Below are 144,179 nucleotides of genomic sequence, written 5' to 3' on the forward strand. Positions count from 1 at the left end.
AACATTTCAGTTTCTCTACTTCTGTAATACATAGTAATACCCCCAAAAATTGTGATGACTTTACATTCCCCATATGTCTACTTCATGTTTGTATCATTTTGGGAATGCTATTTTATTTTTTGGGGATGTTACATAGTTTAGAAATTTAGAAGCAAATTTTGAAATTTTTCCGAAATTTTCCAAATCCCACTTTTTATGGACCAGTTCAGGTCTTAAGTCACTTTGTGAGGCTTACATAATAGAAACCATGCAAAATGACCCAATTCTAGAAACTACACCCCTCAAGGTATTCAAAACTGATTTTACAAACTTTGTTAACCCTTTAGGTCTTCCACAAGACTTCATGGCAAATGGACATAAAATTTAAGAATTTCGATTTTTTGGAAAATTTTCCAATATAATCAATTTTTTCCAGGAAAAAAGCAAGGGTTAACTGCCAAACAAAACTCAATATGGGTTGCCCTGATTCTGTAGTTTGCAGAAACACCCCATATGTGGTCGTAAACTACTGTTTGGCCAAACGGGAGGACATAGAAGGAGGGGAACGCCATATGGTTTTTGCAAGGCAGATTTTGGTCATACCATGTCCCATTTCAAGCCCCCCCTTGCACCCCTAGAATAGAAATTTAAAAAAAGTGACTCCATCTAAGAAAATACATTCCTCAAGGTATTCAAAACTGGGTTTACAAACTTTGTTAACCCTTTAGGTGTTCCACAAGAGTTAATGGCAGATGGAGAACCAATTTAGAAATTTCAATTTTTTTAAAATTTTTCCATTTTAACCCATTTTTTCCAGTAATAAAGTAAGTGTTAACTGCCAAACAAAACTCAATATGGATTGCCCTGATTCTGTAGTTTGCAAAAACACCCCATATGTGGTCCTAAACTACTGTTTGGCCAAAAGGGAGGACATAGAAAGAGGGGAACGCCATATGGGTTTTGGAAGGCAGATTTTGCAGGACTGGTTTTGTTTATACCATGTCCCATTTCAAGCCCCCCGTTGCACCCCTAGTATAGAAATTCCAAAAAAGTGACTCCATCTAAGAAAGTACACCCCTCAAGGTATTAAAAACTTGGTTTACAAACTTTGTTAACCCTTTAGGTGTTCCACAAGAGTTAATGGCAGATGGAGAAACTATTTTGGAATTTCTATTTTTTGTAAAATTTTCCATTTTAACCCTTACTTTATTACTGGAAAAAATGGGTTAACAGCCAAACAAAACTCAATATGGCTTGCCCTGATTCTGTAGTTTGCAGAAACACCCCATATGTGGTCGTAAACTACTATTTGGCTAAACGGCAGGACATAGGGGAACGCCATATGGTTTTTGGAAGGCAGATTTTGCTGGACTGGTTTATTTACACCATGTACCCTTTCAAGCCCCCTGATGCACCCCTAGAGTAGAAACTCCATAAAAGTGACCCCATCTAGGAAACTACGGGATAAGGTGGTTGTTGTTTTGGGACTATTTTAGGGGTAAATATGATTTTTGGTTGCTCTATATTACACTTTTTTGAGGCAAGGTAACAAAAAATTTTAATTCTAAAATTGTTTCTACATTCGCTATTTAGTTTTGTGGAACACCTAAAGGGTTAACGAAGTTTGTAAAGTAACTTTTGAATACCTTGAGGGGTGTAGTTTCTTAGATGGAGTCACTTTTTTGGAGTTTCTAGTCTAGGCTACATCAGGGGGGCTTCAAATGGGACATGGTGTAAAAAAAAAACAGTCCATCAAAATCAGCCTTCCAGAAACCATATGGCGTTCCCTTCGTTCTACACCTGCCGTGTGGCTATATAGCCATTTACGACCACATATGGGGTGTTTCTGCAAACTACAGAATCAGGGCAATAAATATTTAGCTTTGTTTGGCTGTTAACCCTTGCTTTATTACCGGAAAAAATGTCTACATTTTAGAATTTATTTAGATTTTACACTATATTATCATTTTAGGAACCAAAAAAAAATATTTTAGTATCTCCATAGCCTGGCAATAACATTTTTTTTTTTTTGTTTGGTGACTATCTAATGTAGGGGCTCATTTTTTGCGGGATGAGATGGCGGTTTATTGGCACTAATTGGGGTGCATATGACATTTTGATCGCTCGGTATTACACTTTTTGTGATGTTAGGTGACAAAAAATGGCATTTTTTTTTACACTTTTTTTTTTTTTTTTTTACGATGTTCATCCGGGGGGGGGTTGGGTTAAATGTTATTTTTATAGAGAAGATTTTTACGGACGCGGCGATGCCCAATATGTATGGCTCTCAGACTTTGGAGACACTAAGCAGGCATCCTCAAACTGCGGCCCTCCAGATGTTGTAAAACTACAATTCCCACCATGCCCTTCTGATGGCTGTAGGTTGTCTGGGCATGCTGGGAGTTATAGTTTTACAACATCTGGAGGGCCGCAGTTTGAGGATGCCTGCACTAAAACTAATATTTTTTGAAAAAAATGTATTGTTTCCGTGTCTCCAAAGTCTGAGAGGCATAGTTTTTTATGTTCTCTAGGGGACTGTTGGGGATTATAAAAATGTAGTACTCCATGGAAGTGTGATACTCCCTGAAGCAATCAATAACGCAGAGGCCCGGATGATCGGGGCACGTGTCACATTGAGTGGTGGTGTCCTTCCGTATCCCCCTCTTGTGACACACTCTGCATCTTTTTTGGGTTCGTCCCTTCTTTCCAGTATGGGGGACCACACCTGGAAAATGTTGGCCAGGGACGATCTGGGTGCCGGGGCAAGTGGCAAGTCTAGGGTCTGAAAGCTGAAACAAAAAATTATTATTTTTTTCCTAACTAACTTTTCCCTTCTATCCCTGCCTAACGGTGCCTCTCCCTCACTGACCCTAACCTACCTGGAGGGCGATGGGTGCAGGAGGGTGATGGGTGCCGATTAGGGGGGATCTCAGGAGCCTGGTGAGGACGGTGCTGCAGGGTGCTGGTGCAGAACAGGAAGAGGAGGGGAGAGAGGAGCGCAGGAAGTTTGAATCTTGCACCTCTCTCCCTGCACCAATCAGCACCCTGGACAGCAGGCATCAACACCATGGCCAGCACCGCCTCTCCAAATCTTCGTACTGCGATTGGTGGTGTGTAATCACGCCACCGATCGCAGTCTTTTTCCGGTTCATCGGGTCACCGGAGACCCGAATGGACCGGAAACGCAGCAAACCATAGGTCTGAATTGACCTGCGGTTTTCTGCGATCGCCGATACGGGGGGGTCAAATGACCCCCCCCCGGTGTTGTTACAGGATGCCCGCTGAATGATTTCAGCGGTCATCCTGTTCCGATTAACCCCCGCGGCGCCGCAATCGCGTTTTAAAGCCATGACGTACCGGTACGTCATGTGTCCTTAAGGACTCGGGAAACATGCCGTACCGGTACGTCATGTGTCCGTAAGGGGTTAAATCTGTTGCTGTGATCTGGGTTAGATTTGGCCCACTGAAGTGCAAATAAACGTATTTTATTTCGTGTCACTACATAACCGTTTTGGCGATGCTCAATCACCATGTCTGCTACAGGTTTTTCGAGTTCTGGCCAATGTGGGGTGCCTCTTTTAATGCACACTTACCCCTTGGCATACTCTTTAATGCTTTTTCATTTGCTTTCCAGTCCCGAAACATATTTTCTGTTACTCCATATTGTCTTGCAGCAGCGTAGTTATTATGTTCCATGGCAAAGTTTACAACTTTAAGTTTGAAACTGGCTTCATATTTCTTTCTTCTTGCTGGTAGAGCCGTGATGGGGTCTTGACTGTTAGCCATTTGTATACTGTACTGTATGTACTGGTGCTGTACTGTATGAACAGGTACAGATACTGGTGCTATACTGTATGTACAGATACTGATGCTGTACTGTATTCACAACCACATGTATCTGCTGCCCAGATAGACTCTGTTTTTTCACCACAGATAAGATGCACACCAAACTTCATTCGAGATCCGCCGATTCCAAAATTAGAATTGGCTGAAGTGCAGATGCTCCTGCTTCCCCCTGCCTTCGTACAGAATCGCCAATCTAACCCAGTATACAACAACCAGCCAATCACGGCAAGCGATGTACCAGTATTTTCTGTGCACACTGCATACAAAGCCTGCTTGGATTGGGTGGGTCAGCTCTCCCTGCCTGCCCAGCCCTCCCTAACTTCAAGAAGATCTGAGCGGTAGTACGCAATGTGATACTGCCGGCTTCAGGAGCGGCTGGCCGGGATGCAGCGCACGGTGGCTCAGCTAGAGGGTGCCTGTCCCTGAAGCTGGAGAAGGACAGCATCTCCATTCTGGCTAGGAAGTAAGTTTCAGCACGCCGTATACCGGCATATAAGACGACACCCGGCGTATAAGACGACCCCCGTCTTTTGAGAAGATTTTCATGTGTTAAAAAGTACAAACCGGATTCCAAAAAAGTTGGGACACTAAACAAATTGTGAATAAAAACTGAATGCAATGATGTGGAGATGGCAAATGTCAATATTTTATTTGTAATAGAACGTAGATGACAGATCAAACGTTTAATCCGAGTAAATGTATCATTTTAAAGGAAAAATACGTTGATTCCAATTTTCCAAAAAAAAAGTTGGGACAAGTAGCAATAAGAGGCTGGAAAAAGTAAATTTGAGCATAACGAAGAGCTGGAAGACCAATTAACACTAATTTTTTTTTAATAGCGTTTATTTAACATTTTTCAAGTTAATACAACAATCCCATAGGGAAAAAACAATTCTGCATGACAGTCACACACATAAGCAAGACCAGACAATTCCATCAATGTCATAATGTACGACAGTAAGAGACATAAATGTATTTAGTTACAAAACATCATTGTTGTCGCAAAAAAGGAAAGAAATAGAGGTCTGCACACACTTACTCACATCCGCACACACAAACACACAGTTGGGTGACGCAGTCCCAACCAGTAATGGGCCTCAAACCGTACCCACCGCCTGCACCCATATACCCCAGATTTTGTCAAACCGACCAGGGGTCCCTCTCGCTTCATAAGTTAATTTGTACATCTGAAGATCTTTGTTAATAAGTTGCACCCATTGGTTTACCGTGGGACACTTGGGAGGTTTCCAGTTCAAAAGTATGTTCTTCCTACCATAGAACATTAAAAGTCGTAGCAGTATTCTACAATATTTGGATGGAGTCGCATCAGCAACTAGCCCCATAACACAAACTATAGGATCACAGATCCCTGGTAGACCCAACTTAACATTAATGAAATTGCACACCCCCTTCCAATATATTTGTAAAGACGGACATAACAAAACCATGTGCAAAAAGGATCCGCTATCACTTCCACACCTGTCGCATCCAGGACTTGGTATCTGCCGCATCTGATATAGATGCACCGGGGTCAAATATACCCTATGCATCCATTTGACCTGAATGAGTTGATCTCGAGAGCTCACGACAGACCTCCTCCACCCCAGACGCCATTCCTCCAAATGAGAGTCCTCCAACTCTGGGATATCCGCCGACCATCTAACAAATGATCGCTGGATAGGAGAGTCCTGCATCTTAATGATTTCACCATAAAAGGAAGAAATTGGTTTATATGATTGTTTCCTCCTAGCTACCGATTCCAGAGGACCACACTCCAAGCTCAGGGTCAAGGAGTGGAACTGCTTATCACACGCGTGTCTCAGTTGGAGGAACCGGTAAAAACTCGTCCGAGGTAGCAGGAAGTCCGACCGCAAACTCTCAAAGGAGCGAAAGACCCCATCTTGGAATAGCTGCGTCAAGTACTTAAGCCCCTTCCTAGGCCAAAATTCAAAATCTGGCAAGTGTAAAAGCTCAGGGAGATGCTTGTTACGCCATAGTGGGATATACGGAGACCAAATGTCCCCTGCTTGAGTATCCATATGTGTATTCACAAACCTCGCCCAAGCTTCTATGACCGTCACCATAGCTTCTGTGTATCTCCCACCGACCAGAACTCCACCTCCCCTATAAACCAAGTTCGTTAGAGCTTCATATGAACCAACTAGCGCAGCCTCCAGCACCACCGCCGGATTATTGGAATCTGCTCTAATCCACCAGGAAGCATACATCAGGCGTGTCGCTATATAATAGACATATAAGTCAGGAAGTTGCAAACCTCCCTGTAAGTAGGAGGCTTTCAACGTCTTCCTTGCTATCCTAGGGATCCGATGGCACCATAGGAATCGGGACATAACTTTATCTATGACATCAAAATGGGACTTCGGGACCCTCACTGGAGCTGCTCTATATACATATAACAGTTTCGGTAGCAACACCATTTTAAAGATGTTGATCCTGCCTATTAAGGTCAAGGGGAGATTTTCCCAGGCTTCCAACTTGCGTGTGACATATTCCATAGTGGGTCTCAGATTCAGATGGCAGAATTGCCGAGGGTCTCTATGTATGTGAATCCCCAAATAAAGAAAGCTGTCTACCACCTTCAAGGGGGATACCGGAGAGATATCCATCCCTTCCTCCATGTTCACTATACATAGACTTGATTTAGCCCAGTTCACTCGCAATCCTGAATACCTACCATATCCATTCACCACGTCTAGCAAGGTTTCTAAGGAGGGGCCAGGGTCAGCTAAGTACACCAACAGGTCGTCCGCGTACAGCGATACTTTCTCTTGTATCCCAGCTACCGTCCACCCCTCTATCAAGGAGCTATTATTAATCAATTGAGTAAGAGGTTCCATTATCAGAGCGAACAACAACGGGGACAGGGGACAACCCTGCCTTGTACCTCTGTATAACCTAAATGGCCGGGAAAGAGAGCCATTTACTCTGATGCGCGCTGTAGGCGCCTGATACAATAATTGGACCCATTGAATGAAGGAGGGAGGGAAGCCAAGGCGGGACATTGTCTCCCAAATAAAGTGCCACTCTACCGAGTCAAAGGCTTTCTCATTATCGAGAGATGCCAGGACCCTTGAACCCGCATTATCATGCCTGGCCTGCAAGTTCGTAAATAATCTCCTAAGGTTGATATCAGTTGTTTTTCCAGGCATGAAGCCAGATTGGTCAGGGTCAATAATGGATAAGACTACCCTACTAAGTCTCTTGGCTAAGATTTTAGCCAAGATCTTGGCGTCAGTATTCAGTAGGGAAATGGGTCTATATGATGCACAGTGGTCCGGAGGCTTCCCAGTTTTATGAATAACCACAATGGTAGCCTCTCCAAAGGATAAAGGCAACCCACCGGAGTCATATGCGTAATTAAAAAGATTCAGTAGACGTGTAGAGTGCAACTCAACATCTAATCTGTACCATTCGACTGGGAACCCATCCGGACCAGGTGATTTCCCTACTGCCATATCTCCAATCGCAGCTTTAATTTCTTCCACATCAATAGCTGCCTCTAAAAACTTACTGTCCGCCCTTGCCAATGGTGTGAGGGGGATGTTCTGAAGGAAAGATCGGATCTCATCCGGGGACATCTCAATTTTGGAGCTATAAGGCTGGGTTCAGACCTGAGCGTCTTTGATATGCGCGTTTAACGCGCGTTTTTGACGCGCGTTTTTGACGCGCGTTTTTTGCAATAGTAAACGCGCGTTTGACGCGCGTTTGTGTGATTGACTGCAATGTCCTATGGCCACAAACGCGCGTCAAAACGCCCCAAAGAAGCTCAAGTACTTGTTTGAGCGTAGGGCGTTTTACAGCGCGTTTTTCAGCGCTGTAAAACGCTCAAGTGAGAACCAGGGCCATAGGGAAGCATTGGTTTTCATGTGTTGAGCGTTTTACAGCGCGTTTGAACGCGCTGTAAAACGCTCAAGTGTGAACCCAGCCTAAAGGTCCGCATAAAATTGAACAAATTGCTCACATATGCCCTCCGGTCGATATACCCTTGAGCCATCCCTGCAGGTGATGTGTGGGACCACTGTCTGAGGCGACTCAGTCCTAGCCAGGAACGCCAAAGCACTCCCATTCTTATCCCCATCAGCAAATATTACACGCCTTTGATACAATAACTTCTTCTGGGTATATTCTGTTAGGTGTAAACTAAGTTTCCTCTGAGCCTCATCCCATAATCTACGGCCCTCTCCATCCGGATTTGTAATAAAAGCCTGCTCTCTCTCTACCACCTCCCCCTCTAACTTAGTCCTAGTAGCACTCATCTCCTTCCTATACGTAGCTATCGCCTGAATCAGAGTACCCCTCATCACAACTTTGAAGGCTTCCCACTCTATCAACGGGTTAGTTGAGCCCTCATTGAAGTCCCAATAGTCCTTCACACCTTGCTGTACAGCCCAAACAACAGGCAGGACCTCTAGCCATTTACTATTGAGTCTCCATATTCTCTCAGCCGGTGCCAGGGGTTGTTTCAGAATTACTAACAGAGGGGCATGGTCAGAGATACCTCGTGGCAAGTAGTCAGCCACCACCAGAGAGGGCAATAGCTCTCTACTAAGGAATACTAAGTCTATCCGTGAGAGCGTAACGTGTGAAGCAGAGTAACAGGAATATTGGCGCAATCCCGGATGCAAGTACCTCCAACCCTCCGTTAAATCGAATACATCAGCCCAGGAGCTTAACGCCTCATTATGGGTATCACTAGGGCGAAGCCGATCCAACGACCGGTCCAGAGTCGCGTTGTAATCTCCAAATGCAATCAGAGGCACTGGGGGCATAGATGCTACCATTCTCATAATCTCATCCAATATATCTCTCTGAAAAGGGGGGGGGGACATAAAGACCCACCACAAGATAGTCAATGCCCCTGATTGCAACGTGGAGAATCACAAAGCGCCCCATCGCATCCGTATGCACAGAATATGATCGGAAGGGAAGGGACTTCGCTACCAGAACCGACACACCTCTGGCTCTAGAATTATATACAGCGTGGTATGCTGAACCCACCCAGGGCCTCTTTAACGCTAAAAGCTTCCGCCCCTGCAAATGTGTCTCCTGCAATATCAGAACGTCAGGATTATGATTTCGTAGAAAATTCAAGACCAGAGATTGTTTAATTTTGTCATTGAGACCCCTGACATTCCAGGAGACAAACCGACATTATGGCGGTTTGTTAAGACAATAATCCCAGAAGTAACTGCACCACCCAAGCCATACACTTACACATTCATACCAACTTCCAAACTTCAGAGCAAGAGCTCCTAAATATGCCCGTAACATCAGGCAATACCCCCCACCCTGCCCAGATGACCCCAACATATCCAAGCCTAAAAACCCTCCCCCATTTGCCTCATTAGTAGAAAAAGGGGAACGGAGAACCCGTTCTTAACCCCACTGCTCTAGGTAAACCTAAAACTGAACCTATGCAGCAGGTTACCACAACCATCACACATTCAGCTCCGTTAATATTACGATCATCTGAAACATATGGTGAGACACCCAAAACATTAGATATGTGGCTCTCAGCCCCTGCGGTCAAGCCAGTCCGATGCCTCTTCAGGGGTGGCAAAGAACTTCACCTGCTCTCCCTCCTGGACTCTGAGCCGTGCCGGATACATCATGGCATAGATAAGTCCCTTCTCTCTTAGCCGGGTTCTCACCGCCGTGAACTGCCTACGTTGCTTCTGCACTTCTGTAGAAAAGTCCGGGTAGAAGGAGATCCGGGTGTTATCAAAATGAATGTCCTTTAGTCGGCGAGCTGCTGCCAAAATAGCATCACGGTCTCTGTAATTTAGGACCTTAAAGATGAAAGGACGAGATGGGGCTCCAGGAGGCAGGGGGCGAGTGGGGATCCTGTGAGCACGTTCCACTGCAAAAGTCCCTGATAGATTTATGGGATCAAAGAGTTGTTTTATAAGACGTTCCACAAACTCTTCAGGAGAGGGCCCTTCTGCTCTTTCAGGTAAACCCATAATGCGGATGTTGTTCCGTCTGTTACGGTTCTCGGCATCCTCTACCTTCGCCATCAGAGTCTTGACTTGATTCTGCAGAGCATTTATCGCAGAGTCATCACGCTGAACTCTGTCCTCCACATCACTCACCCTCCTTTCCACCTCAGTTGTTCTCTCTCTAATCTTATCAATATCATGTCTGAGAAGAGTAAGATCAGCCTGGACATGGTCGATTTTGACCGTAAGCGCCGTTTGGCAGTTAGTGATGGCCGCCATAACTTTTGCAAGGTCCACTTCTGGGCACTCAGAGGAGGTCCCAACCTCTCGATCCTCTGTCTGGCTCATATTGTCCAGCATTAGTTTAGGTGGATTAGCTGGCCCTGAGGTGCCCGTTTTCCGGCCCATAAGGTGATCTCCCTTTCACCAGTAATAGGAATACTGGCCCTTTAATCAGCACCCTCACTCAGGGGCAACAGAACAGCAGTGGCACCACTCTCTAGAAAGATTCTTTTCCTGGAGTCAGGATGTACTTGCCCTACAATTCAGTTGAGCCGCACTCTCCACCCAATATAGTTGTCAGATGGATGTAGACAGGAGAGCCAAGATCCCGCGTCAGTCCTGGGGCATGAAGATGACTGTTCCCAGCGTCACAGGTAAGATGGCGCCCGCACCGCCAGACACGTGGGGGACTTCAAGCCGGCAGTCCAGCAGGGAGAGAGCCGGGGGGCCACACCGATCTGCCGCTCCAGGTCCCACCCGACTACCACCACCGGTGAGTAAGATGTTCGTGCGTCCCCACCTCTCCCGCTCTCACCGAGGGGTCCGCAGTGCTGGATAACGCTCTGCTCACAGGCCTCGCTCAAAAGGATCCAGCAGACAGTGACCGCAGCAGTCACAGAGCAGAAACTCCGGTTACCGGTAAACCGTGAGTTGCGGATCACATAGGGGTGTTTCTATCAGGCCAAATGCTCAGACAATCAGGATACTGCAGGATAATGTCGGAGCTGAAACGACTTGCGTCCTCACACCATGACGGCTAGGCCACGCCCCCCAATTAACACTAATTAGGTCAATTGGCAACATGGTTGGGTATAAAAAGAGCTTCTCAGAGTGGCAGTGTCTCTCAGAAGCCAAGATGGGTAGAGGATCACCAATTCCCACAATGTTGCGCAGAAAGATAGTGGAGCAATATCAGAAAGGTGTTACCCAGCGAAAAATTGCAAAGACTTTGCATCTATCATCATCAACTGTGCATAACATCATCCGAAGATTCAGAGAATCTGGAACAATCTCTGTGCGTAAGGGTCAAGGCCGTAAAACCATACTGGATGCCCGTGATCTCCGGGCCCTTAAACGGCACTGCACCACAAACAGGAATGCTACTGTAAAGGAAATCACAGAATGGGCTCTGGAATACTTCCAGAAACCATTGTCAGTGAACACAATCCACCCTGCCATCCGCCGTTGCCAGCTGAAACTCTACAGTGCAAAGAAGAAGCCATTTCTAAGCAAGATCCACAAGCTCAGGCATTTTCACTGGGCCAGGGATCATTTAAAATGGAGTGTGGCAAAATGGAAGACTGTTCTGTGGTCAGACGAGTCACGATTCAAAGTTCTTTTTGGAAATCTGGGACGCCATGTCATCCGGACCAAAGAGGACAAGGACAACCCAAGTTGTTATCAACGCTCAGTTCAGAAGCCTGCATCTCTGATGGTATGGGGTTGCATGAGTGTGTGTGGCATGGGCAGCTTGCATGTCTGGAAAGACACCATCAATGCAGAAAAATATATTCAGGTTCTAGAACAACATATGCTCCCATCCAGACGTCATCTCTTTCAGCGAAGACCCTGCATTTTTCAACAAGATAATGCCAGACCACATTCTGCATCAATCACAACATCGTGGCTGCATAGGAGAAGGATCCGGGTACTGAAATGGCCAGTCTGCAGTCCAGATCTTTCACCTATAGAGAACATTTGGCGCATCATAAAGAGGAAGGTGCAACAAAGAAGGCCCAAGACGATTGAACAGTTAGAGGCCTGTATTAGACAAGAATGGGAGAGCATTCCTATTTCTAAACTTGAGAAACTGGTCTCCTCGGTCCCCAGACGTCTGTTGAGTGTTGTAAGAAGAAGGGGAGATGCCACACAGTGGTGAAAATGGCCTTGTCCCAACTTTTTGGGGATTTGTTGACACCATGAAATTCTGATTCAACATATTTTTCCCTTGAAATTGTACATTTTCTCAGTTTAAACTTTTGTTCCGTGATTTATGTTCTATTCTGAATAAAATATTAGAAGTTGGCACCTCCACATCATTGCATTCAGTTTTTATTCACGATTTGTATAATGTCCCAACTTTTTTGGAATCCGGTTTGTAGTATTTTAGTGTGATACAGGCAAACCTCCACACTCTTGTTCATACCTACTGCTTGTCTGAGGACTTGTGCATATGACAGATCTGTGTGCATGGAGCCTGTGATATGGCACATGGAACCTACTGACAAAAGGCTTACCAAAATAGTGGATCCTCTGCATTGCTGTGGATTTGACTGTGTGTGAACTAAACCAGGAAGTGAAGTCTAAGGGATGATGTGATCTTCACCATTAACTCCCACAAGGAGACGTGGTCACTTCATTGGAGTAGTCTCTGTTAATAACGGCTGAAATGGAGATGGATGGAACACCATTTGCAGCACAAATCAGGATACAGAATACGTGGTCGGTCATGCAGAAGGTCAGGGCAAGCAGAGTTCCTACAACACAAGGATCAGGAAGAATATCAGACCAGGTGGCAGACAGCAATACAAGGTCAAGAACAATCTCAGTCAATACCAGGAAGCATGAGAAACATCTTGGCACTCTGTTGGAACCTTTGGTGACCTATTGATCATGCATTGAGTGATAGGGGAGGGTTCCTAAATAGCAGGTCTTGATGACATCAGCATAGTAAATACCATAATATTGCATACCCACAGAAAACGTTAAATATGACTTGACTGCAGCAGCTGGGTGTGGCTAAGAACACAGTCAGGATCTCACAGAGCACAGCAAAACTAAATGCACTCAGAATAACAGAGTTGGATTTGCAGAGCGGGGAAGACATGCGCTTCAGCGATGGAAATGGTGGGCAGTGATCTTAACACCCGCAAGCACTCCATATGGTACCTCCATAAGGCCTTTTATTCTCCTTTTAAGCATTTCCTCTTGATGTGAGTACCTTAAGAATTTGCCATGGCATGGAGCATGTCACCTTTATTTTTGATATCAGATTACCCAACAAACAAGATTTTTGCTCATTTGTTCTGTGACAATAATCTGTCCATGGGATCATTGATCATTGGTTGAATGAGTAATATCTGATGTCTAGTCACAGTGCACCCTTCAGATTTCTTGAGCCATAATTGCTATGGTAACCCCTCTCAGACACAGACAGTTTTCACTTTTCTAACCAAGCCTCATTTTGCAAATCTGACATGTCACTTTATGTAATAATAACTTTGGAATGCTTGTACTTATCCCATAAAAAATATCCCAAATTTACGAGAAACTAGCAATTTAGTAAATTTAAGACAGACTGTGAACTCCTGTATGGGCACACAGCAGGGCTCAGAAGGGAAGGAGCGCTATATTGCTTTTGGAGGGTATCTTTTTGCTGAAATGAAGTAACAGTACTTTGTAAAACCCCAAACTGGTGATTGGTCTAACCCCACTGGAGATTCATTGATTTAAAAAAATTGGGACGACATATAAAAATTTTATTTTTTCAATTACTGTATTTTCCTGCATATAAGACTAGTTTTTTACCCCTGAAAATCTTCTCAAAAGTCGGGGGTCGTCTTATACGCCGGGTGTCGTCCTATATGCCGGTATACGGAAACTTACTTCCTAGCCGACCTGGAGATGCTGTCCTTCTCCAGCTTCATGGACAGGCGCCCTCTAGCTGAGCCACCGTGCGCTGCATCCCAGCCAGCCGCTCCTGAAGCAACCCCTCTCCCTGCTCTTAGTGGTTTTCTCATGCCGGCAGTATCACATTGCGTACTACCGCTCAGATCGTCTTGAAGACAGGAAGGGCTGGGCAGGCAGGGAGAGCTGACCCACCCAATCCAAGCAGGCATTTTATGCAGTGTACACAGAAAATACCGGTACATCGCTTGCCGTGATTGGCTGGTTGTTGTATACTGGGTTGGATTGGCGATTCTGAGGGAAGGCAGGGGGAAGAAGGAGCATCTGCACTTCAGCCAATTCTAATATTGGAACGGCGGATCTCTAATGAAGTTTGGTGTGCATCTTATCTGTGGTGAAAAAACAGAGTCTATCTGGGGAGCAGATACATGTGGTGGTGAATACAGTACAGCACCAGTATCTGTACATACAGTACAGCACAAGTATCTGTACCAGTTCATACAGTACAGCACCAGTACATACAGTACAGTATACAAATGGCTAACAGTCAAGACCCCATCCTGGCTCTACCAGCAAGAAGAAATAAATTGTAATGACCGACGACACGCACAGGGAGGAAAACAGGGAAAGCCCTGCCCAAGGGAGAGGGAAAGGTGGTGACCCCTAACTCACCTTGCGGCTGGCACCTGACTGCCCTGACGTCCCTAGACGGGTTCCTCACCCGTGCGGCGATCGCGTGCCTAAACCCTGGCTTTCCCTAATATGAGCCCTGGATAGTGAACAGGCCGGTGGGATCGCTAGTCCACACCACTATCACTAAGAGGGAAACACCAGGGAGAGGACAGACAAAACATACAAACACATACACCCAGGTGGGCGACCACAATAAACCAAAAAGGTCCAACAGGGATCTGGAGGGTAGCGTACTGGACCAACTACCAGCGAACGCAGCAACACAGCTCCAGAAGGTCAGAATAGATGTCCAGGCAGGAAGCTCTATCTCTGGCAACCAGAGAAGTGTGAGAGAGAAATATAAGGAGGTCTGGGAGTGCTGGACAAGGAACAGCTGAGGAGAAGGAGCTACGGATCCCTGAGTGAGCCAAAAGGGTTTGCTAAGCAAACCCAGAAAACTACCATAAGGAAAACAGCCCTATCTTAAATAGAGCGTGCAGCCAACCGCTGCGACTTTCTGACCCCGGGTTAACGGAGTCAGGCGTGGTCCTCGACACCCTCGTGACAGAAATATGAAGCCAGTTTCAAACTTAAAGTTGTAAACTTTGCCATGGAACATAACTGTGCTAATGCAAGACAATATGGAGTAACAGAAAATATGTTTCAGGACTGGAAAGCAAATGAAAAAGAATTAAAGAGTATGCCAAGGGGTACGTGTGCATTAAGAAGAGGCACCCCACATTGGCCAGAACTCGAAAAACATGTAGCAGACATGGTGAATGAGCATCGCCAAAACGGTTATGTAGTGACACTAAATAAAATACGTTTATTTGCACTTCAGTGGGCCAAATCTAACCCAGATCACAGCAACAGATTTAAGGGCACTGTATCCTGGTGTACTAGATTCTTGGAAAGGCATAATATGGTACTGAGGCAAAAACAAAAATTGCACAACAATTACCTGCAGATCTTGATGCCAAAGTAAATAGCGTTGGAGGGGTAGTCTTATACGGCGAGTATAGCCCAAACCCTATATTTTAACTGGAAAAGTTGGGGGTCATCTTATGCGTCCAGTCGTCTTATACGCCGGAAAATACGGTATATGTAGTTTAAGCTTGAAATGTTTCATTTTCACAAATGGTAATAGGAGAAAAAGCACCCCAATTTTTTTTTTACACAATGTTTCCCAAGTACAACAGTATCCCCTCTGTGGGAGTTCAGAAGAGAAAGAGCACTGGAGGACAACTGTAAAGGCTTTGAGGATAAATTAAAAAAAGATACCCCCAAGAAGTGACCCCATTTTAGAAACCACATCACCCACAGAATTTACTAATGGGTGTAGTGAGCAGTGGAGTGTGGATTATGCTGGAATGGTTTTCGGGTGCTAAGGCTTCTTTCAGATTAGCATTAGCATTGTCTGGCAGGCTGTTCCGGCAGGGGAACAGCCTGCCGGATCTGTACTAACGCTAGCCTATCTGTGCTACCGGAAGTCCACTCCGGCCCCATTCACTTTGATGGGGAAGCAAACATGCCGAGAGGCGGCCAGACAAAAAACGGCAGCGTGCCAGAAAATCCAGAACAGCCTGCCGGACAATCCTAACGCTAATCTGAAAGTAGCCTTAATCACATTTGCACAGACCCTGAGGTACTCATACATTGAAAACCCCAATAAAATACCCTATTTGTGCATATTAAACCCCTCAAGTTATTTATCAAGGGGTGTCGTTAGCATTTTCACAGGGGCAGGTGCAAAATGAAAATTGCAGATTTTCACATATATGGCATTTAAATAGGGCCTTTCATCTGTTTTACTTATAGGAGCTAAATACCGCGGGGTACCCCCCGCTGATGCTGCCACCCAGTTTTTTTTTTAAACCTTGCGCTGGCTGTGACGCTCTCCGATGTGATTGGTAGTGATGGACAAACATCGGCTGGGACGGTTCACGAAAAAAGACGGCAGCACTCCAAAATTGTGGTGAAAATAAGTGGATGGTTTATAAACCCATCCAGCAGCAACGTTTCAGCTCTCTCAATGGAGCCTTTGTCTGAGAGAGCTATAACGTTGCTGCTAGATGGGTTAATAAACCATCCACTTATTTTCATCACAATTTTGGATTGCTCTCGTCTTTTTTCATATATATTTACATGGGACTTTAGATTTTTTTCTTTTCTATTTACACGGTCATTGGATATCAATTTTACAGCAGGCCAGTGGACTACAGGCCCCAAAAATGATGCATTCAGTGGACAGAAAAGAACAAGTAAGTATGTGGCTGGAGGTAGATTACACGGTCATTGGATATCAATTTTACAGCAGACCAGTGGACTACAGGCCTCAAAAATTATGCATTCAGCGGACAGAAAAGAACAAGTAAGTATGTGGCTGGAGGTAGATTACACGGTCATTGGATATCAATTTTACAGCAGGCCAGTGGACTACAGGCCACAAAAATGATGCATTCAGCGGACAGAAAAGAACAAGTATATGGCTGGAGGTAGATTACACGGTCATTGGATATCAATTTTACAGCAGGCCAGTGGACTACAGGCCACAAAAATGATGCATTCAGAGGACAGAAAAGAACAAGTATGTGGCTGGAGGTAGATTACGCGGTCATTGGATATCAATTTTACAGCAGGCCAGTGGACTACAGGCCACAAAAATTATGCATTCACCGGACAGAAAAGAACAAGTATGTGGCTGGAGCTAGATTACGCAGTCATTGGATATCAATTTTACTGCAGGCCAGTGGACTACAAGCCCCAAAAATTATTCATTCACCGGACAGAAAAGAGAAAGTATGTGGCTGGAGGTAGATTACACGGTCATTGGATATCAATTTTACTGCAGGCCAGTGTATTTCAGGCCCCAAAAATTATGCATTCACCGTACAGAAAAGATCAAGTTAGTATGTGGCTGGAGGTATATTAGACGGTCAATGGATATCAATTTTACTGAAGGCCAGTACAAATACAGGATTTGAAGTTTAGTTGTTCAGTGGCTCACCAATTATGTATTATGGATAGAGGTGCTCAGTCACTGGTACATCCAGAAACCGTTTGGTATGAAAAAATTAATATGTAAAGATGTGATGGCACACTCTCATCTGGTATAGAATGGAATGATAAATAATTGTTTTGGATTATTTTATTAATGACATAAAAACAGGAAAAGTCTTATATGCTGGTAGAAATAGAATGTATTCAGAATGCCTTGGAAGATGTGATGTATGGTCACTGATGGGGGATTGTCCTCTCTCTAAGGATCTCATAAATTGATATACCATATGTTTCAATGATGGTGTGACTTATCTTTTACCTGAATGCGATATTATCGAAAATAAACTGAAAAATAAAGTGCTTAGGTACATAAAGTGTTATGCGTAGGCTGAGTACATATAGCTATGTGCAAGCTAGGTATATGAATAAGCTTGATTCAAAGTGCTATGTGCAAGCTGGGTACATGAAAGTGCTGCGTGCAAGCTGGGTGCACAAAAATAGGTTTTGTATTGGCTGAGTACACAGGAATTGTAATAAAGGTGTTAAGCGCAAGCTGGGTACATAAAAGTGCTGCACGTATTCAGCTTGCACACAGCACTTTTATGTACCCAGCTTGCACTTAACACCTGTGCCACCCAGTACTGGTCCTTGCTCTTTATGCTTTTTAAACGGAGGTCCCTCTTCAAACATTGGAGTATGAAGGCCCCCATTTGTTCATCGTCCAGGATACTGTCGTCCTCGGTCTCCCCCCTGTCACGGGTGAATGTCACGGATGGTGTAGCAGGAAACAATAAGTAACAAATAAAGATCCGACTGACTTGATCCCAAACTAAGGAACAAAAGGGTGAGCCCTATTAATGCCCTAGAGCTCTCCCTCACTGCTCAGCCCATGCAAAGATCTCAATGATAGAAAGTTGCATGTCCACGTACCTTAGACTGAGTGACACCTGCAAACCCTATAATAGTGAGGGGACACGACCACCGGCTCCCTGCACTCAATACAGAGGGAGTCAGGGTCACCTAGAATCAAGCCAACAGGAAGACACAAATACAGAAATAGACTTATCTTGAGGAACCAGCAATAGCAACTTCAAGCAGTGAAACCAATCCAGGAAGTAGTATAAACCGCAAAGTGAAGCAGTATGGGAGGAGATATATAGGGAGGCAATCACTGCTAATAGATGACAGCTGGGAGAGGGAGAAGAGATGTCAAAGCGAAAGCAAAACAAAAGAACATCATGCAGGAGGTACTCAAGAACGTCTATCAGAACTTCTCAGAGATCTGGCGGGGACAGTACCCCTCCCTCTACGAGTGGACTCCGGACACTCAGAGCCCACCTTCTCAGGATGTGACCTATGGAATGCCCTGAGAAGACGAGTGGCCTTAATGTCCGCCACTGGAACCCACATCCTCTCCTCAGAACCATAACCCTCCCAATGAACGAGGTACTGAAGAGAACCGCGGACAATACGAGAGTCCACAATCCTAGAGACCTGAAATTTAAGATTACCATCAACCACAATCGGAGGAGGAGGCAAAGAGGAGGGTACAGTGGGTTGGACATAAGGTTTTAATAGGGACTTGTGAAAAACATTATGGATCTTCCAAGTCTGAGGAAGATCAAGACGGTAGGCAACGGGATTGATGACGGACAAGATTTTGTAAGGCCCGATAAACTTAGGACCCAACTTCCAGGAGGGAACATTCAATTTGATATTCTTAGTAGACAACCACACCAGATCACCAACATTCAGGACCGGACCAGGCACACGTCTCTTATCCGCCACAAGCTTATATCTCTCACTCATGCTCTTTAGATTATCCTGAATCTTTTGCCAAATAGATGACAAAGACGAGAGAATCTCTCCTCATCAGGTAAACCAGAAGCCCCCTCTCCAGAGAATGTCCCAAACTGCGTATGAAACCCATATGCACCATAAAATGGTGACTTATCAGAGGACTCCTGATGACGGTTATTTAAAGCAAACTCAGCAAGGGAGAGAAAAGAACACCAATCCTCCTGATTCTCCGCCACAAAACAGCGCAGATATGTCTCCAGATTCTGATTGACGCGCTCTGTCTGGCCATTCGACTGCGGGTGGAAAGCAGAAGAGAATGACAACCGAACCCCCAAGCGAGAACAGAAAGCCTTCCAGAATCTGGAAACAAACTGCGTGCCCCTATCAGAGACGATGTCTGAAGGAATAACATGCAATTTTTACAATGTGATCAATAAATGCCTGCGCCAGCGTTTTAGCATTGGGCAACCCAGGAAAAGGAATTTTGCTAAAACGGTCCACCACCACCAGAATCACAGTCTTCCCTGAGGAACGAGGCAGGTCCGTAATGAAATCCATGGACAGATGTGTCCAAGGACAGGAAGGAATGGGTAACGGAAGGAGAGGACCTGATGGCCGTGAATGAGGGACTTTGGCATGAGCGCAGGTCTCGCAGGCTGCCACAAAACCCTCAACCGACTTACGAAGAGCCGGCCACCAGAATCTCCGAGCAATGAGATCCACTGTGGCTCTACCCCCCAGGTGCCCAGCAAGGACCGTATTGTGGTGCTCCTTAAAAACCTTGTGTCGTAAAGCGAGAGGCACAAACAACCTCCCAGGGGGACAAAGATCAGGAGCCTCTGCCTGGGCTCCCTGAACCTCTGCCTCCAATTCAGGATAAAGAGCAGACACAACCACCCCTTCAGCCAAAATGGGACCCGGGTCTTCAAAGTTCCCCCCTCCCGGAAAACAACGTGACAGGGCATCCGCCTTCACATTCTTAACCCCAGGGCGGAACGTGACAACAAAATTAAACCTTGAAAAGAACAAAGACCATCTGGCCTGTCTCGGGTTCAGACGCTTGGCTGACTCTAATTAGGCCAGATTCTTATGGTCGGTAAACACGGTAATAGGGTGTCTGGCTCCCTCTAGCCAATGGCGCCATTCCTCAAAAGCTAACTTGATGGCCAACAACTCCATATCTCCCACATCGTAATTTCTCTCTGTGGAGGAGAGTTTCTTCGAGAAAAAGGCACACGGTCGCCATTTGGCAGGAGAGGGACCCTGAGACAAGACCACACCCACCTCAGAAGCGTCCACCTCAACAATGAAGGGCAGAGAGATATCAGGTTGTACCAAGATGGGAGCGGAAGCAAAACTCTCTTTGATACTAGAAAAGGCCTTATGCGCCTCTACCGACCAGGAGGAAAAATCTACCCCCTTTCTAGTCATATCAGTCAGTGGCTTAACAACAGAGGGATAATTCAAAATGAACTTCCTGTAATAATTGGCAAAACCTAAAAAGCGCATCAGCGCCTTCTGATTCTCAGGAAGCTCCCAATCAAGCACAGCGCGGACCTTCTCGGGGTCCATGCGAAAACCAGAAGTGGAGAGAAGAAAACCCAGAAATTGAATTTCTGGAACCGCAAACATACATTTCTCCGGTTTAGCGTACAATTTATTCTCCCGCAGAATGAGCAAGACCTGACGTAAGTGGTCCCTGTGAGTTTTGAAATCAGGAGAAAAAATCAAAATGTCATCTAGATACACTAGTACAAATTTCCCCATTAAATGATAAAAAATGCTGTTCACAAAATGTTGGAAGACGGCTGGAGCATTCATCAAACCAAAAGGCATAACCAAATTCTCAAAATGGCCCTCAGGGGTATTGAAGGCCTTCTTCCATTCGTCCCCTTCTCTGACCCTGACCAGGTTGTATGCCCCTCTTAAATACAACTTGGAAAAAACTTTAGCCCCAACAATCTGGTTAAACAGGTCCGGGATCAGAGGAAGCGGATAAGGGTCACGAATTGTGATACTGTTCAGCTCCCTGAAATCCAGACATGGTCTTAAAGAACCATCTTTTTTCTTAACAAAAAAGAAACCAGCGGCAACAGGTGACTTTGAGGGTCGTATGTGTCCCTTTCTCAGGCTCTCTGAGATATAAGAACGCATACCGACCCTTTGAGGTTGGGAGAGATTGTATAAAGGAGATTTAGGCAGCTTGGCGCCTGGGATGAGATTAATAGGGCAATCGTACTCCCGGTGAGGGGGCAGCTCCTGAACACCACTCTCAGAAAACACATCCGAAAATTCAGAAAGAAAAGATGGTACAGTCTTAGTAGAAACTTCTGAAAGAGACGTCGAGAGGCAATTCTCTCTGCAAAAGTCACTCCAACCATTTATTTGCCTCGCTTGCCAATCAATGGTGGGGTTATGTTTTGTGAGCTAGGGTAGCCCCAACACTAGAGGAGTAGGTAACCCGCCTAGGACGAAACATGACACATCCTCAACATGAGCATCACCCACAGTCAAATGGATATTGTGAACTATGCCGTTTAATGATTTTTGAGAAAGTGGAGCGGAATCAATAGCAAAAACAGGTATGTCCTTTCCCAAAATGCATACCTGGAAACCATGTGTTATAGCAAATTGATTATCAATGAGATTGACAGCTGCTCCACTATCTACAAAAATCTCACAAACAATGTTCTTGCTCTCTAGCGCCACCCTGGCAGGTAGGAAAAAACGGGAACTACAAGCAAATGGAAAACCTTCAATTTCCGCATCAACCTTGCCAATAGTAACAGATGGAACTTTTTAGAGGACTTTTTTCTTTTTGTTTCTTTATTATTCTCTAAAAACTCCCTGAATCTCCTAGAGGGACAAACATTTGCCAAATGATTTATACCTCCACAACAGACACAAACCCTCCTCTGAGAGCTGAATCCTCTGTTGTTAGAGGCAAGCAAACCCAGCTGCATGGGCTCCTGCTCAAAGGGGATTGAGAGAGACTGAGACCCCTGCGCACTGAATGAGACCGCCCCACTGTCCTTGGAGTCAGTATGACAGGAAGGAGTGATCTCTCCTCTCTCTCTAAGACGCCTGTCAATACGAACAGCCCGAGATATGGCGGACTCCAAGGAGGTAGGTCTCTCATGAAAGGCAAATGCATCCTTCAATCCCTCTGAAAGACCATGGCAAAATTGACTTCGGAGTGCAGCATCATTCCAACCAGTATCAGCTGCCCATCTCCAAAATTCTGAACAGTATAACTCTGCGGATTGTTTACCCTGGCATAAAAGACGCAGTTTAGATTCAGCCAGAGCAACACGATCCGGATCATCATATACAGTACAGACCAAAAGTTTGAACACACCTTCTCATTCAAAGAGTTTTCTTTATTTTCATGACTATGAAAATTGTAGATTCACACTGAAGGCATCAAAACTATGAATTAACACATATGGAATTATATACATAACAAACGAATGTGAAACAACTGAAAATATGTCATATTCTAGGTTCTTCAAAGTAGCCACCTTTTGCTTGGATTACTGCTTTGCACACTCTTGGCATTCTCTTGATGAGCTTCAAGAGGTAGTCCCCCTGAAATGGTTTTCACTTCACAGGTGTGCCCTGTCAGGTTTAATAAGTGGGATTTCTTGCCTTATAAATGGGGTTGGGACTATCAGTTGCGTTGAGGAGAAGTCAGGTGGATACACAGCTGATAGTCCTACTGAATAGACTATTAGAATTTGTATTATGGCAAGAAAAAAGCAGCTAAGTAAAGAAAAACGAGTGGCCATCATTACTTTAAGAAATGAAGGTCAGTCAGTCAGCCGAAAAATTGGGAAAACTTTGAAAGTAAGGGCTATTTGACCATGAAGGAGAGTGATGGGGTGCTGCGCCAGATGACCTGGCCTCCACAGTCACCCGACCTGAACCCAATCGAGATGGTTTGGGGTGAGCTGGACCGCAGAGTGAAGGCAAAAGGGCCAACAAGTGCTAAGCATCTCTGGGAACTCCTTCAAGACTATTGGAAGACCATTTCAGGGGACTACCTCTTGAAGCTCATCAAGAGAATGCCAAGAGTGTGCAAAGCAGTAATCAAAGCAAAAAGGTGGCTACTTTGAAGAACCTAGAATATGACATATTTTCAGTTGTTTCACACTTGTTTGTTATGTATATACCGTAATTCCACATGTGTTAATTCATAGTTTTGATGCCTTCATAGTCATGAAAATAAAGAAAACGCTTTGAATGAGAAGGTGTGTCCAAGCTTTTGGTCTGTACTGTATCTGACCCAGGGCTACAAAAAATTCATCCACTGATCGGAGGGGCCGTGCCCCCACCGGCAGCGACAAGGCCCAAGACTGAGCGTTATCTCTGAGCAGTGAGATGATGATCCCCACCCTCTGCTCCTCATCACCAGAGGAATGGGGAAGTAGGTGAAAATTGAGTTTGCAAGCCTCTCTAAAACGAACAAAATTCTCACTACCCCCAGAAAAGGTATCTGGAAGCGAGATCTTAGGCTCAGAACAAACTCCATGAACGCAAGCAGAAACGGTCACCTGAACCTGAGATACAGTTTTACAGAGCTCTGCGACCTCCAGTGAAAGACCACGCATGCGGTCCGTCAAGGCTAAAACCGGATCCATGCTTAAGACGGTTTTGGCAGTTTATAATGTCACGGGTGAATGTCACGGATGGTGTAGCAGGAAACAATAAGTAACAAATAGATCCGACTGACTTGATCCCAAACTAAGGAACAAAAGGGTGAGCCCTATTAATGCCCTAGAGCTCTCCCTCACTGCTCAGCCCATGCAAAGATCTCAATGATAGAAAGTTGCATGTCCACGTATCTTAGACTGAGTGACACCTGCAAACCCTATAATAGTGAGGGGACACGACCACCGGCTCCCTGCACTCAATACGGAGGGAGTCAGGGTCACCTAGAATCAAGCCAACAGGAAGACACAAATACAGAAATAGACTTATCTTGAGGAACCAGCAATAGCAACTTCAAGCAGTGAAATCAATGCAGGAAGTAGTAGAAACCGCAAAGTGAAGCAGTATGGGAGGAGATATATAGGAAGGCAATCAATGCTAATAGATGACTGCTGGGAGAGGGAGAAGAGATGTCAAAGCGAAAGCAAAACAAAAGAACATCATGCAGGAGGTACTGAAGAACGTCTATCAGAACTTCTCAGAGATCTGGCGGTGACACCCCCCAGTCACGGACAACACCTGGGATCCGAGAAAAGTTTAAAGCATGCTCTTCTTGCTCCTCCTCCGCACCATCTTTCTCTGACTCCTCTTGACTTGTCTCAGATGGAGAAGCCCCCCTTGGGAATTCATCCAGCATTGCGACTTCCTCATCTTCCTGCTCCTCAACGGCTTGATCAATGACACGATGCAATGCACGCTCCAGAAAAAAACGCGTAAGGTACGATGTCACTGTTGGCACCCTGGCTGCGACTGACCAGTTTGGTGATCTCATCAAATGGCCGCAGAAGTCTGTATGCATCGCGCATGAGCAGCCACTGGCGTGGTGAAAAAAAAACAAGCTCCCCAGAACCTGTCCTGCCGCAGAGTTCGTACAGGTAGTCGTTAACTGCACGTTTCTTCTGGAGCAGCCTATCAAGCATATACAAGGTGGAGTTCCAGCGTGTCGGTCAGTCACAAATTAGACTTCTGACAGGCAGGTGGTGTCGCCGTTAAACGTCAGCAAGGCGAGCCATGGCCGTGTAAGATCTTCTAAAATGGCCAGAGATTTTCCTGGCCTGCCACAAGACGTCCTGGACCCCGGGGTATTTGGGAACGAATCGCTGCACGACTAAGTTCAGGACGTGTGTCATGCATGGCACGTGTGTCATTTTGCCCTGTTTCAGCGCGCTCAGCAGATTGGCACCGTTGTCGCACACCACTTTACCTACTGTAAAATTGAGTGGGGTTAGCCACTGATTGGCCTGTGACCGCAAAGCTGAAAGGAGTGCAGGACCGGTGTGGCTCTTGGCTTCCAGGCACAACAGCCGCAGCACAGCATGGCAACGTCGAATAGGTTCTGGGGAGCTTGGGGGCGCAGAGGAAGAGGCGGTAGCAGTGGAAAAGGAGGAGTCAGCCGAGGAGGAGACGGAGGATGGAGTAGGAGAAGAGGCAGGCCTGCATGCAATCCGTGGCGGTAACACCAAATCCACACAGGTGCCACAGGTTGCATGCTTGACAGCCGTCAGAAGGTTCACCCAGTGGGCAGTAAAAGTTATGTACCTTCCCTGTCCGTGTTTGCTAGACCACGTGTCTGTGGTCAGATGTATCTTGGCACTGAACGTGGCCATATAGCTCCGGGATGCCCTTCCTTCCAGGGAACTTCCATTGCAGTGCGGCAATGGCCACAAAATTTCTAAAAGCCTCCAAGTCCACCAGTTTATATGGCAGTAGTTGGCGGGCTAGCAGTTCCGACAAGCCGGCAGTCATCATCTTTTTACGCTCGAACATTTGGGCCATGGAAGCCTGCCTTTTGCCAGATGAACGCGACGTGGTGGAGTGGAGGACAAATGGGAGGAGAAGGAGAAGAGGCAGGACGTTGAGCGCCAGGAGTGTGGCTTTGTGGGTTCTAACGGTGTTGCTCCCACTGGGCTCAGTGATGGAAGGCCAGGTGCCTTCTTAAGGCGGTTGTCCTAGGTGAGTGTTGGGCTTACCGCAACTTATGCGTTGACAGCACAGGCTGCAGATGGCAACACTATTGTCAGCAGCGAACACGTTAAAAAAAGCCCACACTGCGGAGCCATGTGCCGGCGTCCTGGGAGTGCCAGATGTGACCGTGCAAGGTGGATGGCTCGTTCCAGATACATTAGCAGCCTGCTTTTTGCCTCCTGTGCACTGTAAGTTCTGCCTGCTTCTCCTCCCCCTCTGCTGCTCCGTCTCTCCCTCTGAACTCCCCTCTTCTTCCTCTCTTGTGGGCACCCAAGTGACGTCCATCAACATGTCATCATTGTCACCTTCACCACCACTGACATTAGAGATCTCGGAGTAGCCAGCAACAGCGGGGACCACCCTCCTTGGGCTGATCTGGGTACTGTCATCAGACTGCTGGGTGGCAACCATTGATACCTCCTCTTCCTGATCCGATGCCAATAATGTCTGCGCATCGGTATGGTCTTGTAATGGATGGGAAAATAATTCCTCTGACTCGAGCGGAGGGGATATGGTGGTGTCTTTGGGAGTGCACACAGCAGAGGGTGAAGAGGGTGCAGATAGAGAGGATGAGGAGGGTGCAGAAGCTGAAGGCTGAGTGAGCCACTGAACCAACTCTAGTGCGTCCTTTGACGTAATCGCACGCACCTTCTGCAACTTCCCACTTAGGCTCCGGCCTGGTGCACCTTCCCGACTCCTACCATCCCTGAGGATTGGCCTGCCTCTTCCTCTGCCTGTCATTTTTAAAAAGACCCTGTGACAAAGTACCTATAGAAGAGCAGTATTTTTGGAAGAAGGTATATCCCACCCCTGCCTCAATCAGTTTTTTTGGGGGGCAACTGGCATATCACACCCGTAGAAATAATTTGTTCCAATAGTGTTTGTCACTCTGTGTAGCTGCGGTAACGCAGCAGAACCACACACAAATGCTGCACTACTCAAATGCACTATATAGAAAGTATATTATAGGTATATCACACCCCTGCCTCAATCAGTTTTTTTGGGGGGCAACTGGTATATCACACCGGTGGAAATTAATTGTTACAATAGCGTTTGTCACTCTGTGTAGCTGCGGTAACGCAGCAGAACTGCAAACAAATGATGCACTACCCAAATGCACTATATAGAAAGTATATTATTGGTATATCACACCCCTGCCTCAATCATTTTTTTTTGGTGGGCAACTGGTATATTACACCAGTTGAAGTTATTTGTTCCAATAGCGTTTGTCACTCTGTGTAGCTGCGGTAATGCAGCAGAACCCCACACAAATGCTGCACTACCCAAATGCACTATATAGAAAGTATATTATTGGTATATCACACCCCTGCCTCAATCAGTTTTTTTGGGGGGCAACTGGTATATCACACCAGTTGAAATTATTTGTTCCAAGAGCGTTTGCCCATCTGTATAGCTGCAGTATCGCAGCAGAAATGCACACAACTGCTGCACAATACAAATGCACTATAATATACTTTCTATGTTCGAAAGTATATAATAAGTATATCACACCCCTCAGTAAGTCACACCTATCGATAGCACACCTATACCAGTCCTTAAAAGGACTTTTGTGGCCCTATTAGCTAGTGTTTGGTGTCTCTAACAGTCTGTCTCTGCTCCACACAGCAACCTCTCCATACACTGGCAAAAGACTGAATGTAAAATGGCGGCCAGATCGAGTTTATTTATAAGGTAGGGGGTGTTTCCATGTGTTGAAACGTCTCAATTGGCTGTCCTGTACCACCTGATGGATGTGTCATGGGTCAAAGTTCTTCACAATGTAAAAAAAAGAATATAGCGCCGGCGGACATCGCCATATGTTCGCCCGTTCGCCGCGAAACGACCGCCGGGCGAACTCAAGGTCATCTCTAGTGATTGGATCAAGGCACAGCCAGGGAGAAGGAGACGCCCATTCAGAAACCCTGGTGTCTCCTCCTCCCTGTACCGATGCTCAGTATTTACATACTGAGTGTGAGAACTTCAGGCGGGTGCAGCGGGGCGATGTTTAAAAAAAATAAATGTACAAGTACAGGTTTTTAGCTCCTATAAGTAAAACAGAGGAAAGGTCCTCTTTAAGTTCTCAGGACGCAGTGCCCAGCTTGCACCACCAGAGACACACCATACCCCTTAAATTGTTAGGCAGATTCTACTGGGTATGGAAATGCCATAAATGTGGACATAAACTGCTGTTTGGGTACGCTGCTGGGTTCAGAAGGGAAAGATGATAATTACTCTTACTGGTAATTGGATTTTCCATATAGCCACAATGGCACTAAACAGGAGGGGACCCCGCCTCCCAGGGACAGAAAACAACATGGAGAACAAAGATTTAAAAGCCTCCTCCCCTTACCTTCCCCAGTAAATATCCAAGAACTCAGGGTGATGATGAATAAGTATTTCTTACCTGGGTGAAAGTATATAACAGACAAAATTCAAAATCAGAAAAATTACAGAAAACATAATTAGGGTGGGAATTCCCAGTGCCGTTGTGGAGGCTATATGGTAAGAGTAATTTTCATCTTTTCCATACGCCCCCCAAATGGTACTAAACAGGAGGATTACCAAAGGAATCAATCTTAGGGTGGGACTGCTGCAGACAAGACTTTTCGTCCGAAAGGACAAGTCCCTGTTAGCCATCACATCTAGTCTGTAGTGCTTAAAAAAGGTGGATGGACTGGACTAGGTTGCAGCCTGACAAATCTGGGTCAATGATGCTGAGGCGCGTTCTGCCCATGAGGTTGACACTGCCCTAGTTGAGTGCGCTCTCAGATTTAAAGGGGGAGAAACTCCTTTATAGGCTATGGAGATTTTTGGAGTCAATTTTATCCAACGGGAAATTGTAATCTTTGACGCCCCTTGACCTTTATTTTGTCCTGCGTACTGAACCAGTAGACAATCTGACTTCCTTATTTGTTTAGTGGCATCCAGATATAATAGGACACATCTTCGGACATCCAAATTGTGAAATTTCTTCTCACTTGCAGACTTAGCCTGAGGACAAAAGGTGGGTAATGATATTTCTCATGTTTTAGCACAATTCTGTGGTCCAGAACCGTTAGATAAGGAGGTCTACACGATAGAGCTTGAATTTCCCCTATTCTTCTAGCTGAGGTAATTGCTATTAGAAAGGCTGTTTTCATGGATAATAACCTAAGAGAGATTTAATTAGGAGGCTCAAAGGGAGGATCCATGAGAACTGAGAGGACCAGGTTAAGGTCCCAGGGAGGGACCGTGGACCTAATAGTAGGATGTAATCTGTACACTCCCTTAAAAATAACTTCTGATCAAGTCTAGGTCTAGCACTAAATGCTGCAACCTGGACTTTTAGGGTACTGACTCTCAATCCCCTATCAAGACCTTCCTGCAAAAAAATCGAAAATTACCGTCAGGAGATAAGGTGGGATTCCAAAAGTCCCCAACGAAACAAAGATAAGCATTCCATGTCCTAAGATAGATTTTGGACGTAACCTGTTTTCTACTGCATAGAAGGGTGTTAAAGGGAAATTGTCATCAACTTTATGCTGAACTCACTGAGGGCAGAATAAAATATTGACAGAAATGATGATTTCAGCAGTGTGTCACTAATGAGCTAAAAGTAAGTGGTTGCTGAGAACCAGCATCATAATCATTGTAGCCCAGGCCTTGAAAAGAGTCAAATATTTGAGAACAGTCATGGTTATTCATAATCTCCTGCTCTCCCTGCCCATTTGCTGATGATTGGCAGTTCTCTCCTAGAGAGATAGGGAGAAAACTAGGTAGAAGACTGTTAATCATCAGCAGGTGGACAGGGAGAGCAGTGATTTATGAATAACCATGATTGTTCTCAGGTGGCCGTGACTCTTTTCCAGGCCTAGTCTGCAATGATTGTGATGTTGGTTCTCAGCAACCACTTACTTTTAGCTCATGAGTGACACACTGCTGAAATCATCATTTCTGTCAATATTTTATTCTGCCCTCAGTGAGTTCAGCATAAAGTTGACAACTTTTAAATGACAGACCGCTGAAATCAACTCATCTGTCTCTACTTTATGCTGCCGTTAGTACGGGCTGCATAAAGTTTATGACCTGTTCCCTTTTAACGACTGCATCAGATAACCCTTTTGATCTCAAGATAGACTGCTCAATTTCCAAGCTGTTAAATTCAACTGACGAATCTGTGGGTGCCGGGCCGGACCCTGCAGCAGAAGATCCGGGATCTGAGGAGGAGTCCAAAAATCCAATTTTGAGAGGCTTAGTAAGTAGAGGGAACTATGTTCTTCTTGGCCAGTATGGAGCTACCAAAATCAGCTGAGAACCTTCTTCCCCGCTACTTTCGTCAGAACACTTGGAATTAAATGGATTGGAGGAAAAGCGTGCAGAAGTCCTGCAGTCCAGGGACCTGAAAATGCATCCACTCTCTTTGGATTGTCCTTGTATGAGAGGGAGTAAAATTGATTTATCTGTCTGTTCTTCCTGGAGGCAAATAGATCTAGGCTTAGAGAACCCCATCTCTTGTTCAGGCTCCATTCTTCTGAATATAGCTTCTCCCTGCTCAAGAAATCCGCCAAGGTATTTTCTTCTCCCTTCAGATGGACTGCGGAAATTAAATTTATGTGTATCTGAGCCCAGGAAAAGATCCGGAATGCCGTGTGACAGAGATTCCTGCTTTTTGTGCCTCCTTGTTTGTTTATGTATGCTACAGCGGTTCTGTTGTCGGACAGAATTTAGACGTTCTGTGAATAGATGATTGGAAGAAAGGCCTTTAGGGCTAGAAATACTGCCAAGAGCTCCTTTGAATGTGAGGAAAGAGAAAGGAGATCTGGATTCCAGACTCCCTGCACCAGTTGATTTTCACAGTGGGCCCCCCAGCCTGAACCGCTTGCATCTGTTGTGATGATAATCTGAATTGATGTAAGCCACTGAACCCCCTGGCTTAGGTTCTTCGGATTTAACCACCACCATAGAGAGTTCTTTACTCGAGAAGGAAGAGACACTTCTTTGTCTAGAGAAAGTGGACTTCGGTTCCAAGACTCCAGAAGAAAGCTCTGAAGAATCCTCCTGTGGAACTGGCCCATTTGACTGACGGAATTGCTGAAGTCATCAGTCCTAAAATCATCGTGATCTTTCGAAAAGAGATACTTTTTCGAAGAAGATGAAATGACGAGATTCTTGCTACCATGTCTATCTTCTTCTGTTCTGGGAGAAAGGATGTCATCTGATGAGAGTCCAACAAAATTCCCAGAAATATTTTCCTCTTGCTGGGAACTAAGTCCGATTTGTTCAAATTTAACTTCCACCCTAGAGACTGGAGGGTGTTTTTCAATATTTGCAGATGTCTCTGAAGTAGATCTTTTGACTGGGCTGAGATTAGAAAATAGTCCAAATATGGCATACATATTTCCTTCTGATAAAAAAAAGCTTGAGATCTCTGCCACCAACTTGGTAAAAATCCTCAAAGCTGACGAGAGGCCAAAGGGGAGGACCTGAAATTGCAGATGGACTAGGCAGTATTTTAGAAAGACTGCAAAGCTTAGATACTTTTGGCGACTGTTGTGTATGGATCATGATAGTAGGCATCCGCTAAATCGAGAGTTATCAAGTAACAATCCTGAGCCAGCAACTTTTTATATAAAATGAATTTGTTGAGTTGCTTCAGAACCTGAATTATCTTTTGCTCCGGTCTGTTCCTTTTTTTATTCCGAAAGTCGTTGGTGAAAAAATTAGGATTCTGTAGGGAATTCCTTTTTCCTATTAGACGCCTTTTTTAATATATCATCCAATACTGAACCGAAGAGTCTGTCTCCTTCACAGGGAATGCCCCACAGTCTACTCTTAGAAGTGGCATCCCCTGAACAGGATCTCAACCATATAGACCTTCTGGCAGTATTGGAAAGAGCTGCAGACCTAGTGGAAAGTTTAACTAAGTCGGCTGAGGCGTCGGCTAGAAAGTTTGAGGCCTGTTTTAAGACAGGCAGGGAAGATAAAATATCTTCCCTAGGAGTACCAGATATTAAATGTTCCTCAAGCTGGGATAACCACAAGGAAAGGGTTTTAGCAGTGTACGTGGTGGCTATACTGGGTCTTAGCATAGATTCGTCTCCCAAGATCTCTTGAGAACAGATTCACATTTTTATCCATGGCATCTCTCAAAAAACCCATGTCTTTGAATGGTAAAGAAGACTTTTTGGATATTCTAGCTATGGGGGCATCTACTCTAGGGGCTTTATCCCAGTGGGCTGAGTCGGCCTCATTAAAAGGGTATTTCCTTTTAAAAAAATGTGAGACCCCCCCGATTTTTTGCTTTTATCATGGACTGGTAACACTCACCTTTTCTTAACCCCCTGAACATCTGATCCTGACTCGTATGAGTTTCTTAAGATTCTTCAAGATTAATAGTAGCCCTAATAGTCTTGAGAAGTGATTCAGTCTCCTCAATAGAACATATGTCTTCCCGACTCATCTTCAGAAGAGGCAGAGTCTGAAGAATTTTTTCTCTCGTCAAAATCAAAATCCATATGCATTTCTGGATTTGTTCTAGATGTAGAGGGTTTCTGTGGCATAGTGGCCATTTTAGCTTCTATGGCCGAGCTACCCTCCTCTTTTATCAAAGTTTTCAGACTATCCACCAGCGAAGGTGCTGTCACGGTCCCGCCTGTGACAGGGACTAGAAGATCGAGGAGACTGGCTGCACGTGATTGAGAGCCTCTTTGGTTTCACCTTTCTGTGTTGTTGCTGGGGATGACCACACCTCTTGTCTCAGGTGTAGCTTAAGTGGTCATTCCTTCTCCTCTATTTAGTTTGGCCTCACCCATCATGCTATACGGTTGATAGCTCCTTGTTTGTGGAAGTCCTGGTGTTGGTTCTCTCCGAGTTCCTGTTCGTCCGCATACTTCTGGAAGTTAAGTGTATCTTCTTTGTGGTTTGTTGTTTTCCCCTACCTCCTGATATTAGGCCTGAGGGGGTCTCCTATTCCTTCATCTGTGAAGGAATAGGCCATCCATGTCCTGACACTATCTGCAGGGCCCTGTCAGGGTGAGATTGGGCTTAGGTTCCTCCGTATAAACATTCCTACCAAGGTCAAGGTCTGTTCATACTGATAGCAGTCAGGGCTCTGCGTAGGGACTCACTAGGTGTGACCATTTCCCTTTCCCTAGGTTCCAAGACTAATACCATTTCCCTTCCCTTCTGTGTTCAGTGTGGAGTGCATTTACCACACTGCGCCGTGACAGGTGCCTCTTCTGACATCATTTTTTCTGTGCTCTTCTGACAGTGTTTTTTTTTTACTGTGACCAGATAACTGTTTCTTGCAGATAGCACATTTCTTCTTTAGTGCAGGTTACCCACTTTTTCCGGCATCCCTGCCCTGAAAATTAAGAATAACTCCTTAGTAGGGAGCAAATTTTTTTAAAGGAACCCTCCACCAGGGGAAAAAAAAAGTGAATATTTATCACACAATTGTGCATATAAAAAAACAATCCTTTCACCCAGGAGGAGGCTTACTGGGCTGAGGACCTTGGGAGGATCGGCAGACTTCTCTGGAGGCAGAGACATGCTTCCTTCTGGATCTAGGATGCGTCTGATTCTGAGAACGCCATCTTGTTCCCATACCGGCATTCTTAAGGCCCGAACTTCCGGGTCATGTGGTATGCAGCTGCACGCTACACCGGCGTGCGTTCCACAAGCCGCGCCAACGTGACCAGTTCCCGCGAGACTCCGGCTCTCCAGGAGAAACACAATGCCGGCATACCTTCCTCCCATAGCCCCCGAAGGAGCATAATAGCCCGGGGCTGCCTGCAGCTCAGGACTTGGGCCCAAGCAGATGGAGAGAGCAGTCTCTTGTCCCGGATCCCGCTGCTTTGCATCAGCCCTCCTGAACATCGCCAGGGACAACTTACCAAAGGCTGAGCGGTATCTAAGCAGGAGGGAACCCCTGCTAGTCTCCATTTCATCCCAAGGAACAGGAAACAACTGGAGTAGGTAAAAGATGGGAGGCTTTCAAATCTTTGTTTTCCACGTTGTTTCCTCTCCCTGGGAGGCGGGGTACCCTCCTGTTTAGTGCCATTGGGGAGGCGTATGGAAAATACTACCTTTTGGAGCGCAGATTTAGATGGATTGGTTTACTGGCGCCATCTTGCTTTTGAACAGCCTCTGGGGTACCAGTAGTGCTATTTTCTAAAAACCATACATTTTTTATTTTTCTCTCTCGACTGTGTGAGGGATGATTCTTTGTGGGATGTGTTGTGGTCATCATTGGTACATCTTTGTGGTACATACAACTTTTTGATTATGTTTTATTACAGTAAAGGCAGAAATTCTGACATTGCTTTTTGGGTTTTGTTATTGCAGTGTTCACCATGCGGGAATTTATTCTGCTCTAGTCATTATGTTAAGAGACTTAAATTTTATAAAATTCTTTTAAGTTTTGCTACTGTAACTCAATTAAAGCATTTTTGAAGTGAAATGAAAAAAATATATGTTTTTGTGTTGCCATTTTTTCAATTTTTTCTGGCGATGGTCTTGTGTGAGGGCTTGTTCTTTGCAGGATAAAGTGAGGGTACATACGACTTTTTGATTGCTTTAAATTATTGGGACGGAGAGGTGACCAAAAATGGCTGTTCTGCCATAGTTTTTCTTCTTTTTTTTTTTACAGCATTCACCTCAAGGGATCGATCATGTGGTATATTTATAGAGCAGGTCATTACGGATGTGGCAATACCTAATATGTCTATTTTTGTTTTATTTCTTACAATAGTAAGTGGCTTGATGAGGGGAAAAGGGCTTTTTTAAACTTGAAACTTATTTTTACAGAACACTTTCTTTTTTTTTTTTTTTACTCTTTTTTCAGTCCCACTATGGGACTGCAACTTTTGAGGGTTTGTTCACTGGCACTCAATATCGTATTGTGGGAAGCTGATTAGGTGAGAGAGGGTCCCCCCCCCCCCCCACTCTGTAAACCGTTCAAATGCGGCAGTCAGCAATGTCTAAGGGGTTAAACTGCCAGCACCGGTGTTTTTGCCGATGCTGGCAGATACAGCAGGGGAATGGCAGTTAGTAACAGCCAGGCCCCTGGCCAGATCGAGCGAGCACAGCTCCTGTGCCCACCTGATCAGTGCGCCGTACATATACAGCAGAATGCAGGAACTCCTTTGACCGCTGCACCGTAAATATATATGGCACATGTTGGGAAGAGGACTTCCAGGTGATAATTTTATCTGAAAAGGGATCAGAATGACTTAAAAGGGTTGTGCCACTAATATAAATGTATCCCAACAGGTATCGCTGTTATATCACTTTCCCCAGATACCACCATTTAGCAACACTGACTTATTGTAAAGTTATTCACCTACCCTTGCTCCCTGTGGCAAATCAGTTTTAATTTTCAGTTGCTGTGGGTTACATCCTGTAGGGGAGCCTTGTAACGTAGGACTAATAATTATTTACAGTTGGTCACTAGGACCAGAAGTTGTCTCTAGGTTTACATGTGTTACTTTTGCCTATGTATAAAATATAACGTTTATTTCTTTATCACTAAAAATTCCTACCTATGACTGACATTTTAAAATTATCAGCTGTGTCTGCAATTCCCGCTTATAGTTGCCTTGTTTATTTGCAGTCGGGCTACCTATGGGGCTCTCATATATTCCTGCCTTAACAGGCTCCTCTATTTTCCCGCGGTATCTACCGTGCTGGTGTAGGCTCACACTGTTTGTTTCACAGTGCGCTGCACCTTTGAGTCTGTGGGTTCCCTCTTATCGCTCCCTATTTACTCATTCAGGCTGCATGTCCATTGCTTTTGCAGTCACTCGCTGTTTAACCACCTCAGCCCCCAGTGCTTAAACACCCTGAAAGACCAGGCCACTTTTTACACTTCTGACCTACACTACTTTCACCGTTTATTGCTCGGTCATGCAACTTACCACCCAAATGAATTTTACCTCCTTTTCTTCTCACTAATAGAGCTTTCATTTGGTGGTATTTCATTGCTGCTGACATTTTTACTTTTTTTGTTATTAATTGAAATTTAACGATTTTTTTGCAAAAAAATGACATTTTTCACTTTCAGTTGTAAAATTTTGCAAAAAAAACTACATCCATATAGAAATTTTGCTCTAAATTTTTTGTTCTACATGTCTTTGATAAAAAAAAAATGTTTGGGTAAAAAAAAAATGCTTTGGGTAAAAGTTATAGCGTTTACAAACTATGGTACAAAAATGTGAATTTCCGCTTTTTGAAGCAGCTCTGACTTTCTGAGCACCTGTCATGTTTCCTGAGGTTCTACAATGGCCAGACAGTACAAACACCCCACAAATGACCCCATTTCGGAAAGTACACACCCTAAGGTATTCGCTGATGGGCATAGTGAGTTCATAGAACTTTTTATTTTTTGTCACAAGTTAGCGGAAAATGATGATTTTTTTTTTTTTTTTCTTACAAAGTCTCATATTCCACTAACTTGTGACAAAAAATAAAAACTTCTATGAACTCACTATGCCCATCACGAAATACCTTGGGGTCTCTTCTTTCCAAAATGGGGTCACTTGTGGGGTAGTTATACTGCCCTGGCATTCTAGGGGCCCAAATGTGTGGTAAGGAGTTTGAAATCAAATTCTGTAAAAAATGACGAGTGAAATCCGAAAGGTGCTCTTTGGAATATGGGCCCCTTTGCCCACCTAGGCTGCAAAAAAGTGTCACACATCTGGTATCTCTGTATTCAGGAGAAGTTGAGGAATGTGTTTTGGGGTGTCATTTTACATATACCGATGCTGGGTGAGATAAATATCTTGGTCAAATGCCAACTTTGTATAAAAAAATGGGAAAAGTTGTCTTTTGCCAAGATATTTCTCTCACCCAGCATGGGTATATGTAAAATGACACCCCAAAACACATTCCCCAACTTCTCCTGAGTACGGAGATACCACATGTGTGACACTTTTTTGCAGCCTAGGTGGGCAAAGGGGCCCATATTCCAAAGAGCACCTTTCGGATTTCACTGGTCATTTTTTACAGAATTTGATTTCAAACTCCTTACCACACATTTGGGCCCCTAGAATGCCAGGGCAGTATAACTACCCCACAAGTGACCCCATTTTGGAAAGAAGAGACCCCAAGGTATTCGCTGATGGGCATAGTGAGTTCATGGAAGTTTTTATTTTTTGTCACAAGTTAGTGGAATATGAGACTTTGTATGAAAAAAAAAAAAAAAAAAAATCATCATTTTCCACTAACTTGTGACAAAAAATAAAAATTTCTAGGAACTCGCCATGCCCCTAACGGAATACCTTGGGGTGTCTTCTTTCCAAAATGGGGTCACTTGTGGGGTAGTTATACTGCCCTGGCATTTTCCAGGGGCCCTAATGTGTGGTAAGTAGGTAAATGACCTGTGAAATCCTAAAGGTGCTCTTTGGAATGTGGGCCCCTTTGCCCACCTAGGCTGCAAAAAAGTGTCACACATGTGGTATCGTCGTATTCAGGAGAAGTTGGGGAATGTGTTTTGGGGTGTCATTTTACATATACCCATGCTGGGTGAGAGAAATATCTTGGCAAAAGACAACTTTTCCCATTTTTTTATACAAAGTTGGCATTTGACCAAGATATTTCTCTCACCCAGCATGGGTATATGTAAAATGACACCCCAAAACACATTCCCCAACTTCTCCTGAGTACGGCGATACCAGATGTGTGACACTTTTTTGCAGCCTAGATGCGCAAAGGTGCCCAAAGTCCTTTTAGGAGGGCATTTTTAGACATTTGGATACCAGACTTCTTCTCACGCTTTGGGGCCCCTAGAATGCCAGGGCAGTATAAATACCCCACATGTGACCCCATTTTGGAAAGAAGACACCCCAAGGTATTCAATGAGGGGCATGGCGAGTTCATAGATTTTTTTTTTTTTGGCACAAGTTAGCGGAAATTGATATTTTTAATTTTTTTCTCACAAAGTCTCCCGTTCCGCTAACTTGGGACAAAAATTTCAATCTTTCATGGACTCAATATGCCCCTCACGGAATACCTGGGGGTGTCTTCTTTCCGAAATGGGGTCACATGTGGGGTATTTATACTGCTCTGGCATTCTAGGGGCCCTAAAGCGTGAGAAGAAGTCTGGAATATAAATGTCTAAAAAAAATTACGCATTTGGATTCCGTGAGGGGTATGGTGAGTTCATGTGAGATTTTATTTTTTGACACAAGTTAGTGGAATATGAGACTTTGTAAGAAAAAAAATAATAATTCCGCTAACTTGGGCCAAAAAAATGTCTGAATGGAGCCTTACAGGGGGGTGATCAATGACAGGGGGGGGTGATCAATGACAGGGGGGTGATCAATGACAGGGGGGGTGATCAATGACAGGGGGGTGATCAGGGAGTCTATATGGGGTGATCACCACAGTCATTGATCATGCCCCTGTAAGGCTTCATTCAGACGTCCGTATGCGTTTTGCGGATCCGATCCATCTATCAGTGCATCCGTAAAAATCATGCGGACATCTGAATGAAGCTTTACAGGGGGGTAATCAATGACAGGGGGGTGATCAGGGAGTCTATATGGGGTGATAACCACAGTCATTGATCATGCCCCTGTAAGGCTTCATTCAGACGTCCGGATGCGTTTTGCGGATCCGATCCATCTATCAGTGGATCCGTAAAAATCATGCGGACATCTGAATGGAGCTTTACAGGGGGGTAATCAATGACAGGGGGGTGATCAGGGAGTCTATATGGGGTGATAACCACAGTCATTGATCATGCCCCTGTAAGGCTTCATTCAGACGTCCGGATGCGTTTTGCGGATCCGATCCATCTATCAGTGGATCCGTAAAAATCATGCGGACGTCTGAATGGAGCTTTACAGGGGGGTAATCAATGACAGGGGTGTAATCAATGACAGGGGGGTGATCAGGGAGTCTATATGGGGTGATAACCACAGTCATTGATCATGCCCCTGTAAGGTTTCATTCAGACGTCCGGATGCATTTTGCGGATCCGATCCATCTATCAGTGCATCCGTAAAAATCATGCGGACATCTGAATGGAGCTTTACAGGGGGGTAATCAATGACAGGGGGGTGATCAGGGAGTCTATGTGGGGTGATAACCACAGTCATTGATCATGCCCCTGTAAGGCTTCATTCAGACGTCCGGATGCGTTTTGCGGATCCGATCCATCTATCAGTGGATCCGTAAAAATCATGCGGACATCTAAATGGAGCTTTACAGGGGGGTAATCAATGACAGGGGGGTGATCAGGGAGTCTATATGGGGTGATAACCACAGTCATTGATCATGCCCCTGTAAGGCTTCATTCAGACGTCCGGATGCGTTTTGCGGATCCGATCCATCTATCAGTGGATCCGTAAAAATCATGCGGACGTCTGAATGGAGCTTTACAGGGGGTAATCAATGACAGGGGTGTAATCAATGACAGGGGGGTGATCAGGGAGTCTATATGGGGTGATAACCACAGTCATTGATCATGCCCCTGTAAGGTTTCATTCAGACGTCCGGATGCGTTTTGCGGATCCGATCCATCTATCAGTGCATCCGTAAAAATCATGCGGACATCTGAATGGAGCTTTACAGGGGGGTAATCAATGACAGGGGGGTGATCAGGGAGTCTATATGGGGTGATAACCACAGTCATTGATCATGCCCGTAAGGCTTCATTCAGACGTCCGGATGCGTTTTGCGGATCCGATCCATCTATCAGTGGATCCGTAAAAATCATGCGGACGTCTTATGGAGCTTTACAGGGGGTTGATCAATGACAGGGGGGTAATCAATGACAGGGGGGTGATCAGGGAGTCTATATGGGGTGATCAGGGGCTAATAAGTGACGGGGGGGGGGGTGTAGTGTAGTGTAGTGGTGCTTGGTGGGACTTTACTGAGCTACCTGTGTCCTCTGGTGGTCGATCCAAACAAAGGGGACCACCAGAGGACCAGGTAGCAGGTATATTAGATGCTGTTATCAAAACAGCGTCTAATATACCTGTTAGGGGTTAAAAAAAACACATCTCCAGCCTGCCAGCGAACGATCGCCGCTGGCAGGCTGGAGATCAACTCTCTTACCTTCCGTTCCTGTGAGCGCGCGCGCCTGTGTGCGCGCGTTCACAGGAAATCTCGCGTCTCGCGAGATGACGCATATATGCGTGACTGTGCGCAGGGCTGCCACCTCCGGAACGCGATCCTGCGTTAGGCGGTCCGGAGGTGGTTAAAACACATGTAACATTCACACTCTGCCCCCCGACATGTTTCACCAAACACTGCCCAAAACATGTTTTCGCAGACTGCCCAAAACCCCTGAGGACGCCAAGTGTTTGGCGAAACATGTCGAGGGGCAGAGTGTGAATGTTACATGTGTTTTAAACAGCGAGTGACTGCAAAAGCAATGGACATGCAGCCTGAATGAGTAAATAGGGAGCGATAAGAGGGAACCCACAGACTCAAAGGTGCAGTGGATAGCAGTGGATGGGAGCTATGCAATGTAGTACAGCAAGCTATGCTATTTCTGGTACCTTATACAGCCACAGCACAGATCACTGTACTACACTGTTTGCACAGCGCGCATTTACTGCTATGAGAATGATAGAAACAGCAGAGCGCTGGCCTCTTGGCCATTTCTGTGACCCCGCCTCCGAGGACCTGTCTCTCACCCATTTCTGTAACTCCACCTTCTCGTTTATTTACATAACTCTGTCTCCTTGGGGGCGGCCTCTCATTTATTTACATTACTCCACCTCCTCTCGGGCTGGCGCTATTCCCAACCCAGCCACGTAAGGCTAAAATAGGACAACCCCTTTAAAGCCTCATGCACACTTCATATCTGATTATTGGTCCACGAGAAGCAGATACCTTCCATGTGCACGCCATTATTTCTCTAACTGGCGTCATGCGGACTGAATCCTGACCCATCCATTTCAATGGGTGTACGGATGAAATGCGTTTCTCACTGATTCTAGTTGATGTCGATTGTTATTCTTCAGTTCTTCTTTGCACCTGTGAATAACGCATCAAAAAGCGATTGCACAGAAAAACTGAAAGCAATCAGGAAGAGGAAATGGTGGCAGACGTGGGGGCAGTCACTAGCATAGAAGAATCTCCGGCAGGAAGGTGGGCATTGTGACTGGCATTCAGAGAGACCTAGACTGTAAAGGATTCCTGCTGCTGCAGGTTATGCACTCCTGCTGCCCCATTAGCTGTGCAGGACTGCACTTGTGATACCATTAATATAAAGCATGACATATATGGGAATGTCCATAGGTATTATACTTAGAAAACCCCCTTTAAGTCAGCCTATAACTCCACGTCACAGGACCCGCAGCCAGTGACTACTCCTGCCTGCACTCTGCCCTGGATACACAACTACCTGACAACCAGACGCTCGCGCGCAAGCGCAGAAGCTCCAGCTCCTCCTAGTGACAACTACGCTCACGTTACTCCGCCGTGGTCTCACTGGTCACTGCATCGCGCTTGTAGCAGCCCCGGCTAAGATGGCGGACCCACGGGTGAGGCAAATAAAGATAAAGACCGGCGTGGTGAAGCGGTAAGTGCCTGTCCTGTGGCGGCGGCGCTCTGCCTCTTAGGCCGGACACGAATAACCTACGCGCCTACTGAGCCTCGTGGTCCACGGGCCGCACCGCCATGCCATCAGTGACAGCGGATGCGTACTTGACCTGGCCATTCACTTCTACTACAGGGCCAGTCTAGTGTATGTGCTGCGTACTACGTGTGGTGAAGTGTGAGCCTCGCCCTGCCAGTCATCACCTGGTGACTAGGAAACGACGAGGCCTGGGTTGCCCATAGCAACCAATCGCAGCACAGCTTTCATTTTTCAAGTGCGTGCTAGGAAATGTAAGCTGAGCAGTGATTGGTTGCTGTGGGCAGCTTAGGTTCTCTTTTAGAAAGTGACCATACATCTGGCCCATACCGGAGTCGCACCTCATTCGGATGGCTGCATGTTAGCTTCTGTTTATTGCCGCAGCACCCAGACCTCTACAGTGAGCTTAGGTCACCCTAGGAGCCATCTAAATGAGGCTTTACTGTCAGGCCATAGATAAAAAAGAATGCACCTATATTGCAAAACTCAAGATGCAGTTATGTCCCTGGCAGATATGTTAATGATTACAGGTGTGGTCTGAATAGACACTGGGTCTTGCCACTAGATGGAGTAAAAGTTCTGCCCTATAGAAAGGTTCTCAGAGGCTACTTTTGGGTAGTGTACCTCTTGGTGAGAGATCGTAGACATGTCTCTATGACACAGTCAAAGACATTTTGCCTAGTTGACAGACTTTGAAAGGAGGTGTATCATTGGACTGAGAGGTGCAGGATGGTTATTTTGACGAATTGCCCGTCATCTAGGGCAGTGTTCCTCAACTCCAGTCCTGCGGGCCCACCTACCGGTCATGATTTGAGAATATCCCACAGAATGAAAACTTGTGATAAGACCTGATGCGCTGACACTAATTATATCATCTGCTCAATACTAAGGCTACTTTCACACTGCGGCAGAATGATCCGGCAAACAACTGCCTGCTGGATCCGCCAATCTGCATGCAAACAGACAGCATTTGTAGACAGATCCGGATCCGTCTCACAAATGCATTGCAAGAAGGGATCCGTCTATCCGTTTGTTAAACGGATCCATTTTATATTTTTTTTCAAATTTTTACCGGTCTGCGCATTGCGGTATTTTTAATGCCGGATCTGGCACTAATACATTTCAATGTAAATTAATGCCAGATCCGGCATTCCGGCAACTGATCCGGAATTTTGGACGGAGATAATACCTCAGCATGCTGCGGTATCTCCTCCATCCAAAACGCCGTTCAGTGACTGAACTGAAGACATCCTGATGCATCCTGAACGGATTGCTCTCCATTCAGAATGCATGGGGATAAAACTGATCAGTTCTTTTCCAGTATTGAGCCCCTAGGAAGGAACTCAATGCCGGAAAAGAATAACGCTAGTGTGAAAGTACCCTTAGGGAATCCTGAAAACATGACCGGCAGGTGGGTCCTAAGGACTGGAGTTGAGGAGCCTGAGCTAGGGCGTTCTCACCCAGTTGTTGGGAGCAGTGGTTATGTGAGGGCGCACACAGCGAACAGGCCACCATTAGGCCTCATGCACACGGCCCTCTGTTAGAACTGCCTATTCTTGTCTGAATAGGACATGTTCTATTTTTTGTGGGGCAGCAGAATGGACATACGGATGCAGACTTCAAACCGTGTGCTGTTCACATCTTTTGCAGCCCTATTGAAACGAATGGGTCTGCATCTGATCCGCATTTTTTGTGGACCAAAACCACAGTTGTGTGCATGCCAATAAGCAGGAGCAGCTCCTACATTTTATTTGTCCACCATCCATAGGCAGGTGGCACCTTCATTATACACCCCTGTCTCTGCCCGCACCACATTGGGGGTTGTTTCACACAGACCGGAGTTTAACGCTGGTCTTTGATTCCCCTTGCACTGCTGTGGGATGCGCCTAATTTATGACAAGGCAAAGGCCTCATCACCCTCTACCTGTCCGCGTGCCTGGAGTGAAATCTGCTCTAGCCCCTGACTGGAGTAGATTTCAAACATAATCTATGCTAGGCTCTCCGGCGCATGCGCAGTGTCCCGGTGTCCAGCTGAACTCCGCTGTGAGATTTCCTTAAACCGTTGTTTTGCGCATGCGCAGATCGGCACGCCTCCTCACGTCATTTCCGGTGTGACCGGAAGTTACGAAGTAGGGTAATGTAGCTTTACACCGGCTCACTGAGATAGCCGCACATGCTCAGTTTCATCCTTCAGCTGTGATAGGCAGAGCTGAGACACGCCCCCTGAGCTGCAGCAGAGAAGACACTCCCCTGAGCTGTCAGCTTGATACAAATCTAGCAGAGCAATGAATGGGGAGATCTCTGGATCCATGTGAGGTGCAGGGCTGTTAGAGATTGTCATGTACTATATGATGTCAGATTAGCATTTTTTTTACTTTAATCATAGCATAACCCCTTTAAGGTGGAATTGCTTTTTTCCCATTACCAGCCCACCAAAAAGTTAGTCAATCAATAAGTTTTGTGTATCCTAAAATGGTGTCCCCAAACATTCCCATTCATCCCGAAAAAAAAAAAAAAAAGCAGTCTTACATCTACATCGACAGAAAAGTAAAAGAGTTAGGCTACTTTCACACTACCGTTCAGAGCGGGTCCGTCTGGTGTCTGCACAGACGGATCCGCTCCTATAATGCAGACGTTTTGGATCCGTTCAGAACGGATCCGTCTGCATTATAGTTTAGAAAAAATTCTAAGTGTGAAAGTTGTTCAGACGGATCCGTTCAGACTTTACATTGAAAGTCAATGGGGACGGATCCGTTTGCCTCCGCACGGCCAGGCGGCGTTCGGGTGTCCGCCTGCTGAGCGGAGGCCGAACGCTGCCAGACTGATGCATTCTGAGCGGATCCGCATCCACTCAGAATGCATTAGGGCAGTACGGATGCGTTCGGGGCCGCTTGTGAGAGCCTTCAAACGGAGCTCACAAGCGGAGCCCCTACGCTAGTGTGAAAGTAGCCTTAGGCTACTTTCACACTAGCGTTTCTATTTTCCGGTATTGAGATCAGTCATAGGATCTCAATACCAGAGAAAAACGCTTCCTTTGTGTCCCCATTCATTGTCACTGTGGACAAAATGTAACTGAACAGAACGGAGCGCTCCAAAATGCATTCCATTCCGTTTGGTTGCGTTCCCATACCAAAGAGCATGCTGCAGTTTTCTTTCCGTCATGGGATGCGGAGCAAGATGGATCCATCATGACCCACAATACAAGTCAATGGGGACGGAACTGTTTTCTCTGACACAATACAAAACTGATCCGTCCCCCATTGACTTTCAATAGAGTTCATGACTGATCCGTCCTTGCTATGTTACAGATAATACAACCGGATCCGTTCATAACCGATGCAGATGGTTGTATTATCAGTAACGGAAGCATTTTTGCTGAACTCTGCCAGATCCAGCAAAAACGCTGGTGTGAAAGTAGCCTAATGGGTCTTGGAAGGTCAAGACAGGCAAGTGTATTTTTTTTGTACATGACTTGCTATTATTGTGGAAAAGTAGTAAGGCACAAAAAAATAAGTTGTACCGACCCATAGGATGACAGTAACGTGCTAGACAGTACAAAATTTGAAACATGATATCCATCAGGAAGATGCTTGTTTTTTTCCCCCATTCCCTCCCACAAAGAGTTAATAAATGTACATAAAATATGTGCCCCAAATTAGTACTATTGAACAATGCACTTCAATCTCACATGTGGATGTATCAACAGAAAATCAACATGCAAAAAAACTAAAACATAATACCAACATTACCAATAATACCGTAATACCAACATTACCTGTAATACTGTAATAATGCCAACATTACCTATAATGAGCAAAAGAAAAATAAGCACAGCTTGCCCAGAGGCAGATGGTGTGAACAGAGTCCTTGGCCAGTGTAGGGCAGGACGGATCCTTCCCCGAATATAGAATATATTTAAGAAAAATAGGGTACGGTAATCCAGCCCCCATTGAGTAAAATATGACTTTTAATCTAACATGTTAAAACTCCATGGTGTTCCCCATCTGATATGTTTCGCCTGTGTAGAGTTTACTCATAGATCTCAGCTCCCCATTGAGCTATGAGTAATCACTACACGTCTAAAACATCTCAGCTGGGGAACACCATGGAGTTTTGACATATTAAAGGGCTTTTGTCCCATTAAACCGTTTTTTTTTTTCTTTACTAATAACCCCTACACTGCGATCTCAGCATACATAAGCTAATTAATGATTTTCGTTCAGTAGAATTTGCTAAAAATCGATTTTTATAATATGTAAATTACCTTGCTACCAGCAAGTAGGGCAGCTACTTGCTGGTAGCAGCCGCATCCTCCGATGGTAATGACGCCCCCTCGGCTTGTTGATTGACAGGGCCAGGGAACGGAATAGTTCTCTGCTGGCCCTGCCTGTTACCATTCAAAATCTGGCGCCTGCGCCGCAGCCGTACCTATCTTCAATCTGCGCAGGCGCACTGAGAGGCGGCCACTCACTCGGCCGCTCCATCCTCAATGCGCCTGCGTCGATGACGTCACATCTACACCCGGCGCAGGCGCATTGAGGAGCGAGCGGCCGAGTGAGTGGCCGCCTCTCAGTGCGCCTGCGCAGATTGAAGATAGGTACGGCCGCGGTGCAGGCGCCAGATTTTGAATGGTAACAGGCAGGGCCAGCAGAGAAAGATCCCATCCGCTGGCCCTGTCAATCAACAAGCCGAGGGGGCGTCATTACGATCGGAGGATGCGGCTGCTACCAGCAAGTAGCCGCCCTACTTGCTGGTAGCAAGGTAATTTACATATTATAAAAATCGATTTTTAGCAAATTCTACTGAACGAAAATCATTAATTAGCTTATGTATGCTGAGATCGCAGTGAAGGGATTATTAGTAAAGAAAAAAAAAAAAACGGTTTAATGGGACAGAAGCCCTTTAAAGGCTATGTACACCTTTTTAATGATTGCATTTTACAAATTTTTGGCTAAAAATCATATTTTCAATTGAGCCGTTCTGTCACAAGGGGTTACCTGTACAGAAAAAAGGATTCCAACTGAAAAAAATATTTTTAGCCCAAAATAAGTACAATGCAATAATAAAAAAAAAAATTGCCTCCAAAGGTGTACATAGCCTTTGAATGAAAAGTTATGTTTTATTAATTGGGCGCTGGAATTAGCTATTTTGTTTAAAGATGTTCATTGCCAATAATAGCTTAATACCAACATTTGCTTAATAATAGGAATCTGTACATAGGACTGAGCAATCTTGGATACATGAGCCCTAAGTGCAGCAAGCAGCGCTTCTGAGTGCATCCTGGCATGTGGAACAAGACGGATCCGTCATGACTGACAATGTAAGTCAATAGTGATGGATTTGTTTTCTCTGACACAAAAGAAAATGGATCCGTCCCCCGTTGACTTACAATGACGGATCCGTCATGGCTATTTTAGAGATAATACAACCAGATTTGTTCAGATCGGTTGCAGACGGTTGTATTATATACTGGATACGTTTTTGCTGATCCATGACAGATCCAGCAAAAAATGCAGATGTGAAAGTAGCCTTATTGATGCTGAACTGAAAAATCCCATGGTAACTAAATTTCTAGAATATCCACAGTAGAGATCAGAGGCTGACCTCAGGTTTCTACAAGGAGACGTTATACTGTATGGGGGCAGCCACAAGGAGACGTTACACTGTATGGGGGCAGCCATAAGGAGACGTTATACTGTATGGGGGCAGCCACAAGGAGACGTTACACTGTATGGGGGCGGCCACAAGGAGACGTTATACTGTATGGGGGCAGCCATAAGGAGACGTTATACTGTATGGGGGCAGCAACAAGGAGACATTATACTGTATGGGGGCAGCCACAAGGAGACATTATACTGTATGGGGGCAGCCACAAGGAGACGTTATACTGTATGGGGGCAGCCACAAGGAGACTATACTGTATGGGGGCAGCTACAAGGAGACATTATACTGTATGGGGGCAGCCACAAGGAGACGTTATACTGTATGGGGGCAGCCACAAGGAGACGTTATACTGTATGGGGGCAGCCACAAGGAGACGTTATACTGTATGGGGCAGCCATAAGGAGACGTTATACTGTATGGGGGCAGCCACAAGGAGACGTTACACTGTGTGGGGGCAGCCACAAGGAGACGTTATACTGTATGGGGGCAGCCACAAGGAGACGTTATACTGTATGGGGGGCAGCCACAAGGAGACGTTATACTGTATGGGGGGCAGCCACAAGGAGACGTTATACTGTATGGGGGCAGCTACAAGGAGACTATTCTGTATGGGGGCTACAAGGAGACGTTATACTGTATGGGGGCAGCCACAAGGAGACGTTATACTGTATAAGGGCAGCCACAAGGAGACGTTATACTGTATGGGGGGCAGCCACAAGGAGATGTTATACTGTATGGGGGGCAGCCACAAGGAGACGTTATACTGTATGGGGGCAGCTACAAGGAGACTATACTGTATGGGGGCAGCCACAAGGAGACGTTATACTGAATGGACAAGTTTTGACCATACCCGCCCAGTATAATAATGTCTTGTGGCCACCATACAGTAATGTCATGTTGCTCATGTATGGGGACTCACGAGGACTCATTATTCCCTAATGCCTGTTATTACAGATCAGTTTGCAGGCAGGAAGGAAGGACCAGGCCACAGGGCAGCAGAAGACAGACAGACATGGCACCTTTATGTATGACACCTGGGCCGTTATATTCTATGTTTAACCACCTCAGCCCCCTATAGCTTAAACACCCTGAAAGACCAGGCCACTTTTTACACTTCTGACCTACACTACTTTCACCGTTTATTGCTCGGTCATGCAACTTACCACCCAAATGAATTTTACCTCCTTTTCTTCTCACTAATAGAGCTTTCATTTGGTGGTATTTCATTGCTGCTGACATTTTTACTTTTTTTGTTATTAATCGAAATTTAACGATTTTTTTGCAAAAAAATGTCATTTTTCACTTTCAGTTGTAAAATTTTGCAAAAAAAACGAGATCCATATATAAAATTTGCTCTAAATTTATTGTCCTACATGTCTTTGATAAAAAAAAAATGTTTGGGTAAAAAAAAAATGGTTTGGGTAAAAGTTATAGCGTTTACAAACTATGGTACAAAAATGTGAATTTCCGCTTTTTGAAGCAGCTCTGACTTTCTGAGCACCTGTCATGTTTCCTGAGGTTCTACAATGCCCAGACAGTACAAACACCCCACAAATGACCCCATTTCGGAAAGTAGACACCCTAAGGTATTCGCTGATGGGCATAGTGAGTTCATAGAACTTTTTATTTTTTGTCACAAGTTAGCGGAAAATGATTTTTTTTTGTTTTTTTTCTTACAAAGTCTCATATTCCACTAACTTGTGACAAAAAATAAAAACTTCTATGAACTCACTATGCCCATCAGCGAATACCTTGGGGTCTCTTCTTTCCAAAATGGGGTCACTTGTGGGGTAGTTATACTGCCCTGGCATTCTAGGGGCCCAAATGTGTGGTAAGGAGTTTGAAATCAAATTCTGTAATAAATGGCCGGTGAAATCCGAAAGGTGCTCTTTGGAATGTGGGCCCCTTTGCCCACCTAGGCTGCAAAAAAGTGTCACACATCTGGTATCTCCGTGCTGGGTGAGATAAATATCTTGGTCAAATGCCAACTTTGTATAAAAAAATGGGAAAAGTTGTCTTTTGCCAAGATATTTCTCTCACCCAGCATGGGTATATGTAAAATGACACCCCAAAACACATTCCCCAACTTCTCCTGAATACGGAGATACCAGATGTGTGACACTTTTTTGCAGCCTAGGTGGGCAAAGGGGCCCACATTCCAAAGAGCACCTTTCGGATTTCACCGGCCATTTATTACAGAATTTGATTTCCAGCTCCTTACCACACATTTGGGCCCCTAGAATGCCAGGGCAGTATAACTACCCCACAAGTGACCCCATTTTGGAAAGAAGACACCCCAAGGTATTCCGTGAGGGGCATGGCGAGTTCATGGAAGTTTTTATTTTTTGTCACAAGTTAGTGGAATATGAGACTTTGTAAGAAAAAAAAAAAAAATCATCATTTTCCACTAACTTGTGACAAAAAATAAAAAATTCTAGGAACTCGCCATGCCCCTCAATAAATGACCTGTGAAATCCGAAAGGTGCTCTTTGGAATGTGGGCCCCTTTGCCCACCTAGGCTGCAAAAAAGTGTCACACATGTGTTATCTCCGTATTCAGGAGAAGTTGGGGAATGTGTTTTGGGGTGTCATTTTACATATACCCATGCTGGGTGAGAGAAATATCTTGGCAAAAGACAACTTTTCCCATTTTTTTTTATACAAAGTTGGCATTTGACCAAGATATTTATCTCACCCAGCATGGGTATATGTAAAATGACACCCCAAAACACATTCCCCAACTTCTCCTGAATACGGAGATACCTCATGTGTGACACTTTTTTGCAGCCTAGGTGGGCAAAGGGGCCCAAATTCCTTTTAGGAGGGCATTTTTAGACATTTGGATACCAGACTTCTTCTCACGCTTTGGGGCCCCTAAAATGCCAGGGCAGTATAAATACCCCACATGTGACCCCATTTTGGAAAGAAGACACCCCAAGGTATTCAATGAGGGGCATGGCGAGTTCAGAGAAACAAAAAATTGTTGGCACAAGTTAGCGGAAATTTATTTTTTTGGATTTTTTTCTCACAAAGTCTCCCTTTCCGCTAACTTGGGACAAAAATTTCAATCTTTCATGGACTCAATAAGCCCCTCAGCAAATACCTTGGGGTGTCTTCTTTCCAAAATGGGGTCATTTGTGGGGTGTTTGTACTGCCCTGGCATTTGAGGGTCTCCGCAATCATTACATGTATGCCCAGCATTAGGAGTTTCTGCTATTCTCCTTATATTGAGCATACGGGTAATGAGATTTTTTTTTTCCGTTCAGCCTCTGGGCTGAAAGAAAAAAATGAACGGCACAGATTTCTTCATTCGCATCGATCAATGTGGATGAAAAAAATCTCTGCCAAAAAAAGAAAAAGGAGGGGAAAGGCGTCTGCCAGGACATAGGAGCTCCGCCCAACATCCATACCCACTTAGCCCGTATGCCCTGGCAAACCAGATTTCTCCATTCACATCAATCGATGTGGATGAATAAATCATTGCCGGGATTTTTTTTTTTTTATATATACAAAGTGTTTGCCAAAGTATATGAACACCGCCACCTCCTCAGCTCATATGCCTCGGCAAACGTATCTTTTACTGCAGAGGAGAAATCTCGTCTTGCAGCGCCGCATACACCGACTTGCGTGTAATCTGACAGCAGCGCAATGCTTCTGTCAGAATGCACATCAGTGCTGCAGCTAGTCGATCGGTTGGTCCACCTGGAAGGTAAAAAAAACAAAACAAAAAAGAAAAAACCAGGCCGCAACGCAATAAATTTATTAACTTTTGAACAGAACATATAAACTTTTTTTAACTTTTTTAACTGAACGTTAACTTTTTTACTTACCGGTAATTTTTTTTTTTGTTTCGTTTTTTTTTACCTTTATAGAACAAACCTCTCCTTCCCCATGGGACAATGTGCAAAGCGCAAATCGCCCAAAGATGTGGCGAAGTACGTTATGCACTTTATCCCAGGTGAAAGGAGAGGTTTGCAGCAGCTGTGAGTAAAAGGGCCCTAATAGCCCTGTGTGCCTGTCCTGTGAGATGCAATCCCTATGCTAGGTGTACCTGTGTGTGGTACTTCCGGAAACACTCACCAAAGCATAGGGCAGGGTGGTCAGGACAGAAATAGCAGGTGTCACGCCTTATTCCACTCCTGCTACAGACACAACATTTTTTTCGGGGTGGCGGTTGGGTTGAGGTACCAGCAACGACACTGGGGAAATGTCGCTCGTGTAGGCGGCTAACTACACTGGTGGATGGGGCCACGGAACCTCCTGGATACAGGAGGTTCTCGATGATCTCTTCCTGGAATTTGAGGAAGGATCCTGTTCTCCCAGCCTTACTGTAGAGAACAAAACTATTATATGCAGCCAATTGAATTAAATATACAGACACCTTCTTATACCAGCGTCTGGTGCGTCGGGAAACTAAATAGGGAGCCAACATCTGGTCATTGAAGTCCACCCCTCCCATGAGCGCATTATAGTCGTGGACTGAGAGGGGCTTTTCAATGACACGGGTTGCCCTTTCAATTTGGATTGTCGGGTCTGCGTGAATGGAGGAGAGCATGTAAACGTCACGCTTGTCTCTCCATTTCACCGTGAGCAGTTCTTCATTACACAAGGCAGCCCTCTCCCCCCTTGCAAGACGGGTGGTAACGAGCCGTTGGGGGAAGCCCACGCGACTAGTTCGCGCGGTGCCACAGGCGCAAATCCGTTCTAGAAACAAATGCCTAAAGAGGGCCACACTTGTGTAAAAATTGTCCACATAAAGATGGTACCCCTTGCCGAATAAGGGTGACACCAAGTCCCAGACTGTCTTCCCACTGCTCCCCAGGTAGTCAGGGCAACCGACCGGCTCCAGGGTCTGATCTTTTCCCTCATAGATCCTAGATTTGTGGGTATAGCCTGTGGCCCTTTCACAGAGCTTATACAATTTGACCCCATACCGGGCACGCTTGCTTGGGATGTATTGTTTGAAGCCAAGGCGCCCGGTAAAATGTATTAGGGACTCGTCTACGCAGATGTTTTGCTCGGGGGTATACAAATCTGCAAATTTCTGGTTGAAATGGTCTATGAGGGGCCGAATTTTGTGGAGTCGGTCAAAAGCTGGGTGGCCTCTGGGACGGGAGGTGGTGTTGTCGCTAAAATGCAGGAAACGGAGGATGGTCTCAAATCGTGTCCTGGACATAGCAGCAGAGAACATGGGCATGTGATTAATTGGGTTCGTGGACCAATATGACCGCAATTCATGCTTTTTAGTTAGACCCATGTTGAGGAGAAGGCCCAGAAAAATTATAAGTTCGGAAACTTGGACTGGTTTCTACCGGAAAGACTGGGCATAAGAGCTTCCCGGGTTGGCGGATATAAATTGTGTGGCATACCGATTTGTTTCTGCCACGACTAAGTCCAAGAGCTCCGCAGTCAAGAACAGCTCAAAAAATCCCAGTGCCGAACCGATATGAGCCGTCTCAACCCGAACTCCAGACTGGGCGGTGAAAGGGGGAACTAATGGTGTGGCTGAAGTTGGTGACTGCCAATCAGGGTTTGCCAGCACCTCAGGGATTCTAGGGGCTCTACAGGCCTGTCTGCGCGGTGGCTGCGACGGGGTAACTACTGCACGTGCCACCGTACCAGCTTCAACTGCCCTTCTGGTGCTCGCTACTTCACCATGTTGTACGGCAGTGCTGGTACTAGGTCCAGGAAGGGCTGCGCTGCTGGTGTATGCCTCACCACATGATCCGGCAGCGACAGCCCCACTCTGCTGCTCTTGAAACGGATCCTGCATAACCTGTGGTCTAGCGACACGGGGCCGGGTACGCCTGGTTCTATCAGGGACCTCCTTGTCCGAACTTTGGGTCAGAGAGCCACTGCTTTCCACAGGTTCATATTCTGACCCGCTAGATTCGTCAGATGAGGGTTCCCATTCCTCATCCGACTGGGTCAGAATCCTGTAGGCCTCTTCAGAAGAATACCCCCTGTTTGCCATTTGGACTACTAAATTTAGGGGTATTCCCTGAGACTACCCAAGAAAAAAAGCAAACCTGTCTTACAAAGGGGAGGCTAGCGAAGTACCAGAGGCCGCTGTGGTTGATAAAAAATATCAAAACTGATTTTTTTATCGCCGCAGTGCGTGTAAAGTGAATGTGCAGTGATCAAAAAACAATATTTTTTTTTGTCACTGCGGTGGGGCGGGTGTGGGTGAACGCACGTGTGGGCGACCGATCAGGCCTGATGGGGCAAACACTGCGTTTTGGGTGGAGGGCGAACTAAAGTGACACTAATACTATTATAGATCTGACCGTGATCAGTTTTGATCACTTACAGATACTATAAAAGTACAAATGCTGATTAGCGATACGCTAATCAGCGAATAAAAGTGACTGCGGTGCGGTGGGCTGGGCGCTAACTGACGCTAACTACCTAACCAAGGGGCCTAAACTATCCTAAAACCTAACAGCCAATACTAGTGGAAACAAAAAGTGACGGTTTACACTGATCACTTTTTGTCTTTAACTAAGTGATTGACAGGGGGCGATCAAGGGGTTAATTTGGATGATGGGGGTGATGGAGGGTGATCTGGGGCTAAGGTGTAGTGTTGGTGGGTACTCACAGTGAAGTCTGCTCCTCTGCTGGATCCAACCGACGAAAAGGACCAGCAGAGGAGCAGAGAAGCCATATAACAGATCATATTTACTAATATGATCTGTTATCTGGCTTCTGATTTGATTTTTTGAAAATCGCCAGCCTGCCAGCCAATGATCGTGGCTGGCAGGCTGGTGACGAAATACTTCTTTAACTTTTGCCGGCCCGCGATGCGCATGCGCGGGCCGGCAATGCACGAAATCTCGCGTCTTGCGAGAGGACGCACCGGCGCGTCCACCCAGAGAAACAGGACCGCCGCAAAGACGCAATCCTGCGTACGGCGGTCCTGAGGAGGTTAAAGGGAACCTGTCACCAGTTTTATGGTGTCCTAATTAAGGGCAACATAAATAAGTGACTGATTCTCTTAGCACAATGCTGGGTCACTTTCTTTAATTGACCCAGTCAATCTGCCAACATCTTGTATTGAAAAGCTCCATCTCATAATGATGAGTCCTGAATATTCATGAGCTCCTGCCTCTCCCCGCCCACCTGCTGCTGAATGACAGTTATTTTCCATATGAATCAGCAGCAGGTAGGCAGGGGAGTGGCTATATCTGTTAATTAAATATACGCTGGACTCAATGACATCACGCTGGACTCAAATCAGCTCATTAGCATGCGGCATGTGGCATCTTTGTGTGTATATTATGAAGTAACCATCTGTCACACCAGTAAGTGAATACATCTAAGGCACTTTTTAGTAGTTAATGATTGTATATAATTAGTTAGATTATAATCAACTGCGGCCGCTGCGGGCAGTAATGTGGTTGTGAGCACTGTTTTGCAGTATGTAGGGGTGGGAGGACACAGACTTAGAAGCGGTCAGCGCACATGTGACCACTTCTATGACGTCACAAAATACAGCAGTTATTAGGAAACAGCGATATTGCTGTTTCTTATTACCGCGGTAGATCGCTGACACTGGTTTACCGCTCAACTCTAGCTGGGGTATACATGTGCTGACGCGGAGGTTGAGAGTGTGAATTATAGCGTCAGAGTTATCTCTGAGAACATATGTGTTGTCGGTGTGGTGGAGGGTTCGTGCCATGCCCATAAGTTAGTCTTTAATTGCATAAACCATCTTTAAATATGTCTTTTTCTATCCATTTGAAACTAATAATGGCTTTCAATTTGAAGTGGATAGAGAGTGCTGGGGCCAGGCAGAACCGGCCCTGACACTGTCCCGTTGTTTCCTTCCGGCTAAATGAAAGTGACATCAGTAGATTAGAATGAGGCTAAGACAATTCACATTGCAATTGTGTTAGTTTAACTTTAACAATCTTTTAACACTCTTGTTTAAATGTAGCTGACATACCATAATTACAAATCTGCAAGCCTTGATTAAAGAATTTTACATCTGAACCTATGGGGAGCATGGATTGAATTTTTTTTACAAGAAACCCATTTTTTTTTATTTTCCAAAGTCGATAACCTAGCCAAAAATCATTGCCATAAACTGGAAGCAGGAGGATAGGTAAGAAGATCTTGGGTTTTATTCACCTCAGTAATTGAAGAAAGGGGCTTCTGGGGTCGGAATGTTGGAACCTCAATGGTTTACCCAAAACTATTCCTTGGTTTACTTGGTGCATTGGAAACATGTAAAGTTTGGAAAAATATCTCTCAGGTTCTGTTCAAAGTGCCATTGCCTTCAAGAAAACGGAGACCGGATGGGGAAATATTAGTCAGTGGGGTATGGTATGTTTCTCTGGCGTCCCTCTGTATACTGTACAATTGATAGGAGGCTCTAGTACCCGTTTGTCCATCTCTAACCTGGATACAAGATGAGATACGGTTGGGCATGGAGGCATAGAGGTTCCATATGGTATACTGTGGCACATTTGCCCACAGATGTTGCAGCTGAACCTGAAGATCCTGCACACTCGTAGGTTGCAGAAGCTGGTGTCCTAGATGGTCCCATAAATACTTGATTGGTGATAAATCTGGTGATCAGGCAGGCCAAGGAAGTGTTGTAATCTAGAGACATTCCTGGGAAACCCTTCCTGTGTGTGCTCGAGCATTATCCTACTGAAAAACCTCTGCCATGAGAGACAACACATGTGGCCGCAGGATGTCCTGCACATATCGCTGAGCTGTTACTGTCCTTCATATCTCTACTAGGGGTGACTGACTGGCATATGCGATGGCTCTCCAGATTGTCACACCAGCAGTTGGGGCAGAGTGTTGCTTGACAGCAAAGCCAAGGTTGAAGCACTCATCTCAAGACCTCCATACTTGAACCCAACCGTCATTGGATCCAAACAGAACCTGGATTTGTTGCCAAAGACAATGTGGTTCCAGCCTGTAGCAATCCAGGTTTCTCTTTTACGACACCACTGCAAACTAAGACAATGATGACTGTCTGTCAGTGGCAAGTAATGCACGATGTGACACAAAATTTCCTCCTGCTAAGGCTAGTTTCACACTATCGCTTGACCGCTCCAGCAGGGAGAGCTGTCTGGATCCGCATAATTTACTATAGTGGGGACCAGCAGAGATCCAGCAGCGTTTTTAGTCCGGCGGATTCTCTGCCTATTGGCCGGGTTGTGGCCGGATCGCCGCCGGACCACCTGCCATTGCTGTCGAGCGCTAGTGGGAAACTAGCCTAAACGCATGGTCCAGGCAGAGAGAGGGGTGTTATTAAGGTGCCACCAGTAAACTTTGGGAGCTGCTTGTGATTGTCAGTGGATCAACCTCTCTACTGGTGTCTGTCTGGGACGTCCGGAGCCCTTTCACTATGTGCGGTTCCCGCACATAACTACTGCTCCCAACATCTATCAGTTAGGTCAGAACAACCTAGATGGCGAACAGTTCTTTGAAATGACCATCCATTTTTTTTCAATCCAATGATGCACCCCCTCTCTGAGTCTTTCAAGTGGGCAAAATATCTTTGAGTGCATTGTAGAGGCATGTCTAGCAGTCGGCTATCTCTCACCAAGAGGTACACTATGCAAAAATAGGCTACGGGTGGGAAGTAGGGCTGGGCGATTCATTCGATTAGAGGCCTCAAAGGCGAATTAACAATTCAGTTTCGATTTGGCCCACCCTGCCGCGTCACTTGCCTTGCCTTCCCCACTGTCTTTTGCCTCGCTGCCGCTCCCTCCAGCACTGCCGAACTATATATGTGTAGTAACCCCTGCAGTGCCATATATAACTGGCGGTGCAGGGGGTTAATATATACATAACCTTTGCACTGATGGTCAATAATGTGTAGCAACTAGAGATGAGCAAATTTCATATTTTGAAATTCGTTCACACTTCATTTGTTGGTTAAAGGTGAATTGCATTACGGATTCCGTTACCACGGACCATAACGCAATTCTATGACTGAATGCATAACGGAATTCCTTTAGAGGCATTCTGTTATTCATTCCGTCATAGTAGAAGTCTATGGCCTGCATAACGGATCCGTCCGGTTTCCATTATGCAGGGAAGTCCTCTCCTGCCTAATGGAAACTGGTCGGATCCGTTATGCAGGCCATAGACTTCTATTATGACGGAATGAATAACAGAATGCCTCTAAAGGAATTCCATTATGCATTCCGTCATAGAATTGCGTTATGGTCCGTGGTAACGGAATCCGTAATGCAATTCACCTTTAACCAACAAATGAAGTGTGAACGAATTTCAAAATATGAAATTCGCTCATCTCTAGTTGCTACACATATATTGACCATCGCTCATATCTAGTAGTAACCCCTGCACTGCCAGTCTATATAGTCTTAGTATTTTTTTTCAGTTTAATCAACAAACATAAGAAATTTGAGATTCAAATTTTAGGTGATCCAGTGCAAATGCTGGGTGTCGGCTCGAGAATGAAAACCATTGCGTGCATTGGTTTTTGTCTGTCCAAAACTTGACATTTATGCTGGAAATCGACCGTATCACTACCGGACCTCATTGCAGTCAATGGAAATCCGACTGTGAAGTAGAGGATCCGGCAGGCTGCCCTGTGCTGGAACAGATCTGTCGTCCATATGTGAAAGAGGCCTAATCTGCCTAAGACAAAACTACATGCTGAGTTCTGCTTAGTACTTTATTACAGTACAGGTGAAACTCGAAAAATAAGTATATTGCGCAAAGTTCATTTATTTCAGTAATGCAACTTAAAAGGTGAAACTAACATATGAGAGACTCATTAAATGCAAAACGAGATATTTCAAGCCTTTATTTGTTATAATTTGGATGATTATGTCTTATAGCTTATGAAACCCCAAAGCCCCAATTTTGAGGTCCCCTTTGCTCAGGGGGTATGGATTAATTAGCTAACTAGAGTGTAGGGCTGCAACAATTAATCGACTTTATCGATAATATTTGATAACTAGATTCATTGTCGACGAATCCCGTTATGGAATAATCGCTGATTCGTTGCTATGCGGGCGAGCTGTTTTCTTTAAAGAGGACCTTTCACCTGAAAATGAAAGTTAAGCTAAAGATATAGCCTTACTTACATGCCCCCGGTATTGCTTATTCCGTCATTCATTTTTCAATCAGTGCCCCCGTTTCTCCGCGCTGCCCCCCGGAATATTTGCCGCCTTGTATGCTAATGAGCCATTCGGCTCAACTGGGCGGGCCTTCAAAAGTTCTCCCGGGCATGTCATTCTTCTCTCTGGCACGGAGCGCATTCAATCAGCGCGCTCCGCTCTTAGCCAGGGAGAAGACGCTCCAGTTCTTGCGAGATGGCGCCGGCTCCGGATGGATGAAATCGCTCCAGTTCTCGCGAGTCTCACGAGAACTGGAGTGTTTTCTCCCTGGCTAAGAGCGGAGCACGCTGATTGGATGCGCTCCGTGCCAGGGAGAAGAATGACACGCCCGGGAGAACTTTTGCAGGCCCGTCCAGTTGAGCCAAATGGCTCATTAGCATACAAGGCGGCAAATATTCCGGGGGGCAGCACGGAGAAACGGGGGCACTGATTGAAAAATGAATGACTGAATAAGCAATACCGGGGGCATGTAAGTAAGGCTATATCTTTAGTTTAACTTTCATTTTCAGGTGAAAGGTCCTCTTTAAATCAGCGCATCTTTATTTTACCTTACAATGAAGCTCCAGTAACAGGCAGAGCGGGCGGCGGCGTAACGTCACTTACTCACGTGACGCGCCTGCTCCGCCTGCGTCATTCATAAAGTGGGTGGAGAAGGCGCTTCACAGGAGTGAGTGACGTTACGCCGCCGCCGCCCGCTCTGCCTGTTACCGGAGCTTCATTGTATTTGATTTTGTAAGGTATTAAAGATCAATTCATAGCGCTGATTTAAAGTTTAAGTAAAAGTTACTGCAGGGTAACGGTTATGGAATACTCTTTAGATATTCCTGTGAGCGTCGGGGCCGGTGTATTGGGACTCGGGAGACACTGTTATGGGGGAGATCTGTGGATGACACATATAGCATAAGATGCTATATAGTGTCATCCACAGATCCTCCCATAGCAGTGCCATCCACAGATCCCCCTCCCCATAACGTGCCATCCACAGATCCCCCTCCCCATAACGTGCCATCCACAGATCCCCCTCCCCATAACAGTGCCATCCACAGATCCCCCTCCCCATAACAGTGCCATCCACAGATCCCCCTCCCCATAACAGTGCCATCCACAGATCCCCCTCCCCATAACAGTGCCATCCACAGATCCCCCTCCCCATAACAGTGCCATCCACAGATCCCCCTCCCCATAACAGTGCCATCCACAGATCCCCCTCCCCATAACAGTGGCATCCACAGGTCCCCCTCCCCATAACAGTGGCATCCACAGATCCCCCATAAAAGTTAAACAATATTCTAAGTTTTAAGTTGCATTACTGAAATAAATGAACTTTTGCACGATATTCAAATTTTTCGAGTTTCATCTGTAATTCATGTGAATTAAAGAATTGGATTTGGATACAGCAATCTGAATCTGATTCGCTCAACCCTAGTGAAAATATGGCATCTCCTGCAAATTCCGTAAGTATTAGGCTTTTTACAATAAGGCTAGACGAACATATAGGGGAATATCTGAAGTCCAATTTACGTGAGTTTGTGTTGGAGTACTTTATGCCATATTTATCTAATGTCTCATGTTTGATAAATTTGTCTTATCCTTAAATCTAACACTTCTGTCTAGAGAAGCTCCTCCAGTTTTCCTACCCCACCCTTCTACTGGAGCGAGACTGCGACTTTTTTAACATAGCTCACCACACCCATCTTTCCACCCATATTTCAAAACAGGAGTGAGTGGTATAAAAATGAAACATGTCAAAAATATTTAGAGAGTCGAAAAAGGCGTATTTTGTGAGTAAAGACAAGATAAATCAGTGCCCTAATAAAAAATAAATAATCAGTGCCTTAGGGCTCATGCACGCGAGCGTATTTTCTTTCCATGTACGTTCTGCTTTTTTGCCGACCATATGTGGAACCATTAATTTCAGTTTTGTGTTGGCAAAAACTTCAGATGAGAAGGGTCTAGGGGGATCTGGACAATGGATCCACAAAAAAAGAACGGAAGTTACTCCGTGTGCATTCTGTGTCCGCATGTCCATTCAGCAAAAAAATAGAACATGTCCTATTATTGTCCACTCTACGGACAAGGATAGGGCTGTTCTGTTAGGTCGTGTGCATGAGCCCTTAATGTTTTTCTGCAGACTGGGTACTCTACAGTATTTTACTAGATGTTACATGGGATTAGGGATCGACCGATTATCGGTTTGGCCGATATTATCGGCCGATATTGAGGATTTTGAACGGTATCGGCATCTATTTTGCCGATATACCGATAACGTATTGGGAACACAGAACTCGCTGCTCTCAGCGCTCTCTGTGTTCCCTCCGCAGCACAGGGGAGAAGGAAGCAGTGTCTCCCTCCCCCTGTGCTGCTGCTGCCGCTGCCGCCAATGAGAGGAGAGAACATAAGAGGGGAGGGGCTGTGGCCACTGCACCACCAATGAAGATAAGCCTTTCATTCATTCATATACAGGAGGCGGGAGCTGGCTGCAGAATCGCATAGCCGTCTCCCGACCTCTATGAACTGTAGCTGCAGTCCGCGGTAGTTAACTCCTCAGGTGCCGCGGATCGCAGCTACCGCTCATAGAGGTCGGGAGCCGGCTATGTGATTCTGCAGCTCCCGCTTCCTGTATATGAATGATTGAGAGACATCTTCATTGGTGGCGCAGTGCGCACCCCCCAAGCCCCCCAGTATTAATCATTGGTGGCGCAGTGCGCCCCCCACCCCCATCCCAATCCCGGCCAATAGTAAAAACATTGGTGGCGCAGTGTGCCCCCCCCCCCCCCCCCAGTATTACTCATTGGTGGCAGTGGCCACAGGATCCCCTCTCCCCTGCTCCTCCGATCGGAGCCCCAGCTGTGTAAGCCTGGGGCTCCGATCGGTTACCATGGCAGCCAGGATGCTATTGAAGCCCTGGCTGCCATGGTAAGCTCCATGCTGCTGTGTGCACAAAGCACAGAGCAGCAGGGACAGTGTGAGCTCCTATTCACCCTGATAGAGATCTATCAGGGGGAATAGGACAAGGGTTCTAGTCCCTAAGGGGGCTAAAAGTTAGTAAAAAAAAAAACACAAAAATATTAAGTATAAATGAAAAAGATTTTATAAAAAAAAAAAATACACATTAACAATAAACAAAAAAAATACACATTAACAATAAACATATTAATTTTCAGCAGATTTGTGTAGGAATTTTTTTTTTTCTCAAAAATGAAAATTCCCAGAATATCGGTATAAATTATCGGCTATCGGCCTGAAAGTTCACAAATTATCGGTATCGGCCCTAAAAAATCAATATCGGTCGATCCCTACATGGGATTGAATGAGACTTTGAAAATCACATGGAAGAAACAATGATTACAGTTTTCTATAGTATCTACTATCTAGTTCACAAGCATTTTCTACAATAGGTCATCAGATTCGGGGATACTGGAAAAGGATGAGATCTGCACATTCTTGGCGGTGCTTGCTTGTGGAGGACGTACGTCAATCTATTTCAAAGGAGAAATCCACGGCACACCAATTTTTTTTCTTTTTCAGAAGATGCTTTTAATACATAATGTTTTATTTTATATCATTTTGTACACACATGTCCAATTGAGGCCACAGATCCCTTGATAAAGGTCATTACCCGACCAAAACGTTGGGGTTTCTTTTATGGCCATTGTGGGGACTCGCTCTGGTAGACAGGATTAGCGGATGCAGTATAGAGGCAACAACAAGTTATTTGGATCAGTTCAGTGTTCAGTGTTTTATTCACACTTTAGGCAAGTGACAAAACAAGCAGTCATATTAAAAATAAAAAAAAGTCACCTTGCGGTGTTGGTGGTAATTTACACCATGTGGCAATTCTGCCTCAAAGAGTTCTTGCTGATAGCAGCACCAACCTATTTTCACGCCAAACAGGTAGCAAGCCTTCATCCAGACACAAGCCTCCCAGATCCCAACACAGAGACATGGCTTCTGAGCCCAGCTGCCTATTTAAGGACAGCCAGGTGCTGCCAAAACCCGGACCGGCCTTTTAAAATCCGCTCCGGTATTTGATCTCACCTGGCTGTAAATCAGCCCAGCAGCACATGCTGGGAGGAAAATACTTGTTTTCCCAGACAAAACCTCTCACTGTGTCACACCGGTTACATTGACACTTTCTCTGGATGGAACAAAATGATGTAAAATAAAACGTAATGTATTAAAAGCATTTTCTGAAAAAGAAAAAAAAATTGGTGTGCCGCGGATTTCTCCTTTGAATCAGATTTGGGGATATGACTCCTGCCACCTCCACTGATCAGCTTTTTGAAGAGGACGTGCTAAGGCCTCTAGCTAGTGACGTCATGTTTACTAGTCACATGACCTAGGCACAGCTTAGTCCCATTGAAGTGAATAGGCCTGAGCTGCAATACCAAGTATAGCCTCTATACTATGAATGGCGATGTGCTTGGCAAGCTTTGAGGAGGACGCATCGCTCACCGGAGCACTGTAGCCTCTTCAAACATTTCCGAGTCAGACCCCCATCAATCTGGTATTGATGACTTTTCTTGAGGATAGACCATCAAAATCCTGGACAACCCATTTAAAAAATAAAAAATTATCTGTATAGTGTGGCATACATGATGCAGATGTGTAACAGGGTGGATATTCCTGGAGGCAGTAATAACATAGAAAAAGATTTATCTTCTCTGGATAAGTGGTCCGAACCATGCAAACTGCAGTTAGATGTGTCCAAGTGCAAAATAATGCTCTTGGGGAGAAGGAATCCTCAGTCTGAGTATCATTTTGGCAATTTTGTGTTGGCAAAAACATCAGAAGAGAAGGATCTAGGGGTCCTGATATCAGACGACTTCAAAATGAGTGCACAGTGTGGGCAGGCAGCAGGGAGAGATTGTGAGGCCTCATCTGGAGTACTGTGTCCAGTTCTGGATACCCCACCTACAAAAACATAAAGGCACAATGGAATGGGTGCAGACGGGGTACAAAAATGGTGGAGGGTCTGAAGCATAAAACATATCAGGAGAGACTTAAAGGGGTTGTCTCAATTCATTAAGTGGCATTTATCATGTAGAGAAAGTTAATACAAGGGCTTACTTAATGTATTGTGATTGTCCATATTGCCTCCTTTGCTGGCTGGATTCATTTTTCCATCACCTTATACACTGTTCGTTTCCATACCACCCTGCAATCTATAATTTGTGGCCGTGCTTGCACAATATAGGAGAAAGCGTCAGCCTTTCTGATGGCTGGGAGCACACATAGGTTGGTGCTTTTTCCTATATTGTGCAAGCACGATCACCAGTGATGGATTGCAGGGAGGTCGTAACCATGGCCTGTTATAGGTGGGGCTTACAGCCCTGTCCCTTCTCCCACTGCCTGAGTGATCTCACTATGGAGGTATGTGGGAGCTTGGCTGTGAGTTAGATCTTAGCACCATTCAGACCGTGTTCACACACCGTAGGTAGTCTAGTGGTAGGACCCATGCCACACTGAGATACCTTGACGGTGATGCAAAAAGGCTCCGTTGTGTTCATCACAGGAATACATTGGCTAAAGTCTCAGTTTTTAACATCAGCCTGAGGGATATTGTCAGTTGCATATCATTGTGGTGCACCTTTTGCAGTGATTTATGGCTCTGCAGAACTCCTCTAGCCTGTCAGCTCTATGTCCAGCATATGTCTCCTCACTGCCTGCAGCTACAAAGTAAAGACTTTAGCCCCGAGTCTGCAGCTGAAGGGGTTAATGTTTTTCCTCAAGAATCCAGTGAGAGAGCAATAAGCAGCAGCCTGACAGTGCAGGGGGCATGGCCAGCACAGTGACATCTTGTGTACAGACACAGATCTGCTCTCTCAGGCTTGTGCCCGAAACCTCATCAGAGCAGGGAGAGAAGCTGACATCACAGGTCATGTGACCCTCAGTGAAATCTGAGAAAGGAGCAACTGGAGATAAAGTAAGTGAATTGTAAAGTCCTTACATTTGTCTAGTTAGAAACTTTTAAACATCTAAGGGCCCATTCACACGTCTGTAGTGTATTGCGGATCCGCAATACACCCGGCCAGCACCCCCATAGAAATGCCTATTCTTGTCCGCAATTGCAGGCAAGAATAGGACATGTTCTATTTTTTTTTCCGGAGCCGCGGACCGGGAGACCGGAAATGCGCATCCCATAGAGAATGAATGGGTCCGCACCCGTTCCGCACAATTGCGGACGTGTGAATGGAGCCCTAATCTGTATAGGCTTCAGGTAAGAAGGGAAAAATAGCAACATGATCGAAACCTTTAAATATGTTAAATGCATACATAAGGTTCAGGGCAGTGGGGCACAATCTAAAATTAGTTGGGTGAGATCAGAACCAATGTCGGGAAATATTTTTACACTGAAAGAGTAGTTGAAGCTTGGAACAGCATACCAGCAGATGTGGTTGGGAAATCTACAGTAAGTGAATTAAAACACGTCTGAAGGCAAATAAGAAATAAGGGCAGACTGGGTGGACCTTGTGGTCTCTTTCTGCTGTCAATCTTCTGTGGTTTATTATACTGGGATCTGTACTCAATAAGAAGGCAAAGACACGTATGGCCAGTATACATTTTGCCGCCATTTTTTGTGCCAGTGCTTGTTGGCCTACAGTTCAGAGGTTGAGAGGTTACGGTACATCTCCTGTCTGATTTTTGCTGTAGTTTGTGAATTTCAGTCGTATTGTCTAGGGATCGACCGATTATCGGTTTGGCCGATATTATCGGCCGATATTGAGGATTTTGAACGTTATCGGTATCGGCATCTATTTTGCCGATATACCGATAACGTATTGGGAACACAGAACGCGCTGCTCTCAGCGCTCTCTGTGTTCCCTCCGCAGCACAGGGGAGAAGGAAGCAGTGTCTCCTCCCCCTGTGCTGCTGCTGCCGCTGCCGCCAATGAGGGGATAGAACATAAGAGGAGGGGAGGAGCTGTGACCAGCGCTCCACCAATGAAGATAAGCCTTTCATTCATTTACAGGAGGCGGGAGCTGGCTGCAGAATCACATAGCCGGCTCCCGACCTCTATGAACTGTAGCTGCGATCTGCGGTAGTTAACTCCTCAGGTGCCGCGGACCGCAGCTATCGCTCATAGAGGTCGGGAGCCGGCTATGTCATTCTGCAGCCAGCTCCCGCCTCCTGTATATGAATGAATGAGAGACTTATCTTCATTGGTGGCGCAGTGCGCCCCCAAGCCCCCCAGTATTAATCATTGGTGGCGCAGTGCGCCCCCCACCCCCATCCCAATCCCGGCCAATAGTAAAAACATTGGTGGCGCAGTGCGCCCCTGCCCCCACCCACCCAGTATTACTCATTGGTGGCAGTGGCCACAGGATCCCCTCTCCCCTCCTCCTCCGATCGGAGCCCCAGCTGTGTAAGCCTGGGGCTCCGATCGGTTACCATGGCAGCCAGGACGCTATTGAAGCCCTGGCTGCCATGTTCAGCTCCCTGCTGCTGTGTGCACAAAGCACAGGGCAGCAGGGACAGTGTGAGCTCCTATTCACCCTGATAGAGATCTATCAGGGGGAATAGGACAAGGGTTCTAGTCCCTAAGGGGGCTAAAAGTTAGTAAAAAAAAAAAAACACTAAAATATTAAGTATAAATGAAAAAGATTTATAAAAAAAATACACATTAATAATAAACAAAAAAATACACATTAACAATAAACATATTAATTTTCAGCAGATTTGTATAGGAATTTTTTTTTTCTCAAAAATGAAAATTCCCAGAATATCGGTATAAATTATCGGCTATCGGCCTGAAAGTTCACAAATTATCGGTATCGGCCCTAAAAAATCAATATCGGTCGATCCCTAGTATTGTCCTTGTGGCAGACAATGCTTTATACTTCTATAAAATGTAAATTTACTTTGAATGCCCAATTTGATTAAGGGCTCATTCAGACGGCCGTATGCTGTCCGCAAAAATACTGAATGCTATACGTTTTTTTGCGGATCCGCAAAAAAACGGATCTGCAAAAAAACGGATAGCATTCAGTATTTTTGCGGACCCATAGACTTCAATGGGGCCATGTCCTGATTTTCACGGACAAGTATAGGACATGTTTCATTTTTTTTGCGGATCCGCAAAAAAACGGATAGCATTCAGTATTTTTGCGGACAGCATACGGCCGTCTGAATGAGCCCTAAGAGTAATGAAGTAAAAACAGGAAACCTTCTAAGGTAAGTGGTGGCTTTGTTTGTTAGCAGTGGGTACGGAAACCATGACAATTTATTACTATAGATGGTATGGTGTGATTGTTGTATGAGTTAAGGTATGTAATTGTTCAAGAAGTCAGCATGTGTCCATAAAGCAAATGTCATGCCTGGCATATTTCTCCAAATGCTTGCGGACGATTAATGAATAGATATGAGAGCAGCAAGCATTTTGAGAAACGGCGTTTTAAAAAAACCTAAAAAAAAACCTGGTTCTATGACTTATATTCTCCCTAATATCGGAAAATTAAGGATATGATAATCTTTAAAAAAAAAAAATGTCATCTAGTAGTATGCCTTGGTGGGGAGTGAAAGCAGCTTCTAGTTTCTAACTTTTTGGACTTGTTTTCTATTGATGTGTACATGTAAGCCGTTCCCTATTAAAATTCACTCTGGATGCAGGACAGTATTCTGCTCCTCTTTGGTCTATAGCAGAGATGTTTAACCTGCGGCCTTCCAGCTGTTGTAAAACTACAACTCCCACCATGCCCTGCTGTAGGCTGATAGCTGTAGACTATCCTGTCATGCTGGGAGTTGTAGTTTTGCAACAGCTGGAGGGCCGCAGGTTGAGTATCCTTGGTCTAGAGGGTTTCATGCTAGAAATGGGAATTTGATCACTGCCACAAGTCTTACAATAGCCTGTTGGGCTCCAGTGCCCATGAGAGCCACAGCCTAACAATGTGTAGGTAAAACGCCATCAGACATCTAAAATAAACAAGTGCGATAGTCCCCCTCCATCTTTGACTGTGGGTGACATGAAGATCTGGGCTTAACTAAAGAGTAAGAAATGACCAGAAATTGGCCTTTGAGAAGGAGGTGAAGACGATATGGTTGCATCCTTGTTCACAAACCCAAGACTGTCACCTTATGGTTTTAGATATTGGACATAACAGCATCAAGAGCAGTATCCTGTCAATAATGCTAGTGTGCGTGTGTGTGTGTATGTGTGTGTATGTATGCATGTATGCATGTATGTATGTGTGTGTGTATATATATATATATATATATATATATATATATATATATATATAATTACACACCATATTTTTCGCTTTATAAGACGCACCCAATGATAAGACGCACCCCAGGTTTTAGAGGAGGAAAATAAGACCTCATATCAGGACATCGCATCAGACCCCCATAAATATCAGGACATCGCATCAGACCCCCATAAATATCAGGACATCGCATTAGACCCCCATATCAGTCCTCCATGTCAGACCCCATCATACCTTATATCAGCACTCAATGTGAGACCCCCATCAGACCTCAGATAAGCCCTTTATTTCAGACCAGACCTCAAATCAGCCCTCATTGTCAGACCCCCCGCCCCCCAATTAGTTCCTTGCTAGAACCCCCATCAGACCTCATCAGAATAAAATAAAAAAAACTTTTCTTACATCTCCTGCGTCGCGGCTCCTCTCCATCTCCTGCAGCAGTCGCACTCCCATGTCTTCTGACTGAGTGCAGCGTCAGGTCTTACAGCACTTCACTCTCTACTCCCGGCACCTAAAGCATACTAGTGAGCACTTCTAGGGGGGGGGGGGGGGGAGTGCGTCTTATAAAGCGAAAAATACGTTGTGTGTATATATAAATACTCAAATCATAATAATCCATTAAATGTATATAAAATGCTAAGAAATGTAGCCCCTTAAACAGGTATTGCCATCTTGGACATTGGGGGCATATAGCTAGGATATGCCCCCAATGATTGATAGGTGCAGGACCTGCACCTATCCTCAGAACGGAAACCGCAAATTGACGGAGGGCGCATGTGCAGCCACCACTCCATTCACTTCTGTGGGGCTTATGGAAAAAGCGGAGTCAATGCTCGGCTATTTTCAGCCCCCTTCGCTGTGACTGACAGCCGGCAGTTTGGCTGGCTTTACCGAACTCACTGCATAAGCGCTGTCAGTCACAGGGAAGGGGGCGTGGTTACCTTGACTTGAAGCAAGGAGGCTCAAAAACCCAAACCCGTCCCCTAGACCTCTGGATTAAAATAATTAGAAAAACCACCACTCATAAAACGAACAACCCTATACTGCCGACCATCATAATATGTAGTATGAGCAATACTTTGCGCCCCATGGATCTCCTCCATCACCAGAATCTCTGTGGCATCTAAGTGGTTTACAGAGGGAGGGGGGCTCAGAGGTCTAGGGGACGGGTTTGGGTTCTTGGGCGTGTCCTTGACCCCGTACCCGCAATGGACCGGTGGTCATGGTCGTGAAAATGACAGGACCATTGGTTCTTGTTCCCCCCCCCCCCCCCCTTTTTTTCTCTGTAACAGTATGGCACAGACCTTGAAGGTGTTCTTCTTCAGTGCCGATATACTTATATACCACGTTTACTCTACTTCCTAAACCCGAATACAGTGACCGCATAGGGTGCCTATATGCACCCTTTTGTTTGTCTATCTGATTCTTCTTTATAATAGTGTGCCCTGGGTTTCTCCCCCTCTCGTGCTACTCTGGTTGCGCCGGCCCTGTTTCTCTAGCTTGGGCCCGTCATTGCCTGCGGTGTTTGGCTTGTAGTTGCTGGGGCAACGACGTCAGTATTGTTGACGTCGGTGGCCGGGTGGCGCTTGCCTTGCCCCGCTGGCGTGACGGAGCCCGACGCCTCCCCTGGACTGGTCACGTGATCGTCGCATCGGTCATGTGTTTGTTCTCATGTCCGTGATGACGTCGCTGGGCTGCGTCTGTGTGGGTGACGTTGCTGGGATTCCGGGCATGCGCGTTTCGATTGTGAGGACGTGGATCTCTGGTGCTTCGTTCCATGCACCGCCATGTGAGCTTTTTAACTTTATTGATTATAATCACTTTCAACACGTATAAACAGGTGATATCACATTATAATTATGTTTTTATTTTCACAAATTAATGCACAGTTATGCTTGAATTATGACTATTATCTCTGTACATGATTATTATACTATGTGGGTCACTATTGATGTAACTTTCTTAACACTAAGATGTTTGATGTATTTTACACTGTTTTTTATCCATATAATTTTTCTAATTGAATCATTGTCACTTGATTTGCTGCTATGTATTGTGGGTATATATACCCTTGTATGACACCATGTTGTATGCTTGAGAAAGACCGCATTGAGCGGTTGAAACGTTGCAGAGGGGAATAAAAGATCCACCATTTTTTCACTTTATGCTTGGAGTGCTGCCTCATCCTTTTGATGCTATACTTACCTAAAGCCGTTTGAGCCTGCGGCTGTGAGGATTACTTGCACCCACATCATCGGTCTTGTGCTGCTGTAACCTTTTTAAAAGTTTGGACACACCTTCTCATTCAAAGAGTTTTCTTTATTTTCATGACTATGAAAATTGTAGATTCACACTGAAGGCATCAAAACTATGAATTAACACATGTGGAATTATATACATAACAAACAAGTGGGAAACAACAGAAAATATGTCATATTCTAGGTTATTCAAAGTAGCCACCTTTTGCTTTGATTACTGCTTTGCACACTCTTGGCATTCTCTTGATGAGCTTCAAGAGGTAGTCCCCTGAAATGGTCTTCCAACAGTCTTGAAGGAGTTCCCAGAGACGCTTAGCACTTGTTGGCCCTTTTGCCTTCACTCTGTGGTCCAGCTCACCCCAAACCATCTCGATTGGGTTCAGGTCCGGTGACTGTGGAGACCAGGTGTCACAACCGCTATCCCAGCAGCAGTCGTGTCGCACCACACGGAGGGGAAGGGGGACCCTTATCTACGGATGGGAAATAGAATGGCCACCCCTGACTAACCCTAAGCTGGCACCTGTCTGCCCTGATACCCTAGACGGGGTGTGAACCCGTGCGGCGAGCAGGATGCCTAAACCCTCAGTCGCCCTAACAAGACTGGACTGGGGAAAGGCCGATGGGAGCGCTAGTCACCATCACTCACGTCTAGGAAAACAACAGGGGAAGACAGCAACAAACAAACAGCAGAGATAGACTTATCCAGTCAAAGGGCAGAGAAGGCGATCCCAAACATGACAGTCCACGCCGGACAAGAGCTCCACAGCAACACCATCAAACGATCTCCTTCCAAGGTCAGAGTAGCACTGGAAGTAAGGACTATATCTGGCAATGACTGCAAGTGAAACTGAAACTAATATAGTAGCTGGGAGTGGCAGACAGGACTCACCTGAGAAGGATGCCTACAAATTCCCAGTCAGGACAAAAAGGTTCAAGAGGCAAAACCGAGATGACATACCCTGAACCACGGAGCAAACTCACAAGCTATCGCGAGTAGCAAGTCGCTGCGACCTTCTCCTCCCAGACCTGTCTGGATCAGTCACAGTCGTGACACCAGGTCATCTGGCGCAGCACCCCATCACTCTCCTTCATGGTCAAATAGCCCTTACTTTCAAAGTTTTCCCAATTTTTCGGCTGACTGACTGACCTTCATTTCTTAAAGTAATGATGGCCACTCGTTTTTCTTTACTTAGCTGCTTTTTTCTTGCCATAATACAAATTCTAACAGTCTATTCAGTAGGACTATCAGCTGTGTATCCACCTGACTTCTCAACACAACTGATGGTCCCAACCCCATTTATAAGGCAAGAAATCCCACTTATTAAACCTGACAGGGCACACCTGTGAAGTGAAAACCATTTCAGGGGACTACCTCTTGAAGCTCATCAAGAGAATGCCAAGAGTGTGCAAAGCAGTAATCAAAGCAAAAGGTGGCTACTTTGAAGAACCTAGAATATGACATATTTTCAGTTGTTTCACACTTGTTTGTTATGTATATAATTCCACATGTGTTAATTCATAGTTTTGATGCCTTCATAATCATGAAAATAAAGAAAACTCTTTGAATGAGAAGGTGTGTCCAAACTTTTGGTCTGTACTGTATATATACCACAATATATAATAAATTAGTAGATAAAAAGCTATTTTACTTGAAATGTAAAATTTTATAAGGTTCCACTAGGGGACTTGAGGTTACAATTGTCCAATCAGTCGTATAATACACTGCAGTAGTTAATTGCATTGTATTGCACCTGTCAGTTTTATACTTCTTCTATAAGACCCTGTCTCTGTTTGGGCCCGATAGGCATCCCTACATAGCAGACTTCAGGATCTTTGTAAGGCCACAGGCTGCCATAGCAGCCATTGAGATGTTGCAATTGCGTTGTGGGGTACAGAGGGAGCCCCCCTCCCTCTGTAAACCACTTACATGCCACAGTTGCTGATTGCTGCATCTAAGGGGTTAAACGCCTCCAATCTCAGCAATTGCAGCAGGGTGTCAGCTGTATGTTGCTCAGCCTCTGACATCTCTATTTCTGATATATACAGCATAGTGGGGGACTGTGCTGTTTGCCATTCCGTACAGGTGTTAACTGAATTTTCACCATACACAAAAACGCAAAACATCTTAAATGGTTGTGCCATTACTACAAGTTATTCCCCAGCCGCTAGATAGGGGGCAACTAACTGTGGGGGGTTGACTGCTGGGACCTCCACCTGCTGCTGGCAGGGACCCCTGAATAGTGGTCTTGTTCTCCTGTCCTAATGGAGCAGCAGATCAAACATGTGTCTGGTGCTCATTGATTCTTTGTGGGGCTGCTGGAGAAAGCCAAGTACAGTTGTTAGTATTATTTGTTTGAAAGCATCATTAATTCCAGGGCGCTGTACATCAAGTGGGGTTAGACTTGCATAATATAAAACACAAATACAATGAACATGCAACTATTAACAGGCTAGTACAGAGGGGCAATCTACATGCCTATAGAGAATGAATGGAGCAGCCGGGAGCTGGCTCGACCTGCTGATCCATTAAGAAGAGGCAACAGGAACCCCATACTTGGGATTACTGGAGGTCTCAGTGCTTGGACCCTCACCAATCAGTTGGATAGTGGAACTTTTAGTAACTGATATCCCTTTTAGGGAGATTGTTTAGGGCACAGCAACTGATGTGCTTAAAGAAAACTTTTTGCACCAGGTATGCAGAAGAATGATTTCAAAAGGGCCTGCTTAAGGCTTGTTTCACATTTGTGTTTGCCAAACCGGCAGGCTGTTCCGGCCTGGAGCAGCCTCCCAAATCTGGCATTGATGGACGCTACTGGAATGCTGTCCGGCCCCATTAACTGTAATCCAGCAATCTAGCAAATATGCAGAGATTCGCCGGATAAATGCGGTTTTTGACCAGCCAATTCACGGCATTCTGTGCCGGAACAGCCTGCCAGTAGTGTGAAACAAGTTTTTATTAATGCTTTGTTTCGGATCCCTCTAATATGGTATACCATACTCAAATAAAATTATATCAAAGTACTTTCAAGGCCATGATTATACACTATGCTACAAACCTATCAAAAGTATTATGAAGGCATTGGACTCACCCCTAGCGACAGATACATAGCCCCCGGGGTACATGTGCCATAGGCCACTTGCACACATATGTTTTTTTTTTCGTTCCGTATATGGACCGTATACGAAACCATTAATTTTAATGGATCCGCAAAAAAAAAAATGGAAGGAACTCCGTATACCTTCCGTTTCCGTTACGTTCAAAGATAGAACATGTCCTATTATTGTCCGCACAACGGACAAGGATAGTAATGTTCTATCAGGGGCCAGCTGTTCCGTTCCATAAAAACAGAATGCACACGGACGTCATCCGTATTTTTTTGCAGATCCGTTTTTTTGTGGACCGCAAAATACTGAAAAAGCCATACGGCCTGTTCAAGAGGCCATAGGTTGAGAACCTGGGTTCTAGAAGATAACACACATAGCCTCATTAACCCCTTAAGGACTCAGCCCTATTTCACCTTAAGGACTTGGCCATTTTTTGGAATTCTGACCAGTGTCACTTTAAGTGGTGATAACTTTAAAACGCTTTGACTTATCCAGGCCGTTCTGAGATTTTTTTTCGTCACATATTGTACTTCATGACACTGCTAAAATTGGGTCAAAAAAGTTAATTTTTTTGCATAAAAAATACCATATTTACCAAAAATGTTGAAAAATTTGCAAATTTCAAAGTTTCAGGTCTGAAGTCACTTTGCGAGGCTTACATAATAGAAACAGCCCAAAAATGACCCCATTCTATAAACTACACCCCTCAAGGTATTCAAAACTGATTTTACAAACTTTGTTAACCCTTTAGGTGTTGCACAAGAGTTATTGGCAAATGGGGATGAAATTTGAGAATTGCAATTTTTTGCCTAATTTTCCATTTTAACCACTAACAAAGCAAGGATTAACAGCCAAAGACTATCTTTATTGCCCTGACACTGCCGTTTACAGAAACACCCCATATGTGTCGTAAACTACTGTACGGGCACACAGTAGGGCGTAGAGGGAAAGGTGCGCCGTATGGTTTTTGGAAGCCAGATTTTGCTGGACTGGTTTTTTGACACCATGTCCCATTTGAAGCCCCCCTGATGCACCCCTAGAGTAGAAACTCCATAAAAGTGACCCCATCTAAGAAACTACACCCCTCAAGGTATTCAAAACTGATTTTACAAACTTTGTTAACCCTTAGGTGTTGCACAAGATTTAATGGAAAATAGAGATACAATTTCAAAATGTCACTTTTTTTGGCAGATTTTCCATTTTAATATTTTTTTTTTTTCAGTTACCAAGCAAGGGTTAACAGCCAAACAAAACTCATTATTTATGGCCCTGATTCTGTAGTTTACAAAAACACCCCATATGTGGTCGTAAACCACTGTATGGGCACACGGCAGGGCACAGAAGGAAAGGAATGCCATACGGTTTTTGGAAGGCAGATTTTGCTGGACTGTTTTTTTTGACACCATGTCCCATTTGAAGCCCCCCTGATGCACCCCTAGAGTAGAAACTCCAAAAAAGTGACCCCATTTTAGAAACTACGGGATAGGTTGGCAGTTTTGTTGGTACTAGTTTAGGGTACATATGATTTTTGGTTGCTCTATATTACACTTTTTTGTGCGGCAAGGTAACAAGAAATAGATTTTTGGGCACCTTTTTTTTTTTGTTATTTACAACATTCATCTGACAGGTTAGATCATGTGGTAATTTTATAGAGCAGGTTGTCACGGACGTGGCGATACCTAATATGCAGGCCTGTGGAGTCAGTAGATAAATGTTCCGACTCCTCAGTTTTATGTACTTCTGACTCCGACTCCTCTGTATTAATATGCGAATGTATTTTATACATTCCTTGAGGGAAAGAAACGCAACCTACCACAGGACTACTGGCTGGGAAGCCAACAGTCTACTGTATTGCACAGTTTAAGCAAAAGACAAACACAATGAAAACAAACTTTTTATTAAAAAAAAATTATTAATCAATCAAGTGGCTGGATAGTAGCAGCAGGCATAAACATCAGGAACAGGATCTTTACAGGAATTTATCTGCTGCTGAAGATAGGGCAGTGGGAGGATCCAGGAAGGGGCATTTATTCTAAAACATGATTTTCCTAGGAGAATCCCATAGTCATGTTTAAAGTTTAAGCTAACAATCGGAGTTTACAAGTTTTTATAGCCTTAGCTGAATGACAGCAGTTTTTACAATGGTTTACAGCTTCAGTCTTGAACTATTGGCCCTCCATTCCCTTCACTTATACAAGTGTCTCTAGTCCTGCAAAAAACATATTTATTTAATCCCTTATCAGTGAGAGGCTAGGTTACACATGGACGCTGCGTTCCCTGTAAAAGCAGAACACAACACTATGGAAAGTATAAGTATTGCAGCTCCTAATTGTGCGTTGCGTGCCATATAGTGAAGCACATGAAAAGCATGCTTCTTCACGGTCACTTAACGTGTTCGTTTTGCGGTTACGTGAGGCACTGCATGCATTGGTCTTTATTCTTACAGTAGAGAAGTCATTAATTATAACTTTTTGTGAATTGGGACATTTAAACTTGCTTTTTTTTTTTTTATTCCAATCTAAATTTAGTAGGAGTCGGAGTCGGTGCATTGTTTGCCGACTCCAGGTACCCAAAATTTCCCTCGACTCCGACTCCACAGCCCTGCTAATATGTATACAATTTTTTTTATTTATGTAAGTTTTACACAATGATTTCATTTTTAAAAACAAAAAAAATGTTTTAGTGTCTCCATAGTCTAAGAGCCATAGTTTTTTCAGTTTTTGGGCGATTATCTTAAGTAGGGTCTAATTTTTTGCGGCATGAGATGACGGTTTGATTGGCACTATTTTGGGGTGCATATGAATTTTTGATCGCTTGCTATTACACTTTTTGTGACGTAAGATGAAAAAAATGGCTTTTTTTACACCGTTTTTATTTTTATTTTTTTACGGTGGTCATCTGAGGGGTTAGGTCATGTGATATTTTTATAGAGCCGGTCTATACGGACGCGTCGATACCTAATATGTATACTTTTTTTTAAACAAAAAAAAATCATGTTTTAGCGTTTCCATAGTCTAAGAGCCATAGTTTTTTCAGTTTTTGGGCGATTATCTTGGGTAGGGTATGATTTTTGCGGGGTGAGATGACGGTTTGATTGGTACTATTTTGGCGTACATGCGACTTTTTTGATCACTTTTATTACCTTTTCTGGGAAGTAAGGTGGGCAAAATTTAAATTTTCTCATAGTTTTTATTTTTTTTATTTCTATGACGTTCACCGTGCGGGGAAAGTAACATGACCGTTTTATAGATCAGGTCGTTACGGACGCGGCGATACCTAATATGTGTAGTGTATTTAATTTATTTTTTTTTATTCAGTGATAAATGTGTTTTTTTTTTTTATCTAACTTTTTAAATTATTATTTTTTTTGACCCAGACCCACTTGGTTCTTGAAGATCCAGTGGGTCTGATGTCTGTATAATACAGTACAGTACACTATATAGGGTACTGTACTGTATTTTACTTACACTTTGTCTGAACAGATCTATGCCTTTAGCATAGATCTATTCAGCACCATGGACAGCAGGATGCCTGAGAAGACGTCCTGTTGCCATGGGAACCTTCCCAGTCTGCTCAGTTGTAGCCACAACTGCACAGACGGGGAAGGTTAAGGACGGGGCTGTCTGGGGGCTCTCTTCCATCGGGGGGCTGCAAAGGCACAGCAGCCCCCTGATGGGAGAGGGAGGGTGGTCCCTGAGCTGTTAACCTTTTCCATACAGCGGTCCGTACGGACCGCTGTATGGAAAGGGTTAAACGGCTGACATCGCATCACAGATGTCAGCCGTTTATAACAGAGTGTCAGCAATGTGCTGACACCCTGGTATAACCACTGTCCACCAACGATTATTCAAGGGGAGGCGGGCGGGGGATCGCGATCCCGCCTGCCGCACCTCCCGCACCGCCTGCGACCACCCCCCCCCCCTGCACCACCCGCCCACATAATATCATTCAGGGGTGCAGGGGGGGGTTAATAAAATTTTATTTCGGGCATTTTAAAGTTTGATCCCCGCGGTCTAGAATCGTCTAAAAGTGCAGCAAACCGCAGGTCTGAATTGACCTGCGGTTTGCTGCGATCGCCAATACGGGGGGGGGGGTCACATGTCGATCCTACTCTTCATACAGCGGTAAAAATGCATTCTTTGCTGTGAAGTCGGAGTCGAAGCTAGTTGTGGGTGGAGTCAGTAGAAAAATACTGACTCCAGCTTAAAAAAAATATATATATTAATATTGTATAATTAATTTAATAACTTTCATAGGAATTTAGAATCGTTTAGAAATTTTAAAATTAAAATATTTTATGTTCTGTCAATCTAAAGGTACATTTACATTTCCTTCCCGATAGTTGCCTGCTCTTCAGTGGAAGTGAAGAGCTGCATTTACATGCAGCAATCACCACCACTGTATGGGGATGAGCAATGACTACTGCCAACCCTCAACCCCATACATAGTGATAAAAAGGGTGTTCTTGTGGTGATAGATTATCAGTTCTCACCTCTCCTGTGTTCTCTCCTGTCCTTATACTACAGGTGAAACTCGAAAAATTTGAATATCGTGCAAAGTTCATTTATTTGAAAGGTGAAACTAATGTATGAGATAGACTCATTACATGCAAAGCGAGATATTTCAAGCCTTTATTTGTTATAATTTGGATGATTATGTCTTACAGCTTATGAAAACCGCAAAGTCACAATTTTGAGGTCCCCTTTGCTCAAGGGGTATGGATTAATTAGCTGACTGGAGTGTGACACTTTGAGCCTAGAATATTGAACCTTTTCACAATATTCTAATTTTAAGTTGCATTACTGAAATAAATGAACTTTTGCACGATACTCTAATTTCACATGTATAAACAGTGTTAACAGGGTGTTCTAGTGGTGATAATCGGTTCTCACCTCTCTTGTCCTTATACTATAAACAGTGGTATTCAGTTCTCACCTTTCCTGTGTTCTCTCCTGTCCTTTATACCAGGTATCTTCATGCGGCTCCAAGGCTCCTAGTTACAATACCTGAACCTGCACATGCTCAGTATTGAAGACCAGATGTGGAAGTTCACTAATGGTCATGTCTGTCTAGCAATTCTGTTATGACTGCAAAGCAGGAAGACAGCATTAAAGGGGTTGTCCAGGAATAAGTAATTTTTCACAGGAGCCTGCAGCCTGCATTTGCTAGGGAAAGAATCATACTTACCTACTACCTGCATCTCTGGTTTTTTGGGCAGGCTCTCTGTATGTCTGTCTCCCAGTAAACGTTGTTAACGTACTCCCTAGTATGGGCATGATCATCTGCTCTGCTGCAGGGTTTTCCGATATTTTTAAATATTTTTTACTGATGACCTATTCTCTAGATAGGTCATCAGTATCTAATATTGAATTACGTGTTGAATTCTGTGAGAACAGAATCCATTACATAATTCACTTAAAGAGGACCTTTCACTAGAATAAAACATCTAAACTAACTATACAGACATGGAGAGCGGCGCCCAGGGATCCCCCTGCACTTACTGTTATACCTGGGAGCCGCTCCGTTCTCCCGGTATAGGCTCCGGTATCTTCACATGTTAGGCTCCACCCAGGGGAACCTCCAGGCGTTTCATTCTCCCATGCTGTAGCGCTGGCCAATCACAGCGCTCAGCTCATAGCCTGAGAGAAAAAAAAGCCTCTCAGGCTATGAGCTGAGCGCTGTGATTGGCCAGCGCTACAGCATGGGAGAATGAAACGCCTGGGGGTTCCCCTGGGTGGAGCCTAACTATGAAGATACCGGAGGCTATACCGGGCGAACGGAGCGGCGCCCAGGTATAATAGTAAGTGCAGGGAGATCCCTGGGCGCCGCTCTCCATGTCTGTATAGTTAGTTTAGATGTTTTATTCTAGTGAAAGGTCCTCTTTAAACCCCGAACTCGAACCTGTCAAAAGGCAGGTTCGCTCAACTCTACTGATGACCTATCCTATAAGTATAAAAATCCTAGAAAAACCCCTTTAGGTGTATAACAGTGTTTTCCAGTTATTAAATGCATAGGGCATTACATATTTACTTACAGGAATTTAGAAATTTCAGAAATTGTATTCCAATAAGGCCCTATTCACACGTCCGCAATTTCGTTCCGCATTTTGCGGAACGGAATTGCGGACCCATTCATTTCTATGGGGCCGCACGATGTGCGGCCGGGCTCCGGAAATGCGAACCCGCACTTCCGGGTCCGCATTTCCTTTTCCCAAAAAAATAGAACATGTCCTATTCTTGTCTGCAATTGCGGACAAGTATAGGCATATTCTATTAGTTCCGGCGACGTGTGGTCCACAAAATGCGGAACGCACATTGCCGTATCCGTGTTTTGTGGATCCGCAAAACATGCTACGGACGTATGAATGAAGCCTAAAAATGGTTTAAGTTCTATCTGATTACAGGATGGTGAGAAATAGCCCAATGTCGCCATTTTACTACCGTAATTTTTTAGTAAATTATAGGCCTATGAAGGAATTGGAGCCGGAGTTGGACTCTGATAGAATGCAGGAGTTTTGGCCAGCTTTAGTTCAGCTTTGGGGTAAACATTGTAACCCAGTTCACTGGATCATTGCATTGTCCTGTAACCAAGCATCTCAGCCCTGTACTTCACCTGTGAGTTTTTGACAATTGCTCTCTCATTTTCTGAGACTTAAAGGGGTTGTCTGAGTAAACCCTACAATCCTTGGGATCCTCCCAGAATAAAAAAAAAAAACTGTTAAGGTAGTACTTACCTGATGGATCCCATGCTGCCTCTCCAGTTCTTCCGGCTGGGCTCTATTTACCAGGCTGCAGCATTGTCGTGCCAGCAACACATGACTCTGCAGCTAATCACTGGGCTCGTCGGGTGGTCTGCAGGGTAAACAGAGCCGGCTGGGAGAACCAGAGTGGTGGCACACGATCTATTAGGTAAGTCCTTACCGATTCTATTCCAAGTGGATCCCAGAGGGTTGTGGAAAATAACAGGACCATCTGCTAGCCCCCTCACCAGAGTTGGAGTCATGTGTCACAGAATGTGTAGAGACACAATCTAAAAATAGTCAAAATCATTTTTCTAGCCCCATGAAATTGGAGTTTATTCACTTTAAAATACGAATATGGTGTTACCAAAACTATAGTTTTCATTGGTACCTGATTACTGTTGCTCAAATAAAATTTTTGTGGGGTAGTGAATAAACAATAGCAAATACCTGATATGTTTATTTTTTTAATTATATAGATCTTTTTATATGTAAAATTGGGAAAAGGGGGGGTAATTTAAACTTGACATATTGAAATTGTTTTGTTTTAAAAAAAAAAAACTTTTTTTCTGCTTTTATAATAACTTTTAACCCCTTGGGGGGCTTGAATCTGGGATCGTTTGATCCTTTGTCCCATTCACCATAGAGATCTATTAGGGTGAATTGCATTTAGACACGCTCCCTGCTGAGCTGTGCTTTGTGCACAGCTTAGCAGGAAGCTTACCATGGCAGCCCTGGGAATCTTCAGATGCATCCAGGCAGCCATGATAACCGATCGGAGCCCCGCAATTTCACTGCTGGGAGCTCAATAGGAAGGTAGAGTGAGCTGAAACCCTCTGGCTTACCTCACAGGTGCTGCGATCAGTGTTGATCGCAGCATCAGAGGGACTTCTGCATGATCGACGCTCCCTGTCATTGTGGCCAGGTGCCTGCTGTATGACACATATGGAACAGGCTCACCACAGCAGCCCTCTCTGTACATTATCTGAGCACTGTGACATACCGGTACATCACGGTGGTTAAAGGGATTGTGTCACAAAACATATTCTACATTTTTTAAATCAGCACCTGAATCTAAATACTTTTGTAATTGCACGTAACTAAAAATAATATAACCAGTGAGCTATTCAATTAAATGTATCTGTATATCGCCACCTGCTGTTTGTTCTTTTCCTTATTTTCTGTCCGTCTCACAGAGTTGGTCGAAAGCGCTCAGTTTAAATCTTCAACTGCAACCAGCCATATGTTCTATTAGAAGCTGTGGCAGTTACAGGGAGAGTTTCAGCAGAAAGGACACACCCCTGAGCTGCCAGGCTAAAGAAAACCTAGCAGAGCAATGAATGGGGAGATCTCTGGACCCATGTGAGATACAGGGCTGGTTTTAGCCTTGTTAGAAAGGTATTGTCATCTACGACACGATGTCTGATTTTTTTGTTTTTTTTTATCTCGATCACCCCTTTAAAGACCTGCGTTACACTTACTTTTTACAAACACCCAAGATATTTCAGTCAAATTCTAAATCCCCCCCCAACTTCCCAGATGAGGTCAGTCCGTCTAATGAAAATGAGCGAATCCTCATTAACTTGTGCGCCGCACATTGATCTCTTGGTTTTACACAATCCGTTTACAGCTTAACTACCTGCCCATTCAGACCTGAAAAGCCAGATTATGATTAATTTCTTGGCCGTAATAAAGAAATCCGTTTGAGTCAGTGGCAGCATATTCTGCTGCTGAAATAGAAATTCAGTGAACAGTGGCCTCTATTCCGTATCATTTATAATTCCGCAGCGGCGCCGGGTGCACATTTACTAAAGTGTGACCTTGGGCGAGACCTGCAGTCAGAAACGAAAGGAAAATGAAGCACTGGCCCAGGCTTTCCTCCCGGCTGGAAGTTAAAGACACTGTGCATGGCTTTTATACAGTTTTGCACATTTCAGTTAGCTCCGTGCACAGCAGATACCCTTAATAAAATGACAACAGTAATTTGGTTTTGTCATTTGAACTGGCACTGGCTACATGCCTCAAAAATACAGTATTAGGGTTGCTGAATGTGTGTCGGGTCTAATTCTTTTTTCCATTTTCCAGAGAGCGGCTTTTCCATTAACTTTGGGAAAACACACTGGCAGATTCGTTTAGAAGCGACGCAGCTCCACCCCGGCTCTAAGTGACTTAGCCTGTGCAATCAGAAATTAAGATCAAGGGACATTTTTCTCATTAGGCTGTCTTTTTTGTTATTTGCATTGCCGCCGACGGCATTGTGACTCGCTAAACCCTGTCGGCAGCATAACTCATCTCAAGGAGTCTTAAGACACTTACTGTAGCATATGTTAACTATTACAAGATGCCTTGATGGAAGGATATTAAAATTACTGATAATTGACATAAAATATGACAAAGTGTTTTAGGCTTTCTGAGCAAAGCAACACACATTACGGCGGAGCAGCCCCATAATGTATCTGATTAATGAAGGATTGCGGAGGCATACGCTGCTGATGTTATGAAAAATGAATTCTTTGTTGTCTCGCCGACAACCCGGGAACGGCAGCCGGAAAAAGACGATTAGCGAGAATCATTATCAATAGCAATATTTTCCAACCCTATTATGGCAATCAGGTTGGAATTTATTCAATAGATTTAGTTCATTTGGCGGTAATTGATAAATAATCAAAATTTATCAATGTGCTTGCACACATTTCACTAACAATCAAGCGAAAATGGTCCATTTACCACCTGACTTGGTCCAAATTAGGATTAAATTGATGATCAATTAATCTTAGAAGGGGCAGTGTTGTATTTTGCAAAGGAGCAGCAGCGAGGCAAGAAAAAAAAATAAGCCAAATAAATGGAGTTAAGACGGAAGATTAGGAGAATGAGCTGAGCGGCTATGGTTCACAGCTAATAAGCACGCAGCTGGATTACAAATGGCTGATTTTATAGGGTTGGTTCGAAAAATAAAGAGCGTTTACTCTGGCTTGGGTATTTCATGCAGTGGATATTAATCTTCTTGGGATGAAATGAAGAGAGCGCGAGGCTTTACCGTATTTAGCATAGGAACCTAATGCCTGCATGTACCCATACGAAATGATCTGGTCACAGGTACGCCCCGTTATAATATCTGCACTTGATGGCTTTAAGGGAGTCGCCGAAAACACTTCTTAAGCGGCTTTTAATTTTCTAATGTTAGCAGATGCCGACAGATAAAATGTAATAGTGCTTTATGTACCATACACCCATAAAATGTTAATTCAAAGGAATAATAGACTGATAAAGCCAGATTGCATCCTAGTGGAACAATGTAATATATATTTTGTATGACATGATATTTTGCTGTGTGTGACTAAGGCCTTCTTTAAAGGGGTTATCCAGATACAGGATAGATCATCATTATCACATCGGCAGGGGACCAGGTCCCGGCGCCCCCGCCGATCCGCTGTTTCCGGAGCCACTGCACGGACTGGAGCACTGGTAAGTGCAGCCGTCTCCCGACATCTCTCCAAGAACAGCGCCGTATATTGTTTAGTGGCTGTGCTGGGTATTGCAGCTCAGCCCCGTTTACTTCCATGGGGCCATGTGACCGATGTACGGTGACTTTATATGGCCTCAGAGTGCTGGCCTCTTCTAGCAGCTGAACAGCAAGTGGTACTGGGTGTCAGACCCCCACCGATCTGATATTGATGACCAGAGGATACATCATCAGTACAATTTACCAGATAACCCCTTTAAATCTGATGTTGATATCACATACCTGTATAGGTTTTTTGCAGACAAATGCAGAAAATAATTTGCAAATAATGCAGTGGGCAGATTTGATGAAACCCAATAGAGAATTATGAAATGTTCTGCAAACAGCGCATTCTTCTTCTTTATTTATTTTTTTTTTTTACTCACTCCATTTTTTAGGTGTTTTCCAATAGTCAAAATGTATGACCGGAAAAACACCAGAAAAAAATGCTTTGGTTTCAAACATTTTTTAAAAGCCCAAAAAAAAATCTTAAGTTAGCCATCAGGTGTATTTGAAGAGGGTTTGTAAGGTTTTCAAAACCAGGCAACCGCTGTATAATACACCAGTGAAGATCAGGGGCATCATGTGAGCCATTTTTACAAACATCCCTCAATTAATGCATAATTATTTATTACATCGTAAAATTATTGGTCCAAACACATGGAAAAAAGCTTTTGGTAGCAAAACTTCATATTTTAACTTATGGACTTTTACAGTATGTAAATCTGGCTGTTATCCTACAGTGAAGGCACTTAATTTCTAATGACTAACAATCTATTCGAAAACCTATTCTTTTCACAATTTTTTTCTTTTTTTTTTCTTTCATGACTATGGGAGCAGCCATATTGCCTAAACTGCGGATCTGATCTGTGAATGGTAGTTCCAGAGGTTTGCTTTACAGAAAGCACCTGGACATAGGTAACCGAAGACCGGCATGGTGTTAGCTGTACAACACAGTTTTTTTTTTGTTTTTGTTTTTGTTTTTTCGCACTGGATAAGGTGCCCCTTTAGTTTAGTGTGGCAGATTCTGTAGGACCAATCACTAGTCAGCAGTGTGGTCATGTGACTGTGTGGTACCTACTTGGCTCGCTTAGAACCCCTTCATAACAGGTGCTAAAAAAGTATTTCCTTGTGCTATTTTCAACTTTGGTCTAGTGGAAAAAAATAGGGTAGAGTGGGGTAAAGTCAAGATGGTTCCTTTGAGTGGAAAAGGGGCTTTTTGTTAGGGAGTGAAATGGGCGTGCTCTGTGCAAAGAGAGGGAGGAGAGAGTGAATTGACAATGGTGGATCTCCCGTGTTATCTCCTTACGGCTCTATAGTACAGGTGAAACTCCAAAAATTAGAATATCGTGCAAAATCCATTTATTTCAGTAATGCAAATTAAAAGCAATTTCATTAATGCAGCTTAAAATTAGAATTTTGTGAAAATGTTCAATATTCTAGGCTCAAAGGGTACCTCAAAATTGTGACTTTGGGGTTTTCATGAACTATAAGCCATAATCATCCAAATTATAACAAATAAAGGCTTGAAATATCTTGCTTTTTATGTAATGAGTCTCTCTCATATGTTAGTTTCACCTTTTAAGTTGCATTACTGAAATGAACTTTGCACGATATTCTAATTTTTCGAGTTTCACCTGTAGAGGTGTTACCCGTCCTTGTAATTCCTGATAATAGAGGTGGCTACTGACCTTGCCCCCAGTACATACAACACAAGAAGTGAAGTGCAGCCTGTTGTGACCAATGTAAAACTGCAATATTTCACAATTTTTAGTTTCCATACATACAGTGGCATTGAGAATTTTAAAAGAAAAGAATTTAAAACTTGCTTTAACCTGTTGGTCACTTTTCAGTGACACATCCCCTGTACATTTTAAGCACTGAACAAGGCAAGTCTTAAAGCAGATCTGTTAGATTAAAGTGCTGTCCTATGTACGAACAGCATGTACCGGACAGACTGGTGCGTTAATGAGGGGCGTGCTCCTTTTCCCGATCCTTAGGACATTGATTGACAGATTCCTGTATAGGCAGGTATACACAGCAGCCTGTCAGTCATTGCAGGGAGAAGTAGCACTCTCATCATGGATACCCCCGACTCATGTGCTGGGTGGGGGACACAATGAAGTTGTCAGAATGCAGTTAAGGTTGCGTTCACACTTCCGTTATTAGGTCAGTTATTTCCACCAGTAGTGAAGCCTACTCAGAGATCAGGTACAATGGAAAGATCTGCACCTGTTCTGTGTTTTTGACCCACATCTAGTTTTGGCTCACAATAACTGATGGAAATAACTGACCAAATAACTGAAGTGTGAACTCAGCCTAAGGGCTCATTCAGAAGGCTGTATTTTTAGGTCCACATCCATTCAAAAATTTTGTGGAACGGGCACTGACCCATTTATTTCAGTGGGGACGCAAAACATAGAAACCATAGAATGTGTCGGCAGATAAGAACCATTTGGCCCATCTAGTCTGCCCAATATACTGAATACTATGAATAGCCCCTGGCCCTATCTTATATGAAGGATGGCCTTATGCCTATCCCATGCATGCTTAAACTCCTTCACTGTATTTGCAGCTACCACTTCTGCAGGAAGGCTATTCCGTGCATCCACTACTCTCTCAGTAAAGTAATACTTCCTGATATTACTTTTAAACCTTTGCCCCTCTAATTTAAAACTATGTCCTCTTGTAGCAGTTTTTCTTCTTTTAAATATTCTCTCCTCTTTTACTTTGTTGATTCCCTTTATGTATTTAACAGTTTCTATCATATCCCCTCTGTCTCGTCTTTCTTCCAAGCTATACATGTTAAGGTCCTTTAATCTTTCCTGGTAAGTTTTATCCTGCAATCCATGTACTAGTTTAGTAGCTCTTCTTTGAACTCTCTCCAAAGTATCAATATCCTTCTGGAGATATGGTCTCCAGTACTGAGCACAATACTCCAAATGAGGTCTCACTTGTGCTCTGTAGAGCGGCATGAGCACCTCCCTCTTTCTACTGGTAATGCCTCTCCCTATACACCCAAGCATTCTGCTAGCATTTCCTGCTGCTCAATGACACTGTCTGCCTACCTTTTAAGTCTTCTGAAATAATGACCCCTAAATCCCTTACCTCAGATACTGAGGTTAGGACTGGATCACTGATTTTATATTCTGCTCTTGGGTTTTTACGCCCCAGGTGCATTATCTTGCACTTATCAACATTAAATTTTAGTTGCCAGATTTTTGACCATTCCTCTAGTTTTCCTAAATCCTTTTCCATTTGGTGTATCCCTCCAGAAACATCAACCCTGTTACAAATCTTTGTGTCATCAGCAAAAAGACACACCTTACCATCAAGGCCTTCTGCAATTTCGCTGATAAAGATACAGATCCCTGAGGTACCCCCACTGGTAACAAGACCATGGTCTGAATATGCTCCATTGACTACAACCCTCTGTTGTCTGTCCCTCAGCCACTGCCTAATCCATTCAACAATATGGGAGTCCAAGCACAAAGACTGCAATTTATTGATAAGTCTTCTATGTGGGACAGTATCAAAAGCCTTACTAAAGTCTAGATAAGCGATGTCTACTGCACCTCCGACATCTATTATTTTAGTCACCCAATCAAAAAAATCAATAAGCTTAGTTTGACATGATCTCCCTGAAGTAAACCCATGCTGTTTTTCATCTTTCAATCCATGGGATTTTAGATGTTCCACAATCCTCTCCTTAAGTATGGTTTCCATTAATTTCCCCACTATTGATGTCAGGCTTACTGGCCTATAGTTGCCAGATTCCTCCCTACTACCTTTCTTGTGAATGGGCACAACATTTGCCAATTTCCAATCTTCCGCATCCGTGATACCTTTCCGCGGGCAAGAATAGGCATTTCTATATAGGGCTGGCCCTGTGCGTTACGCAAAATGCGGAACGCACGTGGCTGGTATCCAGACCACCAAAAACAAATATGGTCGTGTGAATGAGCCCTAAGTTGTATGACAAAAAAAAAGCCCAACCCAGGCCATGTAAAAAGTGCACAAATAAACATAGGGGGAGATTTAACAAAATTGGTGCAAAGGAAAAAGGGCTTTGTTGCCCATAGCAACCAATCAAATTTTACCTTTCATTTTCCAAAGCCAGGTGAAATCTGGTTGCTATGGGCAACAAAGCCAGTGTTCCTTTACACCAATTTTGATAAATCTCCCCAATAGTGTGGCAGCATCCTAAAGACTGTTACCTTAAATGAGCGCCCTATTCATTTATTTCTTACTGTCATGGAAGAGATCTGTCTTCTAAGTGTACATATGGGTCGTATTTTGATCCTTGTAAAATTTCTCTGACAGTTAAGATAAAGTAATGGATGTTAGCCTCCATTTGCTGGAAAGAGGAGAATTTAGGAGTCGGGGCTGGCGGGAATCTTCCTGGCAGCTACAGTGAATCGGCATTGCCTGGTATGTGACAGATGCTAAAGATGAGGCTGAGACTGTAACAAGCAATATCTCTGTAGTAATAAAGAAGACTGAGCTGTTATTATCATGCTACTCTTCTGTCCTGCACTTCGGCTTTCCCAGGAAAAACGACTATATTTTTCTTCTGTCACATAATAGTATATTGGAAGCCGGCAGATCCAAACAAGTGGCATTAACGAGTATGGATCTTGGCTTATCATTGCTGGTGACACAATGGCGGATGGACAAGCTGTATATACGTAACTGCGCTTTATGAGTCGGTGTAGTCAGGGCTGACTTTTTGCGCACTTTCCAAATGCCTTTTCCTAGATGCCTGCTTTATATCTAATCAGATCTTTAATATTACTTAAAGGGGTTTTCCAAGATTTTTTTAACTGATGAAATCGATAGGTCATCAGTATCTGATTGTTGGGGGTCCGACAGTCTGGACCCCCACTAATCATGGCAACTCGCAGTAGCACCATGGTCTTCTCTCAGCTTTTCCTAGGCCAGTGACAACACGTTCATTGGTCACATGGTCTAGGCGCAGCTCATCCCCATTGAAGTGAACGGGGCTGAGCGCAATACCAAGCACAGCCACTATACTATGTATGACACTCTACTTGGTGAGCTGAGAGAAGGCCGCGGTGCTCACAGTAGTGCTGGTGCCTTCTCAAACAGCTGATCAGCAGGGGTCCCAGGTGCCAGAACCCCACCGATTTAGATACTGATGACCTATTCAAAAGATAGTTCATTAGTTAAAAAAAAAAGATTGGAAAACCCCTTTAATAATAGAGAAATGCAACCTGCATCAGTAATGTAGGTTGCAACTCTCCACCTAAAACCACCCAAATCGGTAAATGCAGTAAATCTGTCATAGTAATAGGAGACCAGGAAGAGTAGCCCTCTGCCTGGGATCTAATACTAGAGGTCCCCGATCCTGATCACTTCTCCTCTCCCTCCATTAGCCAGAGGAGATAGGCACTCTTGGTCTCAAGGACCCAGGCATCCAGTGTATAACTAGCCCTAGTCCATGATTTGTCATAGACACTTGTAGAAATTCTGTAGAGAGCTACGGGCTATACAATAGGACTTTGTGGCTGTCAAGTTGCTCTTCAGTGGCAGTTTCTCGGAGGGATTGACCTGATATTTCTGCTGGTTGATGTTACAACTGTGATGCCAAATTGCAGAGCATTGTGCAGTACTGGGCAAGGTTAATAGGGGACGTAAATGGTCAGTCTTGCATGTAGATGTTCCAGGTTCAAATCCCAGGAGAGGCTTCTAGATTTTATTTTTCTCCCTTATTTAACCCATAATAAAAGGCTATATCCTTACTATATTGAGAATGGACTATAATCGCATATTGTGCCTGTGAATAAACCAGTAAAATGTATTAGCTTTCTAAGCATAGAAAATCTCTATTCTCAACATGGTATGGCGTACATGCAAGGATATATCAGATAATGGTCCAGATAACGGCCTGTCCATTACAAGTGTCCCATGTGCACAGGTTCTTCACCATGTATTTTCTTCTCTTACATATGTTGATTCTTTTCTCTACTGATATAGAGTTTGCGGATAGGAAAATGTCAGTCCATCATCTTACATTTTCTTCATTTGTCTCCAATGTCTCTGTCTGATTTGAGGAAGCATAAACCTCTTTTGCCAGTGATCTAACTCTAATCAGAGAAACTTGACTGATTTAACAGGGCGTAAAATAATTCTCTCTCAAATGGTCCTCCAGTTGTGTCAGGTCATTTTACTTGCCAGTAACCATTTCCTTGTTATCTTCTAAATGTAAATCCCGGTATTTGTATTTATTTTACTTTGTATTTGCTTCATTGTGGCGTTGAAACACTGTAATAAGAGCAATGAAAGCTTGTCGGCTCTTGTTTACTGGCTCCTGACAATTTGTGCACATCTCATGTTGACCTTGTGAGAAGGAAGAAGAGCGTGGCTGCTCACGTTGGCAGCTTTCATTTGGGATGTAGGGCTGGATAGTTGTTAGATTTCATTAGTTGGGGAAGAACCTCAATGAGCATCTTTTTGACTGACTGAATGAACACTTCCTACACTTCCATTGAATATTTATAGAGACTTAACATTTATTAAAGGGGTTGTGTCACTTCAGGGCTTCTGCGGGGGTTCTCTCCGTGCCTCCACGCTGCAAAAAATAGAACATGTTCTATTTTTCTGCTGTGCGGACGGATCACGGACCCATTTAAGTTAATTGGGTCTGGATCCGTCTGCTGAATCCGCACGGATGTTGCCCTTGCATAGGGGATCGCAAATTGTGATTTCCCCAATGCACTGAAAGGCTGGGCAACAGCCGTGTACATGAGCCCTAAGAAGGACGTTCCACATTATTAAACAGGCCACAGGTTTCAAGCAATATGGGATAGAAAAGGGATCTCTCTGCTGCCGAAAAGCGTTAGTGCAATGCCTTGGATAAGGTATGAAAATATTAGATATTTCACAAAAACATAAGCCTGATCATCATACTGTGAAGAGATTTGTGGCTGATTTAGAACACAGACGGGTTCCTGCAGATAAAGGCATAATGAGGAAGGTTTCTGCCAGACAAATTCATTGGATTAAGAAAGCAGCTGCTAAAATGACATGACAAAGCATTTGTGAAAAAAATACTGTTATCATTGGGAAGTTTGTTCAATAAAATATGATTCAAACTCCAACGGTTGATGACTTGAAAACTATACTGACTGTCATTTGCATCGACCATTGAGAAAATGATAATTTGCATAATAGTTTGGAATACACTATATTTTTCCGATTAATTGTTCATGGACCGAAATACAAAGACGTGCATGAAGCCTTAGATGTACACTTTAGTGCCAGGGGTGGGTGATAGATATGCATCAATTTGCAAACACTTCTGAACCCTTTCCCAACCACCTAACATAAATTTGAAGTCTGCGGGCGGGCATTTAACCCTTAGTGACCAGCCTGTTTTGGGCCTTACTGACCAAGCGTTTTTCTTCCTTTTTTCATCCTCTCGTTCCAAGAGCTATAACTTATTTTTCTGTTTATATAGCTTTATGAGGGCTTAAAGCTATATAGACCCCAGGCAGCATTCACACACATTGGCACCCCGCGACCGCATTTGCGGGGTGCCGATGGGAGACTTTACATTGCCCGCGGCATGTATAGTGTTAAACAGCCCGGTTCGGCACTTCTGCCGGTCCGGGCTGTTAGAGCAGGGCCGCGGCTCTAATTTGAAAAAGCGGCGGCTCAGCCGAAGGCTCCTTGGTGACCGCCGTAAAAACAAGTATGGTTGGTCAATAAGGGGTTAAAGATGGCGACCACTGCTTTAAACAGCAGGCATCCGAAGCTGATGTATGCAATCGACGATCACGTCGATCGCACACATGTAATCCCTCAGATGCCGTGGCCAAATGTGACCATGGCATCTGTGAAGTAAAAAATTGGGAATGCGCGATCCCGGCCATGCACCTGTTCTGCCTGGGAGTCGGATGGTGTGTGTGGCACCCACGGTCCTCCTGAATTATCCGAGGCTGTGCACATAGGTTTTTTTGCAGCCCCAGCTTGTGGCAGGGCTCCATAGGAACAGTGAAATTCTCCTAGACTCCATTGGTAATGCACTGAAGTTTATGAGAGAAGCAATCTAATGATTGCTTGTTCACATTCCCTAGGGCAGTGATGGGCAAACTGCGGCTCTCCAACTGTTGTAAAACTACAACTCCCAGTATGCCCAGTCTGCCTACAGCAGGGCATGATGGGATTTGTAGTTTTACAACAGCTGGAGAGCCGCAGTTTGCCCATCACTGCCCTAGGGGAAGAATTAAAAAGTGTAAAAAAAGAAAAGGGTTTTAAAAATAATTTAATTTCAAATTTTAATTTAATATTTCTTTTTTAAATTATAAAATGTCAAATCATCCCCATTCCCTAATTTAAAAAAATAAACATAATTGGCATCGATGCGTGTGAAAATCCCCGTATTATTAAAAAGTCAATGGCTGATTCACCCTTTTTTTAGGGTCTCTTCACCTCCCACAGAAAATTTAATAAAGTGATCAAAAAGTCATACACACCCCAAAATGTTCATGGTATCAATGAAAAGTACAGATTGCCCTGCAAAAAAATTAGCCCTCACAGCATCGTAAACCTAAACAATTTAAAGTTTTGAGGGTCGGAATATGGCAATGCAAAGAAAAAATTTGTCTTTTTCCAAAGTATTTATTTTTTATTTTTTCAGTATTAAAACGCAAGAAAAATGTTACTGCATAGGGAACTGTAAAAACAAAACACTTTAGTAAGTTATGGAGTTATGGCATGTCACTAGAAGGACATAACCTACTGATCAGTCTGGAGCCGCAGTATCAAAAAAATCATAGGCTTCCCATTCTTATACAAGTTTCTGAGATCACTAGTAATCATGTTATGTATCTCCTTTCTTCTAAACAGGTTGTGTAAGGAAAAATTAATGTATGAAAAAGAAGCCATACAACAAGAGGAGAAGGTAGAGCGCATGAAAAGAGAAGGAGGGGATGAGTACGTCATTAAAAAACAGGCAAGTCTCAAGTCTTATTTATATATTTAACCCATTTGATTTCCTGTTAATCAGAATATTCAGACAATTGAAACTTTTTTATTCCCTGCCCTCCCGGAGCCATATATTTTTTAATTTTTCCATTCACTTAGACGGTTGAGGGCTTGTTTATTTGCTGGACAAGTTGTTTGCGGGGAGAAACACAATTACGCCATAGGAAATGGGTTTAGTTTTTGCAGCATTCCCTATTTGGTAAAACTGACATTATCTTCATTATACAGGTCAGTACCATTACAATACCACATTTATAGTTTTGTTTTTGTTTTTTTGGAGCGAGGGGGGGGGGGGTGTTTGCATTTTCTGACCTCCACTAGAATTATTTGCAATATGGTTCAAGAAAATCCAGCTCCACTTCGGTAAAGGAAAATTTATTTTGCTTGCGGTAAAATCACATCCAGACAGTTACAAAGTCGTTGTCTACGCGTTTCGGGCTACTGAAGACAATTTGCGCCCTTACTCATGACACAATACAACATTAAAAAGTGGCAGTGTTTATAGAGGGACTGCACCTGTTTTCACTGATTGTGGTCACATGACTGCAGACAACCTCCAAAGCATGCCACACCTATGAACAAGACTTCTCATGAGAAAAGAAGAGACAAAAAGAGGAAAAAGAAACACACAATGAACAAAAAAGCCTATACAAAAAGTGCACAATATATGTACTGGCTGTGGGAAACAAAATTAAAGGAGAGAGTTTTTTTTAAGTTTTTTAGCTTTTTTGAGGGACGGCTGTAAAGTGCAGGAACAATAACATGATTTATTGTTGCAAGATTAGGTCTAGACGTCTGTTCAGATCATCAGGTTGCTGCGTGTTCAATGCGAAAATCCAAAAGGATTCTCTATTTAATAATTTTCTTTTGTAATCCCCTCCTCTTTTTGGCAAAAAAAAACCTTTCTATACCCTGTACCACTAGATCCGATGTGTCACCACCATGGCAGACCACAAAAGGCAGACTAGCTGCAGATATATTGCGGCTGCCGTAGTGGGGCACATCGGAAATGTGCTTGCGTATTCTGTTTTTTATGGCATTGGTGGTGCAACCTACATATTGCAGTTTGCATTTTCTGCATGTGATTAAATAAACTGCAAAGGTTGTGTTGCAATTGAGGTATGTTTTCATTTGAAAAATCCTGCCAGTTGAAGCTGAAACAAAGGTATTAGAAATCGACATGTGGGTGCAACATATGCACCTATAATGTCCGCATCTATAGCTTCCTTTGGTCGTGAGCCAGACAGGCTGCGATTTTTTTTTTTTTCCTGTCCTGATACAGGCTAGGACTGACATAGTTAGCTATAGTGGGTGCTCTTCTGGCTGCACATTTAACCCCATCTGCAACTATGTCCGTCCATTCTCTATCATATGCCAGGACAGGAAAATGCCTTTTTACAATATGGCAGATCTGTGTGAACTCCGTGCTGTATTGTGTAATAAACAGATTTCTTTTGTTTCCATTACTTTTGAAGTTTTTGTTTTTAGTTTTGTTTCTGTTGGCAACCACAGCACTGAGTTCACTACCCCTAGAGTATGGATCGACCGATTATCGGTTTTACCGATATTCAGTATTTTGAACGTTATCGGTATCGGCATCTATTTTGCCGATATACCGATAACGTATTGGGAACACAGAACGCGCTGCTCTCAGCGCTCTGTGTTCCCTCCGCAGCACAGGGGAGAAGGAAGCAGTGTCTCCCTCCCCCTGTGCTGCCGCCAATTAGCGGAGAGAGGACAAAAGAAGGGGAGGGGCTGTGGCCACCGCTCCACCAATGAAGATAAGTCTTTCATTAATTAATATACAGGAGGCGGGAGCTGGCTGCAGAATCACATAGCCGGCTCCCGACCTCTATGAGCAGTAGCTGCGATCTGCGGTAGTTAACCCCTTAGGTGCCGCGGATCGCAGCTACCGCTCATAGAGGTCAGGAGCTGGCTATGTGATTCTGCAGCCAGCTCCCACCTCCTGTATATGAATTAATGAAAGACTTATCTTCATTGGTGGCGCAGTGCGCCTCCCACCCCCATCCCAGTATTAAAAACGTTGGTGGTGCAGTGCGCCCCCCCCCCCCACCCAAGCCCCCCCCCCAGTATTAATCATTGGTGGCAGTGGCCACAGGATCCCCTCTCTCCTGCTCCTCCAGCAGTGTAAGCCTGGGGCTCCGATCGGTTACCATGGCAGCCAGGACGCTACTGAAGCCCTGGCTGCCATGTTCAGCTCCATGCTGCTGTGTGCACAAAGCACAGAGCAGCAGGGACAGTGTTAGCTCCTATTCACCCTGATAGATCTCTATCAGGGTGAATAGGACAAGGGTTCTAGTCCCTAAGGTGGCTAAAAGTTAGTAAAAAAAAACGAACAAAAAAAAAATATTAAGTATAAATGAAAAAGAAAGAAAGATTTACAAAAAAAGAAAAATACACGTTAACAATAAACATTAATTTTCAGCAGATTTCAAAAATGAAAATTCCCAGAATATCGGTATAAATTATCGGCTATCGGCCTGAAAGTTCACAAATTATCGGTATCTGCCCTAAAAAATCTATATCGGTCGATCCCTACCCTAGACACACTCTCCTGCTCTGGATGGCCCTCTTTCAATCTCGGACACCTGCCGTATTACATCCTCAACCTGACTTCTGGCATAAGCTCTCTTGTGTAATCTGTGGGCGATATTTTCAGCCTCAATCATGAAGCTATCATAATCCGTGCAGTTCCTCCTTGCATGTATTATCTCGCCCCTCATTATATTTGCTATGACATGTTTCAGATGGCAGGATGTGGCGTGCAGGGTTGTATTTCCTGCTAAGGGCTTTCTATAGGTACACGTGTGGATTTTTCCGGTGGAGGGGTACCCCCTCAGGCGCAAATCCAAAAAAGAAATATCCTGCATGTCATGGTGGACACTAAATGAAATAGTGTCCACACAGGAGTTGATATAGCAACCAAAAACTGGTATGGCCGTCACATCACCCGTCCAAACCAGGATCAGGTCATCGATGTAACGGCCATACCACCTGATGCATCGCCAAAAAGGATGGGTGTCGATGAGGAGGAAGCTCCTCTCCCACCATGCCTTAAAAATATTAGCTATGGAGGGAGAGAACTTAGCCCCCATCGACACCCCTGATACTTGCAGAAAAAACGTATTGTTAAACATGAAGAAATTGCGCCTGAGGAGGAAATCCACCACCAGAAGTACATATTCCTGCAACCCTGCGGTAATGTTAGCATAGGTTCTAAGGAACCAGGCTAATGATTTAATAGCCAGTTCATGCGGGATATTGGTGTATAAAGACACAACGTCCGCTGTCATCCATGTATAATTTGATGACCATTCAATGTTCTAGAATTACGTCTACAGAGCTGTGTGGGGATCATTTTATCTGTATTGGAGCTTGTATGACTTTTTGATCACTTTTTGTTTCGTTTTTCTGGGAGGTGAAGTGAGAAAAAAAAAATAGCGAATCGCTGCTATGTTTTTTTTTTTTTATGGCGTTCACTGTATGGGATAAATACGTTTAGATTTTAATAGTCTAGCAGTTTGGGACATGGAGATACCTATGATTCTGTTATTTTTGTTATTTTTTTTTTGTTAATTTTAATATGGGGTAGGAAATTTATAGATTTTTTTTAAAAAATATATATTTTTTTTTACTTTTTCCCCCCTAGGGAACTTGAATATGCGATCATCATCAAGTTTCTCACATAGACTGCAACGAATTACCATTGCAGCCTATAGGAGTTTAATTTTGTTCCTATGAAGCCCTGTCACAGGCAGGGCTGATGTGGCAAGCCTTAGATCCTTCTGAGGGCCTGAGGCTGTCATAGCAACCTAACGGCTCTCTCGATCTCTGCGCAGGTAAGCCGTTCGGGCCCTGGGAGCGCTGCTCTCCCAGGGACAGCCCTCTCAGATGTTGTGGTCACAATTGACCAGGGCATCTGAGAGGTTACATGTGAAACAGCAGGCAGCGAGCACCCGGAGCGGAGCGTGCTCTATCTTTAAAGAGATTACTTACTATACGAAACATGTTGTTAAGGGGTTACATGAATGGAAATTATTTTCAGTCGCAGAAATTTCTGCAGCAAATCTGCCATGTGTCAATTTACCCTAATAGTTCAGTGTATGTAAAAAATATTCTCCTTTGAGGTATTACCTGTCCCGTTTTATGACTTCTTTTTGCTTTTAAAAGATTGATGGACAATTTATTTCAGCTTATAGGGATACACTGTTTTATGTCCCGCTCATGCTTTCTTAAAAAGGTATTCCCATCTGAGACTTATGTATATGCAATAAATGTCCAATAGGCGTGCATCCCACCTCTGGGACATGGTCCTGTATCAAGAACAGAGCCCCAAAGTGAACAAAGAAGATGCTGTGCATGTGTGGCCACCTCTTCATTCGCCGCTGAAAATAGTCAAGCGCTGGCTCAGCTATTTTCGAAAGTCCCATAGCGCGACTGCAGGGGTGGTTGCACATGCACAGGATCCTCTCTATTCACCACTATGGGACAGATTCTCTTTGAATTAATGTGGATTTGAGGAAGGGACAGTGATTTAAACATTCATAAGTAAACATCTTATTTCTGTAACAACCACAACATTCGTGTCTTATTTGAAGGCTAAAAACACCAGAATAAATGGAAGACTTCCTGGTGAAAGATATTATTTGACCTATCTGACGCTAAATACAGTACAGTGGGGAAAATAATTATTTGATAAACTGGCGATTTTGCAAGTTTTCCCACCTACAAAGATGGAGAGGTCTGTAATTTTTATCGTAGGTACACTTCAACTGTGAGAGACAGAATCTAAAAAAAAAATCCAGAAAATCACATTGATTTCTAAATAATTGATTTGCATTTTATTGCATGAAATAAGTATTTGATCACCTACCAAGCAGCAAGAATTCTGGCTCACAGACTTGATAGTTTTTTTTTTTTTTTAAGAAGCCACCCTACTGTGCACTCATTAACTGTATTAATTGCACCTGTTTGAACTCGTTACCTGTATAAAAGACACCTGTCCACACACTCAATCACACGCCAACCTCTCCACCAAGACCAAAGAGCTGTCTAAGGACACCAGGGACTAAATTGTAGAGTTGCACAGGGCTGGGATGGGTTACAGGACAATAGGCAAGCAGCTTGGTGAGAAGGCAACAACTTTTGTAGCAAATTTTAGGAAATGGAAGAAACACAAGATGACTGTCAATCTTCCTTAGTCAGGGGTTCCGTGCAAGATCTGGGCCTCGTTGGGTAAGAATGATTCTGAGAAAGGTCCGGAATCAGCCCAAAACTACACGGGAGGACCTGGTCAATGACCTGAAGAGAGCTGGGACCACAGTTTCAAAGATTACCATTAGTAACACACTACGCCGTCCTTCATGGCACGCAAGGTCCCCCTGCTTACGCCAGCACATGGCCAGGCCCTTTTGAAGTTCGCCAATGACCATCTGGATGATCCAGAGGCGTGGGAGAAGGTCATGTTGTCAGATGAGACCAAAATAGAACTTTTTGGTATCAACTCCACTTGCTGTGTTTTGGAGGAAGAAGAGTGAGTACAATCCCAAGAACACCGTCCCAACCGTGAAGCATGGGGGTGGAAACATCATACTTTGGGGGAGCTTTTCTACAAAGGGGACAGGACGACTCCACCATATTGAAGGGAGGATGGATGGGGCCATGTATCGTGAGAGTTTGGCCAACAACCTCCTTCCCTCAGTAAGAGCATTGAAGATGGGTTGTGGCTGGGTCCTTCAGCATGACAATGACCTGAAACGCACAGCCAGGGCAACTAAGGAGTTCCTCCGTAAGAAGCATTTCAAGGTCCTGGAGTGGCCTAGGAAGTCTCCAGACCTGAACAGAATCAAAACTCTTTGGAGGGAGCTGAAACTCAATGTAGCCCAGCGACATCCCCAAAACCTGAAAGATCTAGAGAAGATATGTATGGTGGGGGGGGGGGGGGGGGTCAAAAATGTCTGCTGCAGTGTGGTCAAACTTGGTCAAGAACTATAGGAAACAACTGACAAATGTTTCTGTACCAGATTTTAAATTCTGTTTTTCTATTGTATCAAATGCTTATTTCATGCAATAAAATGCTAATTAATTATTTAAAAATCATACAATGTGATTTTCTGGATTTTTTTTTTAGATTCTGACTGACAGTTGAAGTGTAATCACCAGCATATGGAAAACTTATTTTGCCCACTGTATATTGACCACAGTTCACTGCAATTTAAGGGAGTCTTTGAGCAGGTTTGACTGTGCTGACAGTGCTAGCTTTGGGTCAAGGAGAGCAGAACAATCATACCTTTTGTGCAGCTTTTATCAGGACTAGTGTGAATATAAACTTTAACTGATTCTACTTCTTAAGTTCCCAGGAGGCAGAGCTTCACTGTGTAAAATGCACTCTGCATTGGGCTGCTTCAGTGTCCCTCCCCTCTGCTCTGAGTGACAGCTCTATCATCCAACCAAGAGATAATTAGAGCTGTCGTTTAGAGGGGAGGGGCTGTGAAGCAGCTCATTGCAGAGCGCATGTTAGTGAAGCTCCGCCTCCTTAAAGAACTGAATATGTTAGAATAAAAGCTCATATTCACACTACTCCTGATAACAAGAGCTCCAAAAAAGGTATTTTTATACTGCTCTCCCCAGCTGTTACCTAGTGCTGTCAGCAGTTTTGACCATGCAGAACTGCTGACAGGCTTGTGGTTTGGCCTCTTGTTTGCAGGGAGAGGATATACTGCTAGTATTTCTCATCCTTAACCTAAGGATTTTTACAAAACAACACTTAAGAGTATAGAGGCAGGAAAAATGTTCACATTCAGTGGGGGTTCCAGTTAAGTAATTTTACTCCGCATCGCATGGTGAGAATATCATCTCTGCTAAAATGAAATGCAGTGATAAGTAATAACTTTTTATGCATGATAAGCATCAAAATATAAACCTGCTGTTTTCTGCCTTTCATTTTCTTTACTTTTCTCTTTCACTTAGAGTCTCCTGCCAGGCTGCTCCACATGATCAATATACTCAATGACAGTTTTTTCTCATGCAGTAATTATCTCAATGTGATATTATCTCAGCACAGTATTTCTTTATTAGCCAAGAGATGCGGGGGATTTTTATGCAACCAGCTGATCCCATTCCAGTTGAAGGAGGGCAGAAAAACAGCAGAAAGAGTTTATTTTAAGTAAACTTTCCGAGCTGAGGCTGCCACTGACAGGGCAGACACACATACAGCACTTTCTCCGCTGTCCATGGCGAGAAGAACGCTTGCTCTTTGAAATGTGAATAAAATTATTTATAGACTTTTAATTTTTTTTCCACGCTGACTATAGTTTGAGGGTGACAGCAGGCAATATATTTTATATGGTGTAAGTGTGGCAGAATTTTGTCACCGAAGGCAGCTACTTATTCCAGAAATTTGTTACCTAGTGTCGTGTTGTAGCATTTTATTTTTTATTATATTTTTTTCTTTTAAGGGGGATATATCACCTTTTGATTTTTGTGTTACTAATTAAAACCAGACCCAGTTAAATATTTTTATCTGTTTTCATTTTCTCTTTGTTGATTTCTTCTAATTTGTTTGTATATTTTTATGGGAGCAGCCATCTTGCTTGAGCTGCTGTAAACTGCATTTATGGACGTAGGGACCTGTAGATGACTCATTGACTTCTGTCGGAGAGTGTTGTGGGCATGCTATGTGACCTGTGCAGAGATCATATTGCTTGGATGGGGAGGAGGTGAGCTGTGACCAATACCTTCTGTAAATGCTGGTTCTTGTGTTGCCTAAGTATATTTAGGCTGGGTTTCACATCACCATTTCATTTTACAGAATTCTATTTAAAAAAATAAAAAAATTAAAACACATCTTGTGCATCAGTGATCCACATTTGGCATCTGTTTGAGCCATTTCCTTCTGAGATCTGTTTTTTTTTCTGTCTGAAAAAAGGGATCTCAGACGGGTGTTATTTATTATTTTTCAGTGTATTCCTGCCTGAGATGATGAGCTGACTGAGAAGTGGTTTCTACAGAACAGAAAGGTCTATTATAAAGAAGTGAAAACTGTAACATATCATGATTTTTAGTGTAGTTGGAAAATTAAAAACAACCTGATGTAATAAAATGTACAGTATTTTTCACTTTATAAGACTCACCCCAGGTTTTAGAGGAGGAAAATAAGAAAATATTTTTCATCAGACCTCATATCAGATCCTCAGATCGGACCCCCATCAGGCATCTATGTCAGACCCCTATCAGACCTTAAATCGGACTTCCACATCAGACCTCAGATCATAGATAAAAATAAATAACTACATTTGCCTCTCCTGCTCCGCTACTCCTCCCCAGGTCCAGCGGTCTTTGCGGCATTTGCACTTTCTTTTCTTTAAAAAAAAACCTCACTAGTATTCACTTTATAAGATGCACTGCCATTTTTCCCCGCACTTTTGGTCGAAAAACAAACGTCTTGGGCTACATGCGGATCCGTAAAAAAAACGGATGACATCCGTTTTTTTTTAGTTTTTTGCGGATCCATTGTTACAATGCCTAAAACGGACAAGAATAGGACATGTTCTATTTTTTTTTTTTGCAGGGCTACGGAATGGACATACTGATGCGGACAGCACATGGTGTGCTGTCTGCATTTTTTGTGGACCCATTGAAATGAATGGGTCCGCATCCTATCCGGAAAAAAATGGAACGGACATGGAAACAAGCAACGTTCGTGTGCATGTAGCCTTATAAAGCGAAAAACACTATGCCGTCCTTCATGGCACGCAAGGTCCCCCTGCTTACGCCAGCACATGGCCAGGCCCTTTTGAAGTTCGCCAATGACCATCTGGATGATCCAGAGGCGTGGGAGAAGGTCATGTTGTCAGATGAGACCAAAATAGAACTTTTTGGTATCAACTCCACTTGCTGTGTTTTGGAGGAAGAAGAGTGAGTACAATCCCAAGAACACCGTCCCAACCGTGAAGCATGGGGGTGGAAACCTCATACTTTGGGGGAGCTTTTCTACAAAGGGGACAGGGCGACTGCACCATATTGAAGGGAGGATGGATGGGGCCATGTATCGCGAGAATTTGGCCAACAACCTCCTTCCCTCAGTAAGAGCATTGAAGATGGGTTGTGGCTGGGTCCTTCAGCATGACAATGACCTGAAACGCACAGCCAGGGCAACTAAGGAGTTCCTCCGTAAGAAGCATTTCAAGGTCCTAGAGTGGCCTAGGCAGTCTCCAGACCTGAACGGAATCAAAACTCTTTGGAGGGAGCTGAAACTCAATGTAGCCCAGCGACATCCCCGAAACCTGAAAGATCTGGAGAAGATATGTTCGTGTGCATGTAGCCTTATAAAGCGAAAAATACAGTAATTTTCCCCCTAAAATGTTTGTAAAGGCCTCATGCACACAGAGAACTTCTGTAAAACTATTGCTACTAGAAAAGAGTATCTCTGTAAAATAAAATCTGAGGGATTTGACTGATTGATTCATGGAGAATCTGACAGAAAAGACGTCTGTATGTTAAGAGTTACACAGTCATTTTGGGAAGATTTAAATTGTGATCTGTCTGGCCCTGAAAAAAAAAACACAGTAACATAGTAACATAGTACATAAGGCCGAAAAAAGACATTTGTCCATCCAGTTCGGCCTGTTATCCTGCAAGTTGATCCAGAGGAAGGCAAAAAACCCTGTGAGGTAGAAGCCAATTTTCTCCACTTTAGGGGAATAAAAAATTCCTTCCCGACTCCAATCATGCAATCAGAATAACTCCCTGGATCAACGACCCCTCTCTAGTAGCTATAGCCTGTAATATTATTACGCTCTAGAAACACATCCAGGCCCCTCTTGAATTCATTTATTGTACTCACCATGACCACCTCCTCAGGCAGAGAGTTCCATAGTCTCACTGCTCTTACCGTAAAGAATCCTCTTCTATGTTTGTGTACAAACCTTCTTTCCTCCAGACGCAGAGGATGTCCCCTCGTCACAGTCCTGGGGATAAAGAGCTGATGGGATAGATCTCTGTACTGACCCCTGATATATTTATACATATTAATTAGATCTCCCCTCAGTCGTCTTTTTTCTAAAGTGAATAACCCTAATTTTGATAATCTTTCAGGGTACTGTAGTTGCCCCATTCCAGTTATTACTTTAGTTGCCCTCCTCTGAACCCTCTCTAGCTCTGCTATGTCTGCCTTGTTTACAGGAGCCCAGAACTGTACACAGTACTCCATGTGTGGTCTGACTAGCGATTTGTAAAGTGGTAGGACTATGTTCATATCATGGGAATCTATGCCCCTTTTGATGCAACCCATTATCTTGTTGGCCTTGGCAGCAGCTGCCTGACACTGGTTTTTGCTGCTTAGTTTGCTGTTTATTAAAATTCCTAGATCCTTTTCCATGTCAGTGTTACCGAGTGTTTTACCATTTAGTATGTACGGGTGACTTGCATTTTTCCTTCCCATGTGCATAACTTTACATTTGTCAGTGTTAAACCTCATCTGCCACGTATCTGCCCAAGCCTCCAATCTATCCAGATCCCTCTGTAGTAGTAAACTGTCCTCATCAGTGTAAATTACTTTACACAGTTTAGTGTCATCTGCGAAAATTGATACTTTACTATGCAAGCCTTCTACAAGATCATTAATAAATATATTGAAGAGAATAGGGCCCAATACTGACCCCTGAGGTACTCCGCTAGTGACAGAGACCCAATCTGAGTGTGTACCATTAATAACCACCCTCTGTTTTCTATCACTCAGCCAGTTACTTACCCACATACAGATGTTTTCTCCCAGTCCGAGCATTCTCATTTTATATACTAACCTTTTATGCGGTACAGTGTCAAATGCTTTGGAGAAGTCCAGATATACGACATCCATTGATTCGCCGCTGTCAAGTCTAGAACTTACCTCTTCATAGAAACTGATTAAATTAGTTTGACATGACCGATCCCTCACGAAGCCATGCTGATATGGCGTTATTTGATTATTTCCGTTGAGATGCTCTAATATAGCATCTCTCAGAAAACCTTCAAACAGTTTACCCACAACAGATGTTAAACTTACCGGCCTATAGTTTCCAGGCTCTGTTTTTGGCCCCTTTTTGAATATTGGCACCACATATGCCACGCGCCAATCCTGTGGGACATTCCCTGTCAGTATAGAGTCTGCAAATATCAGAAATAAGGGTCTGGCTATGACATTACTTAATTCCTTTAGGATACGGGGGTGTATGCCATCCGGTCCTGGCGATTTGTCTATTTTAATCTTTTTAAGCCGCTGATGTACTTCTTCCTGGGTCAGACAGGACACCTTTAATGGGGAATTTATTTTTGCATTCTGCATGTCATCTGACAATTTATTTTCCTCAGTGAATACATTGGAGAAAAAAATATTTAACAGCTTTGCTTTCTCCTCGTCGCTCTCAGTGATGTAATCCATGGTGCTTTGTTTTTTTCTGTTCTTTTATACCCTTTTTTCAAGATTGCTTAAATACTTTCTGGTGTCTACATTTCACTGTATGGTTACTAAATACTATATATATTAGTTTATCATTATATAACAATAAAGTTCTTTATCATTAGACATGTTCACAATGAACCATTTTTACGCAGATTTCAGTCCGTATTCCACACCAAAATATGCGTGAAATTCACCCACTACCATGCCTCATTGATTTCAATGGAAAATATATGTAGTCGTTTATAGACTCTTGGATGTTTCTGCTGCTGTTTTGACTGCTGTGGGTGGTGTGGGGATTCCCTCTGGTAGTTAGGATTAGCGGGTGCAGCACAGAGGCAAAGTACAAGTTCTTGGTTCAAAACATCAGTTGCTTGGTGATCGTTCACACACATGAAAAGTTCATATACAAAACAGTCACCTTTTCTCCTGGGTGTTACTTCACACCCTGTTGGAAGTTCTGCCTTGTCAAGTTCACAGGCAGGCGTTAGACGGCCTGTTCGCCCTCACAGGGGTCTGAGCCTCCCAGTCCGGCTCAAGCCGCGGATCCCAACACAGCCCTCAGATCACAGCACACAGACCTCCTGAGCTCCACTGTCAGACGGAGGTAATCCTCTCCACCGGGCAGTGCTGGCTGGTTTTTATGCCTGGCAAAACCCGGGCTGGAACATGGGAAGCATTCACCCACCCAGCACTTTGACTACTCCCAGTAAGAGCCGTCCTGAATCAGCTATTACAGTCATACTAAGTATCAAGGTGTCAAACAGCAACTGCTGCTGAAACATAAAAACGGCTCTTACTCCACAGAGGCCAGGAACCTAGGTGACACGTACCTATCATCCACGATGATTCCTTGTACATTCTTACAGCGGCCACACATGAACCATTAAATGGAGCTAAATTTGCTTGCGGATCCGCGCCTTGCCAGACTTCAAATCTGCATCTCTAAACCATAGGTAACCCTGGGCTGCTGCATATTTCACAATGGAACGTGGCCTCAGTGAAGCTATGAAAGAGGATCATTTCACCTTTGGGGTTTTTATTTATATATTTTTTTTTTATTTTTCTATTTTCACTTTTGAATAACAACTCTAGCAATAAAAAAAAATGCAAATATGAAAACTAGATAGACTATTTTCCTTAAGTCTCACTCGTTCCATGCATTTTCTTGGTGCAGCCTCCCCCTCATCTGCAAGTGCAGTCCAGAACTGAAGAGGCTGATTCATCAACTAGTCAGTTTGTTTTTTGTATTTTTATTATTATTATTATTATTGACTAATCTGGTGCCTTGAACCTCTTTAATTCTGGATTGCCCTTTGAACGAGTGGATGTCTGCAGCAATTAAATCCATGAACCAAGGGTTACATAAACCAGATGGAATATTTTTGCAAGTTCTTTATGGTTCACTCATCCATATGGATTTTCTTTAAAATTTGATTTGATAAAAAAAAATGCAGGAATTTACTTGAAGTTTCACATTCTTCTTTTTGCATTTCAGATTGAAGTACTGCAAGAATCTCGCATGATGATCCCAGATTGCCATCGCAGGCTAGAGGCAGCGCACACAGATCTTGCACAGATCTTAGTAAGTACATACGTGTTTTTGTCAATTCTCAAGACAATACAACAAATGTTCTCATTTTATAGTTTATCTGTATGCATAGTTGACTACGCTATTGTGTACAGAGGCATCCCGCAAAAGTATGAATATTTTTTAACACTGGAGATTAGGGGACAACATATGCCACTGTGTATGTATATACAGTTGCAAGAAAAAGTATGTAAACCCTTTAGAATGATAAGGATTTCTGCACAAATTGGTCATAAAATGTGATCTGATCTTCATCTAATTCTCAACAATAGACTATCACAGTCTGCTTAAACTAATAACACACAAAGAATTAAATGTTACCATGTTTTATTGAACACACCATGTAAACATTCACAGTGCAGGTGGAAAAAGTATGTGAACCCCTAGACTAATGACATCTCCAAGAGCTAATTGGAGTGAGGTGTCAGCCAACTGGAGTCCAATCAATGAGATGAGATTGGTGGTGTTGGTTAAAGCTGCCCTGCCCTATAAAAAACACACACCAGTTCTGGTTTTGCTTTTCACAAGAAGCATTGCCTGATGTGAATGATGCCTCGCGCAAAAGAGCTCTCAGAAGACCTACGATTAAAAATTGTTGACTTGCATAAAGCTGGAAAGGGTTATAAAAGTATCTCTAAAAGCCTTGCTGTTCATCAGTCCACGGTAAGACAAATTGTCTATGAATGGAGAAAGTTCAGCACTGCTGCTACTCTCCCTAGGAGTGGCCGTCCTGTAAAGATGACTGCAAGAGCACAGCACAGACTGCTCAATGAGGTGAAGAAGAATCCTAGAGTGTCAGCTAAAGACTTACAAATGTCTCTGGCATATGCTAACATCCCCGTTAGCGAATCTACAATACGTAAAACACTAAACAAGAATGGATTTCATGGGAGGATACCACAGAGGAAGCCACTGCTGTCCAAATAAAACATTGCTGCACGTTTACAGTTTTCACAAGAGCACCTGGATGTTCCACAGCAGTACTGGCAAAATATTCTGTGAACAGATGAAACCAAAGTTGAGTTGTTTGGAAGAAACACACAACACTATGTGTGGAGAAAAAGAGGCACAGTACACCAACATCAAAACCTCATCCCAACTGTGAAGTATGGTGGTGGGGGCATCATGGTTTGGGGCTGCTTTGCTGCGTCAGGGCCTGGACAGATTGCTATAATCGAAAGAAAAATGAATTCCCAAGTTTATCAAGACATTTTGCAGGAGAACTTAAGGCCATCTGTCCACCAGCTGAAGCTCAACAGAAGATGGATGTTGCAACAGGACAACGACCCAAAGCATAGAAGTAAATCAACAACAGAATGGCTTAAACATAAGAAAATACGCCTTCTGGAGTGGCCCAGTCAGAGTCCTGACCTCAACCCGATTGAAATGCTGTGGCATGACCTCAAGAAAGCGATTCACACCAGACATCCCAAGAATATTGCTGAACTGAAACAGTTCTGTAAAGAGGAATGGTCAAGAATTACTCCTGACCGTTGTGCACGTCTGATCTGCAACTACAGGAAACGTTTGGTTGAAGTTATTGCTGCCAAAGGAGGTTCAACCAGTTATTAAATCCAAAGGTTCACATACTTTTTCCACCTGCACTGTGAATGTTTACATGGTGTGTTCAATAAAAACATGGTAACATTTAATTCTTTGTATGTTATTAGTTTAAGCAGACTGTGATTGTCTATTGTTGTGACTTAGATGAAGATAAGATCACATTTTATGACCAATTTGTGCAGAAATCCATATCATTCCAAAGGGTTCACATACTTTTTCTTGCAACTGTACAGTGATCCTGTCTGAGATCCTCGGGAAATCCTCGCTGAGGGGAGTATTGAAGGGGCTGTCTTACTTCGGCAAGTGGAATTTATCATGTAGAGAAAGTTAATACAATGCACTTACTAATATACTGTAATTGTTCATATTGCTTCCTTTGCTAGCTGGATTCATTTTTCCATCACATTATACACTACTCGTTTCCATGGTTACAACCACCCTCCTGCAATCAATCAGCCATGGTCGTGCTTGCATACTATAGGGAAAAATGCCGGCGTGTCTTTTGCTCTGGACTGTGGGGGTACACATAGGCCGGCCCTTTTTCTTATAGGCTGCAAGCATGACCACCGCTGATGGATGGCAGAGTGGTCGTAATCCCTGGAAACGAGCAGAGTATAATGTGATAGAAAAATGAATCCAGCCAGCAAAGGAGGCAATATGGACAATCACAATGCATTAGTAAGTGCCTGGTATTAACTTTCTCTACATGATAAATGCCATCTGCTGAAGTGACACAACCCCTTTTAAGTAATGACAGACTCTGAAATCAGAGGTCGGTCAGTTATCTAATAAGGTAAAGTTGCATCCAAGAACTTAATGTTTAAAGAGGTATTCCTAGTTGGGACATTGACATGTCTCTAGGATATGCCATCAGTGTCAACTAGGACCTGATCCTATCTCCAGACCGGGACCCCTGAAGTGAACAGAGAATAGCCGCCCCTTTTACAGCTACCCTCTATTCAATGCTATGGGAGTTTCGGAAATAGCATGCTGCTAGTCCTATAGCAGGAAATGGACAGGTGGCCACATTTGCATGGCATGCTTTTCATTCGCCACTATGGGGTATCCAAGGCTATTTTCGGAGCACCTATAGCGATAGAGTGCACACTTCGGGGCACACTGCCAGCATTAAACGGTAAGCAACTTTACTTTAGTAGGCATCTGATTTCAGCAGGTCTGTCACTACTTTAGTCTAGGTGACGGGTTTCCCTTAAATAATGTTCGGCTTCATATGTAGGTCTGGGCAGGTCTAAATTTTTGGGTTGTTTTCTGTTGCTCCCTGTGACTGGTCCCTGGAGTGCTATAGCTGGCTCCCAATGTCTGCAGGAATTTGCCATCTTCTTCCCAGTTTCATAGCTCTGTTCCCAAAGCAAGGCAACTGTCCGGTATTTTATCAGTTTTAGTTCCTTTTTGATGACTTTGTACTCTGTTCTTACACTGGAGGAGGCTCATTCCGTTTACAGGTCTCTATCCATAGCTACTTTTGCTGATACATTGGCATATTACAGTTATGTCTCCATGGATTCTAGTACAACCCACTGGCATAGTGTCAACCACCTGACGACTGTACTTCAGTGTAATTGTTTTGTATCGCTGACATGTCAAGCTTTAAGTAACTATCTTTCTCTTATAGGAGAATGAAAAGGAGTTAGAAGAGGCAGAGGAATATAAAGATGCCCGTTCAATGCTGGACTCAGTGAAATTAGATGCCTAAATGCTCTTCAGCCTACATTTTTATGCCTTGATACTATTCCACTGTCCTGTTTGAAAATTGGGAAACTTGAATGCATTTCCAAAGCCTAACAATAATAGGACAAGATTCCAGTTAGGCTACTTTCACACTGACGTTTTGGCTTTCCGTTTATGAGATCCGTTCAGGGCTCTCACAAGCGGTCCAAAACGGATCAGTTTTGTCCTAATGCACTCTGAATGGAAAAGGATCCGTTCAGAATGCATCAGTTTGCCTCCGTTCTGCAAGCAGCGTTTTGGTGTCAGTCTGAAGAAACTGAGCCACACGGATCCGTTCTGACACACAATGTAAGTCAATGGGGATGGATCCGTTTTCTATGACACAATCTGGACAATAGAAAACGGATCCGTCCTCCATTGACTTTCAATGGTGTTCAAGACAGAGCCGTCTTGGCTATGTTACAGATAATACAAACGGATCTGTTCTGAATGGATGCAGACATTGTATTATCTGAACAGATCCGTCAGTGCAGATCCGTGACGGATCCCCACCAAACACGAGTGTAAAAGTAGCCTTATGTAGCTTCAAGGATATAAAAATATATATATAAATTGCTTTATCTTATTCAGATATGTAGCAGTGTGATTACTGGCTAGTCTAAGGAAAGTGCCAATGTTCTAATTTCCTGCGGTTCGGTTTGGGATGAAGCAAGGTCATATGTTGAGCACTTCACAGGAAGGGTCTAGAACAGGCATGGCCAACCTGCGGCTCTCCAGCTGTTGTAAAACTACAACTCTCACCATGCCCTGCTCTAGGCTGATAGCTGTTGGTAGTCTGGGCATGCTGGGAGTTGTAGTTTTGCAACAGCTGGAGAGCCTCAGGTTGGTCATTCCTGGTCTAGAAGGTCTGAGAGTACATGGGGCTTACTTAGTGGAGAAACAGCTTGTTAACAACAAAGTTTAATGGGGTTTTCTGACCCTCAAGAAAAATTTGTGAGTACCAAGAAAATGCATAACCACCTTTTGAAATCCCCTCCGTTCACTGCTGAAGCTCCTGTGGACCAGAAGTCGTGACGTCCCATCTGTTTTCACATTGACTGCTGCAGCCATTCATTGGTCTCATCGGTGACATGTCCCTAAATGGCCATGTGGCGCTCAGAGACACGTCACTGCTGAAGCCTGTGAATGGCTGTAGTGGTCAACTTGACCACACATAGGTCGCCATCACTGTTGGTCTAGGGCAGGGCTGGCCAACCTGCGGCTCTCCAGCTGTTGTAAAACTACAATTCCCACCATGCCCTGCTGTAGGCTGATAGCTGTAAGCAGTCTAGGCATGCTGGGAGTTGTAGTTTTGCAACAGCTGGAGATCCGCATGTTGGCCAGCCCTGGTCTAGGGGATTAGAAGCAGGGAGGACGGGAGCCTGGGTGCTGTAACACATTTCAAAAGGTGAGTTTTTCTCTTTGGAATAAATCAGTTTCTTGGCACTCACTCGTTTTTTGTGGTGTTAGACAAACCCCTTTAATGTAAGACAATATTTCTGACACATTCATGAGTGCAAATGAACAAATATTTAGTAAGAGGTGGCTGGTTAATCTCAGGAACACACAATGTCCCTGCCTTTCTAGGTATACCTGCTTTGTACACATGTATTGTTTTCCTTTTGGGCTTGTGACTTGTAGCAATTCCTATGGATAGTTCAGTTTCTATATCCGTTTTCTGTTACTCTTTTTGAAGCTTACCATGTTCCCAGATTGAGAGGGCAGCTCCTGAAAAATAAGTTCATACCTTCTCTTATGATGCAGAAACGCAGAAAAGGTTCCTATAATTCTGTCCGGTGCCTGTAATGTGATACACGTACAATGTATGAGCTTAGTTTGATATTCACTACCTGTTTACCGTCAGCCCGAAATTGATAATTGGAAATAAAATATTGCTTTCCTGTTTATCTTGTGCTCCGTCAAGAAATCTTTGCCTGCTGGTTACACTTCTTGTGCCTAGGTGAAGATGCTCCTTTGTCTTGCTCTAGTTTTGTTTCTTCATTTTTCTTATTCTGTACATACATTAGCTTTCCAGCAACCTCATTTAAGTTCATTCTCTGCAAGGTGCAGCCATGCCCTGCGACCACCACTGCTGCAACATAGTTATCAGATCCAGTCTCCATCAAGAAAAATTGTTTTCAAGCAAGTCCATGTTCACACAAAAATCATGAAAGAAAATCTTTGCTTCAGCTTCTATTTATGCTGGAACTGCATAAATAAGAATGTCGGTGATCACCGATCAGCTATAACACTTAAACCACTGGCCTGATATTGTGTAGCGTCCCCCAACCCCTTAAAGGGGTTGTCTCACTTCAGCAAGTGGCATTTATCATGTAGAGAAAGCAAATACAAGCCACTTACTAATGTAATGTGATTGTCCATATTGCCTCCTTTGCTGGCTTGATACATTTTTCCATCACATTATACATTGCTCATTTCCATGGTTATGACCACCCTGCAATCCAGCAGTGGTGGTCGTGCTTGCACACTTTAGCAAAAAGTGCCAGGCTGTCTGCTGGCCGGGACTGTGAGAGCACGCATAGGCTGGTGCTTTTTTTTATACTGTACAAGCACGGCCCCTGCTGATGTATTGCAGGGTGGTCGTAGCCATGGAAACTAACAAAGTTTAATGTGATTAAAAAATGAATGCAGCCAGCAAAGGAGACAATATGGACAATCACAATACATTAGTAAGTGCCTTGTATTAACTTTCTCTATATGATAAATGCCACTTGCTGAAGTGACACAGCCCCTTTAACTGCTGTCACTCTGAATTCTAGAGGCGCGCATTCCATAGTGATCCCATAGAAATGAATGGGATGGCAGCGCGAGTTGCACGTGTACCGCAAAAAATCCAGTAGTAGGATTTTTTGCAATTGGGGTTGCAGTTGCATCACACGTCCAACTTGTGCCATGACTCCATACATTTCTGTGGGACCAGTGTAGCCGTACCCTTATACAACTCCCCTGATTCACCTGCTGTGTGCAGAATCTCCAGTGTGTCCTATGAGATGCAGGTTCACATTGCTGCCTCCTGCTTGTAAGCGCTGGATAATTTGGACTCCCAAGTCAACTCCTTGTCATTCTCCTCAAACCAGTTCAGAACCATGTTTTGCAGTCTGGCACTTCCATGAGGGAAATATTGTTACCATTAAGCGGTGTATGGAGTCTGCAAAAATATTTAGTTAGGTGGTACCTGTCAAAATAACATCCATATCGATGCCAGCACCCAACTGCATCTGTAGGCTTTTGTTCTTCCCCTCTTATCTGGGCAAGTGAAAGCATGAGTCATCAGTCCAGGCCACCTTCTTCCAGTTCAGGATACCCTGATCTGTCCAATACGTTGCATGCTGTTACGCACTGTGCCTTCTAACAACTTTCAATCATAACGAGATTTAACTTTTTCAGCAATTTGTGCTAAAGAAGCTTTTCTGCAGGCTCGGATCAGAAAGTCTAGCCTTCTCTCCCCATCAGTGAGCCTTCTGCGTCCATGACCTTGTCACTGGTTAATTAGTTGATCTTCCCTAGAGGGAAAGTACTAACCTCTGCATACTATGCACACCCCATAACACTTGCCATCTTTGAGATGCTCTGACTTTGACACCTAGCCATCACTATTTGGCCACCGTCGCTCAGATTTTTGCCCCTGCCTATTTAACCTGCTTCAAACACGTCAACTTCAAGAACGGACTGTCGTATTGCCTTCACAAGTGTCACTGTCACAACATAATGTTATTCACTTCACCTGTCAGGGGTTTTATAACATGTAAGCTGGGTTCACACATTCACATTTATTACAATTTTACTGTAAGAATAAACCTAAAAATTCCTTGGGAAAAGTCATGCATGAAGCCAGTCTTCAGAAACTAGACAGTTAAACATGGGTAGATTACATCTGTTTGATTAAGCCCTGTGGCTTGGTTCACATATGTGCTAAAGGTAATCCGCTAGTCTGTTCTGGCAGAGGAGCACACTACCGGAGTTACCATATCTAGCATGGCCAGATCCCGATTGGCTATAATAGATTCTGGTGGCTTTTGGTCAGACAAATACCTGAAAGCCGTCGGATCCCGTTATAATCAATGGGGATCCAGCAGTGTGTGGCGGTATCCGGCTATGTGGGATATTACCGGATTACCTTCACTGCATATGTTAACGCAGCCTTAGCCATGAAACACTGTTAAAGAGACAATGGCAAGACTAAGGTTTAATTCAGCAGGAGGCTGTACAGCAAAACATGGAGTTACCTGCGGCTTCATACAACAACTCTGGAGAGCTCAGTCCAGGATCTTATGTTGGAGACATTCTTTTTACAAAAACAAACAGAATGAAAACTTGTCTTTCTCATTATATCAGAGGTGGATGGAGATACATTAAGACCCATTCTACTTTGTGAGTACCATAAACTGTGTTCATGTGGCCTTAATCTCAGTGATTAGAGCCATTCTCCATAGTTTTTTGTTTTTTTTGTCACCAACAAATGCAAACCGATTCCAGAAACTGAAAATATTAGAAAATCTCAGGTTTTATAAAAAATAAAAATCTATTTCAAATTTTGTGTAAAAAAAACAATGCTTTTTGCTCGCTCTCGACTATGAATGCAGAAAATGTATATTGAAAATAGCTGTCAAACAGGAAAGCAAAAATAAAGTTATACAACAATACAGTGATCTAAAATACAATGCATACCATGGCTGAGGAGTGGAATCCACTAGAGATGCTAAGGCTTCTATAAAAATGCCTGATTTAGAGCAGTTCTGGAAATCTCAGGCTAATATTTCCCATCAGTGTTATCAAACATTTATATCAAATTGTAAAAGTTGATGCTGGTAGTAAAACAATTTTCAACCTCCATGAGTGGGGACATTTGTCACCTAGATCCTAGGTTCGCCACCTGTGGTATGTGTCCCCCAAGGGGTACAAGCACTGGCCTAATGTACAGCAAGGATGACAGCCTTGCATGTCTTTGAAGAGATCCATTTGAGTTAGGGCAGGGATGCCCAACCTGCAGGCCTCCAGCTGTTGCAAAACTACAATTCCCAGCATGCCTGCACAGCTTACAGCTATTAGGGCATTCTGGGAGTTGTAGTTTTGCAACCGCTGGAGGGCCACAGGTTGAGCATCCCTGAGTTAGGGGTACCGACCTAAGAAACATTGAAAGATGAGATGTCCACATGCCTTTTGGAGTCATCTCAAAAGGCTCGCCTCTCTTGAGAAGATTGACTCCCATCTTCTGAGATCTATTGGATTCTAAGGGCCATAGAAATGGAAAATGTTTTGAGTGAACTACACTATTTCAAAAACTTTAATCTCTTCTTGAACACCTTCATTTTAGCACAATGTTGAAGCTTTACACTAACTACTACACTGTCATGGTAAAGCTCAAAATATAATGAGGTTTAAATTCATGCTGGATGAAAACATATATAGAATAAATACAGAATAGATCATAGAATACATTTTCCTTTGACAAAGTTGAAAATAGATACAAAAAGAAAGTTGCAGCATAGGAGAATTCTCTTTTTCTGTCACTTTGATTTAGCCTTATTAACTGCAGTACTACATGAGTAGATTTATTTATGTAGTGTTGAGCGAACTTTGCAAGTTCGTTGTTCGGGTTATCTAATAATTCCTTAATGGATTCCATTACCACGGACCATAACGGAATTCTATGACGGCATGCACCACGGAAGCCTATAAGAGGCATTCCATATTGAATTCCGTCATAATAGAAGTCTATGCTGGCCATAGATTTCTATTATGACGGGATGTAATACGGATTGCCTCCTATAGGCTTCCATGGTGCATGCTGTCATAGAATTTAGTTATGTCAAAAACACACCAGACAGCTCACGATCTTCCAATTACACTGCTCGGAAAGGGGCAATCCCCATCAAACAATTAAAAAAATAATCCCAGCTGACGTCTTAATTTTCAATCCATGATATTCTTTTATTCCATAGCAAAATTACAGTACAGGACTCGTTGCGGCCCGTCCAGCCTTCCTCAACTGCATAATACTAAATAACACCATATAAGATTATATAGACACCTAATCAGCATCACCTAATTATGACATCATCAATTAATCAGCAGAAAATCACTTAAATATGTGACAGAATGCATTCATCTTGCTATAATCCATGTTCATCAAAAGGAAACGCAGTCCTCCTCTGTAAGGAAATGCATTCTCATAAAAAATATGTTAAAAACACATCACCTCATAATCCCTATTTAAGCCTCTAGGTTGCAAGGTATCCAGAGTATAGATCCAAAAGGCTTCCCTTTTGAGCAACCGTTTTTTAAAATCACCTCCCCTTCTTGACTTCCGTAATGGTCCGTGGTAGCGGAACCCATTGCGGAATTCTTGAATAAGCTGAACCCAAGCACCGAACTTGCAAATCGCGAGCTCAATCAGCACTATTTATGAGTATATTCTCGTACTCCCCCTTATTTCTCCACTGTGTACCCTCAAAGCTCTGATGGATTCCGTTATCTGGACTGCTGAGCTTGTAATCAGGAGGTCCCCTGCATTATACACTGCTCAAAAAAATAAAGGGAACACAAAAATAACACATCTTTGATCTGAGTTAATTAAATATTCTTCTGAAATACTTTGTTCTTTACATAGTTGAATGTGCTGACAACAAAATCACACAAAAATTTAAAATGGAAATCAAATTTTTCAACCCATGGAGGTCTGGATTTGAAGTCACACTCAAAATTAAAGTGGAAAAACACACTACAGGCTTATCCAACTTTATGTAATGTCCTTAAAACAAGTCAAAATGAGGCTCCGTAGTGTGTGTGGCCTCCACGTGCCTGTATGACCTCCTTACAAAGCCTGTGCATGCTCCTGATGAGGTGGCGGACGGTCTCCTGAGGGATCTCCTCCCAGACCTGGACTAAAGCATCTGCCAACTCCTGGACAGTCTGTGGTGCAACGTCACATTGGTGGATATAGCGAGACATGATGTCCCAGATGTGCTCAATTGGATTCAGGTCTGGGGAACGGGCGGGCCAGTCCATAGCATCAATGCCTTCGTCTTGCAGGAACTGCTGACACACTCCAGCCACATGAGGTCTAGCATTGTCTTGCATTAGGAGGAACCCAGGGCCAACCGCACCAGCATATGGTCTCACAAGGGGTCTGAGGATCTCATCTCGGTACCTAATGGCAGTCAGGCTACCTCTGGCGAGCACATGGAGGGCTGTGCGGCCCTCCAAAGAAATGCCACCCCACACCATTACTGACCCAATGCCAAACCGGTCATGCTGGAGGATGTTGCAGGCAGCAAAACGTTCTCCACGGCGTCTCCAGACTCTGTCATGTCTGTCACATGTGCTCAGTGTGAACCTGCTTTCATCTGTGAAGAGCACGGTGCCAGTGGCGAATATGCCAATCTTGGTGTTCTCTGGCAAATGCCAAACGTCCTGCACGGTGTTGGGCTGTAAGCACAACCCCCACCTATGGACGTCGGGCCCTCATATCACCCTCATGGAGTCTGTTTCTGACCGTTTCAGCAGACACATGCACATTTGTGGCTTGCTGGAGGTCATTTTCCAGGGCTCTGGCAGTGCTCCTCCTGTTCCTCCTTGCACAAAGGCAGAGGTAGCGGTCCTGCTGCTGGGTTGTTGCCCTCCTACGGCCTCCTCCACGTCTCCTGATGTACTGGCCTGTCTCCTGGTAGCGCCTCCATGCTCTGGACACTACGCTGACAGACACAGCAAACCTTCTTGCCACAGCTCGCATTGATGTGCCATCCTGGATAAGCTGCACTAGCTGAGCCACTTGTGTGGGTTGTAGACTCCATCTCATGCTACCACTAGAGTGAAAGCACCACCAGCATTCAAAAGTGACCAAAACATCAGCCAGGAAGCATAGGAACTGAGAAGTGGTCTGTCATCACCACCTGCAGAACCACTCCTTTATTGGGGGTGTCTTGCTAATTGCCTATAATTTCCACCTGTTGTCTATCCCATTTGCACAACAGCATGTGAAATTGATTGTCACTCAGTGTTGCTTCCTAAGTGGACAGTTTGATTTCACAGAAGTGTGATTGACTTGGAGTTACATTGTGTTGTTTAGGTGTTCCCTTTATTTTTTTGAGCAGTGTATATTTGGAGCTTTGAGGGTACATAGTGGGGGAACAAGGGGGGAGTATGAGTATAGAAAGTACTGATTCAGACTCCTTGCCTGCAGTATTACTCATGTAGTACTGCAGTTAAAGGGGTTGTGTCATCTCATACATTGGGGGCATATCAATAAGATATGCCACCAATGTCTAATAGGTGTAGGTCCCACTTCTGGGACTCGGACCCCTAGAAAGGGGCCCACAAAGTGAACGGGGGCACACCAAACATGTGCGGCCGCGTTTCTATGGGATTGCAGAAAAAAGCAGTGTGCTCAGCTATTTTTCAGAAGTCCCATTAAAATGAATGGGAAGCTCACAGGGCCAGCTCTTAATTCACAGGCTGATGGAATTAGCCAACTCTTTTCAGCAGTCCCTTAGAAATGAATGGAGGGTGGCCGTGCATGAAGGGTGCGCCCTCCTTCTATTTGCAGGCTTCATTCTAAAGATGGGTGCGAATCCCACAGTTACGATTCCCTTTAACTTCGCCCACAACTTCAGAGGAGTGCCGCATGCGCTATACCTATAGTGAGTCCAATGCCCAGTGCAGGGAGGGCAGTGCGCAGGCAAATTCATGCGCTACGGCTGCACATGTTTTTAGTGAGACACAGGCTGTCATGGGTTAAGTAAAGGGAAATCGTGACGTCCAAGAAGAGGGACGGAGTGGAAAGTGCCAGAAGTAATTCTAGAGATGAGGAGGCGGGCTTGGGCACTTGAAGGATGCAGTCCTGGGCACTTGAAACCCTCGGTGATGCCCTGCCGGGCACTTTAGACCTATTTGCATACCGAATAAAGTGCATTTTCTGGAGTTTCATAGTACAGATAAAGCTAACAAAGGTATGGTTGAAATAATGTTAGAGGATACAGATGCACTGCATTGGCGTTGCTTACATATGGTAGAAGTAGCTGACACATTCCCTTTAAAGATCTGTAGTCACCTGGCACAGATTTGTTCGGGAAATTTCTGTGAATAAAAATCTGTTCCATTTATCTGAATGGGATAGTTTCTGCAACATGTGCATTCAGATGAATGAAGCAGTCACAGGAATTTCTGCAACAAGACAAGTATCTGTTTAATCAGATGGGTCAACCGTACCAGACAGTGTGACTGGTTTAATAGGGGTGATGGATGTAACATAGTACATAACATAGTAACATAAGGCCGAAAAAAGACATTTGTCCATCCAGTTCGGCCTGTCATACTGCAAGTTGATCCAGAGGAAGGCAAAAGATGTTACTTTAGACCATTTGCAGAAGTTGCCTTCGTGTTTATGTAGCTTGGACAACCCCTTTAAAGACGCCAATTCAACAGCAAGCAATAGATCCACCAATGCTGAGCCGATGTCTTAACAAGCAAACTTTTATATATCCTCTCTAGGGATGTATACAGGACGGTGCAACTTTTTCATACAATAATTTATCTTTTACTTGCAGCGGCTGCACATTTCACAAATGGTGCTTTAGGTGTAATACTGTTCATTGGTGTGTGCAGGCATAACTGTTTTCTCTGAGCTGCGTATGTAGATAAAGCAATAGATATGGAGGGCAACTTCTTGTCTCATAAAATGTTACTTATTTTTGCAAGCATGAAAGCTTGTACGCCAGGGTTGATGGAACTTAGAATAATAGGAATTTTCTTCTTATGTTCTTAAACTGCAATCTGTCTTGGCAAGCCATCATTCTTCAATAATCACTAACGTTTTATGAGAGAATAAATTGGTTCAGTAAATTATATTATTCTTGAAAGTGAAGAAATGAAATGTGTCTGATGCTGAAACAGGGCTCCTCACATCCTCCCAGTGTCGCAGCGGTGGCATCCATGCTTTTCCAATTTTTACACTAATTTTCATCCTGATGTTGCCCATTGCAAATAATGTTTTGTGTATGTTTTACCACGCTTAGCTGCGCAATATTATTCTATTTAGTCATATCTAGACACATAATTAACTAGCATTAAAAAATATTTCTCTTGCTTATATAGCGCCAACATATTCCACACAGCATATCCCCATTAGCGCTCACAATCTAAGGTCCTTATCAGTATGTCTTTGATCTCCCTGCAAAAACGGGGAGAACATAAAAACTCCATGCAGATGTTGCCCTTTAGTCAGATTTGAACCGAGGGCCCCAGTGTTATGACTCATGCAGACGTCCGTGGAACACGGCCCGTGAGATACAGGAGCGCACGGCGTCATTGGTTGCTATGAAGCTGTGCGCTCCTGCAATGCCAGTCCGGTATCTCACGGACTGTGTTCCACGGACGTCTGCATGAGGCTTTAACCTACATAAATTATACCTTAGTATAGAGCATGCAGCTCTGTCTCTATAATGCTCTGATCACTCTGCACAGCCTCCTTACTATAAAAGCGTTGCAGCCTTTGTAACTGTAAAAGGGTGCAATATTAATATTCATCTTACAGTAAAAATGAGCAAATTGGATACAGATCCATCAGAAAGAAACAGGTTGGACTAGCCTCCCACAGTACCAGAGGATCCTCCACTGGATCCACTCTCTGAAGCCACAGTAGACCTTATAGGTCCAGGAGAAAAAAAAAACATTTGGAGCTGCCTTTGAGGCTAATCACTTGCCTAGAGTCTAATTCTTTGATTCAAAACCTATAATACTTTATTCTAGATATAGGGGTTGGGCCCCAGGAATAATTTCAACTGGTGGGCCTAAGTTACCCCAGTCCAACACTGGCTTGAAAGAGTCTTCCTTGCTTTGAGGAACATAGCCCATCCATGCAGTACAAAGCAGCTTATAGATGTTTCATTTCTCTTGTTTGAAAGCTACATGGAAATGGAGAACTTCCTGCCAGGTTCCACATGTCAGTGAAGTAACAAAATCTGCATCATACCACACAAGCACTGCCTAGGTAAGAACATCCCTACAAACGCAGCATCAAACTAGGAAGTAGACATGCGAAGGAAGCCACAAAACGGCCAACAATCACTTTGAAGTAGGTACAAGCCTCAGTTTCTGAGACTGGAATGAGGCTGGTTGTATGGAACGGTGGTGAAAGACGGCATTACTGAAGAGCAGGTCAAAAGAAGCTAAAATGTGGAATAAGGTTCTGTGGACATTTAAGTAAAATATGGATTTTTTTTTCCCCCAATGAAATCTAGCACAAATCTATGTCTGGGTGCACATACAGTTGTGTTCACAATAATAGCAGTGTGTTTAAAAAAGTGAATAAAGCTCAAAATCCTTCTAATAGCTTCTATTTCCATACACACAAATGCATTGGGAACACTACACATTCTATTCCAAATCAAAACATGAAGAAAAATATGTCAAATTTGTGTTGTTCCTCTAAAAAAATTGAAGAAAAGTGAATATTAGACTGTTCAAAAATTAGCAGTGCTTGTATTCTTATTTACAAACTCAAACATTCACTATATAAACTGAAAAATGTTTGAAGATTTTCTTTCCTTTGAATCACTTAACTTTTATTTAGTTGTATAACCGCTGTTTCTGAGAACGGCTGTACATCTGTGTTGCATGGAGTCACCAACTTCTGGCCCCTGTGAACAGGTATTCCAGCCCAGGATGATTGGACTACATTCCACAGTTCTTCTCTATTTCTTGGTTTTGCCTCAGAAACTGCATTCTTGATGTCACCCCACAAGTTTTCTATTGGATTAAGATCCGAATATTGGGCTGGCCGCTCCATAACGTCAATCTTGTTGGTCTGGAACCAAGATGTTGCACGTTTACTGGTGTGTTTGGGGTCGTTGTCTTGTAACACCCATTTCAAGGGCATTTCCTCTTCAGCATAAGGCCAGCATGACCTCTTCAAGTATTCTGATGTATTCAAACTGATCCATGATCCCTGGTATGCGATAAATAGGCCCAACACCGTAGTATGAGAAACATCCCCATATCATGATGTTTGCGCCACCATGCTTCACTGTCTTCACAGTGTACTGTGGCCTGAATTCAGTGTTTGGGGGTCGTCTGAGAAGCTGTCTCCGGCCACTAGACCCAAAAAGAACAATCTTACTTTCATCAGTCCACAAAATGTTGCAGCATTTCTCTTTAAGCCAGTCCATGTGTTCTTTGGCAAATTGTAACCTCTTTAGCACATGTCTTTGTTTCAACAGTGGGACTTTGCGGGGGCTTCTTGCAGATAGCTTGGCGTCACATAGGCATCTTCTAATTGTAACAGTACTCACAGGTAACTTTAGACCTTCTTTGATCTTCCTGGAGCTGATTGTTGGCTGAGTCCTTGCCATTTTGGCTATTCTTCTATCCATTCGAATGGTAGTTTTTTGCTTTCTTCCATGTCTTTCAGGTTTTGGTTGCCATTTTAAAGCATTTGCGATCATTTTAGCTGAGCAGCCTATCATTTTCTGCACTTCTTTCTATGTTTTCCCCTCTCCAATCAACTTTTTAATCAAGGTACGCTGTTCTTCTGAACAATGTCTGGAACAACTCATTTTCCTCAGAATTTCAGAGAAAAATGCATTGTAACCAGCATGTACAACATTTGCTGCCTTCCTTCCTTAAATAAGGGCAATAATTGCCACCTGTTTTTCAAAGAATGAATGACCTCACTAAATGAACTCCACACTGCTATTATTTTGAACATGCCCCTTTCAATAAGTGATTGAATTACACAGAATCCGCAGCATGCATGTCATGACTGTTGGGTCTGTTGGATTTCTATTACTCTACTACACCTGCTAGTAAATTATTTGCCATGTAGAAAATCATTTCTACCAAAAACAGTGATTGATCAGGTTAGTGATGTCTGACTGCTATTATTTTGAACACAACTGTATATCAATTGTGTCCAGACACAAATTATAGTGTAACTTTAGTGCACAGGTCCAGCCTCTATAGACTGCAAATCTCCTCCTTACCTCACTCACAAGCTTTGTTACTTGTCTGACTTACTTGTCCCTGCAGCTCCACATGGCCACTTCCTTGCAGCTTTCTTGTAACAGTTTCCAGGGGTGGATTGGCCATAGACCTTACAGGGAAATTTCCCCGTGGGCTGATGCCCAGGGGACCACCCAAGCCTCCATCTCTGCCACTATCTGGGTACAGAATAAGCTATCAGTGGGAAGAACAGGTACTCATGTATCCGGGCAGCGACAGTGCCCTCCTGAATTCAATTATGTCCCGTATCTCACCTCCTAAGCACCCTGCTCAATATCTTAATCAGAGACAAATGGAGGAGGAGGAGAGAAATTGGCCCTTATTGATGGCCAACTCAGAGGGAAAGCTTTTGGGGCAATATATTGTGTGGCACTGTGGTATGTGGTTTTGATGAGCAGTGGGCAAAGAGGCATGCTGGATGACTGCACCATCAATCGTAACATTAGATTTCACGGTTTAGCCGTCACCTTTCCCAGGTATCTCCCAGTATTCAGATACCCCCAGGACTTACAGTGGGGCCGAATTGTATAACAAACGGATGATCGCAAGAATTACATCATAAAGCACATATCAACACTGGCAGGTAAGGCATCATGGACATGACAGTAAACAATGGCTGTATGACCATTAGCACCAATAAAAGTTTATGGGGCTATTCACATGGCCGTTCTTTTAACGGCCAGTGAATAGCGTCCGTCCAAAAATAGGACATGTCCTATTTTTGTCCGTTTCCACGGCCAGACGCACCCCATTGAAATCAATGGGACCGTTTTTAACGGCTGATTGACAGGAGTGCACCCGTCTAACGGCCGTTAAAAATGGGTACACATTATCTATATGGCTATTTAGGGGTTAAAAAAAACTCACCTCATCCACTTGTTCGCGCTGCGGCAGTCTCTTCTTTCTTCATTGAGCAGGACCTGCGATATGCGTGATGACGTAACCACGTGGGAGCGCTCAGTGACGTCATTGTCAACAAAGAAAAAACAGCTGTGGGCCACTATGGGGGCATTATTTAAACCATGGGGGTAATGATTTTAGATGGGGCCCTACATTGGGGGCATTATTAAAGCTGGGGGCGGTAAAAAAAAAATCCTACACTATGGGGGACATTATTTTAGCTGGGGGCCTACATGGGGCATTAGTAAAGCTGGGAACAGTATATAAAAATAAGCTACACCGTGGGGGACATTATTTTAGCTGAGGGCCAAAATATGGGACATTAATAAAGCTGGAGGCACTATAGAAAAATTATTTACACTGTGGGGGACATTATTTTCACTGGGGCCAAAATAGGGGAATTATTAAAGCTAGGGGCAGTAAAAATAAAAAAAATTCCTACACTATGGGAGACATTATTTTGGGAGTCTACCATTCTGTGGGTGTTCTCAGAAAGGTGGGTCTATAAATAACTGCCAAATTTATCAATTTTTTATATAAATTTTTAACAGACATGGAAAACTGATTAAGGACCCAGGACGAGCATTCTCGTCCTGTGGTGCTTCCTCCCCCCGCGTGCAGTGCCGCGACAAGCGGCAGAGATCCGGCTGTTACTGACAGCCGGATCCCTGATGCATCTACCAGCATCGATAATAACGCCGATGCCAGTGGATTAACCCCTCATATGCCGCGGTCAGTGCTGACAGCAGCATATGGGAGGTTTGCGCTCCCTCACCTCATCCATCGGCTCCCCGTGCTGCTGTGGCGGGGACTCGATGGTTGCCATGGCAGCCCCAAGCCATTTCAAGGATTGGGGCCCGGAATGTACAGAGGCCTAAGAGGCCCAGCCCCCAGGCTGGGTCTCCTAGGCAACTGTTAGCACTGTAAGACACTAACAGTTCAATACAGCACAATACAGATGTATTGTGCTGCATTGAAACAGGGATCGGACCCTGTAATGTTGAAGTCCCAGAGTGGGACAAATAATAAAGTGAAAAATAAAGTTAGACTCTTTTCACACGTCCGCAAATGGGTCCGCATCCGTTCCGCAATTTTGCGGAACAGGTGCGGACCCATTCATTCTCTATGGGGACGGAATGGATGCGGACAGCACACAGTGTGCTGTCTGTCCGCATCCGCATTTGCGAAACGCGGCCCCGATCTTCCAGTCCGCAGCTCCGCAAAAGATAGAACATGTCCTATTCTTGTCCGCAGCTGCGGACAAGAATAGGCATTTCTATAGGGGGTGCCAGCCGGGTGTGTTGCGGATCCGCAACACACCACGGACGTGTGAATGGAGCCTTAAAAGAAATAAAGTTTTACAAAAAATTTTTTAAAAGTTTCAAAATAAAAAAAAACTTCCTTTTCCCAAAATAAAGTAAAACATTTTTGTAAAAAATAAGGAAAAAAAGAAAAGTAGACATATTAGGTATAGCCGCGTCCATATTGACCAGTTCTACAGGGAGTGCAGAATTATTAGGCAAATTGTATTTTTGAGGATTAATTTTATTATTGAACAACAACCATGTTCTCAATGAACCCAAAAAACTCATTAATATCAAAGCTGAATATTTTTGGAAGTAGTTTTTAGTTTGTTTTTAGTTTTAGCTATTTTAGGGGGATATCTGTGTGTGCAGGTGACTATTACTGTGCATAATTATTAGGCAACTTAACAAAAAACAAATATATACCCATTTCAATTATTTATTTTTACCAGTGAAACCAATATAACATCTCAACATTCACAAATATACATTTCTGACATTCAAAAACAAAACAAAAACAAATCAGTGACCAATATAGCCACCTTTCTTTGCAAGGACACTCAAAAGCCTGCCATCCATGGATTCTGTCAGTGTTTTGATCTGTTCACCATCAACATTGCGTGCAGCAGCAACCACAGCCTCCCAGACACTGTTCAGAGAGGTGTACTGTTTTCCCTCCTTGTAAATCTCACATTTGATGATGGACCACAGGTTCTCAATGGGGTTCAGATCAGGTGAACAAGGAGGCCATGTCATTAGATTTTCTTCTTTTATACCCTTTCTTGCCAGCCACGCTGTGGAGTACTTGGACGCGTGTGATGGAGCATTGTCCTGCATGAAAATCATGTTTTTCTTGAAGGATGCAGACTTCTTCCTGTACCACTGCTTGAAGAAGGTGTCTTCCAGAAACTGGCAGTAGGACTGGGAGTTGAGCTTGACTCCATCCTCAACCCGAAAAGGCCCCACAAGCTCATCTTTGATGATACCAGCCCAAACCAGTACTCCACCTCCACCTTGCTGGCGTCTGAGTCGGACTGGAGCTCTCTGCCCTTTACCAATCCAGCCACGGGCCCATCCATCTGGCCCATCAAGACTCACTCTCATTTCATCAGTCCATAAAACCTTAGAATAATCAGTCTTGAGATATTTCTTGGCCCAGTCTTGACGTTTCAGCTTGTGTGTCTTGTTCAGTGGTGGTCGTCTTTCAGCCTTTCTTACCTTGGCCATGTCTCTGAGTATTGCACACCTTGTGCTTTTGGGCACTCCAGTGATGTTGCAGCTCTGAAATATGGCCAAACTGGTGGCAAGTGGCATCTTGGCAGCTGCACGCTTGACTTTTCTCAGTTCATGGGCAGTTATTTTGCGCCTTGGTTTTTCCACACGCTTCTTGCGACCCTGTTGACTATTTTGAATGAAACGCTTGATTGTTCGATGATCACGCTTCAGAAGCTTTGCAATTTTAAGAGTGCTGCATCCCTCTGCAAGATATCTCACTATTTTTGACTTTTCTGAGCCTGTCAAGTCCTTCTTTTGACCCATTTTGCCAAAGGAAAGGAAGTTGCCTAATAATTATGCACACCTGATATAGGGTGTTGATGTCATTAGACCACACCCCTTCTCATTACAGAGATGCACATCACCTAATATGCTTAATTGGTAGTAGGCTTTCGAGCCTATACAGCTTGGAGTAAGACAACATGCATAAAGAGGATGATGTGGTCAAAATACTCATTTGCCTAATAATTCTGTAAAGGGTGTATTAAAAAATATCACATGACCTAACCCCTCAGATGAACACCGTCAAATTTTTTTTATAAAAACTGTGCTAAAAAAGCAATTTTTTTGTCACACCAAGCGTTCAAAAAGGTGTAGTACCAATCTAACCATCTACTTATCCCGCAAAAAATTAGTCCCTACCTAAGACAATCACCTAAAAAATAAAAAAAACTCTAGCTCTATGGAGACACTAAAACATGATTTTTTTGTTTCAAAAATGCTTTTATTGTCTTAAATGTAAAAAAAATAAAAGTAGACATACTAGGTATCGCTGCGTCGATAACAACCTGCTCTATAAAAATACCACATGACCTAACCTCTCAGGTGAGGACTGTAAAAAATTTAAAAAAAGCGTCAAAAGCCATTTTTTGTCATCGTACATCTCAAAAAGTGTAATAGCAAGAGATCAAAAAGTCATATACAGCCCAAAATAGTGCCAATCAAACCGTCATCTCATCCCGCAAAAAATGATACCCTACCTAAGACAATCTCCCAAAAAATAATAAAATATGGCAAGCAGACTATGGAGACACTAAAATATAATTTGTTTTTTTTGTTTCAAAAATTATATTATTGTGTAACACTTAAATAAATGAAAAAAGTATACATATTAGGTATCTCCACGTCTGTAACAACCTGCTCTATAAAAATATCACATGACTTAACCCCTCAGGTGAACACGGTAAAAAACAAACAAAAAAATAAACTATGTCAAAAGCCATTTTTTGTCACCTTACATCACAAAAAGTGCAATTGCAAACAATCAAAAAGTCATATGCACCCAAAAATAGTGTCAATCAAACCGTAATCTCATCCCGCAAAGAATAATACCCTACCTAAAGTCGCCCAAAAAAAAATAAATATGGCTTTCATAATATGGAGACACTAAAACATGATTTATTTTTTTCAAAACCGCAACCTCATCCATGAACGTTTTTTAATTAGAATCCAGTCCACTTTTTGTGAGGAATCCAGGAAGGAGGGATATAAAAGGCAGCTAACACCCTATGCAAGCATTACCACTGAGGAAGGAGTAAAGCAACACTTCGAAACGCGTTTGGTGCTCAATCTATTGACTTGCATAGTGGGGACATAACCATAATCCACACTTACTGGATTTTGCTTATTGGAAGAAGAAAAGAGATTAAAGAGCACAGACTTCAATTACCCGAAAGACACAATACTTGGAGAGGAACCCTACAGGATCGAGGAAGAGGCAAGCATTCAATCTTGCTGCACCCGAAAAAGATCCATCGAATGTGCGTGACTCGAGTACTACAGTGCCTGGGTTAACTATCGAATCCGTGTTCGAAAGTAACGACACGTGGGACGCCGAAAGTCACGTGGGGCTCTTGTAGTAACGACACGTGGGGCGCTTGTAGTTGTAAGTAATACAGGTGCTGATTATGCGATTATATACATAATTAACTATTACAGATACGATTATACAGTGAGCGGGGCCCGTGTAGTAGAATACAGTCACTGCACGGGCCCCGCCGCCATTATAAAAGCAGATGCCGGCCCCCAGCCCCTCCTCCCTCACAGCTGATACACCCGCCGCGCGGCATCGCGGCGGGTGTATCATTGAAAATTCGGCAAAATCAGCAGCATTCGCCCCATAAGACGCACTGCTATTTTCCCCCCCACTTTGGGGGGGGGGGAAGTGCGTCTTATAGGGCGAAAAATACGGTAAGTAAAGATTCCTATAATTTATTTGTCGAACATTGCTGTTGTGCCGATTTTAAAACCATTCAAAAATGTGGGACGCCACGAAATGGTTTTAATATAACCACCTCCCGTCCGCCAGTGACAGCAGGGCAACCCAGAGAGAAGGCAGGGACAGTTCCCAGGTGTCCCTGCCTTCTGGATCGCTGCATACACAGCGCTCACTGAGCGCTGTGTATGCAGAGCAGGAAGCGCTATGCGCTTCCTGTTCCGGCCCGGCGGTCATGTGACCGCCGTGACCGGAGAGTGCAGGGGCTGTGTGAGGTCTTTCACAGACCTCGATCAGACCTGCTCTGAGGCTGTACAGCGCAGAATTATGCTGTACAGCCTCTCTGGGGGGTGCATTTCTTCTGTAACTGGGGCTACTATGTCAGCCCCAGTTACAGGAGAAATCAACAGTGAAAAAAAAAAAGAAAAAGTGAAGCAAATGTCCCCCAGAGGTCTTGTATGACCTTATGGGGGACGAAAAGTGTAAAAAAAAAAAAAATAAATAAATAAAGGGTTGAAAAAATAAAATAAAAAAGTTTCACATGTAAAAAAAAAAAGTCCCCAAGAAAGGAATAAAAAAAAAAATTTTTAAATAGAAAAAATAAAATAAAATAGACATACCGTATATACTCGAGTATAAGACGAGTTTTTTGGCACATATTTTTGTGCTCAAAAAGCCCCCTCGTCTTATACTCGAGTCTAGGTCTGTCTTAGCTCCGGTAATAGCAGGCAGTGCGGGGGGCGGTGCTCACTCACTGACGTCACGCGCCTGCGCCGCCTAGTGGGAGCAGGCGCGTGACGTCAGTAAGTGAGCGCCGCCCCCCGCACTGCCTGCTATTACCGGAGCTAAGACAAAGTACCGGTAAGATATCCAAATAATCAGAGTAAAGAGCTCAGCAATGAGCGATGATTAAAGTTAAAGTAGTTACTTTACGGTAGTTTATAAATATACTGCTGTGAGCGTCGGGGAGGGGGATCTGTGGATGGCACTGTTTAGGGGGGAGATCTGTGGATGGCACTGTTTAGGGGGGAGATCTGTGGATGGCTCCCTGTATTTAATGCAGAGTGTGTGTGTATATACTGCACACACTCTGCATTAAATACAGGGAGTCAGAGTCAGACTCCCATCAATCGGAGTCACCCTCTTGCAGATGTGTGTATATAATGTAGAGTGTGTGCATTATATACACATACACTCTGCTTTATAGCTGCATTTCCCACCCTAGTCTTATACTCGAGTCAATAATTTTTCCAATTTTTTGGGGGTAAAATTAGGGGCCTCGGCTTATATTCGGGTCGGCTTATACTCGAGTATATACGGTATTTGGTATTGCCGCGTCCGTAAAAACCAGCTCTATAAAAATATCACATGACCTAACCCCTCGGGTGAACACTGTAAAAAAAAACTGTGTCAAAACAAGCAATTTTTGTCACCTTACATCACAAAAGGTGCAACACCAAGTGATCAAAAACGCGTATGTCCCACAAAATGGTACCAATAAAACCGTCACCTCATCCCGCAAAAAATGAGCCCCTACATAAGAAAATCTCTCAAAAAATAAAAAAAACTATAGCTCTTAGAACATGGAGACACTAAAACATCATTTTTTTGGTTTCAAAAATGCTATTATTGTGTTAAAGTGAAACAAATAAAAAAAAGTATACATATTAGGTATTGCTGCATCCATAAAAACAAGCTCTATAAAAATATCACATGAGCTAACCCCTCAGGTGAACACCATAAAAAAAAAAAAAAACTGTGTCAAAACAAGCAATTTTTGTCACCTTGCATCACAAAAGGTGCAACACCAAGTGATCAAAAACGCGTATTTCCCACAAAATGGTACCAATAAAACCGTCACATCATCCCGCAAAAAATGAGCCCCTACATAAGAAAATCTCGCAAAAAATAAAAAAAAATATAGCTCTCAGAACATGGACACATTAAAACATAATTTTTTTGTTTCAAAAATGCTATTATTGTGTAAAACTTTAATAAGTGAGAAAAAGTATACATATTAGGTATCGCCACGTCCGTAACAATCTGCTCTATAAAAATGTCACTTGATTGAACCCCTCAGGTGAACGCTGTAAGAATAAATAAATAGAAACTGTGCTAAAACAACCAATTTTTTGGTCACCTTGCCCCATAAAGTGTTATAATGAATGATCAAAAAATCATATGTACCCAAAAATAGTACTAATAAAACTGGCACCTTATCCCCTAGTTTCCAAAATGGGGTCACTTCTTGGGAGTTTCTACTGTAAGGGTGCATCAGGGGGCTTCAAATGGGACATGGCATCTAAAAACCATGTGGAGTTCCTTTTCTTCTGCGCCCTGCCGTGTGCCCATACAGCAGTTTATGACCACATGTGGGGTGTTTCTGTAAACCGCAGAATCTGGGTAATAAATATTGAGTTTTGTTTGGCTGTTAACCATCGATGTGTTAAAGAACAAATTGGATTAAAATGGAAAATCTGCCAAAAAAGTGAAATTTTAAAATTTGATCTCCATTTTCCTTTAATTCTTGTGGAACGCCTAAAGGGTTAACAAAGTTTTTAAAATCGGTTTTGAATACCTTGAGGGGTGTAGTTTCTACAATGGGGTCATTTATGGGGGTATCCACTATGTAGGCCCCACAAAGTGACTTCAGACCTGAACTGGTCCTTAAAAAGTGGGTTTTGGCAATTTTCTTAAAAATTTGAAGAATTGCTTCTAAACTTCTAAGCCTTCTAACGTCCTAAAAAAATAAAATGACATTTCCAAAATGATGCCAACATAAAGTAGACATATGGGGAATGTTAAGTAATAAATATTTTATGAGGTATCACTTTCTGTTTTAAAAGCAGAGAAATTGAAATTTAGAAAATTGCAAATTTTTCAAATTTTTGGGTAAATTTGGGATTTTTTCATAAATAAAGGTGAAATATTTTGACTCAAATTTATGACTATCATGAAGTACAATGTGTCACGAGAAAACAATCTCTGAATGACTTGGATAAATAAAGGCGTTCCAAAGTTATTACCACATAAAGTGAGATATGTCAGTTTTGCAAAATTAGGCCTGGTCAGGAAGGGGGCAAATGGCCCAGATGGCAAGTGGATAAACGGCCTAAGACTATACGATTATATATTAGGAAAGTATCGAAAGTCCCCACAACTGCAGATTTAGGACCCTAATCTGCCTATAGCGTTGACCTGTGTTTTTTGTGATAGCGGACATTTTAATTGGAACTCCCCCCTCCCACCATCTTAACATATCTATATTGCTCGTTTGATTGCCATTTTATGTTTTATGCCTTTATGATAGGCCTTTTATTGTGTGTTTCACTTTTGCTGTTTTTACCACTCCAGTTGTCTATTTTAGATTGTGTTCAATAAATCGCTATATATTCGAATTCCTATGTTTCGATGTGACTCCATATGTTGAGTGCCCTCCTACACATCTTTACCATATATGAGAATATACTGGATATAAACACACAGATCTTGTGTTATCACTGACAAGATCACAACAGAGACCAAAAATATTTCAAAGAAGACCATCAATTCAGTAACTCCTTCCAAAATGAGACTTTCCTGTATCAGTGATCAGTTGACCCACAATAATGGATCAGCTATGAGACAATTGAATGGCAACTGCCCCAATCCAACTAAATAAGAGAAGAGGATGACGCAACCGCAAAACAGCTGCTGGTCATAGCATCAAGAAGGGTCAGGAACTCCTGTAACTTCAGCTTTAGGACTTTGATGACCTTCAGCTGCAACTGCTCTTCTTGTAGCCTGGTAAAGCATGCTAAAGGAGTCTGTACAAATCCGCTATGAAGAAGACATAGTCCACTGGTTGACAACATGCTTCAGAAATGGTCAAGACCAGTAGCATCAAGAGCAACTATTTGCCACCAGCTATCTGTAAGCAGATCAATATTATCTATGGTCAAGTGGTCCAACCCCCTTGGAAACACCTGACGTATCTCAGTATAGATCAGAAAAGAAACACCTGTGACGGTAGAGTATTCACTATAGCATTTGCCTTTGAATATCTGGCATTTAACAACACAAGGTAATAAGGAGTCATCATATTTCCTGCCTGCAAAATGGTCAATTTAAATGTCAAGAAAAATAACGGAAATAAAGTGGCCTGAATGGGAGGAAATGCTCAAAAACCCCAAACACTGTGGCTTGTTTATAACCAGGGGGAGCAATTCCTCCGCATGTAATCCATTGCTAACGGCAATCCCCAGCAAAAATGCATACAATGGAGGATGTCGGTAGTGGACCACATGCACCACAATGGCATCCTACACCGTCAAGGTATTTCAGCGTGGCATGGGTTCCTACCACTAAACTACCTACAGGGTTTGAACACGGTCTGAGAGGTGCTAAGATACGTGGGGCCGGAAACATTTTTGAAGTTACTTACAAGAGTGTGATGAAGTAGAATTTTACTAAGGGTGCTGCCGCATATTCAGGCTTTTTTTTATACAGTTTTTCAAACCAAAATCAGGTGTGGATCATAAGAGAAAAATTATTAAGAGCAGATACAACTTCAAAAACTGCATCAAAAACCTGAACATGGGGCAGCACTCTTAGATTTGTGGCAATATCCAACTGAATTCACTTGCAGTCACAAACTTAAATTAGGGGTATTAACCATGTGGGAGTCCCACTGTTAGTGGTCACGTCTGGGTTTCACATATCACTTACAGGTAGGAAGAGAGACACATCTCCACTGAGATGACTACATCTCCACTGAGATGACTACATCTCCACTTTACCATGACTACTTCCATCAGCAAATTCAGAAAAGCTCATGATTTGTCTATCTAAAACACATGGGATAGTGCACACAGTGATGTCACAGAACAGTGATAATGTACAAAATTATATCATCATACAGGAATAAGGTGGGGCGTGGCCGAACCAACATGGTGTGTGGAAGCAGAGTAACAGTACTCCTGCAAAATCCTGTTAATTACCCTACGAACACCTGGTTAATTGAGCCCACATTGACAACATCAGGTCCCCTAAACATCAGGGACACATCGTATGGACTTTGATGATGATGATGATGTATAGTCTTGTGTACACGCAGTCTTACCCTTCGGGCCTCGATGCGCTTAGCTGACTAATTCAACAGGGAGGAAAAAAAGAAGGCATGACATTTTGCCATGGGCCACAAAGGCCTAGAGAATAAGGCACCTATTCCAGAGACCAATTTCCTAGCACTTATCAAATGGAGAGTCAAGAAAAAGGGGAGGAAGGTAGGGGGATCTCAAGGTTCAAAGGGTTTGGACGAGATATAGAGAATGTGAAGAAAAAAATTTAATAAATGTGGGGAAAAAGTATCTTTAAAATAAAAGAACATTACCAACCGTGAATTTATAGACTAAGATTTAAGAAAACTCCCAAAATTATATAAACCAAATAAGTGTTATATAGGAAGATCAAACGCCTGTTTGAAAAGTAAGGTTTTCAGTGCACGTCTGAATGAGAGAAGACTGGGAATCATTTTCAGTGCCAGAGGTAGGTGGTTCCAAAATCTGGCCCCTTGAGCCGAAAAGGATCTACCTCCACGTCTGATCTTGTTAACTTGCGGGATGTTAAAATTCGCAGAGTTACTAGACCTCAATGTCCTCAACGGGGCGTACCTGGTGAATTTACGTTGCAGGTACAAGGGCCCCACAGCATGGAATACCCTATGCATGAAGCATCCAATCTTGAACTTCACCCGTTGTTGGACGGGGAGCCAGTGCAAGGCATTAAGAGAGGGAGTGATATACTCTCGGCGGGCAACACCCGTTAGGAGCCTTGCTGCGGCATTCTGCACAAGTTGAAGTCTATGCAAGTTCTTCTTAGGGAGTCCCATGTACAAGGCATTACAATAGTCCAACCGACTGCTGATCGCTGCTCCGACCAAGGCTTTCCTGAGCGGGGATTCAATGTATTTTAAAATCCTCCCCAGAAGTTTCAGCTGGTAGTGACAGGTACTAACCACCTGATTTATCTGAGGGGCCAGGGTTAATCTGGAGTGCAAGACCACTCCCAAGTCCCTGACCTGGGTGGCTGTCTCAGGGACAGGTCCAAAAGACAATGGCCATTGGGGTGCTGAGGGTGTAATTTTCTGGTCACTGAATGTAATACATTCAGTTTTGGTGCCATTAAGCTTTAGATATATGGCACTCATCCAGTGATCGATCTCCAAGAGACATCCGGCCAGATCGACTTGATCAACTGTTCATTTGGCAAGCCTAAAGTACAGTTGTTTATCATCCGCATAAACATGAAACTGAAGATTGTGGCTCCTGATGATGTCGGCCAATGGTCTCAGATAGATGTTGAACAAGACTGGGGATAGTGCCGAGCCTTGTGGTACTCCACAGGACAGTGAGAGATCGGTTGAGTGAAATACCCCCAGCTTTACTCGTTGTACCCTTTCCTGGAGAAATGAGACCATCCATGCCAAGGTCTTTCCATCGAATCCGGCTACCACTTTCAACCGGTTCAATAACACTTTGATGGTCAATAGTGTCAAAAGCGGATGATAGGTCCAGAAGGACTAGGACCATGGAGTCGTTCTGGTCTAATGCCATCAGTAGATCATCCTGGACATTGACCAGAGCGGTCTCAGTACCCCTTCCGGGTTGGAATCCCGACTGGAAGTCGTCAAGAATGTGATTGGCCTCCAGATATCCCTGCAGTTGTGCAACAACCTCCCTCTCGCCTATCTTTGCAACGAACGGCAGTCCCAAAATCGGTCTAAGGTTACTCAGATCGGTCACAAATAGCGCAGGTTTCTTAGGCAGAGGTGTTACCACTGCCTGCTTCAGAATAGCCGGCACCTCACCGCTGGAAAAGGAACTATTTATAATGTCTCGAATGTATGGTGCCATTGCAACCGCGGCGGACTTCACCATGGCCGCCGGGCATGGGTCTAGAGGCGAGGAGGAGGATCTAAGAGCTCCAATGATTTCAATTTTCTCTCCTCAGAGATGGGCTGAAATTCTGTGAAGGAATAGTGTAAGGTTGAAAATGAAGAAGAAAGTGTCTCGTCCGTCCTATGAACCGTTGGGATATTGTCCCTAAGTTTCTGAATTTTTTCAGCAAAGTAGTTGGCCATTTGCTGATACAGTGCTTGAGAGTGCTCCGTCGTTGCAATCTTACATATAGGATTGGCTAGTTCTTTAGCCCCTTTGAAAAGTTCTCTGGAGTTGTTAGCCGCATTGCCTATTTTATTTGAGTAGTATGTTCTTTTGGTATTTTTACTATTATCTCTGTACTTTCTCATACTTAGGGCTCATTCAGACGGCCGTATGCTGTCCACAAAAATACTGAATGCTATCCGTTTTTTTGCGGATCCGCAAAAAAAATGAAACATGTCCTATACTTGTCCGTGAAAATCAGGACATGGCCCCATTGAAGTCTATGGGTCCGCAAAAATACTGAATGCTATCCGTTTTTTTGCAGATCCGTTTTTTTGCGGATCCGCAAAAAAACGGATAGCATTCAGTATTTTTGCGGACAGCATACGGCCGTCTGAATGAGCCCTTATTTTGTATTTAATTTTGGTGTCTTCTATGGGATTTTTTCTCCAGGCCCTTTCAAGGGCTCTGGTAGTCTTTTTATCCTCTCTTAATTCAGCAGTGAACCAAGGCAGGTTTTTATTAGGGGGACGAGGTTGCTGTTTATGTTTCATAGGTGCTAAGGTGTTTAGTGTAGCCTCTATACAATCATATATATGATTATACAATCTCCTTAAAGCTGTTGCCAAATTCCTCCAAATTAAGAGTTTTCAAATTTCTTTGTTGGGTGAGAGTCTTATCTCTCACTGGAAAATGGGGAGCTTTTTTTAAAGGGGGGATAGTTTGATTAAAAAGTATATTTTTATGATCAGTCCACACCAGATCATGTATGGATTGGACCTGTATCTCCACCCCGGATACCGCCGCAGCTCGGCTGTCATACTGCAGGAGCAGATGGCACATAGGAGAGAGCAGGGGGTAGCTGCCGGAGGAGAGTGAAGAACGACGCAGTGGCAAGGAATACACACTGCAGGTACGACATCCTGACAGTGGCTGACAGCTTACCCTAGGCTGCTGCCGGTGCCTGCTGGACTCTCGCGATCCGTGGCTGTAGCGGGAGAGGATCCGCGTGGTGGGCGCCATCTTGCCTGCAGTGTTAGTGCGCTGAAGCGCTCTTCTATAATCCAGCAGATGAAGTGGGACGGCGGAGCAGTGTGTATGAACGTCTCCCCCCTGTGAATACTGCCAGTTTGAACCTCTTGCTATCCTACTACTAGGAGATTCTCTACATACATCCCATTAGGTCTGCTAGAGGACCCTTTTGAAGTATATCCGGGCACTTGATGGTGGGACTGACATACCTACCCCCTTTTACAGTGTTAGCATTCATGACAGTCTGATTGATTGAAACGCAAGACTTGCTGGTTCAGATAAAGCAATTCCCTGATATCCTGCAGGGGTATCATACCTCAGCTAGCCTTTCAAGTTTCTGTGGACTAATTCTATGGGCCGCAAAACATCTACTGTGGCTCCATCAACTGTTAAACAATATATGGATGCCATGAGCCAGACGGAGCAAGAAAGTGAGGAGTCTCTTGTCCCTGTTGCCTCTGCTGAAGCCTCTCAAATTATGAAAGCTATTGCGGCTTGTCAAGCTGCTCTTCCATCAAAAATGACTGCAGTGGAGCAAAGAGTAAGCAACGTGGAAGATGCGTCTAGAGCAGTTGGAAATGACACCAGGCAGCTGATATAGCAGGTCCAGATGCTACAAGCCAGAGTGGAAGATGCTGAAAACCGGAGCAGACGCAATAACTTCCGTATTCTGGGCCTGCCGGAGCGAGTGGAGGGGTCTACCCCAGAAATATTTGCAGAACAACTCATAAAAGAGGTACTGCATCCTATCACCCTCTCCAGTTGCTTTGTTATAGAGAGGGCGCACCGGGTACCAACCAGGCCCTTACCACCGGGATCCCCTGCAAGGCCGTTCATTATGAAAATCCTGAATTACAGGGATAGAGATGCTATTTTGCTAGCTGCCAGACAGAAGGGCAACATCACATAAAAATGTCCGCTTGTCATTCTACCCGGACTTTACTGCGGAGGTCCAGAAGAAAAGGAAGCAGTTTACCCTTCCCGCTTGCGGGTGCAAGATGGAGAAACTGTTCGTTCGTTTCTTTAATACTTCGGAAGAAGCTACAGATTGGATTGACAAGAATCTGAATGCAAGGCCTCACCGCTGATGGAATGAACTCTGGCGGTGACAACTGAAAAAGCCAATAATTGATTAAATATCAGATTACATTGCTGATAGGAATGTTGAGGGGGGGGGGCGGAGGTGTTATGTTTCACCGCATTATTGTTACTCTTGTTATAATCCCTATTCTTTGGTTTTGTCTTTTGAGAAGATTTTGACCCTATATACGTATGCTGGGTTGCAACACCCTAAACCAACATGCACTGTTATAGGAGGAACTGTCTATTTGCTTTCTCTCATTAAGGTACCTATATGGTATACAAGTTCACCGAACGAGTTAGGGTAGGGCTGCTATACCCGAAAGTTAGCTAGTTCAGGGCTCCAGGCTCAACAGTGTTTGGAAGGATTGGGCAGGGTGGGATGGGAAGGTTTGGTGGGGGTGGGCTAGGGAGGGCGTTCGTATTGGAAGGTTATCTAATATGATGTGTATGTGTGTGTAAATGTGCCTTCATCGGGCTAAGATTTTGGATATTCTTTCTCTGGTGGGAAAAATGGCGTTAATTAAGCTGCTTTCCTGGAACGTCAGGGGTCTTAATAATAAGATTAAAAGGTCTCTAGTCCTTAATTATCTGAAGAGGTATAACCCAGATATAGTGCTACTGCAAGAAACGCTTTTGCAAGGTCAGAAAGTACTCGCTTTGCGACGTCCATGGATAGGCCCTACATATCATGCAGTATATTCAAATCACGCTAGAGGAGTTTCTGTCTTAATTGCTAAGAGTCTCCCGTTTCAAATACTTTCCGTACAGTTAGACCCCTATGGTAGATATGTGATTCTGCATGCTAGTGTTAGAGGGCTGCAGTATTTAATTGTGGGTCTCTATATCCCTCCGCCATTCCGCAGGGAAGTCCTAGATTTAATTATAGCTAAAATAGCAATGTTTCCAGCAACGCCCTGCATTATTATGGGCGACTACAATGCCACTTTAGATCCACGGGATAGATTGAATCCCCAGGCCTCACACAACAATGCGCTGTCACGTTGGGCTAATGCCTATGATCTGATAGAGACGTTGCGTTATTTTCATCCCACAGATACACAATTCTCATGCTATTCGGCTTCCACTGGCTCACTATCCCGTATAGATCTAGCCTTTGTTAGCGGAGATTTATCTCCTTAAATCAGGTCCAGTGATTATCTGCCGAGAGGTGTTTCGGATCATGCTCCCCTCATTCTGATTCTGTCACAGCCATTGGCTCCAGCCGATAAACAATGGCGGTTGAATCCCATGTGGCTAGAGGTCTTACCGGTGGTGAGCGATAGCCTAGATGTTAAGGGAAACTACTGGTTAGAAAATGAAGGATCTCCGAATCCCCTGGTTGAATGGGACGCTTTTAAGTCAGTAATGAGGGGGGCATTGATTGCCGCTATAGCAACTCACAGAAAGGAATTGAATATCAAGCGGACGAAACTAGAGATGGAACTAGCAGATAGAGAGTGGCTATTTATACTAGATCTGTGTAGTGAGAAGCAAACTATGTGGCTAGACGCACAGCGTAGGTTTACTTTACATTTGACTGAATATGCCCAGAAGAAACTCTTGTATCAGAGACAAACCATTTTTTCAGATGGTGATAAATGTGGTAGAGCTTTAGCATATCTGGCTCGTTCTGAGACCCAGCAAACGGTAGTGGCGGGAGTTCTGAATGATCAGGGTGTGTTGTTGAGGGAGCCTCCTACTATGCAAATTTGTATGCCACCAAGATCACGTGCACTTCGGGAGAGATTGCCAAATTTGTGGCAGGTATTAATATTCCCTCTCTGGACAGGAACGACAGGGAGGCCCTAGCGGCAGATATATCAGACAATGAGATTGAAATAGCCATTAACTCTTTAGCAAAAAAAAAAAAAAACGGGTCCCGATGGGTTTCCAAGCTGAATGGTATAAGCGCTTTTCTAAGGACCTTGTGAATAGAATAGGGAAGTTGTTGAGATATGCGCTGGACCAAGGTTCGCTGCCTCCTTCTTTCTCGGAGGCAACAATAGTAGTAATTCATAAGCAGGGAAAACCATCTGAACAGTGTAGCTCTTATCGACCTATCTCACTTCTGAATCTTGACCTCAAAATCTTTGCGAAGATACTGGCTTTAAGATTGAGAGAAGTCATTCTTTCCTTGGTTGGGGTAGATCAGTCGGGTTTCATGCCAGGGAAGACTACCGATCTTAATCTAAGACGTTTGTTCACTAATCTTCAGGTCAACCATGACAATTGAGGTATAAGGGTTCTTGCCTCCTTAGACAATGAAAAAGCTTTCGATTCAGTAGAGTGGGGCTTTATTTGAGCAGTGCTGGATCGAATGGGATTCCCCGCTAAATTTCTGCTCTGGTTACAGATGCTCTATAAATCCCCTTCGGCGAGAGTCAGGGTAAACGGATACACATCGGACTCCTTCCCCTTAGGTAGAGGCACTAGACAGGGCTGTCCTCTCTCCCCCTTATTATTTGCATTAATAATGGAACCTCTATCGATACTCATTTCCTCCAACTTAGGCATAGAAGGCTGGGAAATAGCTGGAATATCAGAAAAGCTCTTATTATATGCTGATGATATGTTGGTATACCTGGCTGATACAGGGAAGTCCTTAGACACCCTTTTAAATACTGTGGATTATTTTTGTAGCTTCTCGGGTCTTCGTGTAAACTGGGCCAAGTCAAGTCTTTGCTTAATTGATGACTTTGACCCAACTCATATTTCATTGAACACTAAGCTTCAGGTTGTAGAGCAATTTAAATATTTAGGGATTATTGTTCATAGAGAGGTTACAAAGTTTTATGACTTAAATGTTGCTCCTACAATGCAATACATTACCCGAAAATTGGAAGCATGGGTAAACTTACCTTTGAATCTCATTGGGCGCATCAATATTATAAAAATGATTCTTCTCCCAAAACTGCTATACCTTTATAGGGCTGCCCCGACGCTACTTCCCAGGAAGCACTCCATTTCTATGGAACAAATCTTCTCCCAGAATAGCGAGACGCACCCTTCAGGCATCTTACCTGTGGGGGGGCCTTGCTTTACCCAACCTGTACATGTACTATGTTGCTGTAAGGTTAAGTTTTGTGGCATGGTGGGTACGGGCAGATTCGGGTAACCCGGCGGTAGTGTTAGAGGCAGCATTGTTAGGGTCCTATGAAGCGCTTACGAATTTGGCATATAGGAAAGGGGCTGGTTCTGCAGAATACTATACCCAATTGATGGCAGTGGCAGTAAATATTTGGGTTAAATGGAGTCAAATGCGCAACTCTGGTGAGAATAGTGTCACTTGGTCCCCATATTTGCCGTTGTGGAGAAATAGAGTGTTACCGGAGTTGTTCTCATGAATGGAATTTGAATTCTGGCCCCAAAAAGGAGTGCGTTACCTTACCCAACTATAAGATAAGGGTCTCTTAAGAACCTTTACCAGTCTGAAAGAGGACTTTAATCTGCCCCAACACAGTTTGTACAGATATTTTCAACTTAGACATGCCTGTCATGCTCAATTTGGCAGAGAACCTTTAAAGCTGGAGTGTGGCCCAGTGGAAGCAGTGGTTAGGAGGGTTCCTTTGGTCAAACCAGTGTCGGCTCTCTATGCATCGCTAATGGCGTTACAGGATTCTCCCCTCGATAGATCATTTGTCAAGTGGAGGAGGGATGTCGAAAATTTCGAGGATATGCATATTAAAGAATTTAGCCATACATGGAGATCCACAGTGGTAAGCGCTAGGGATCAATTGATTCAAGCTAAGTGGCTTCACAGGATATATTATACCCCTGAGAGATTATTTAAAATGGGTAAATTACCAGACCCTCAATGTACGAGATGTGGGTATGAAAAGGGCTGCCTTATACACATGATTTGGTAGTGTCCGGTCGTCTATGGCTTCTGGGAGGAGATTCATAATTACATTAATGATAAACTAGGCTTTCCTAATGTTTGTACTGCGCTGACGAGTCTGCTGGGAATAACTAATGAGGTTGTTCCCACCAAATTTGGCAGAAAACGATATAGAATACTCTTGTTTTATGCTAGGAAAACTATCCTCCTAAATTGGAAACCCCCTAAGACTCCTACTGTGCAACAATGGATACATCTAGTCGATACCGACCTTGAACTATGTAAGTTTATATATGGACAAAGAGGGAACCCTGACCGTTTCATGAAGATATGGGATCCTTGGAGGCAGGGATGATTGCTTCTGACCGATGAAGGTGTGTATGAATGTGTGTGTGCAGTACTTTTTATTATTTCGAGGTATAATTTACTGGGTGCTATTCATACTATTAAGTTGATATCCGTTTCTTACCTGAGTAAGGACAAAGGAAGCTGCTGTGACTGATCCCATGTAATTTAATGTACTGGATTTACTTGTAGCTTGTCTGCAATTGGAGTGTTTGTAATGCTTTTTGTTAAACTTTAATAAAAAGATACTATTAAAAAAATCTTTCAGGAATAAGGTGCACAGTGATGACAGTGATGTCATAGTGCAGTGATAATTCTCACAGTGATGTCACAATATAGGCAAAATGCACACAGTGATGTCACAGTTCAGAAATATTCTACTCAGTGATGATACAGAGCCCGTATTGTACAACCAGTGATGTCACAGTACAGACATAAAGCACACAATGTTGTATAGCATCATGTACCTGCTTCCTCATCACATTGTAAAAAAATATAATGATGTCAGATGTAGGTATAATGCACACATCACAACACAAAGTAGCTAACCACATCACCACATTCAATGTTTCATGCTATCTTACATACACTTTATCAGTAACTGCCCCAATTGTTTGAGATGGTATGGGCCCTCTTAATTGTTGTGCCCCATAGCAGCTGCTATGTCTGTTACCTGGGTAGTCACCCCCATGTTTATAGTTATACATTAGACTAGGCTGCACAGTAAACCCAGAAATGCACAGTAGTACCTACAAGCGCCTTCACTGGGAACCACTACCTTACGGGACAAAACCAATCCTCCTCGGGAGGTGACCAGGTGGCTGGTCCTTAGTGGGCACACCCTAAGGCACACCATTTAGTGAAAAGAGGCTGGTAATAATATGCATAGGGGAAGTGTCTGTGCCCTGCAGTACCAAGTGGCAGGGCACCAGGACCTTAGACTCTCGGAGCAGCTCTGATTGCATCCATATCTTGTCGTGAACGTTAGGCAGGGCAAAGATGCACAGAGGAGGAACCCAGGCTATGTGTACTCTGTGTTAGTTTCTGGGAGTGGAATCCACTTTGCTTGGGCCAGGGTATTTAGATACAGGGTGATCATAGGTTCCAGCAGAGCAGTAGCTAGGCTTTCCTTCTCCTAGGGTAATGGTTCCGTTACTTTTGCAATGGGTGAAGGAAAGCCTAGTAACTGCTCTACTGGGACCTATGATCACACAGACCCAAATGAGATTCCTTAAAGTCAGCAAAACTGCTGACAGATCTACAGTAGGGAGGAGCAGATGACAGGAGGTGATCCAAATCTCCATCCATGCTCTTATTCACTGTAGTAATGAAAAAAAATAAAAATTTGAGGCCCTCAGGCTGCAGTACTTTTACCCCCTAAAATCACTCTAAAATCACAAACATGGTAGAAAATTACCTTAACAGACTAAGGCTACTTTCACACTGGCGTTTCTGGGTCCTCTTGTGAGATCCGTTTAAAGGCTCTCACAAGCGGCCTAAAACGGATCAGTTCAGCCCCAATGCATTCTGAATGGATAAGGATCCGTTCAGAATGCATCAGTTTGGCACGTTCAGCCTCCATTCCGCTCTGGATGCGGACACCACGCTTGCAGCGTTTTGATGTCCGTCTGACGAAACTGAGCCAAACGGATCTGTCCTGACTTACAATGTAAGTCAATGGGGATGGATCCGTTTTCACTGACACAATATGGTGCAAAAAAAAACGGATCCGCCTCCCGTTTGCATTATCATGAACAAAAAACATGGTAATGCAAACGATCCGTTCTGAACGGATACAAGCGTTTGCATTATAGGTGCGGATCTGTCTGTGCAGATACCAGACGGATCCGCACCTAACGCAGGTGTGAAAGTAGCCTAAGGGCTTATTCACACAGCCGTTGTTTGGCGGTTCCGTGCATTGGGGGCCTTCATTCTGCACCGCCCCTTCCGGATTGCGGACCCATTCAAGTGATGCCCACATATTATGGACTCACTGTTTGCTGGCTGCTATATGGGCACGGCCAAACAACGGCCTTGTGAATGAGCCCTTAACCCCTTAAGGACACAGCCTTATTTCACCTTAAGGACCAGGCAATTTATGGAAAATCTGACCAGTGTCACTTTAAGTGGTGATAACTTTAAAACGCTTTGACTTATCCAGGCCATTCTGAGATTGTTTTTTTGTCACATATTGTACTTCATGACACTGGTAAAATGAAGTCCAAAAAAAAATTTTTTTGCATAAAAAAGTACAGAATTTACCAAAAATTTGGAAAAATTTGCAAATTTCAAAGTTTCAGTTTCTCTACTTTTGTAGTAGTAATACATAGTAATACCCCCAAAAATTGTGATGACTTTACATTCCCCGAATGTCTACTTCATGTTTGAATTATTTTGGGAATGATATTTTATTTTTTGGGGATGTTACAAGGCTTAGAAGTTTAGAAGCAAATCTTGAAATTTTTCAGAAATTTACAAAAACCCAATTTTTAGGGACCAGTTCAGGTCTGAAGTCACTTTGCGAGGCTTACATAATAGAAACCACCCAAAAATGACCCCATTCTAGAAACTACACCCCTCAAGATATTCAAAACTGATTTTACAAACGTCGTTAACCCTTTAGGTGTTGCACAAGAGTTAGTGGCAAATGGGGATGAAATTTGAGAATTTCATTTTTTTGCCTAATTTTCCATTTTAACCCATTTTTTCCACTAACAAAGCAAGGGTTAACAGCCAAACAAGACTGTATCTTTATTGCCCTGACTCTTCCGTTTACAGAAACACCCCATATGTGGCCGTAAACTACTGTACGGCCACACAGCGGGGCGTAGAGTGAAAGGTGCGCCGTTTGGTTTTTGGAAGGTAGATTTTGCTGGACTGGTTTTTTGACACCATGTCCCATTTGAAGCCCCCAATGAGGCACCTCTAGAGTAGAAACTCCATAAAAGTGACCCCATCTAAAAAACTACACCCCTCAAGGTATTCAAAACTAATTTTACAAACTTTGTTAACCCTTTAGGTGTTGCACAAGATTTAATGGAAAATAGAGATACAATTTCAAAATTTCACTTTTTTGGCAGATTTTCCATTTTAATATTTTTTTTTCCAGTTACAAAGCAAGGGTTAACAGGCAAACAAAACTCATTATTTATGGCCCTGATTCTGTAGTTTACAGAAACACCCCATATGTGGTCGTAAACTGCTGTACGGGCACACGGCAGGGCGCAGAAGGAAAGGAATGCCATACGGTTTTTGGAAGGCAGGTTTTGCTGGACTGGTTTTTTGACACCATGTCCCATTTGAAGCCCCCCTGATGCACCCCTAGAGTAGAAACTCCAAAAAAGTGACCCCATTTTAGAAACTACGAGATAGGGTGGCAGTTTTGTTGGTACTAGTTTAGGGTACATATGATTTTTGGTTGCTCTATATTACACTTTTTGTGCGGCAAGGTAACAAGAAATAGCTTTTTTGGCACCGTTTTATTTTTTTGTTATTTACAACATTCATCTGACAGATTAGATCATGTGGTAATTTTATAGAGCAGGTTGTCACGGACACGGCGATACCTAATATGTATACAATTTTTTTAATTATGTAAGTTTTACACAATGATTTCATTTTTAAAACAAAAAAAGTTTTAGTGTCTCCATAATCTAAGAGCCATAGTTTTTTCAGTTTTTTGGCGA

The 144,179-nt window shown here is 43.7% G+C and overlaps 1 protein-coding gene across 1 annotated transcript; it reads left to right on the top strand.

The window, feature by feature from the left end:
• Positions 1-41,208: 41,208 nt before the first annotated feature.
• On the top strand, positions 41,209-108,540 carry TBCA (tubulin folding cofactor A). Its single transcript, XM_040420178.1, has 4 exons — positions 41,209-41,355; positions 91,865-91,970; positions 104,959-105,045; positions 108,248-108,540. The coding sequence occupies exons 1-4, from the start codon at positions 41,303-41,305 to the stop codon at positions 108,326-108,328; spliced, it is 327 nt and encodes a 108-aa protein (XP_040276112.1). The 5' UTR covers positions 41,209-41,302; the 3' UTR covers positions 108,329-108,540.
• The last annotated feature ends 35,639 nt before the right edge of the window (positions 108,541-144,179 follow it).

Source organism: Bufo bufo, chromosome 2 (assembly GCF_905171765.1).
Source record: "Bufo bufo chromosome 2, aBufBuf1.1, whole genome shotgun sequence".
In the NCBI taxonomy this organism is placed as follows: domain Eukaryota; kingdom Metazoa; phylum Chordata; class Amphibia; order Anura; family Bufonidae; genus Bufo; species Bufo bufo.

Excerpts from the sequence above, each read along its gene's own strand:
- TBCA (XM_040420178.1), top strand. The coding sequence starts at position 41,303 with ATGGCGGACCCACGGGTGAGGCAAATAAAGATAAAGACCGGCGTGGTG. Across the intron at positions 91,971-104,958 it reads AGTACGTCATTAAAAAACAG|ATTGAAGTACTGCAAGAATC; the intron begins GCAAGTCTCAAG and ends TTTGCATTTCAG. Across the intron at positions 105,046-108,247 it reads CAGATCTTGCACAGATCTTA|GAGAATGAAAAGGAGTTAGA; the intron begins GTAAGTACATAC and ends TTTCTCTTATAG.